The sequence below is a fragment of the Rhododendron vialii genome, chromosome 11a, assembly GCF_030253575.1.
Source record: "Rhododendron vialii isolate Sample 1 chromosome 11a, ASM3025357v1".
Classification (NCBI taxonomy): domain Eukaryota; kingdom Viridiplantae; phylum Streptophyta; class Magnoliopsida; order Ericales; family Ericaceae; genus Rhododendron; species Rhododendron vialii.
The window spans coordinates 20,038,046-20,141,798 of record NC_080567.1 but is presented as its reverse complement, the minus strand read 5'-3'; the positions used below and the strand labels follow the sequence as shown (position 1 = coordinate 20,141,798).

The 103,753-nt window shown below is 39.7% G+C and overlaps 7 protein-coding genes across 10 annotated transcripts; 5 read left to right on the top strand and 2 right to left on the bottom strand.

Moving 5' to 3' along the window:
* Positions 1-9,823: 9,823 nt before the first annotated feature.
* On the top strand, positions 9,824-14,964 carry LOC131307374 (peptidyl-prolyl cis-trans isomerase FKBP53-like). 3 transcript variants are annotated; one of them, XM_058333850.1, is made up of 13 exons: positions 9,824-9,972; positions 10,121-10,194; positions 10,541-10,773; positions 11,009-11,148; positions 11,628-11,931; positions 12,553-12,738; positions 12,870-13,049; positions 13,138-13,353; positions 13,567-13,849; positions 14,011-14,098; positions 14,184-14,225; positions 14,347-14,395; positions 14,507-14,964. In XM_058333850.1, exons 1-13 carry the CDS (start codon positions 9,960-9,962, stop codon positions 14,589-14,591), a joined length of 1,893 nt encoding a protein of 630 aa, XP_058189833.1. In that variant the 5' UTR covers positions 9,824-9,959; the 3' UTR covers positions 14,592-14,964. The 3 variants fall into 3 exon arrangements, 2 of the variants coding, with proteins under 2 accessions (XP_058189833.1, XP_058189832.1); XM_058333849.1 differs by having other exon boundaries at positions 9,825-9,972; positions 12,532-12,738; XR_009194109.1 differs by lacking the exon at positions 14,011-14,098 and having other exon boundaries at positions 9,825-9,972; positions 12,532-12,738; positions 14,507-14,598.
* Positions 14,965-22,649: 7,685 nt separating this feature from the next.
* LOC131307368 (serine/threonine-protein kinase-like protein CCR4) lies at positions 22,650-25,463 on the top strand. The gene has a single exon (XM_058333841.1). It carries the CDS (start codon positions 22,821-22,823, stop codon positions 25,305-25,307), a length of 2,487 nt encoding a protein of 828 aa, XP_058189824.1. The 5' UTR covers positions 22,650-22,820; the 3' UTR covers positions 25,308-25,463.
* Positions 25,464-25,629: 166 nt separating this feature from the next.
* On the bottom strand, positions 25,630-31,936 carry LOC131307373 (adenylate kinase, chloroplastic-like). Its single transcript, XM_058333847.1, has 7 exons — positions 31,521-31,936; positions 30,292-30,390; positions 27,877-28,005; positions 27,667-27,801; positions 27,334-27,480; positions 27,130-27,204; positions 25,630-26,169 (listed from the first exon to the last, which is right to left on the bottom strand). The coding sequence occupies exons 1-7, from the start codon at positions 31,737-31,739 to the stop codon at positions 26,065-26,067; spliced, it is 909 nt and encodes a 302-aa protein (XP_058189830.1). The 5' UTR covers positions 31,740-31,936; the 3' UTR covers positions 25,630-26,064.
* Positions 31,937-33,060: 1,124 nt separating this feature from the next.
* LOC131307372 (adenylate kinase, chloroplastic) lies at positions 33,061-40,889 on the bottom strand. Of its 2 annotated transcripts, none has more exons than XM_058333846.1 (7): positions 40,617-40,889; positions 38,752-38,850; positions 36,758-36,886; positions 36,548-36,682; positions 36,076-36,222; positions 35,864-35,938; positions 33,061-33,794 (listed from the first exon to the last, which is right to left on the bottom strand). In XM_058333846.1, exons 1-7 carry the CDS (start codon positions 40,854-40,856, stop codon positions 33,735-33,737), a joined length of 885 nt encoding a protein of 294 aa, XP_058189829.1. In that variant the 5' UTR covers positions 40,857-40,889; the 3' UTR covers positions 33,061-33,734. The 2 variants fall into 2 exon arrangements, with proteins under 2 accessions (XP_058189829.1, XP_058189828.1); XM_058333845.1 differs by lacking the exon at positions 33,061-33,794 and adding an exon at positions 33,858-34,874.
* A 4,771-nt stretch (positions 40,890-45,660) lies between these two features.
* LOC131307369 (stromal 70 kDa heat shock-related protein, chloroplastic-like) lies at positions 45,661-51,978 on the top strand. Its single transcript, XM_058333842.1, has 8 exons — positions 45,661-46,398; positions 48,007-48,259; positions 48,522-48,601; positions 48,699-48,841; positions 48,914-49,012; positions 49,217-49,406; positions 49,848-50,246; positions 51,229-51,978. Exons 1-8 carry the CDS (start codon positions 45,889-45,891, stop codon positions 51,631-51,633), a joined length of 2,079 nt encoding a protein of 692 aa, XP_058189825.1. The 5' UTR covers positions 45,661-45,888; the 3' UTR covers positions 51,634-51,978.
* A 5,839-nt stretch (positions 51,979-57,817) lies between these two features.
* On the top strand, positions 57,818-59,387 carry LOC131307370 (F-box/kelch-repeat protein At3g23880-like). The gene has a single exon (XM_058333843.1). It carries the CDS (start codon positions 57,918-57,920, stop codon positions 59,133-59,135), a length of 1,218 nt encoding a protein of 405 aa, XP_058189826.1. The 5' UTR covers positions 57,818-57,917; the 3' UTR covers positions 59,136-59,387.
* Positions 59,388-64,724: 5,337 nt separating this feature from the next.
* LOC131306969 (uncharacterized) lies at positions 64,725-68,858 on the top strand. Its single transcript, XM_058333400.1, has 4 exons — positions 64,725-64,812; positions 66,529-66,980; positions 67,152-67,541; positions 67,632-68,858. The coding sequence occupies exons 1-4, from the start codon at positions 64,725-64,727 to the stop codon at positions 68,856-68,858; spliced, it is 2,157 nt and encodes a 718-aa protein (XP_058189383.1).
* The last annotated feature ends 34,895 nt before the right edge of the window (positions 68,859-103,753 follow it).

Sequence of the window (103,753 nt, the reverse complement as noted above, 5' to 3'; positions counted from 1 at the left end):
TCTTCGTCTTATTCGACCCAGACGAAGAAGAAGTCTCCGGCGAGAACATCGCACAACCTGCGCGATCTCAAAGTTGGTGCGCACCTTGGACCCCTCAGCCGCCTCGCTGCTGAGTCGTAGGCGTGCGCCGCCTCCTCCGTCGTGTCGAACATGCGGAGCCAGTGGTGGCATCGCCCTATCCGGTCGTGAATCTTCGCCGATCATCTTCCTAGGCGCCCGCACTGACAATCCAGAGACGAAGACGATGACGGCGGAGAGAAGTGGAGCTTCGAGCTGTGCTACCGGTCCCTAGCCGCTCCCAATAGCCATGTCAGAGTTTCTGATGGGGTCATTTTGAAGATAGGGTAGAAGAGGCAACCGTAGAGACAGATCCGGGACATTTTCGGTAGTTAATTAAAACAGGGTTTATGTGGGTAGGATTTGACATCATGTGGAGCTTGAATGGGAACATGAAGACAAATGAGGGCCGGCCAGTCAGAACCCTTTTCTTTTTTAAGCTATTACAATGAACAAATTACAAACAGCTTTTTTTTTTTTAAAACAATGTGAGACTTGCATTTTGAATATCATTCCAGGTTTAACAACATTTGGACATGTTTAATACAGTAACATTTCTTTTTATCCAGGGCATGTTTAATTGCATTTTGAATATCATTCCACACTAAAAACACATACCAGTTAAATTGTGATTGTGCATCACGATGAAAAAATGCGTGATGAAATTGTATTTGTAAACTAGGTTTTTCGCTATCGTGCAAGCACGAAGATTTCGTGCCTGTGGAATTTGTTAAAAATGAGATTTTCCAAAAATATCGTATACAACACACAATCTCCAATCATTGAACACTTTTGTGACAATTGCCTTATTAATGTCTATTTAGTTTCAATTCGGATATGAATACCCTCAGGATACCTTTTGTCCAATTTCTACGTTCATGCAGCAATTTAAATTACAATAATATCACAAAATAAATATTCAGCCAAATAATTAATTAGTACATTTAAAATTAAGTCTATTTCTTAGATTTAGAATTTATAAAACATTTTCACTATTTATCTATTTAACTACTATATTCTTATTCATAGATTTTAGAAACTAATTTTTATTCGAAAGTGCATATTACTAAATTTAGCATTTTCTTAATTTTATTTTTTTAACAACAAAATACAATAAATGTTTAATACTAAATCTTTATAATGAGTAATTTGGTCTAATCAATATTTATTGGGGTTAAATATTAACTAATATATAATCTAAAATAAATCTAATTAACTATACAACGAAATGAATAAAAATAAATAGTATATGAACAAATACTTGTGTTAATCCCCATGTTTATAAATAGATACTTTCTACAAATTTCATTAGTAAACATGTTTTTTTTTTTATAAAAAGTTTCTCCTACGTTTTTTAATGTTATTTACTGATAAAACCCCCCTTTTGTTTTATATCATCTATTGATTCAATAAACCTGCACTTGTCCTCTTGCACACAATTCAATCACTTATCTCCGCCAGTGATTCACCATAATCTCGCGAATAATCATCAATTTACGTATAAAAATATTTTCAGGCCTTACCATTGATTTTCTATCACAAACAGGACTAATATTAATGAAAATAAGACTAAATAATAATTAATTAAATTCTGAAATTAAAAACAGGTTACCATCTTCAGCAGGAATTAAGTTTTTGTCCTAACTCCATTAAAATACAAATTGAGTTATGGGTTTCTGGAAAACTACATCAAACACGATTCTAAGTTTGGGTAAGTGTTGCACGATGTCTGTAGTTTGCTGTAGTGGTTTCGAAAACTCCAGCGGAGCTTTGACGAGGCCCGCGGCGGTGGCGTAGGCATGAAACCCACTGTTTTTTTTTTTTTTTTTAAGACCATCGGGGTGGAAACGGGTGGTGGTGAACGGAAGGGAGGGAGGTGGTTGCCGTGAGAGGTGGTGGTGATGGCAGGAGGTTGGGCGGAGGAGTGGCCGGCCGAGGTGGGTGGTTGTCGAAGAGCGGCGGTCAAGCCGGAGATGGTGGAGCCGAGGAGGTGGGGGCTCGGTGGGTTGGGCTCACGGTGGTGGATGGAGAACACCGAAGGAGGTGGAGGAGGTGACTTGTGGTGCGGGGTGGAGGGAGCCAAAAACACCCCCAGCAGAACCACCAAAACACCCCGCAGATTGAAAAGACCAAATTACCAATCATCACAAACCTGGGCAGCTCCAATCTAGGGGCTTAAATGGAAAAATTGGACAAAAATGGCCAAACCCTTTTAACATTCTTTTAGTAACAGGTTAGAATCGGCCCTCTCTCGGTTGCTTAATTCTCTATGTCCGAAATGCCATAAAAAAACCCTTGGTGTCCTCTCAAACACATTTGAAAAGTTTCAGAGTGTAACCTCCTTATCTCCAGCCAACTTCTTTCCTTCCAATCAACTCATATGCTCTGCTGCACTTTAATTCTATTTGACCAAATTAAATTGAAGTTGAATATTCTATCGACTACGGTCTACACCGTATTCAAAAATAAAATACTATTCCCTCCATCCCTAAATAAGTGTCTAATGCGCAAATTTAAGTCTTCAAAAAGATGCATTTGTTACGTTAAAAAAATCAATAGATAATAATGAGTTCTATTATATTGTGAAAAAAATTTAAATTTTTTAATGAAAAACATGCAAATTTTATAAGGTCTAATTTTGCGTGCCGAACACTTATTTAGGGACGGAGGGAGTACATGTCAACAACCGTGTATAAGAGAAAATGAAAAAGAGATTGCAGACACGCAATATTTACACCACAGTGAAATAAAAGGGGACTATATGACGGCGAAGATAAGTAAATTCCAATAGGCCGTTTACCATAATAATATCATGAGTACTTCAATCAAACCAAATGTTACATACACAAATGTTGGAATAATTGCTGTAAATAAGGAACGGGTTACCTCAAGAATCTGTATTCAAAAATAGATTACCAATCAAAGAACAATGTCTGAGTTGAGTTGCGGCCTAGGTCACTTTTTTAAAGACGTTTTGCGGCTCTACCCAGATTGTGCAAGTAGTTCGTTGAGTACCACGCCATCTCCAGAATAAAATAGCCCAGAGTACACCGCCTTTACTCGACCTTCTCTGCACAAATTCCACTAATCATGCACACGATTTTAATCAACCACGTTTTCTCTTAATCAGCAAGAACTGTCACGCTCCGCCCCGCAAACGGCACCCAAAGTGGGCCCGAGTCGGCGCGACCACGTGACGTTCCACATAGAAGACCAAACCAAACCTCATAACCTGTCAGAAATAAACACCCAGCTTAAGACTTAACACCTTAACATAACATAAAAAAATGAGTCAACGTATTGACCAACCAACCATGATATCGCACAACCAAGAAACAACATCTGCATTATAATACTTTAAAAATTCTATACTTCAACACATTCACCGACAACTTACTTATAACTTGAATAAACCAACTTCTTCATCAACCACCTACAACAAACTCGACTATCCACAACGTCCAAGGCTAACCTCAAATAGAACACTAGCCATCGACCAAACTTAATTACGACCTATACAATTTAAAAGCTTTAACTATCATTAGCAACAACTCCTTACAAATTAAGTTCTGCACCAGCTAAGCACTCCACAACAAAGTAACCAAAACCCCACCTGACGCTAGCAAAACACCTCAACACAACGACCAGTAGTGGACCCACTCTAAGCAACTTGCTACCTGGCAGACCAAAAAGGAAAGTCAGAGTGTGTGAAATATAAAAATGCTCAACATAATACCATAATACCCGAAGAAATATCAACAAGAATATACATCACCAATTTAACTGAAATACTAGAATGTATATAACAGTTATAACCAACATATCCACCGAACTGAGCAATAATAATTAATGCACAACAATATGAATGTAATCACATCACATGCATTGGCACGTCTGTCATATCCCATGAATCCAAGATAAGGTGTCCCATATACCATGCTCCCATTCACCGACAATTAGCCGGCATGGCATACGACATGGTATGCCTCACACGTTAACTTTCAGCAGTTCAATCAACACCCATCAGCATGTATTTTCATCGAACACGCATAACACAACAAAATCTTGTGTCTCACACACCATGCTCCCAACCATCGTCCATTAAATGATATGGCTTACGACATGGTGTGCCTTACACGCATACATTCACAACATATCAAAGCTAAACAACAGTAGCATGATATACACTCACCACTACAACAATATCTCAGTAAGGATAACCATATCAAAAGCTAACTACAATTAGCAAGATATACACCCACCGCTATAACAGTATTATATGAAGAAAAACCATATCAAACACACTCACATTTGTATCGATCGAGGTACACCAAACTTACGATTTCGGAACCTCCCCAATTGACTAGCTTGTTACCTAGTCACAAGCTAACGATATCAATTTATTGAACACTTAAACATTACCACCAACTCCTTAAAATAATCTATAACACTAACAATAGATTAACGATGCTTAACGCATACAAGAATATCCATCTTAAAGGTTTATAAGTGTCCCTAAACAAGCGTAACACTCAAATACCACATCACCTCTACATTTGGTCTGAAATCTACAATCAACCTGTCGTATTCTGCCTATAACTTCTTATAGGGTTAAAACCAGATCATGAAACTACCACCATTAGAAAGTACACCTCCGGTACATGAATTTTGATATAAAATTTGTTAAAACGGAGTCCAAACGACAAAGTTATGCTTGTCCAAAGTTACACAAAAATCTGTCCAAAATCACAGATTCTGCATGTCTATCAACTTCGAATCAAAAACTAATTTAACTTGGTACAAACTAAGCGACAACCTTCACATATTCCAAAAGACATACAAGTCTAGTTTCAGAATCAACAACTCGTGCGCTAACCCGATACCTGAGCTAAAAGATATGATCATTTTCTCAAAATGTGTCAGTGCAGCAAATACAAAACTCAGCAGGGACACACCAACTTGTAAAATCCGCCAAATTTAGAATATGCATCTAATAAACCCTAAATTTGGTACACACCATTACCACACACCAAAATTCATCCCTGATTTTTCCCAAATTTTTCACAATAAAGAAACCTAGTCAAAATCACCTCCAAACTTAGAAATTCTGTACAGCGAAACACAATTTTCAGCAGAATAGTTTGTGTTCGAAAATTCATTAAAAATCGAATAATTAATACTTTTTAGTAATTTCAACCCCAAAAACATCACCAACTTATCAATATTTCAGACTCATAAGAACTCATAATCAGGAGGATCTCTTAACTATAAAAAAAATTGATAAAAGACGCAGCTCTGTAAGCTGTCTACTAAAAAATAGGATCCTGACCACAATTAGGTTTATGATTTTTATCTTTTTCTACACTTCTCAGAAAATTCTGAAAATTTAACACGATATAATAAACACACTAATGAACCTTCAATAAAAATACCAGAATTTTAAAAGTTTTCTAGGTACCTTGAATAATTTTGTAAAGAACAGACCGGAGTCTCTGGCCTCCTCTTCCTTCTCTTCTGCCGTCTCTCTCTCTCTCTCTCTCTCTCTCTCTCTCTCTCTCTCTCTCTCTCTCTCTACGTAGAAACAAGATACGTATAGAGAAAAATAAATATCCCCAAGATATTTTGCTATATAAGGGCACAAGGGAATTTATCACATGCAAGTGGAATCACGTCCTAACTTATGCTCTAATCACAAATCACACACAGGACTCTCACAAGTTCTATTGTTTACGATTTAAACTCCTAAAACACATAGTTCAATAAAAAGTAATTGAAATACTGAAATATCCGGAGCGGGTATTACAACTCTCCCCCCTTTAGAAAATTTCGTTTTCGAAATTAGAAACAACCTCCCCACACCAACGACAACCAAAACTATTAGGTTATTTACACAGTTTTATCCCACAACAACATATAAGGGCAAGGATAACATATATACAATACCACAAACAAATTACCCCTTCAAATACACCATCGTGTAATCCACCCTCACTCTCTTTCAACTCTAAACAAAACTCCCCTTAAAACTATGTCCCTATGCACACAACACATATAGCAATTAAAACTCATATGTTTCACATTTTAAAACTTCCTTGTTTCACAGTATCTCTCGACGAAAATAATTATATGAGTCCCACAAATACTAACTCAATACCAATTCGACCTCTCAAAGGGGGCTCATGACCCTCAATTTACATCGTAGTATCTAATTTGTGTACACAATAACACCATTTTTATCATTTCGCATGATTTCACTGAAGGAAACTAATGAGTTTATCCGTAAATAGAGTAAATTCTCACTAGAAACTCACTACTCTCGTTAAAATCAATATAACGCAATCTAAACAACTTCCTTTGTATAATTGATTTTATCATCAGTATATACTTCTTAAACCATCATGACCCCATATTAATGCACACTCTCAATACATGAGTATTACCTTTCAAGAAATGTAAATTATAACTTCATACTATCAGTTGACACATTATTACTACTCGGCGTAGTATTAAACCCAATTTCGGCAACCATTTTATTTTAAACATATATAATCATGTTCAACCAATCATTATATCACACAAATATAACAAAATAATCACACTTATCACACACACAACACTCTAAAAAAATTGTATATACTAGTATACAATTCAACCCAACACATACTAACATAAATCGATAACCCACTTAACTTCCTAACTCTCAACCCATCACAAAATCTGCTACCACAGTAACCTAATTATCACTTAAGATTTCACTTCGAACCCTACCATCATTCGCAACCCACTTTCTTTATGCACCCACTCAGAAATCTCAACATCCTCTCAATCACTCTATCACAACTAAGATCCCAACATTATTCCACGTCCCACTGTCAACTCAGTACCATTTCCGAATTCCGCTTCAGAAATCCGAACTCAGTTTGTTGTAACGTGTCCCTTCAAAACAAGGTTAGTCCACAACATATATATTATTGATGGCATGAAAATATGACAATATGAAAGACATGTCGCGATTTGATAGGCACATTGCCTATTTCATCACAACACCACTGACACTCCAGTCTACTGGACTGACTCTGACACGAAGTCATAATGCATGATCATGTTATCAAATCAAACAAATAAAAGTTATACCTGTCCCATTCTCTCAGAATGGTTTTCAAAATCACCTGCACTCTGTTCCAGTTTCACTTCCACAAAGTTAACTCATTTCTCATCTGACCCTTGCAACTGTTTATAAACATTGCCCATTTCCTTAACACAATTCAATCCCAACCTGATTTGTATTCTCAGACGGGTATCATTCAAACTCGTTAACAGAACAACCCTAACCAAAGCTCATCCTTTATAATACCGAACATTTTCAGTTACCATTTGTGTCTGCTCTAATTTTTCAACTAATTCATGTTGCCTTGAATGTGGCTCTCAATTCTTTCCAAACTCGCTACTCCGACCATTAGGCAACCATTTTACCCATTAACACTACATCCGACAGCTAACTCACCAGCCCTTTCACACTCATCCATACAGGTAACAAAACATAGAAATACTCACCCACACCTATCTTTCCCATAAATAATCAAAACCATATACCAATTCACATAAAGTGAATAAAACCATCTTCATATAACACCAAACTATTATGGGCAAAAAAATGTTTAACACCAAACCATCTTCATATAACACCAAATTCTGTAACCAAAAATGTTTCAGAATTTTAGCAAAATATGGGCTTAAACTATAGTACGTGCATGAGCCTCAAATCCCGGATTTGCACCCCCCTGCGCGCGAATAACCCATGACGCGTACCTGGTTAACTGGTTTCCGAATTAGTTTACCAAATTACCTTGGGCCTTGGCCCAGTTTTTTGAACACGCTAGACCTCTCATTGGGTCCTCATTCATAAGCCCGCTAGTGTGCAATGTCATTTAAGATAGAAAGAAATTTTGTAACTAGGCAATGTAGGACAAGAGGCAAACACAATGTTTTATAAATACACACCAAAGTCCCAATAGTATGCAACCAACTGAGTCCTCACTTGATGTCAAAGAAAATACTGATCCCATTGCTACTTGAAGAAGTTCAGCCTAATTTTGTTACTACTAAGTACTCATCAATACATAATGCGATTTGGAAAAAAAACACAAAACAGAAGATATGAAGATACAAAAAATGCATTACAATGTTGTCACCAATTATATAATCTAAATAGAAATTAAATTCTTTCCACCGGTAGTGGAAAATTTTTCCACCACCACTTTTTTCGGTCTTACCGTGAGTTTATTGTTAATCTGAACCATTCATCTTGTAAACCCCATATAGTAGTGTATTTATGCAAAAAAAATAAACTTAATCGGACATCAATAAGAGTATCACAAATTGAATGTTGCTTTGTAAAATAAATAGTTTATCTTTATTATTATTGACAGAAATCAAATCGTCCATTTTATAAACCAAAATCTAGATTTTATAGGGGAGAGAGAGAGAGAGGGGGCAACTTGAGACAGGCTTCCAGCACTGCCCAAAATAGAAGTTTTGGTGAGAGAGTGTAATTTATTTTTGTACATTTGAGTGTGATAACTTTGCAGGTCCTATTTTTTTGGTGTGGATTTATGTTTCTCCTCCCATCTGGGGTGTTTACAAAGATAGATCATTCTTAATGTCCAAATTTTGCCACGACTATATATCCAATGAGTTTTTCAGCACCATTCGTTGTGGGTCTCACTATATATTTTTTATTGTAATATGAATCGTTAATACTAAAAGCTCGCAAAGTGGTATATCAACGCGAAAAATAAGCTTGATTGGACATCAATAATGCATATAAAAAATCAAATTTTAGTTTATAAAATGGACAACAGTTTAACTTGGAAATATATGATCGTGTATTCTGTAAACAAAAATTCAATATTTGAGATACCTATAGATGGTCAAGATGATTTTTTTACATGAATATACTACTCTGCGGACTCTGTAAGATGAATGATTTAGATTATAACAAAAAAAGCACGGTGAGGCCCATAGGTGGTGGTGGGTTTCCACCTCTGGCGGATAGAATTTAACCCCATATCCAATATGGAATTAGAGTTGGTGCTGTGTAGTGGTGTGCTCAGCACCGTATTGCGCGCCTCCAAGCCATTGGATCGTGCATCCGACGGCTTGGATGCAATCAACGATTAAGAGCCGTTTATTGTCGAGATGAGATTTGAGCCGTCGGATGCACGATTCAATGGCTTGGAGGTACGTAGCACCGTGTTGCGCACACTACTACACAGCACCATCTCCCATTCCATCCAATATAGATCAGCAATTTGGGATGAATAAAGTAGTATTTTTAGAAACAACTAAAATTGTTAGAAAAAATGAAGGTCTTTGGGAAAAATTTCAATCTTAAAGAAATATCATGCTTGTCACTTTTGCGATATAGTAATTATTCTTAAAATAAATGAAAAGAGGCCTATTGAAAGAAAGGTAAATAACACTAGTTACCTTAACTTATTTTAATTCAATCCATTCTTCTAACTTAACTTATTTTTCATCCTTAAATTTAATTTATATTGTAATTGTGTGTGTGAGAAACAATAAGTTTAAATTTAGAATAATGAATGAACTGAACTTATTTTTATTCAATTTAAGGTTCAAAATGGAAGAAAAAATAAGTTAAATTTAAGTTAATAAGGCTAAAAGAATGCAACCACTAAAGTGCACATTCGTAAAAGCCGGCATATTCACTGAAGCTCCACACGATCACCAGACAAATCACCACAGAGGATCCGAACCCACTCTATAAATATGCTAGGGTTTAGGAGAGAACCCAAAAGGCTCCTCCCACTGGGGTTTAAGGGACGTCTCTGATTTTACCCATTGAACTTCGTTAGAATCCATAACGTTTCTTCTGATCAATGGCTTTCTGGGGTAAGACTCTCTCTCTCTCTCTCTCTCTCTCTCTCTCCTCTATATATATATATACTGTGTATGCATAACTGCATACATATTTGTATGCCCTATATCAGATTGATATACTATACGTACCAATTGAGGTGTGTCTAATTTGGGTTTTCAGGGGTTGAGGTTAAACCTGGAAAACCGTTCACCCATAAATTTGACAGGGGGAGAGGAAGGCTTCACATTTCTCAGGTACTTAATTTGTGAAGAAAATCTTGCTTTTGTTTGTAATTTTTATTAATGGGCACTCGAATTTCTTAGGGTTATGTATGTGAGTGATGAATTTATGCACCACCTGCATCCTTATAAGTAAATATGTGATGCGTCCAAAAAATGAAAAAATGCAAAGAAAGAATGGATAAAACCGAATTTTCCACCAACCAACTGTTGTCAGTATCACGATTTCTTGTTGTGTGGTGATACAACAACATCATATAATCGTTATACACAATAATTGCTTCAAAATTCCTAGTATGTCTGGCTTTTGAGACTTGGGCATCTGCTGTGATTGACTAATGAATGTGCCATGACTTCTTAGGCAACATTGGGGCTTGGCTCGTCCACAATGAAGAGCTTGGTTCAGTGTAATGTAGGAAATAAGAGTCCAGTTTTCCTATGTGCTTTGTTGCCTGATAAAACAGAATCATGCCATTTGGATGTCGAATTTGAAGAGGATGATGGGGTTATCTTTTCTGTTATTGGTCCTAGAAGCGTTCACCTCACTGGTTATTTTCTGGGTTCTGGTCGGCACTCAGATCCTGATGATGACACGTATCCTTGTGTTTCTTTGGTAAATTTGCCCTCTCTTGATTGGCCACTTTTTTTTAACTTTATTTGAACTCTCCATCAAGTCTAACTTAGCATGAGTGATGATGTGGCTAATGCTGTGTGATTCTTTAATCAGAGATGCTATAACTTAGTCGAATTCTATAGGACAAAAGCTCCTTGATGCCTTGTTAGTTTAGTAGCGGGAATCTTTCTATTTTCCTTTACTGTGATGATAAAGAGAATCCTACGGGGAGGACATTGGAAACACAGAGACAGACGCATCTGATCATTCCAGTGATGAAGATGGGTATGATGATAGCTTTATTGATGACGACAATCCTGATGTTTTTCCAACTTCTCCTGTTTCAAATGATGAAGGTATGTATCGTAAGTGATATTCTTGTTTCTCCCCACAGACTTCTTTCTGCATATAATGTTTGCACAATTTCAATTTTGCGGGTGCGTTACGTTTTGTTGGAGGCTTTCATGGGCGTCATATGTGTTTTGCACATCATAGTTTCTTTGACAATTAATGCATTTTTTTATTTTGTTGATTATTATCAACATTAATATAGAGTATGGCAACCCCTTTAATATTGTTTGTTGGAGGGAGACTCAGGACTTGGGTGAGATTTGTGCAAAATATTGCTATGTGGTGTAATCTTGACTCATTGCTTAGAAGTTACAATCAAAATCTGGTGTAATCTCGTCTGGTATCAATCCATGTAGATAACTTCGTTGTCAAATTACTGTTTACAGAGTTAATTTTACTGTATTCAGTGCCAATAAATCTTTAGTTTAGGCAATCATTTGTTTTCGAGGGTCTCCTGTTTGATATACGGTGATCTTGACTCCAGTGGTTGGGGATGAGATGTTGGATACCAAGAAGCTAAAGGAGAGGAAAGGCAGGCAGAAGAGGCGACTTAAGAAGAAATACCAGTCCTGTGAATCTGATGACCATCGTTCACCACTGAAAAATATTATCAGTTGTTTCTCTGGACTAGAAAGTGATGATGATGACAAATTCCCAATTTCTTTCCTCGATAAAAGTAGAAAAGCCAAAGATGATGGCCCCCTTGGTAAAACAGAAGATGAAGGCATGATTGCGATTAATCAAACAAATCAAGTTGATGCTGTTCTTGTAGATGGTGAGTCACAAAGGTGAGAATGTTGTTTGACTCATCATTCTGGCAGTCCACTTACGGCTTGATTGATTTATGTTGGTCCATACATTTATTCCTTTTTTTTAATCCTTGAGAACCTGGAAATATTCCTTCAATTATTAAAAGTTTACTGAACAGTTTTCTTAGGCTCTTTGTCATTTGCCTTTGGAGATTTTGGCAATGGAAAGTGAGTAGAAATATTGTACTCCTTCCTGTAATGATTTGTCACTTTTGGAAATCCTAACATTTGGTTGACAAATCAAATTGAAACTATAATTTCCAACATTGACCTTCATTCTCACATTTCAATGTGTTCATAAGCATTCGTAAGGTATAGGTTTGGAGAACATATTTTTTTCCCCTGAAGAGGACCAATTATTTAGGACATCCAAAAATGTGAAGATGGACCACACTGGGGACAGATGGAGTGTAAGTAGACAAGATGGTAAACAAGGAAGCACCCTCTTGTCAGCTGCGCTGATGCTTATTGATATCCTTTATGTTATTGTTGTTTTCAGGGTTTCATTTGAAGATATTTCTGTTGTTTTACTTATTTCTTTTGTTTATTTGCTTTTATCTCATTCGTATATCAAAAAAGGGGCGTGGACCTTCCATGTAGTTCGTTGCTGCATTCTGAGGTAAAGGTGCCTGAGGATGGCTTTGGACTAAAGAAGGAAAGGAGAGAAAGGCCTAGTGTGAGCAAAAGTCTTGAAGCTGATATCCTTAATTCCTACGATGCCCTTGAAGATAAATTGCAGCACACAGAAGAATATACTCACAGAGTTGGCCAGGATTTGCTTGTGAAGTGAGTACTATTCCCTTCTTCATAGCTGTTGAACATGTCCTCTACAGAAAAATTGGATCTTATTAGTAATCATTTTTTTTTCCATGTCTTCCTTTATGCTTGTCTTCATTTGTAAATTCATGCTCAAGCAGGGGAGTTGAGCCAAATCATTCTTTGCTCCCTTCTAATGAGTTGGGCGTCAAGAATCACACTAAGTCAAAGAAGAAAAGGAAAGAAAGGACGAAGGAATGGAAAACACCAGAGTCTGGTGGTCTTAAAGATTGCAAAGCCCTCCAAGACAAAGCAGAGGATCAGAAGCCAGCTACTGACAAGTGATTTCCTTTTAAATGTTGAATTTTGTTGATTATATTATGGTTCTCGAGTATGAACATATCTATCTTGGATGATTTATCTGAACAGGGGAAGTTACGAGTTGCTGCCTTTTAGTGAAACTGGCTCAGAAAATGGTGGAAAGCAAAAGAAGAGAAGGAAAGAATGTGCTGCTGAGGGAATATCTGTTGAAGGTAGAGCAAACGATAATAATGTCCTGAAAGAGCATACGACAAAACAGAAAGAAGACAAAAGTGAAGATGATCATCCAACAAGTGAACAAGATCAGAAGTTCTCCGATATTAAGTGCGTATTCTCTCTCCTAAAACATTTTGAGCGTGTTTAGAGCCCCTCTGCCGCTGACCCTTTCATTCTTGTATGATGCATTTTATGTAAGGATTTCCTACGTTATGCACATAGGATCATACAGAGCATTTGCACCCTTCCCAGTTTCATTATCCCTCTTAAAACAACTCTTTCAAGTATTTTGTGGAAAATTTCACATTGCATTCTGTGCAGGAGTGTTGACATTGATTCCAATCATGTAGCTGATGGAGATCAACCTGGAGACAAGAAAAGTAAAAAGAAGAAAAAGAAGAGTAAAAATCAGGAGTACAAGGAAAATATGGATATTAATGAGCCTCTATTGCCCTTGGAAGGAAAAAACAGGTCCAGCAAGGTATTTGAGGACAAGAATGTGGAAGCCAAGCCATCTCAAACAAGGACCTTGTCAAATGGGTTGATCATTGAAGACTTAGGAAGTGGTAAGCCTGATGGAAAAGTAGCTGCTCCAGGGAAAAAGGTAATTCTTGAAGTTCTTTTTGGTTTCTCGGCTGGATAAGTAACTGTAGGGGGGCAAATATCATGCCTCGTATATGTCCGTCTGTCACGTGAAATGCTATGGAGTTTCTTTGTTTTCTTATTCTTTCCTCTGTTGATTTAAATGTCTTTTGGTTGGCTTAGATCACGGTCCACTATGTTGGCAAGTTGAAGGAGAATGGACAAATATTTGACTCAAATATTGGCAGTTCTCCCTTCAAGTTTCGTCTCGGTACTATCTTGCCTCATAACGCCGCTGTCTGTGAAGATATTATTAGCTAATTAACCTTCTTACCCTGGTCTATTGTCTCATATAGGTGCTGATGATATTATAGAAGGATGGAATGTTGGCCTCGATGGTAATTACCCCGTAGTCCCATACAAGCACTTTTTAAGCGTTCATTTTATGGTTTTCTGTTTTTTCACTACCTTATTAGGTTTATAACTTTATATTAACCCTCATATATGAACGGTTCTCAGGAATGCGAGTTGGTGACAAAAGAAGGCTCATTATCCCACCATCTATGGGGTATAAGACACTCATTTTTTTCCATTACTTCAAGTCTTGTTGCTTCTGTTTCCTCGTACAAGTTTTTTTCCTCCACCCTATTGGGTAACATTTCACTTCTTTGTGATGCAGATATGGGAGTCAAGGAGTTGCTGCTGAGAATATACCTCCGAACTCTTGGCTTGTATACGAGGTTGAATTGATTGGCGTTCGCTGAGTGTTTTGCTGCATCGACGTTACTATTCGTCTTGTTCTTCCTTTCTGTTACTTCTACATAACCTAAAAATACCGACTGGATGGCCGATCCCAAAAAACGTGGGGTAACAGTCAAAATCAGGTTTTGAATACGATGTTATGGTGACAAACTTGTGTTGACATTATCGGACCACCCCCCCAGGCAGGGTTTTTTGGCACTAGTTAACCCTGAAGAGTCTGGCAACAAATACGTTTATTGATCTCGTGGACATAGTCGAGTTCATGTTGTCTGTCAGCTATCTACATATGCATTGGACTTTTACTTGCACATGATGTGGATTTTTCAGCTTTCTTCTGCTTGATTGAAATGGAATGGCTGTTATTTTGGAGTTTCATGTGGGAAATTGCATCGTTAAATGCTTGAACGAATAGGGGTGATGATTTTCTGGCCCAATGTGTTTCGATCTGCGATTCATTTCGCTATTTCTCTATGAACGCTGCTTTTTCTTGCGAATGTTTGTTGGGTTTTTTTTTCCTGGTTTTATGAGAATAGAGATGTTCTTTCTTAGGTAAGTTCATGCGGGAAATTGCGCAACTAGTGGTTAATCGAAGTACCAAAATATGGGCCAATGGGTCTAACGTTGGATATGGTTTCAAGGTATTCAATTTTTGGAATGAGAGGTCTCTTTTTTGTTTTTGTTTCGACGGTAAGGGGTGTTTGGGTCAACTTATGCTTAACTAATCTCCTTTCCGATCCGTTCAAAGGAAGGCCCTGCACGCCGGGACTAGAAAATTGTGTGGGGGAGCAAACCCGCCAAGCCAACTGTAAAAACCCTTGGTGCTTGAGTTCTCTTGATGTCTTAGTAATGGATTTGTAGCGAATGGAAAATTTCTAAATACCAGCAACAGATTTGTTTAGACTGCTATTCGCTGACTTGCTAGGAGATTTATCAAGGGAAATGAAAATGATGCAGAAACCAGATCAATAAATTTAGTTTTACTTCACTAACCAATAACAATAAGTTGTGAGCCACAATTTTGGTTGTCTTTATTCAAATTTTTTTTTTGCCAATTTTTTTTTTATGTAATATTGGTTTGTCTCGACGAGATGAATCGATAAATTAGATATTTTTCAAGAAAAAATTTAAAAATTTGACTTTTTGAGCTTTTCTTTAGATATTTTTCAAAATACTTGTATAAAAGTCATAAGTTTTTAATTTTCGAATTCTTTTTCGTCGAGACGAACCAATGTTATGTAAAAATTTGGCGTACAACTAACAAATGCCAAAAAAACGGGGTTGGATCCAGTCCATTTGCTCCGGACTAGTTTGGTTCATTTGGGTGTATCTGAGCCGTTCCAAAAGTGTTTTGGAATTGGACGGCTTGGATTTAAAGTGAGTATTTTTTATTTTTTATTTTTTAAAAACACCCTTTTAAATCCGAGCCTTCCAAAACACTTTTGGACGGCTTGGATGCACCAAATGGACCGAACTGGTCGGTACCAAATGGACGGGATCCAGCCCCGAAAAAAATTAGACTCAATACTTTAGAGCCGAGAAAAAAAACCTTAAGAAATTGTTCATTCTTTTAAGAGCACAGCCACGTTTGGAACACCAATACTGGTGAACTGGTCAACTGTGTATTTGTCGACATACTCGTTGCGCTCGGAATCGTTCACTCTCAAAATTAGGCTCCACCCTCACTTTTACTTATTTAGGTGTTTTTATAACTTGATTGAGATGTACGGGTCAGTTTGCGGGCATGATTCCGGGGCCTTGAAAGGAACGACTAGCATAACCTCCAATGACCTATGTTTGAGATGGTTGGTTTTCGTGTAATTCAAACATGTGACCTCATGGTAAAACACTTTTTACTTTCTTATGTCCATTTTGCCAACCTTGGGGTTTACTTGTTTAAATATTGTTGTTCTGTGTAAAATATGAAGTTCTTTATCTATTTATGAAGTTCTTTTTTATGCAAAAAAAAATAAAATATAAATTGCACACGCAACAGTGTGGACACAGATAGATATCACAACAAAACGTCATCTGAAGTGTTTTTTTTATTTAATAAAAATTAACGTATGCTCTTGCCTAAATCCACAATTTGAAGAATTCCGTATTCGATATGTCTTCAAATGTCCTAAATAAAGTTTGAGTAAACAACCCGTATCTAAAAGCTCAGCGCAATTTGATATTGAGTTTGCAACAATTGAATCGTTCAACTTAATTATGCATCAATTAGAAGGCAATTGCAAGTCCTAACCATCAATTGTCCACAATAAACATAATTTTTAGTAATTAAACATCACGTTCAGGTGTGGAATTTTTCGTTGCCCGTCTGTATTAAATGAATTGTCTCCCTACCATTGAACAACTTCACACACAAACTGTAACGACCCGGATTTTTGCCCTATTTTTTTTTTCGAATAAAGAAATTATTTTTAATCAAATAGTCTATAATAATCAATTAATTATTTAAAAGTGTAATTTGATTAAACTAGAACCTAGATTAATTTTTGGTATTTAAAATTAGTTTTGCATACATATTATTAATTAGCTTGTAACTATGTATAAGTGTGTTTATATATCTATAAAATAGATATTAGTAACCATCTCACAATTTATGGGATTTGGATACCCATCCCCTACCTATCTCTCTCTCTATCTCTATCTTTTCACTTATCCACTCCCCTTCAAACTCTTCCTAAACTATACATCTCTCTAATCTTTATAACATCCCACTCTCCTACCCTTCCTCCACTACTCCCTCTATATTACTCCTAGTCCACCGCAAAAAAACAGAAACAAGAAAAGAGGGATCACACCCTTTCAATTTTCGTCCATATCACGTCCCTCAATTCACGGCCTGTTTCTTCCTAGTTGCGGTCTTTTTTAGGCCTAAGTTTCTTCACGAATATTGTAGAGGGCGTCGAGAGCTTCGATTTTGACCCAAGAATCACCCAAAATGGTCAAGGATTGATAGAGTTATCGCTGTCCAAAGATCAGTGAAATTTTCGGATTTCTGTTTCCAGACAGCAAACAAGACTCGTGAAAACCCCCACTTTTCTCCTAGTTCGAATGGTTTTCGGGCTTTGACTTCTTCACAAAAGTTGTAGAGCATTTCAAGATCTTCACGTTAGACATAAGAATCGTCCAAAACGGCAGAGGTTTGGTCAAGTTATTCCAGTCCAAAGTTGTTGCTAGAATACCAATCTTTCGCCGCCAAACGAAAATCCACCAAACTCCACCAAATCGTTTTATCCGGATTAAAGGTATTATAATGCTTCTCCTACTCTCTCCTAAATATATTAAGTGTTTATGTATCGGTGTTTAACGTTTTAGTGTAGGAAGAATTAATCCCGACGTCGCACGAACAGAATTCGGGATTGTCGTGAACAGTAGTAATCGTAATGGGCTTTGATTCCTTTTGGTAAAATCACACTTAAACCCTTCTAATTACATTAGTGTGTTATTGCGGCCCGAATAATAGATTAACTTTACTAAAATTCCATTCAACGTCCCCCTAGCATTTTAAGCGTTATATTTCGGCCCATGATTCACTTTCTTTAGCTATAACCGATGTAACAAAAGAGAAGAAGTCATGATTAGTGTTGTTAAAATTGCAAAATTGATAATTTATGTGTTTAAATAATTACTCTCACATTTTGATAACGTAAGGGCATCGGCCCAATCGTAAAACGCTATTTGTTTTACTTATTCGCACAATATCAATTGTTATGTTGGCTTTCACATAGAAACATATCATGTTTATTGATTACGTTATTATTGATTCATGATTGTTGTATTTGTTGGATCGGACTTAGATTCGTTTGGTGATTTCAACGAGAATTTATGTAGACGTTGTTATGGTTAATGAAAAAGGAAAAATAGATGAAAGTTATGGGCTTAGCAGGACCTTAGGTATTGAGGGTAGCCTGGCAGGACCTTGAGGGTAGCTTGAAAGACCCAGTGTAGCTAGGGTGGCCAAGTAGGACCTCAGGGGTAGCCTTGTAGGACCTTAGGTATTGAGGGTAGCCTAGCAGGACCTTGAAAGCAGCCTGATGGACCTAGAATTGTGAGGGTGGCCAAGCAGGACCTCAGGGGTAGCCTGACAGGACCTCAGGGATAGCCTGACAGGACCTCAGGTATTGAGGGTAGCCTAGCAGGACCTTGAGGGCAGCCTGATGGACCAAGAATTGTGTGGATAGTCTACTAATACCCCGTGATATTGAAGGTAGCAGAACGTTTGAAATATGTTCAACGGAATTTTGAGTTTGAAAAAGTGATGGATACTATGGTGCAGGTATGATTATGAAATGTGAGATTCAAAAGAAATTAAATTAAAGGCTTGCTAATGGATTTATTTATTTAATGCTTGTCGTTCTATTATGAAATTTTCATATGAATTGTGATAAAGCTGCTTAGCTGTAAAGTAAGAGGTTGGTAAGGTTAGGCTTATTCTACTGAGTGAATTATCATTCACGAAAACGTTTGTATCCTGGTAAATCGGTTGCTTCGGCGATCAATTTGCCAGAATGTGCAGGATTCAATGGTGGAGCAGTTTGACATAGGAGGAATACTAAGGGCAGAGACCAAGTATGCTTGGGGTCTGTATCAAGACTAGAGTCAACTCTGAAGTTAATGTATTTTGAATCAGTAATTTTATCTTGTGACTGTAATGGCTAAACTTTATTTTGAAAAATTATATTTATTTAGCAAATTTTCTTAAGATTTTATTTTATATTGCTTCCGAAAAATCGGGGCGTTACACAAACTTTTCCAAAAGCCTTTTTTTTTTTTTTTTTCAATAAGCGTCACCCTTATGACATGTAAGTATTAATAGAATTTTATATTAGTGGAATTACATGACATCATATCATCATGACATGATGGTTACAATATTCTTAATATTTCTTTCTACCAAACAAACCAATGATCGCAACTCAACCTAGTTAATATGACGATCTCAAATTTACAATGAACAGTTGCCTATGGGGTACTATGAGAACCTCATATTATCTATAGAATTTTTATTTTGGTATTTATTTTTGAGAGAGAGAGAGAGATTGAATTAGATTATTCCCAAAAGTGGCCAACCCTAAGATCTCAGCCGCTGGATTTAAGGGATCACTTTAGATTGTTATATTTATGCATGTAAAAAAGATTCAAAAACTGAGCTCGATTTATGCTCAAAATCGTTCACACTCAAAATTAGGCTCCACCCTCACTTATATTTTAAGCTCCACTTTTACTTATTTAAATTTTTTTTTTATAACCAGATACCCGAGTTAGCTTGCGCGCATCTCGATTAATTACAGGGTCCTAAAGATAACGACCGGACATAACCCCTAATAGCCCCAAGATTTAAAATGACTGGCTTCCGTAAAATTCAAACATGCGACCTTATAATTAAACACTTATTGCTTTCTCATGCTCATTTTACCGATTCCTGAGATTATTCATAGATGAAATATGAATTGCACATGCAAGGGAAGCGGGGGCTCTGCTGTGCCTCATGGCACAGCACCCCCTACCCACACTCCGAAACACCTCCAAACGGTACCGTTTGGGATTAAAAAAAATCTTAAGTTTTCAATTTGCAATCCTAAAGAGCAGAAACGTGATTATGAGAGCCTTAGAGATAAAATTTAATTATGCCTCTTTAGAATAATATGATCAAAATAATAAGATCTTCACACTGGTTCAAACTGATTGAAAATTGGAGCAGTAAATTTTTTAACCATATTTTTTAATATATAAACGGTCTAAAAAATGGAGTGCTCTAATTTTTAATTTATTGAACAAGTGCGAAAATCTTATTATTTTGATTATATTATTCTAAAGAATCTTAATTAACACCAGAAGATGTACAGAAATTTAATATTAAAATAATAAATTTCCAACATTTAATAATAAAAACTTACGTATGCTCATGCCTAAATCCACAATTTGAAGAATTCCGTATTGGATATTTCTTCGAATGTCTCCTAAATAAAGTTTGAGTAAACAGCCCGTGTCTAAAAGCTCAGTGCAATTTGATATTGAGTTTGCAACAATTGAATCGTTCAACTTAATTACGCATCAATTAGAAGGCAATTGCAAATCCTAACCATCAATTGTCCACAATAAACACAATTTTCAGTAATTAAACATCACGTTCAGGTGTGGAATTTTTCGTTGCACATCCGTGGTAAATGAATTGTCTCCCTACTATTGAACAACTTCACACACAAACCTTTCCAAAAGCATTATTATTATTTTTTCAATAAGCGTCACCCTTATGACATGTAAGCATTAATAGATTTCTATATTAGTGGAATTACATGACATCATACCATCATGACATAATGGCTGCAATATTCTTAATATTTTTCTCTACCGAACAAACCAATGATCGCAACTAAACCTAGTTAATATGACGATCTCAAATTTACAATGAACAGTTGCCTATAGGATACTATGAGAACCTCATATTATCTATAGAATTTCTATTTTGGTATTTATTTTTGAGAGAGAGAGAGAGAGAGATTGATTTAGATTATTTTCAAAAGTGGCGAGCCTTAGGATCTCAACCGCTGAATTTAAGGGACCACTTTAGACTATTAGTTTTTATGCATGTAGATAAGATTTAAAAATTGAGCTCGATTTATGCTCAAAATCGTTCACTCAAAATTAGGCTCCATTTTTTTCTTATTTAAATTTTTTTATAACCAAATATTCGGGGCAGCTTGCGCGCATCTCAATTAATTACAGGGCATTGAAGATAACGATCGGGCATAACTCCTAACGGCCCCAAGGTTTAGAATGACTGGCTTCCGTAAAATTCAAACATACGACCTCATGATTAAACATTTATTGCTTTCTCTTACTCATTTTACCAATTCCTGAGGTTATTAATAGATAAAATATGAATTGCACGCGCAACAGTGTGGGCACCTATAGATACTCTAAAAAGGTGAGTGCGTATAACGTGGGCACCAGTTACTTCCAAGAAACACATGAAAAGAATTTTCCTCTTTTAAGAAAATAATGGGTCTTACCGACCAAGTCAACCGACTGTGTTCTCCGCGGCTCAGCCGAGTCCTGATAAATCGCTCGCAGTTTGCACAGTCCTCCCTACAGAGTGATTGTTTAGTGCTAGTGGAATACCGTCACGTAACACGAGTCATTTTCACCGCTCGTTTGTGTAGGAGCCATACACTTGGTAGTGGAACTAGGTTCCGTTTGTTTGGGCGTAAACTGTTTTTATGTAAAATATTTTACCTATTTTTCAGTATTTGGTTGTGTAAAAAATGAGGAAAACATTTTACATATAAAAGATTTTTAATTAATTGGATGAAAGTAACTTACCCTTAAAAATCTTCTGTAACTTATTTTTTGAAATAAACCCGTTGCCCTCTATTGCAATTTCCACAACTCCATTTTCTCGATCGTTAGTCCTGACCCACGTTTAATTCCAATAATATTCTCAAATCTCTTCACTGTTTAAGCCTACCTCTCTCTCTACACACTATTTTGTCAAATTTTGAAAATATTTTCAAGTGTCAACCAAATACTGGAAAATAAAAGTTTGAAATTTGTTTTCAGAACAAACATATTACATGAAAAACATTTTACATTATAAAATATTTTATATCGAAACAAACGGAGCCTCATACAAATGTGCGGTGAAGAAGACCCTTTTAAGCACCATGTGGCAGTGCTCCGCGGGCAAATAATTATTCAGTGCTCTTGGAGCCGCACAAATGTGTCATCCAGAAGGTCGCCGAAGCACTGCGCGACGGTACTCCACGACTAAGCAAGAATTCTCCCTACTAGAAAGCATTATTGGATGCGGATAAAAAAAAAAGAAAAAGAAAAAGAAAAAGAAAGAGAAAGCATTATTGGATGAGTGTCACTAATCAGTCGCCATCTTGTTGCACTTTGGCATTTTTCCACTCTTGACCAAACCAAAAGGATCAAAAAAAATGAAACTCTTGACCACAGACGCTCTGCTCTGCTAGCCTTCTTCTCGCAAAAACTTTTCCAAACAAAGACTTGGTATTTAGTCCCCACACTCCTCTACCAAACCGTGTCTTTTATTCTTCGCTTTGACTCTTCTCAAACTAAGACCGCCTACACCCAAACTTACTAATAAAACTGCTCAAAATTCCACCATATTCTTTAACCAGAGCAAGATCCCCCACCAAAAAACCTTAAAACTATTTCATTTCTCCTAACATGAGACCATCTTCTCTTGAAATCTTGCCATGGCTTTTCTCAGCAAAATACCCTTTTCTATCATAGTTCTAGCCCTCTGCCTCTTCTTGTTTTTCTCCCTTTTACAACCCATTCATTCACTTTCCACCGTAGCCATATCCGAAAACTCGGACCAAACGCTGGTTTGTGCAGTGACACCATCCCCATCTGACCGGCAGCTTTCTCACCTTAACTGCACCAGTTTCCCCAGAGGAATCACCAGTTTCCCCAGAGGAATCCAAATTCCTATGAGTCCACTGAATTCCTCCATTTCAGGAATCGTTGCCGGAAACGGATTCGTTTGTGCTGTACGATCACAAACCTCTCCCTCAATCATGGGCTGCTGGAGATTTTCCCCTGCCGCGGTGTACCCCAAGGAAGAATGGCCCTACAAAAGGATATACCACGGTCTGCCCATCGATGATCTGAGTGCAGGAAACTCCCACATTTGCGGTATAACCAGTGGCGGCCTCGAGTGTTGGCAATGGGAGGAATTCAATTCCACCATACCTGATTTTCAGAACTTCACATCTTTAGCCGTGGGAGGAGATTTTGTTTGTGGGTTATCCGAATTGGGAAACATCAAGTGCTTAACTCGACCAGAAAACAACAACAATAATACTGTTAATGGGCATGAGCCAAGTGGTAACTATAGTGTGATTGCAGCAGGCTTTAGGCACGCTTGCGCGATTTTGGTTGATAACGGTAGTTTGCAGTGCTGGGGGGACAAGGCAGGGGAGAACCCGCCCGAAGGTGAATTTACAACATTGGCCTTGGGGGAGAACAGGAGCTGTGCCATGAGGCCTAATGGAACAGTGACTTGCTGGGGAGAAAACAATTTCGGTTTGCCAGAACGTTTGAGTTCCACTTATTTCATTGGGATCGAGGCGAAACAAAGCGTTTTCTGCGGGATAAAGTCGTATGATTTTTCCCTGCTTTGTTGGGGTAATGACATTTTCGAAAATTTGAATTTTACCGTGCTAGATAATGTGGTTCCGGGTCCATGTCGTGGCGCGTGTCCGTGTACGCCTTTGCCTGGCTGCGGCTCCTTTTGTAGCCAAGGCCAAATGATTTGCGAACCTTGTGCAAGCAAAAGTTCACCGATACCACCGCCGACCAAAAGTTTACCGATACCACCGCCGCCATCCCAGAGAACCACTGGGCATGGCGGTGGTGGTTGGAACAGGAAAATGGTGGCTTTCCTGGTGGTCGGATGTGTTGGGTCTGTGTCGTTACTGGCGGTGTGTTGTTTCTTGTTTTTCCGGTATTGCAACGTTAGGGGATGCCGTGTTCACGACTCCGGCCCGTTGGATATGGAAGCCAACACCCGTCCTCAACCACCACCAGCAGCAGCACCCGCACCTGTTCTAGAAAAGAAGCTGAGCCACTTGGTTAGCATGGGAAATGGGAGTCACTTGGAAGAATTCCCTCTCCATTTGCTTCTCAAAGCCACTAACAATTTTTGGGATGATCACAAAACTGGCACGGGCAGCTTTGGGTCAGTCTACCATGCTATACTCGATGATGGCCGCGAAGTGGCCATCAAGCGAGCCGAAACAATGGCCGCCTCCTCCCAAGGAGGCGCCACCAAACGCCAACAGGACGACAAGGACAATGCGTTTGTAAGCGAGCTCGAATTCCTATCGCGCCTCAACCACAAGAACCTTGTCAAGCTATTAGGGTATTGCGAAGAAAGCGACGAGCTCATATTGGTGTACGAATACATGAGAAACGGCACGCTACATGACCATCTGCACAATCTCGAGGGGTCGCCCTTGATGTCGTGGCCAGCGCGGATCAAGGTCGCGCTGGACGCAGCCAGAGGGATCGAGTACCTCCACGTGTATGCGGTCCCACAGATCATCCACCGCGACATTAAGTCGTCCAACATATTGCTAGACGACACGTGGAATGCCAAGGTGTCTGATTTCGGACTTTCCTTGATGAGTCCCCAAGACGAAGTGTCTCACCTCTCGTTACGCGCTGCTGGCACAGTAGGGTACATGGACCCAGAGTACTACAGGTTGCAACAGTTAACCCCTAAGAGCGATGTTTATAGCTTTGGTGTGGTACTGCTGGAGATATTATCGGGATACAAGGCGATTCATCAGAACGAGTATGGGATGCCGAGAAATGTGGTTGATTTCCTCGCTCCCTACATAATTCAAGAAGAAATCCATAGGGTGTTGGATCCCAAAGTGCCGCCTCCAACGCCGTTTGAGATAGAGGCAGTGGCGTATGTAGGCTACATTGCCGTGGATTGTGTGATGCCAGAAGGTAGACATCGACCAACGATATCAGAGATTGTAAATAGTTTGGAAAGAGCCCTGGCTGCTTGTTCTCCACCTTCGCCGCAGCTGTCTCGGTCCACAACTGGGTCGATAACGGAGATTGGAAATAGCTTGGAAAGAGCCCAGGCTGCTGGTTCACCACCTCCGCCAAGCGGCCCTCCGCCTTCGCCGCAGCTGTGTCGGTCCACAACTGGATCTTCAACATGATCGTGTTCTGGCATTGCGCGTCAATGCAGAAACAATTTGTTCTGTATTTCTGGAGATGTGACCGCATCATCGGAAGTCTGCGCAACATTTGTTTTGTAGAGTGTACACTTTTCCAATTATTATTTAATTCGATTCAGCCTCAATATGTTTATTGCAGCTCACAGATTTTCGACAGCGGATAGAATTGTTAAGGTCTACTGTGCTTGGCTTAGTACAATTGAGCAATCAGTATTTCCCCGTAAGCTCGAATCCCAAAACACAAATCCAACATTAAACACAGCCTGAACAAATCCTTAGGTTCGCATGAGCCGAATGCAGCAAAAGAACAAATTAAACTAGTAGATTAGAAACTATTCCAAAAAAACACCAAATTCTATGAATTTTACAAACGAAATGTGAAATTTCAGAAGCAACTATCCGACCGATGACTTGATTACGTCGTATAATTCCATTTCCACAATAGATGTAACTTAAAGATCACTAATTTCACACAGAAAATCCTCGGCAGAAAAAACCTAACAGCCCCATCAGCAACTGAAAAGGCTTGAGAAACTAGCCTAGCAACAACCATGATCCAGAGCAACCAGAATAGTAATAAATGACGCATGATATTACAAGTGCCAGGAGGCCCAGGACCTATACAGTCTCTCATTTGCTTGATTAGAGGGACGGCATCTACTATGCAAATTGCAACACCGCCACTCTTAGAGAAAATTCGGGCAAAGGTATACTGTATCTCTTTTATATGAACTAATCTTCAAGCTGCCATAGAACCCAATGTAGAGTTCTTTTGCTCAATAAGGTTTGTCAGGGCATTGTCAATCTGAGAAAATACATCCTCCTTGGAGGCATTTCCATTGACCTGCAACAAACAATGGCCATCAAACTTAGATTTCAGGAAGGCATGGCATCCACGTGAAAAGGAACGTACAGACTCTAATAAACATTAAATAACTAGGTCGCTCGCCCTCGAATTTCCTGGAAAATTCTGATTTGATGAGTAGAACTCAGTATAATAACTTCAAACTGTTTTTGTCTACAGGTTCTTCTAGAAAGCTGAGAGTTTCTTGTTTCTTGTCGGAAAACAAATGGCCAAAAAGGAAAGAATAAAGAATTGGAAGAGACATGCATTGAATAAATGTCACCACGTAAAAAGGGGAGCCAATGAGTACATATTAGTTTATAACTTCATATCCTCAATTACTGTAGAACTACACCTTGTCCCTTTGATAAATGTACGCAGTTCCTCAGCTTTTTCTCTGCTGTGATCAATTATGAATTTATAGGAAAAGGAGGAAAAATCTCCATACATAATTCATCGATACCAGGTATTCTAGCTTTAAAACATCTATAGAAGATGCATTTTGACTTTGTAATGAAACAATTAGAATGAAGAAGATCTTGCTTTTTAACAACAAAAAAGATTCCGAGTCTTCCGACTCTATCGATTACAAGAATTTCAACAATTTCCGATTCATAAATTGAGCTGTGAACTTTAAGATTCATGACCATTATACTCCACAGTAGATTCACCAAAAGATTCGTATAGATTTTGCATGCATTTGGAATCGGATTCAACTGATTCATGGATTGTACGATTTTCAAACCATGCATGCAACCCACATATTTAAATTAGCAACAGTAGCACTTGCAGATCAAAGTAGTTTCGGTTGCACAATTCCCATTTTGGCCAATTTCTCTCTTCCACAGTTTTCCTTTTTATTTCTATTGATTTCAAGCTTGCATGCATTTTTATACCCAATCCAACTTATACATACACACAAAAGTGAAAAGACTAAGGGTGGAAGAGCAAAACACATACCTTGACGGTTATGCCCTCATACATTGAAAGCACCGACTCCACATTTTGATGATGAGTTTGTAATCGCAATTTTACCTACATCATGCCAACATGGGGGATAAAACCAAATAACCGATGAAATGGTAGGACAAACCATCAACAAAGATGGAAATCTTTAATTAAGAACACCAAGCATTCGGGCTAATTTTATAATGTTGAAATTACCTTTTCTTCTGTGTCATCAAAGCGCTGGGTAAGCCTCGCACCAATTTCTTCATTCTCCGGCGGAGAATACTTTAAGTGATATATCCTGCCAGTAACAGGATCTAGCCTACGCCCAACCACTCGCTCGACAAGATTGTCCTCAGCCACCTTCAAATAGGTGAGAATGCTTAGGTAGAATAATGGTCACATTGAAAACCTAGTTAACATTTTGACAACTAAAGGGGGCAGAGGATAGGTGGATCCTGACACCACAAACGATAACGTGTGCAAGCAACATCTTCACTGTAACCAAACAGCAATCAAGTACAAACAGGAACAACAACAAAACCTCACTTCTAGAAGGATAAATATGTCTGGCTGAAATCCAAATTCTTTAAGTGCAGTTGCTTGAGATAAGCTCCTTGGGTATCCATCCAAAAGCCAACCATTTTCTTGAGAATCTGATCGCGAAAGGCGCTCCTTCACCATCTACACTCCATAGGCAGAAATGTTTACCATTAAAGAGCAACACGAAACTGGAACACAAGAAATTGCCAAACCTACCATGACAACTATTTCGTTAGGGACCAATTGTCCTTTCTCCATGTATTCCTTTGCTCGCTTTCCATTTGCACTCCCAGATGAAATTTCCGCCCTCAATAAATCTCCAGCCGCAATATGAACTAAACCATACTGCATATATGAGGATGACTTGATTCAATCTGTTTTTTCTTCATGGGGCAATTCCATTATGAGAAACCCATTCAATAATAGCACAAACTCAGCAGGCAACAAATAAAGCTTCCAAGAAAAATAGTTTGGAACTTCAAAGCGGAATATGCATGTAAGGAATTGATTTAATAATTTAAGGTTTACCTTTGAACAGTTGACATATGACTTTTTTTAATTTGTTATGAGCGAGTTTCTCTCTACTTCAAGTGAAAGTTTGTGAATAAAATAAAACAATCAAACCTTCAACTTTTTAGGCACTCCTGATACAATTAAAAAGTGTGCTAAAAGACAAACATGGTCAATGGCATCAGCAGATCAGCTAACAATTAACACAAGTGTAGTAACATAAAGCTTGCTACATGGGTTAAACCCCCCAAAACATGGATTCTTATTCAAATATCCAAAAATCTAGTGCCAGAAGAAAGCTTTACATCCATCTCACAATGCCAAACACAAACTTCAGACATAATCTACCTGTACAGTTTGTTTGTTTGTTTGTATAAATGGGGAATGATAATTATGCACGATCTTCTGTTTGTGGAATTTCATCTGCTAATGGGCACTGTAATTACAGTGACATTACCACTCCACAGCTCTAGGTAGGTTGCATATAGACTAATCTTCCTAAGAAGCATTTTAGGGATACTAATCAGCCAATCTATACTATTTCATATTTAAAGAATCCTCTCTCTCAAAATCTCTGCACCAAGCAACAACTGCTTGGGACACACTGCCATTTTCTCGAATACCCGTATTCGTCCATTGATTGTTCCAAGAACAGACTCTATACACCATATACAAGCCCATAAATGATGTTCTCTACCAAAAAATATTCCAGAGGAGTTATTTTTATTAAGATATAAAAAAAGCTTGTTCGCCGGAGCTTCAATGAAATGTTTCTCAAAATCACGATTTCCTTATTGTCTTAACTCTATGAATTCAAGTATTCCAGATTATCAAACCTTGGAACTGCTTACACAACAGTACCCCATGCTTCATAAATTATAAGGAAGCCTAAGTACTCCAAAAAACCTTTGACAGTTAAAGCTAAGAAAAGAAAGGCCAATTCCAAGGAAGCTATAAGTCAGACCAAGTAAGTCAGTTCAAGGAGAACATTTACAACCTGACTACAACTTGGTGCAGTATCCATCAATCTAGAAACAGTGATGCAACGACTAAAGATCACTTGGACGCTTTGGGAGATGTTATAGAGACTAGAGCAGGTTAGAGAAGATTGATGGGGTGGGAGGCTAAAGGAGGTGCTGTCAATTTGTGGTAGACCATATAACACAACATATTCCCTGCTTTCATGTAAGATTCCAAAGGAGCTTAGAAACCAGTACATCCACACGCTAAGTCAGGTATTTTGTGAGATAAGTTTGTAGAAACCAATGGAGATCAACAAAAGCAGATAACAACGCTCCCCCTGCAGCTATAGCATAGGAAAGGAGGACTGGATTCAAAAGTACATCCAAGCAGTTATTGACTGTTGCTTCAAAGACCAGTCATGTTTCCAGTTTCCTAGTTTACTTTTCTCTTTCTCCCTTTTTGGCACTTGGTTTGTGCCCCCTTTGGAAGAAAATGTAACCTAATTATGGATTACTAATCTAGGAAGAAAAAGGTAAATAAATGTCTTCAAGATTGGATTCAGATACGGTTTCAATGGCCAAGAATCATGAAAAGCACATGATTCAAAAGAAGTTTCTCATGCACGGGTGTGCAACCATCTCCTTCCCATGGTTTACAACATGCATGGCCGTTTCTTTCCCAAAACAACGAGAACCACTCAAAGAAGAAATAAAACACAAGTGTTGGTTTATAGCTGGCGTACTACAAAGACAAAACGGATTTTTGATTAACAAAAGCAGAGGTCCACTATAGATCTCCACAGGCCATGGCAGAAGAGGTATGCTTTCGCTAGTCCCCTTCCCACCCAAGAACTAAATTGTCTAGAAAATCACATGCCGTGAAACCGTTTAGGTAAACAAAGAGGATGGAGATAAACAAATCAATGCGGAAAGACAGCGGGAATGTTCAACTGAAAAAACTTAAATGTAGACCAACTAGTTGCAGAAGCATAGCTCAAGTTCATCATTATTCAGAAGCATAGCATAGCTCAAGTTCATCATTCTTCTATTAAAAAAAGAGGGCAAACAAGTTAAAACAGAAGTAGCAGGCTTCAAGTTTGGTGTACCAAATATCAGATCTCATGTGAAAGATGAAATTGCAGCAGGAAGAACAACATACTTTCTGAGTGATGAGCTGACACTGAGTCCCTTTACCTGAAGCAGGAGCCCCAGATATCATCACCTTTAGAGGTTCTGGCTTATTGCCTGATGACACAACCTGCACAGTAGTACAAAAGTAAGAAGAAAGAAAAAAACGTAGCACTACTAGGCTAATACTTTCTACTGTTAAGATGGTTATCAAAATTGTGTAGAAAATACATTCAGAAAGATATATAAAGTATGTCCATTATTCCATTACAACAATGAACAAAAACAAGAAATCTAGGAATGTCCTTTTGTTCAGTTGGGTCAAGAATTGTGCAAGAAAATTACCAAACCAAACTGACCTTGTGTTGTGTCCTAGTCAATTGTGCAAGAAAATTCACTGAGGAAATACTAAACTTTAAATTACCACCAAAAAAAGAATTTGAAACTAAGAAAGAAAAAATCAAAGCCTCTGTTTATTACCAGGAAATTAGGGAAACACTAAACGCACTTCAGTTGGCTACAAAATCGCGCAGAAAATTCACAAACCAAATTGAAGAACCTATATGATTTTTCACAAAAAAACATTAAATAAATTTAAACCTCTGTTTGGTTACCAAGAAAATTTTGGAAAAAAACTCTGCAGTTTACTTGGCTAGAAAATCGTGCATAAACTTCATTCACTTTTCTCTTTTGTGTTTTGTTTCTATAAAATACAAATTTATCTACGACCAATTTTTTCCCCACAGCTTCTGTTTGGTTTACCAAGAAAATTAGTAAATACTTTCTGCTGTCTAATTGGCCGGGAAATAGTGCAGAAAACTCACTTAGATGACAGCTCTTTCCGTAATGAGTGACAGCAAGTATCCAACTTCTAAACACCAATGGATTAGCCTAGTGGTCAAGGCTTGAAACTTACAGGTTTGCCCCCTCCTAAGGTCTCAGCTATCAACTTCTTTGGCGCCTTATTTGGGGCACCCGCAAGTGTGTCGCGGGATTGGTCGCCGAAGATTAGTCGAGGTGCGTGTAAGCTAGCCCGACACGTGAGTTATCAAAATTAAAAGTACTATCCAACTTCTAATCAATGAACAGGAAATTCACTCAGCTGACGGCTTTGTCGGCAATCAGAGACATCGAGTATCCAACTTCAAATCAATGAACTCAAAATGCAACGGAAGAATTCACTCAGCTTTTTTGGTTAACAAAACACAGGAAGGATCTTACGGTGAAGTCGAGATGCAATGCGAAAAACGAACTCGTTACCAGGAATTCGGGAGGCCTCCTGATTAGGGTTCCGTCGCAGTGGAGAGAGAGTGAGCGGGTAGAGTGAGTACTGAACGACGACGATTGGAATGAGCGCGAGTGTGAGCTGGATCTAGAAGAATAAGTACAAGAGGGAGACGAGGCTAGAGCACCAGAAGTCGGTGGCGACGGAGACCTTGCCTTCACCGTCACCGGAAAACTCAGTGAACAGCAAGCCATTGCGCTCCCCCTCCTCCCCTCCCTCCTGGCCCTCCAAGCTAGCTTTTACTTTTGGACGGGGAAGTGGCGGTGGTTACGAGCACGTTAGCCACGCCTAATTTTCTTTCATTTTCCTCCCTCGTTTCGTAGAGCGATTATTCATTGCCCCACGCGAGGCACCTTCTTCACATGTTTGTAACGTGGTTTGTTTACGAGACAATCGATAGATGTATCAAAAGTCAAAATTTTTGTTTATAAATGGACGGCCTGATTTTGTTGAGTTAAATTATTCATGATCATTTGTTTTATAAATCAAAATTTAAATGATGTCCAGTAGGACCGGCGAAGCTATATTTTGTATGAGAATTCTACTCTATGAGCACTATAAGATAAACGATTCAGATCAGTAATTAATGCACTGTGGGGCCCAAAATAATGGTAGTGGACAACTCATAGTTTTCACTGTTGGGATAAAACGCGGAAGCACTCAAAAACCGAGATTCAACACAACCACAATCGCAACCAATGGAAGTATGACTCGACACTTAGCACTCACACAAGTCCAATATACACGGCCGTATATTAATCACCCAAAACAAAAGAACACTTGGGTTTAAATAGAACACGAGAGAAGGTCTAGAAGCTTGATAATTAATTGGAGACCTTTGATATACCCATGCATGGAAGAAACAAAAACTAATGACCCTTAGCTATTAATAGCCATTCATGAAACCTGCCACCAAAAACATTTACCCAAGCTCAGGGCGGAGTTAGGAATTTCATTTAGAGGGGCACCTCTTTACAATTAACCAATGATCATTCTTGTGGTTCCACAATTAATTGTTCGACATTTATTTTGAAAAGCTAGAAAATGAATTGGATGGACTAAACATGTCAAATAAAGTAGCAATTTGCTATTTGCCTCCCTGAAACAAGCATTCAATTCTTTAAAGGGTCCATTGATTTGGTTGAAAACATGCAACAATAAGTCATATGCCCAAAATTTTCAATTTCTCTAACATTTTTTGAGTAGGTATACCCAAAAAAAAAAAAAGAAAGAGGTGTAGGGGATAAAATTCCGGGGGCACATGACCCCGGGCCTACCCCCGGCTTATGCTGGATCCGCCTGGCCAAGCTTCCCATTCAAAATTCCCGTGCAAGTAATAGGGAATTTGAACCAAAGCGGAAAGAATTTGATCTCGTTTGGAACTTATTGAAAAAGAAGAGAAATGACGGTAAAATTAAAAAAATTATCTCCTATTGTTTATTTTGGAGAGAAGGGGGGAGGGGGGGAAATATTTAAATTCTGCACAGTATAATTTCCTTCTCAGTTTCCTCTTATTTTCTTTTCTTTTACTTTCCTCAAGTCCTAAACACAGCATTAGAATTTCATACACTTTGTGTTGTGCTCCACCATGATGTGTGGTGAAAAAAGCCATAAGACACACACTGTACCACCCGAGACCCCACGATGCGCGGTGAACAAAGAGCATAGGGTTGTTTACTTGTTCTTCCGGTATTACAATCTCTGACGATATCGGAGATTATAAATAGCTTGGAAAGAGCCCCGGCTGCTCGTTCTCCCCCTTCGCCAAGCGGCCCTCCACCTTCGCCACCGCTGTGTCGGTCCACAACTGGATCTTCAACATGATCATGTCCACTTTCTGTGTCTGGATCTTCAACACGTTCGTGTTCCACTTTCTGTGTTCGGGCATTAAGCGTCGACGTGGAAACAATTTTGTTTTGTATTTCTGGAGATATAACCGCCAGAGACCACATCATTTTGTTTAGCGTACACTTTCCCAATCATCATTTAATTCAATCCAGCCTCAATACGTGTGAAATTCACCTGCTACAAAAATTCAATACGATGGTGATTGCAGCTAACAGGGTTTCAATAGCTGATGGAAATGTTAAGAGACTACTATGCTTGGCTAATACAATTGACCAATCAGTATTTCTCGATCTTGAACCCCAGAAAACAAATGCACCATCAAACACAGCCTAAGTTAGTCCTTAGGTTCCCTCGAGAAGACATGCATACCCCTTCTTGTATCGCAAGAGCTGAATTTGCAGCTAAAGAACAAACCAAACGAGTAGATTAGAAACTATTCCACACCAAAAACCAAACACACCAAATTCTACGAACTTTACAAACGAAATGTGAAATTTCAGGTAATCTGACCAATGACTCGAGTAAGTCGTATAATTCCATTTCTCCAATAGAAAGTAACTTAATGATCACTCATTTCATACAAAAACTCCTCAGCAGAATAAACCTAAAACCCTCGTCAGCAACTGAAAAGACTTGAGCAACTAGCCTAGCAACAACAATGATCCAGGGCAACAAGAATAGTAATATATACTGTAAATGATACTATAAGTTTCTATACAGTTTCTCATTTGCTTTATTAGAAGGACGACGTCAGTTATGCCAATTGCAATACCCCCGCGCTAAGAGTGAATTCGGGCACAGGTGTAACAACCCACCTCCTCAAGCCCACGATCAAAACATAACAAAATCAGTTGTTTAAAGCCTCTCACTCACTTACAAACAAGCAGAAAAACCCAAAGAAAAACCAATCCCACTTCCTTCAATATATTTACATAACTTTCCATAATTTCCTCTTGTGAGTACCCTTCATCTCCTCCCATTTTATCACCTTTCTTTAGTGTTCCTTCCCCTCTGTCCAACCCAGCTCCCCCTGAGCCGAGTTCCCCCCATGTGTATTACCTAAATACATACATATAGAGTTATGGGAGACAACCCCATGAATTATTGGTGCCAAATGTCATTAACCCCATATAAGCTGAAAACCCTCAAATTCTTCTTTAGCACCCACGTGCCCATCTCCATGCAGGAGTATATCTCCATTCTTTGTCATTTCTCACAAAATATAGTCCATAAATATTTTAACTTATTCTCTACTAATATGTGGTTCTCATTAAAAGCTACAATCCTTTCTTTTTTTTTCTTTCTTTTTCTTATTGTACAAAAATGAGAGTCGTGCCTCACAAAAGGTTTCCTATCTCTTTTATATGCGCTAATCTTTAAGCTGCCATAGAACCCAATGTAGCATTCTTTTGCTCAATAAGGGTTGTCAGGGCTTTGTCAATTTGAGAAAAAACATCTTCCTTGGAGGAATTTCCATTTATCTGCAGCAAACAAAGGCCATCAAACTTAGATTTCAGGAAGGCACAGGATCCTAGTGCAAATGAACGTTAAAACTCTGATAACCATTAAATAACTAGGTCTCCAGCCCTTAATTTCATGGAAAATTCTGATTTGATGAGAAGTCGGAACTTCATCAATAGGAAGAAGAGACATGAAAGTTTTGTTGTAAGTGATGGATAGCTAGAAAGAGTTATTCATTCCAGGTGATAGACTGAGGCATTATGTGTCAAGTATTCATCAAAATCTACAATCAGTACTATTACAATTCAAACTGTTTTTGTCTACATATTAGTTCATAACTTAATATCCTCAGCTTTTTCTCTACTACAATAAATTACGAATTTATAGGAAAAGGAGGCAAAATCTCGATACATAACTGATCGATACAGGGTATTCTAGCCTTATAACATCTATAGAAGATGCATTTTGACTAGTCTAATGAAACAGTAAGAATAAAAAGGGTTAAGAACCTGGTCTGAATTCTGTCAAATACTAACCACAAACCAATCAGTCTATCATGCATGAGTTTGGTTACTTTTGTCCTAAAACCCTCTATGAAGTTACAATTCTTGCTTTTCACAACAAAAAAGGTTCCGACTCTATCGGTTACAAGAGCAATTTTCGATTCATAAATCAAGCTGTGAACTTTAGATTCATCACCATTATACTCCACAATAGATTCACCTAAAGATTCGTAAAGGTTTTGCCATGCATCCAAAATCAGATTCAACTGATTCATTGATTGTACAATTTTGAGAACCATGCATGCAACCCACATATTTAAGTTAGCAACAGTAGCAATTGCAGCTCAAAGAAGTTTCTGCTGCACAATTCACATCTGGACCAATTTAGCTCTTCCACAATTTTCCTTTTTTCATTTTATGATTTCAATATTGCATATGCATTTTTATACTCAATCCAAATCATACATACACAGAAAAGAGCAAGGGTGGAAGTTTAAATCACATACCTTGATGGTTATGTCCTCGTACATTGAAAGCACCGACTCCACATTTTGATGATGAGTTTGTAATCGCAATTTTACCTACATCATGCCAACATGAGGAATAAGCCAAAATAACCAATGAAATGGTAGGACAAACCATGAACAAAGATGGAAATCTTCCATTAAGAACTCCAAGTCTCCAAGCATTCAGGCTTATTCAAAAATGTTGAAATTACCATTTCTTCTGTGTCATCAAAGCGCTGGGTAAGCCTCGCAGCAATTTCTTCAGTCTCCGGTGGAGAATACTTTAAGTGATATATCCTGCCAGTAACAGGATCTAGCCTACGCCCCACCACTCGCTCCACAAGATTGTCCTCAGCCACCTTCAAATAGGTACGAAAGTGTCACACACAAAAAAAAAAAAAGAAAGAGGTACAAATGCTTGGGTAAAAAAATGGTCACATTGAAAACCTAGTTAACATTTAGACAACTAAATCAGGGCAGAGGATAGGTGGATCCTGAAACCACAAATGATAACGTGTGCAAGCAACATAAGACTTCTTGGCTTACAAAGATAATTTGAAATCGACAAATTAGCTATGCACTAGTTTTGGCTACCATGTCATACTTGGTGTCTCTTAATGACCTGATGATTCACGGTAACCAAATAGCAATCAAGTACAAACAGTAACAACAACAAAACCTCACTTCTAGAAGGATAAATATGTCTGGCTGAAAACCAATTTCTTTAAGTGCAGTTGCTTGAGATAACCTCCTTGGAAATCCATCCAAAAGCCAACCATTTTCTTGAGAATCTGATCGCGAAAGGCGCTCCTTCACCATCTACACTCCATAGGAAGAAATGTTAACCATTAGAGAGCAACATGAAACTGCAACACAAGAAATTGCCAAACTTACCATGAAAACTATTTCTTTAGGGACCAATTGTCCTTTCTCCATGTATTCCTTTGCGCGCTTCCCATTTGCACTCCCAGATGAAATTTCCGCCCTCAGTAAATCTCCAGCTGCAATATGAACTAAACCATACTGCATATATGAGGATGACTTGATTCAATCTGTTTTTGTTCATGGGGCAATCGCAATTCCACTATGAGAAACCCATTAAATAATGGCACAAACTCAGCAGGCAACGAATAATGCTTCCAAGAAAAACAGTTTGGAACTTCAAAGCGGAATACAAGCATAAATCAGGAATTTATTTAATAGTTAAAGGCTTACCTTTCAACAGTTGATATAAGATTAGTTAACTTGTTATGAGCCAGTTTCTCTCTACTTCCAGAGAAATTTTTGTAAATCACATAAAACAAAAAAACCTTGAGACTTTTTAGGCTCTCATGATACCATTAAAAGTTTGCTAAAAGACAAACATGGCCAATGGCATCAGCTAACAAGAACTCTAACTAAGTTAGATTAACACAAGTATAGTAACATAAAGCTAGCTAAGCAGATTAAACAACCCAAAACATGGATATACGTCTAGTGCCAGAAGCAAGTTTTACGTCTTTCATCTCACAAGGCCAAACACAAACTTCAGACATAATCTACCTAACAGTTTGTTTGTTTATATAAATGGGGAATGATAATTATGCACGATTTTCCGTTTGTGGAATTTCATATGCTAATGGGCACTGAAATGTTACAGTGACATCAGCATTCTCCACAGCTGTAGGTTGCACATAGACTACTCTTCGGGAAAATTTCAAAGTACCTCCCAAACTTTGCACTCAATGTCTAATAGACCTCCCAAACTTCCAAAAAAATCAATTTTACTCCAAAAGTGTAGAGAACATTTTTACTCCTTGACAACAACATTGTGCAATATCCGTCAATCTAGAAGCAGTGACGGGACAACTAAAGATCACTTGGATTCCTTGGGAGGTTTTCTAGTGACTAGAGCAGGTTAGAGTAGATTGATGGGATGGGAGGCTGAAGGGGGAGCTGTCAATTTGAGGTAGACCATAAAACAACACGTATTCCTTGCTTTCATGCAAGATTGCAAAGGAGCTTAGAAACCAGTACATCCACATGCTAAGTCAGGTATTTTGTGAGTTAAGTTTGTAGAAACCAATGGAGATCAACAAATGCAGACGACAAAGCTCCTCCTGTGGCTATATTAGAAGAAATGAGGACTGCATTCAAAAGTATATCCAAGCAGTTATTGTTGCTTCAAAGACCAGTCATGTTTCCAGTTTTCTAGTTTGCTTTACTCTTTCCCCCTTTTTGGTACTCGGTTTGTGCCACCTTTGGAAGCATATCTGACCTAATTATGGATTACTATTCCAGAAAGAAAAGGTAAATAAATGTCTTCAAGATTGGATTCAAATACGATTTCAATGGCCAAGAATCATGAAAACCACCTGATTCAAAAGAACTTTATCATGCACGGGTGTGGAACCATATCCTTCCCATGGTTTACAACATGCATGTCCATTTTCTTTCCCAAAACAACAAGAACCACTCAAAGAAAAATAACACAAAAAGTTAGTTTTCAGTTGGGGTACTACAAATCCAAAACGGAGTTTGATTAACAAAAGCAGAGGTCCGCTATAGATCTCCACAGGCCATGGCAGATGCGGTATGCTTTGGCTAGTCCCCCTTCCCACCCCAGAACTAAATTGTCTAGAAAATCACATGCTGTATAGCTGTTTACGTAAACAACGAGAATGGAGATAAACGAATCAATGTGGAAAGACAGTGGGAATGTTCAACTGAAGAAACTTAAATGTAGACCAACTAGTTGCAGAAGCATAACACAAGTTCATCATTCTTCTAAGTATTAAAAAAGAGGGCAAACAAGTTAAAACTGAAGTAGCAGGATTCAAGTTAGGTTCACCAAATATCAGATCACATCTCATGTGAAAGATGAAATTGCAGCAGGAAGAATAACATACTTTCTGAGTGATGAGCTGACATTGTGTCCCTTTACCTGAAGCAGGAGCCCCAGATATTATCACCTTTAGAGGTTCTTGCTTATTGCCTGATGACACAACCTGCCCAGTAGCAGAAAAGTAAGAAAAAGAAACGTAGCACTACCTAGGCTAATACTTTCTACTGTTTAGATGGTCATAAAAATTGTGCAGAAAATACACACAGAAAGATATATAACCTATTTCCATTATTCCATTACCACAGTGAACAAAAACACGAAAGCTAGGAATGTACTTTCTGTTGTTCAGTTGGCTAGGAAATTGTGCAAGAAAATTCACTGAGGAAATATACTAAAACTTAAATTACCACAAAAAAAAAAAATGAAAGAAAGAACAAATCAAAGCCTCTGTTGATTACTGGGAAATTAGGGAAACACTTAATGCACTTTAGTTGGCTACAAAATTGCCCAGAAAATTCACAAAGAAAATAGTAGAACCTATATCATCTTTCACAATACCATTAAATAAGTTTAACCCTCTGTTTGGTTACCAAGAAAATTAGGGAAATACTCCCTGCAGTTCACTTGGCTATAAAATTGTGCATAAACCTCATTCACTTTCCTCTTGTGTCTTGTTTCTATAAAATTCAAATTTATCTACTACCATTTTTTTCCCACAGCTTCTGTTTGGTTTACCAAGGATATTGTGCAGAAAACAATGTTCTAAAAGTCGCTCGACGCTAGTCGGGCGGTCAGCTACCTTCGAGCAATTAATCAGCTCATATTAATTAGTACTCGGTGATTAATCGTTAGTCGGACCTAATAGGATAGGCTCCACCAACGATTAATCGGCGGTTAATCGCAGATTAATTCCTTGTTTTAGAACACTGGCAGAAAATTCACTCCCCGGTTCAGTTGCACCAAAAGGATGAGAAAAGAATGGGAAAATCAACTTTCCTGTAACTTACGTATCTTAATTCTACCTGGAAGGTTGTTCCATAAGAATGTTTGTACAGCAAATTGATACTCTACTGAATATAGGAATGAATGGGGATCCCTATCAATATAAATATATATATATTACTACGTTCCTTTCTATCACTCAATAGATGGAATGTAATAGGATAGATGGTAGAGGGCTGCCTGCACCCAAAAGCGATGATTCACTTGTCCCCTTAGAACAAGATGCTGACTAGCTTCCTGTGAACTCCTAATGCTAACTAGTCTACTTGATTGTTGGGCTTCCACTCGTTTGCAAGAGGTACTATCATCATGGGAGGAATATAGGATTTGTTCATAAGATTTCCCTTTCATAAAATTAATTGGTGTTTAGTTACCAAGAAAGTTGTGGGACCCACAGTTTCAACTTTCCCCTGAAAATCACTTTCTTGCCAAATAAGTCTTGCCTAAAGGAAGTAATTTCTATTCTCCGGCAAGATTCTCGTGAAGAGAACACTACACGCCTTCGTCGACGTTTTTTGACCGGAAGAGCGAGAGCTAAACATCAAGATTTTGGACTATCCAGACACATACTTCGTGAAGAAAATAAATTTTAATTTTCTCGTACTTCACTTTTCATGGGAATCCATTTCCCACTCAACATTCCTGACAACTGAACCAACAACGGAGCACCAGATGATAGATATTTCGGTAATCAGTCACAGCAAGTATCCAACTTCTAATCAATGAACTCGAAATGGAATAGAAAATTCACCCAGCTGACAGTTCTTTCGTAACCAGAGACAGCGAGTATCCAACTTCTAATCAATGAACTCGAAACGGAACAGGAAATTCACCAAGCTTTTTTTGATTAACAAACACAGCAAGGAGTAAATTTCCAATGATGTTTAACAGTGAACTGAGATGCAATGCGAAAAACGAACTCGTTACCAGGAAATCGGGAGGACTCCTGGAGAGTCGAGGCCTTCGGATAAGGGTTTCGTCGGAGTCGAGAGAGAGCGAGGGGGGAGAGCAAGCGCTGAATGGGGAAGATTGGAATAACAAGCGTGAGCGTGAAGTGGACCTTGATGGATAAGTACGAAAGGGAGACAAGGGAACGCCACCAGAAGTCGGTGGCGATGGAGACCTTGGCTTCGCCGTCACCGGAAAACTCAGTGAACAGCACGCCATTGCTCCCTCCCCTGGCCCTCCCACGCTAGTCTGTTTTGAACTTTTGACTAAAAAATTCAAATAAATTATTATTTTTATTTATTTATTTATTTTTTGCATTTATTGTTTTTTCATCAATTTTGATATATTACTTCGTCATTACGAAAATGATTTTAAAAAAAATTACGATTGGGATCCGAATTTTTTTAATAATAAGAAAGAAAAAATTGACGTATTTTATTTTTATTCAAAATAATTTGGAATTCGATCGTAATTTTTTGCTTTTAAAATTCTTCTCGTCATAACGAAGTATTAATAATAATCTAAAAAAATCAACAAGAAAACTAATAAATATGAATTTTTTGAATAAAGACGAAAAAAATTCATTTAAATTTTTTAGCAAAAATAGATTAATTATGGACTTGGAAGTGATGGTGGTTCTGTGCACATGTAACATGCGCCTAAGTTTCTTTCATTGACCTCTCTTTTCGTGATTATTCAATATCCGAATAGTGTCTCAGATTCTTCTCTATTATATATTGTGTTGGATTTCAAACAACTTATAAATTTGGGTGTCATCTAATCAACAAAATATTAAAAATCTCCTATTTTAGTCAACTAGCCTATTTAATCCCCAACAGAAAGAAGAGAACGGTTGATACTTGTTCGATCCGAAGCATTGGGTTGGGGTTTTTCTTTAAGGATTGTAAAATTCCTAAATCCTATATGCAAGGAAAGATTCTAGGGAGAGAAGAGAAGCAATTTATATACTGCCTCTGGAGCCCCACCATGATTTGTGATGAAAAATGAGTAAAGGTCACCAAGTGACATGTCCCATAGCACTATTATCCGAGGTCCCTTCTTCATCATATATTTTGGTGGGCTCTATGCAATTTGTCTTTGAAGTTGGACCCTATCACAATATGCCGTGAAAAAAAGGCACATAGCACCACGTGACAATACTCCACGTGACAATATGTCCAATGATTTTTTGATGAAACCTTGAATAAATTATAATCAAATATTAATGTCAAGTTTCTTAAAAATTTAATTTTGTTAAAATATACATCCTAATCTTTTTCCTCAATTTTCATAACAAATGCTACAATGATTGAGTCTTTCTATGAACCCCTAACTTTTTGTAATTAGACGTATGTTCTTTTGTATATATACACTAGTGGATGCCCGTGTCTGAAGACACGGCTTGAACGATTCAAACAAATATTGGACATTCAACCAAATATATCAACCCCTACCAATGAATTCAACTTTGCGGAAAATAATAACCCAAACAAATTTATTGACCTGTTTAACTTGAATCAGCAAGTGAAGAGCAAATAATTTTTCAATTTCTAACTTCTGTATGCACAAACTTAAATGCATAAAACTTTGATAAAATAAAAAACACCATCCAAACATCAAAGCAAACAAAAAATCTATATTGATTTTGGGTAGGTAAAAAAATCAATAATAATAAAATGAAAAAAATATATGGTTGTATACCATTTTTCTTGCCTACGATATGGCCCCAGAAAACGATTATGATTAGGGCAATCCAAACATTGATATCTCCCCGTTGAATGCCTCTAAGAACAAACTAACCATATCTCTATTAGAAATTCCATAAATTAAGAATGAAATGATTAGCTGTAAATCTTCTTTTTTTTAAAGTTTCTTATAAGTGAGCCTATCCGTTAAACAATTTTTTGATTAGTGGATTCCTCTATATATATATATATATATATATATATATGGAGATTATGAGATCAATCACAAAATTACCTTGCTTGAAAGAGACCAACTAAGACGCATAGAACAAACTCGAACGCATAAATCTTGATCAAATCAAAAAACACTGATGTACCAATAGTTTGAGTAATGTATGAATAGACATTTTTGTTTAATTGTGTTACTGATTATCCCATTTGGGAATCTCATAAGACCCATGCTATGCACGATTTTGATGACGGCAAATAACTTGAAAGCCGTAGAATTTCATAACCAAATGGATAGAAAAAAAGTAAAATCATTATGTGAGGGCAACCATGATTAAACTTTTATCAAATCCTGATTTATTATGAGGGTAAAAAAAAAAAATTCCTTCATTCAATCCTATAGAATGAATTTCTTCATTACCAATGCACTTTTGGATTGCACGAATTGAAACCCTCTCCCTCCTTGTATGTTTTCAAAAAAAAAAAGATTCAAACATTATACTCAGTACAACCGTCACTCAATTTGAACTGAGCGTAATCGAATTTTTTTGGAGTTGAACTTAACAAATTGAACTGGAAAAAAAAAATGAAGAACTGAAAAAAAACGAAGTAAAGAGCCATACTTGTGGTGAGAGAATTGAAGAGAGGGCGATAGTCAAGGAGACGAAAAAGAGAACTGGAAAGAAAACGTTGAGGGAGAGAGAGAGAGAGAGAGGGGGAAAGAGAAACGATTAGGGAGATAGAGGGAGATAAAAAAAAAATGAAGAACTGAAAAAAAACGAAGTAAAAAGCCATACCTGTGGTGAGAGAATTGGAGAGGGGCGAGAGTCAGGGAGAAACGTTTAGGGAGAGAGAGAGAAAGAGAAACGATTAGGGAGAGAGAGAGAGATAAATTTGTTTCATCCAATTTGTATTGTTCAATCAATGGCAAATTTGCCTTACCCGATTTGTATTTTCATTATAGCACTCACCCAATCAACGGCAAATTCATAAATCACCCATTTGTATTTTGGAAATACTCACCCAATCAACTGCAAGTCTTTACAATCAAGTCTTTAATTACACCCAAATCAACTACAATCGGCAATTTTGGCAATTTCGAAAATCATTACAATCAACTACAATCGGCAATTTCGGAAATTTCGGAAATCATTACAATCGGCAATAGGTAAATTGGATAGAAAAAAAGTAAGTCATTACAATCGAAAATCATTACAATAGGCAATCGGATCTTTAAGTCAATCAACGGCAAATCTTAATTTAACCGATGGATAAATTAAGTTTTTTTTTTTTACCCTCACAACAAATCAGGATATCAAGATTTGGTAGAAAACTTTCTTGTCATATTATATAGATTTCATTATTTTTATTTCAAATTTTGGCTGATTATAGTATTAGGATTAGTCACTAATTTCCGGAATATTATTAGTCAATAAAAAAAATGGTTGAGATTAGGATTAGGATTAGTCAATAAAAGAGAGGCATGATTGAATTAATTTCCGGAATATAGCATTAGGATTAGGATTAGGATTATTCATTATTGGTTGATTAAACAATCATGCATTTCCTGAAAATTGGCTGATTATACAATTAGCATTAGGATTATACAATCATGCCTTTCCAGAATATATAATTTTGGCGGATTATAGTAGTGTACATAATTTGGAAGTTTGGAAAACATTTACATTATTGTAGATTTATACATTAGGAAATATGTATTCGATCTAATGGCTATAAAGTTAATAGGAAATATGATCGAACGGTTGTAAAGGGTGCTCTGTTTGTATGAATAGACATTGTAAATTTATACATTAGGAAATATCCATTCGATCCGAAGGCTACAAAGTTGATAGGAAGTAAGATTAACGGTTGTAGAGGGTGCTCTGTTTGTAGATTTATACATTAGGAAATATCCATTCGATCCGAAGGCTACAAAATTAATAGAAAGTAAGATTGAATGGTTGTAGAGGGTGTTCTGTTTGTATGAATAGACATTTTAATAGAAAACCGTCCTGTTTTATAATATAGATTTTATAATATAGTATACGTATCATGTATAATTGGGTTCGGGGCGGGTACGAGGGGTACGAGAATTCGGGAGTGGGGTTACAAAATTGAAAAATTCTAATTCTACACCCATTTACACACCCATACTCACAATAGAGATGGGTCCCACCGTCCCACACACAATGAGCGGCTGGGTTTCTTTAATATCCTACAATACCCGTTACTATTGGGGAAATTTTAGATAAACCTTGCCTCCATATGAGTGGGGCCGGGTATATATATCTACCTAATAAAACACAATAGTGTGGAGACCACACAAATACAAACTCAAATTGATCCAAGTGTTGAGATTCATTTGATCTAAGGACTGATGTATGCTTTCCAACTAACTTAAGAAAACACTCACACTCTTACAAATATATTACAAAAATGCCTTCGGTTCTTTTTACCCACTGCTCAACTTCTGACGTTGGCATAAAAAAATAAAAATATATTACAAAAATGCGTGTGCCTACGGCACTGCCGGGGCGCGTAGTGCCGTAGGCACGGAAAAAAACACTAGTTCATTTAATATGGAAAAATTGTCATCCCTACCCGAGTCCGGACTCGTTAAATTTTTATTGAATTCGAGCTCGAATTTGCTAAAAAATGATTACAATAGTGTTATTGGTGCAGATTTTATATTTGTACAAATATGTACAAACTTCTTTTTGGTCTCATTTTGAACCTAAAAAAATGATCGGAATCGGTCGTTTTGTTTAAAATACTTTTCTTACGGCTTACACAAAAAATAAGCTCAATCTGATATCAGTTAAGGCGTCTACAAAACGTCCAACTTTGTCTCAGAATTCAAGCCTGAATTGTAAAACAATGTTTGGATGTTTCGTAAATGTTTTTACCGATATCGGATTGAACTTATTTTTAACAAGAACCTTAAGCAAAGTATTTTAAAGAATTATGCGGCTCCGATCATTTTTGTAGACCCAAAATGAACACAAAAAAGGATTTGTACCAATCTATACCATTAGACTTTCCGAATTGATTAACAAGAAGCTCTTCTAAAACGGAACCATCCAAAAGAGAACCAGTGCGTCCAGTTATTGCTAGTAACAAACAGTGCCCATGATCCCCCAGCCCTTTCCGGAAGCCTCCACCCAACTACAGACTAAAAACAGGACCATCCAAAAACCAAAAGCCTACCACCCCCAACCTTCCAAAATCATCACTATATTTCGTCTTCCTCCTCCACCGTAACATGCAGAATCACTACTATAGTACTACCACCCAGCAAAACCAAGAAGCCTGCAGCCAAACAAAGAATTCATAAACATATGGCATCATCTACTCGTGTTTTCCCTCCATCACTTTCCCACTCAGGACGGCCAAACAGAGTCTCCTTCTCCCCCCCGCCACCCTCCTCCTTCCCCACCGCTTCCTTCAGGGGAAGAACAAACTGCGGCGTTCCAAGGCGGCGGCTCAGGGTGGTGAGCGAGAAGGTGGTGGGGATCGACCTGGGGACCACGAACTCGGCGGTGGCGGCGATGGAGGGCGGCAAGCCGACGATCGTGACGAACGCGGAGGGGCAGCGGACGACGCCGTCCGTGGTGGCGTACACGAAGAACGGGGACCGGCTCGTGGGGCAGATCGCCAAGAGGCAGGCCGTGGTGAACCCCGAGAACACGTTCTTCTCGGTGAAGAGGTTTATCGGGAGGAAGATGTCGGAGGTGGACGAGGAGTCGAAGCAGGTGTCGTATAAGGTTGTGAGGGACGAGAATGGGAATGTCAAGCTGGATTGTCCTGCTATTGGGAAGCAGTTTGCCCCCGAGGAGATTTCTGCTCAGGTAGTCACTAAAATCTTGGAAATTCCGTCAAAACCTTCTTTTATTGTTAATTTACTCATTTGTCCAGGCCAATTTTCGCGCATATCAACTAATCCCAAAAGTGCGATGTCCCAATTAAAAGCCAAAGCGCCAGCTCACTTGCACCTCAATTAATTCGGAGACCAATCTCACCACCCACTTGCGGTTTCCAACTGAATTCAAAGCCCTAGACTGGTCTAAAGAGTTTATAGGACATTTAAAGAGTTTGACAGGATAGGAGAGGTTTCGAACATGAACATGGACCTTAGGAGGTAGCAAATCCTAAGTCAAACCTCTTTTTCTCATCTCTGTCTTTTGAAATAGGACACTGTGCTTTTGGATTGGATTCTTATCTTGTCTTTTCTTTCCCCACTCTGAATTCATGGAATCCTAATTGTTTGATTGAGTATTGAGTGCTAATTGTTGGATTGAATTGGAATAGAAAAAGAGAACTCAGTTTTATGAACTTCATGTATTTAGAATTTTGATTCAAGAAGGGAGCTCAATTCCTTCGTTTCGTAATTTGATATAGCCACGAGAACACTGGTTTATAAGTTTCCGTTAGTTTCGCTTTGGAGAGGATTCATCGTGTACAGATTATGGTTGCTCATTATGGTTGCTTGAATGGTGTCTGATGTTGTGGTTAGTTATGAGGTAGATCCAGCGGCAGACTTGGGAAATTTCACATAGTGGGGGCACATTAACAATAATCAGCTAAATTTATTTTTCATAATAAACCACGACAACGGGGTAATTAGGAACTTAGCCATTCATAACTAACCACAAATGTTTATGATGCATATGTGTCTGAAAAAATATTGACAACAAGTGCAAAAACTTAATTATTGATCGTTGAAGTTTTAAGCATACCTTTACGACCGTCTCTATGAGATTTTGTAAAATTAGATGGTTCTATCGATGACTATTTTAAATTTTTTTCTCTTTTGAATTTCTAGAAATAAATACTTTCAAGAATTAAATGTCACTACTAGACACATAATTTATAACCTAGCAATCGTAAATCAACTAACATTATAGAGCGAGAGCTGAAATAAAAAATGAAAGGTAACTCTCTATTTTTTAAGTTACGTACAAAGGTGATATGCTCTAATTTATTCAGACACTTTCATAACTTTTGAAATTTATAAAATGCAAATATAATTTTCCAAATTTTGAGTGGGGGCATGTGAGTGCGTCCGCCCCTGTATAGACTGCTTAAAAACTTATGTTTTTATTGAAAGCATGGTAAGAACAGCTTTGGGAAGTTAACTATTGTGTTCAGTTTAAAAAAGTTTGTGCAGTGATAATGTTCTAGAAATTTTCAAAATCCTGTGCATGGGAAATTGATCAGGTTAAAGAATTGAAAAATCTTGTTGTAGAGTCTTATATGTAGGGTTGTCTCAATGGCAGGGGTTACCACTTTCTAATTCTAGACGTAGATCCGCCTTTGGCTATGCTCCTGTGTTTGATGAGCAAAATAGGATTGCCTCGAATGTATTTTGTTTCCCTTTTGTGCGTCAAAAATTTCTCAAGAGGTGTACTCAGTTTTGTTTCATGGCCTGTAAAAGCATTGTCATATTTTCTTGCTAGGTTTTGAGAAAGCTTGTGGATGATGCATCAAAATTCTTAAGTGATAGAGTTAGTAAAGCAATAGTTACAGTGCCTGCCTATTTCAATGACTCCCAAAGGACAGCAACAAAAGATGCTGGTCGTATTGCTGGGTTAGAAGTTCTGCGCATTATCAATGAACCTACTGCTGCTTCGCTGGCTTATGGATTTGAGAAGAAGAATAATGAAACCATCCTAGTGTTTGACCTTGGTGGTGGTACATTTGATGTCTCAGGTATGAAGTCTATGACTTGTTTTAATTCATAAATCTGTGGGGTGGGGAATAAGATGGTGAGAATGCAAATATGAGAATGTACCTTAGCTCTCACTCCACCGAATTAGTTAGTCTACGGTGTGTCTGTTCGACGTTAACCTATGAATTTAGGCCGTCAGTACTTGTACATATATGCGTGTATACTGGTAAACTTGCTTGCTTGGGTGAACAGTTTAGCTAGCACTGCTGCTCATGACAAATTTTCTGGTTTCTTGTTGCGCAGTTCTTGAGGTTGGAGATGGAGTTTTTGAGGTTCTTTCTACCTCTGGTGATACGCATTTGGGAGGAGATGACTTTGACAAGGTCTGAACTTTGAACCAGGAATATATTTAGTTTATGGGTTATGTTCTGACCTTTTTATAACGATATAGAATGACAACTGTTCCTTCGTTTGCAATAGAGAATTGTTGATTGGCTTGCTGGAAATTTTAAGAGAGATGAAGGCATTGATCTTCTGAAGGACAAACAAGCTCTTCAACGTCTCACTGAGGCCGCTGAGAAGGCAAAGATGGAGCTGTCATCACTGACTCAAACCAACATAAGGTTTGTTTCATGCTCCTTTTTGGGACTCAGTGTCTTGTTTCAGGTTCATAACTAATCTCTTTGTTTTGTCAGTTTACCTTTCGTAACTGCCACTGCTGATGGTCCCAAACACATTGACACCACCCTTACAAGGGCCAAGTTTGAAGAATTATGCTCAGATCTACTGGACAGGTACGCAAGATCTCAAGATATTTAAAATAAATTTTCTAGCAAGTTTGTGAATAAATATGAGAACCTGGAACTTGGTTTTCCTTGTAGCTATCAGTTGAGGTAAAGAGACAACTTGTTTTTATTACTTAGTCTTGTTTTCTTCAAAATAATCTCGTACTTTTAATCTCAATTTAGTGGCTCAAGATTAGATTTCTTTTTCTGTAGGCTTCGAACACCAGTTGAGAATGCCCTGAGGGATGCAAAACTCTCCTTTAAAGATATAGATGAAGTCATCCTTGTTGGTGGATCAACTCGTATCCCAGCTGTTCAAGAACTTGTTAGAAAGCTGACTGGTAAAGAACCTAATGTTACAGTCAATCCAGATGAAGTTGTTGCTCTCGGAGCTGCAGTTCAGGTTTGTTCTTCACTGCATACTCTTCTTGCCCTGCCCTCTCCCCGCTGTGCAGATATTACATCTTGATTCTGAATACGTTTAGGGCTTGTGTGTTTGACTGGACATGAGTTACATGATCATCATATAGGACTAAAAAACCAAGGGGACCAAGTAAACTGTCAAGGTCATGATCAAATATTCTTGGGAGCTGAAATCCCGCAAAAATACGAAATAAGTTCCCTTGGTGGATGTGGTATTATTAATCACATTGTTTGTAGTCCTTTGGTGCTTCGTGACTCATGGAATTACATTTCTCTGCACTATTAGACCTCTCAAACAAAAGGTCCATGCAGTATTTAGAAATGTCTTGTAGATTGTGGAAGGAGGATGCAGTATATACTCCGTGAACCACCTGAATCCTAGAGCGGCTCTTACTATCCTTTCTTTGTATTTTAATTACAGGCTGGTGTCTTGGCTGGAGATGTTAGCGACATTGTGCTTTTGGATGTGACTCCGCTATCTCTAGGTCTGGAGACTTTGGGTGGTGTGATGACAAAAATTATACCAAAGAACACAACCCTACCTACCTCCAAATCAGAGGTGTTCTCCACTGCTGCAGATGGCCAGACCAGCGTTGAGATCAATGTCCTTCAAGGTGAAAGAGAGTTCGTAAAAGATAACAAATCTCTAGGAAGCTTTCGTTTGGATGGTATCCCGCCAGCTCCACGTGGTGTTCCACAGATTGAAGTGAAATTTGACATTGATGCCAACGGTATCCTTTCGGTAACGGCTGTTGATAAGGGAACGGGAAAGAAGCAGGACATTACAATAACTGGTGCGAGTACCTTGCCCAAAGATGAGGTATGCACAAACTTATTATGATGGTAATGCTGGTGTTCTAGATTCACAACATGAATTGTTGGAAGTTGATTATCGTTATTGCCAATTTGTTGTTTTTATTAGGTGCATCAATGGTAGGTTGCTCTTGAACTTGTGCCTTGGTAATGGTAATGCGGTAATGGTTATCGACCATATGTATTTTCAGCTAAAGAGTTAGTCAACTGAGATAGAGACATAACCCTATCGGACCCAAAACAAAAAAACAGCAGTAGCAAAAGAAAAACAAGGCTATACCAGCATTAGCACCAAAATTTCAAACAGAAGGACCAGACAATGCTTCATAACCATGTCCGCCATCAGAACAGAGAATTAAGAGCCATCTTTAAGGGAGACATTCCACCTCAAGCAAAGCTTCTGATAAGCACAAGATTTCACAACCCCTCTGCTCCCAACTGAGATTCTTTATTGAAATCAAAGAAATTGAAAACTTTTCATGACTGAAATTCTTTGATGTATCTAACTAAGAAAAATTATCTGATAGAAAAACCCAAGAAAAAGTACATATATTATTTTGGAGAATCAGAACTCTCTTATCATCCCTGATTATATATGCATACTGCATCATTTAAGCGTTTGCTTTTGAGGTCAACTATCTAGTGTTGTCTATTCTCTTTGGTGTTTTGATAGGGTACAAACTTTGTGGCTTTATTCGAGTTGAGTTCTCACTATTCGATTCATTAGTGCCACAACCAATGGATATAATGCCACTGAAGGAGGATTATAAACTTTAGCTAACCTCATAGTTGTTCAGTAAGCTGTAGCAAATATCGAAGTTTGCGTGTCTTGCATTTCAGCGTAGGCTTATAAAATCAGATGGTCGTATACTTCACATAGCCTTGGTGATTGTGAAGAACTGGTGAAATCAAATAAGGCAATAACTTGTTTCTTTCGGTGTCAAAAGAAACTCATTTGGTCCCATTTGACCGGAATGTACATGTTGTAGGTGGAGAGGATGGTTAAAGAAGCTGAAAGGTTCGCGAAGGAGGATAAGGAAAAAAGGGAGGCTATAGATACAAAAAACCGGGCAGATTCTGTTGTGTACCAAACTGAAAAGCAGCTCAAGGAGCTGGGAGACAAGGTACCTGCTTCTGTCAAGGAGAAGGTGGAGGCCAAACTGAAAGAACTGAAGGATGCTATCGCTCGTGGTTTGACTCAAGCCATTAAAGATGCAATGGCGTCACTGAACCAAGTCGTCATGGAGCTAGGGCAGTCTGTTTACAGCCAGTCAGGGGTCCCTGGTGCTGGACCCACACCTGGTGGTGCTGATACCGGGCCAACTCGCTCAACTGGAAAATCAGCTGATGGAGATGGAGATGTGATCGACGCAGACTTCACTGAAAGCAGGTGATTTATGAGTGGGCTGACCTGTACCTTTCTGAGAACCATCCAAACACCTCCACCTTTTTGTATTATTGTAAATGGAACTTGGTAGGTACCGTGAATTATCATTCTCTCTGTAAATGTGAATGGGTTTATAGATTTCCAAGGTTTTCGGCAGCTGGTTGTTTTTGAGGTAAAGTCCGTCTTCCGTCGTCGTCGGAGGAAACAGGCACTAGGAACATATTGTGGATTGGTTTGATGTACATATGTAGAACGGGGAACGGGGTTCTGGCAATGGTGTAAGACTTTCAGCAGTTTTGTCATTTTCTGTCGAAACATCATGCAGTAATGTTCATGAAACTCGTATTTCTTAGTTCTCTGTTTGGTACGGTGGTTTGGATAGCCAGCAAAGAACCAATGGCCGGCGTAATATTCGCTTCGGTTGTTCTTTCTACATTTGAAATGCTGTTATGCAGTTCAAAAAGTCTACGAACACAAGTTCAAAACACCATCCGGGACACAAATGTGTTCGGAGTTGTTCGATGCATGTTGACCCATGTGGATCAAACTGCTCAAGTTTAAAGCATTGTTGTGCATCGAATGGCTCCGGACACAAACATGGAACGTTTGTTGTTATTTTAAATTTGTGCTAATAGCGTTCACTTATGCAGTTGGTAGGAATGGAGATTTTTGGATATTCCCTTACACCATTTTTATTATGGATTAGAAATGCTAATGTGTGTAGGGGCCGTACGTTGAGCTTCGATGTATGTCTCAATATCACATGAAAGTGCTTTTTATTATTTTTTTTAAGGGCAAAAGTGTTCGTTGTTATGCTTTCTCCCTAAATTTATTTTGGTGTTTTTGTCTAAATGGTATTTTGGACTCATTTTGTCACAAGTTAAAAGACAACTCATTTTTCCTAATTTTTGGTAATTTTTTTTGGCAATATTTACTTTTTGTAATTCGTTTTTGTCATAATTTTTGGAATTAACTGTTAGTCTCATCAAGAGAAATCACAAAAGTAGAAAAATGAAGATTGAAGTTGAAAAAGTCCTGATAGGACAATACTAAATATAAAAATACCAGTTATTTCAATTTTTTTCGTCTTTAGATAACTTTTGTTTATTTTTGGTAGTAATATTTTTATTTTTTATACTTATTTTGTCGAGATGAATGATAAATCCAAAAAATAACATGAATCTAAACAAAATTCCAAAAATGATGGAAAATACCAAAATAATTTCTTTTTGAAGAATGAGTCAATAATTTAGTGAGAATAGGTATTTTGGCACTTGTGGGAGACAAAAAATACCAAAATAAATTTAGAGAAGAATGTACTTGTTGGTGAAGGTTGAATCCAAGCCCAGAGTGTATGCCCTACCAAATACCAATGGGTTATGACTCCACTTAGGTCTTGTTTCCAATAGCAAAAAAGGGAAAAAAAACCCTAGGCGTTTTTTCCATCTTGTTCATACTAATTAACGAGTTTCAGCATTTTACCATCTTATTTACACTAACATAAAAGTTGTCTAGGATTTTTTTTTTTACAGTAACTCTACTCTACTCACAAACTTATTAACAATTTATTCACTATCAAAAACAACTTACATTTCTCAACAATTTATTAGCTTTCGGAAACACCTAACAACTTGATTGCTACAAATTTTTTCTCAAAACATATTTATTAGTGGAAACACCCTTGACACATGAAAGTGCTTGAAAAACCTATAGATATAGATATGTTGTGCATGTGAAAGTATTTGACTTAATTGCAAGAACACCCCCTTAATTATTACTTTTTGGCAACTTCACCCCCCTTAAGTTTAAAACTCCCCAACTACACCCCCTTAACTACCAAATTTGAGCACCTTCACCCCCTCCCCCATTTTCCGTTAAGAAAATGGACGGATTGAAAAGAAAAAGACCAACGTACCCCTATGCTTTAAAAAACACGATTTATACTTGGAAGAAAAAAACCTCGATCTCACTCCCACCACCCCTTCATCTCTGTCTCTCCTCGCTCTCTCTCTTGTCATGGGTTAAGGTCGACTGAAACCCTAGAACCCATCTCCCACCTCATCTCCATCTCCCATCTCCAATTGACAATAGCAAGTAGAAACCGTAAATCGACAGCAAAAACCCCTAGAATCCGTAAAGTACGAATCGACAGACTTTGTTCAAATCCGTACGAGTTCTACCTAGTTCTCCTTCGTTCGAATCCAGAAGTTGTCTGTTAGTTCTTTATATCATTTTGTACAAGGTTATTAGGGCTAAAAACTCTTAGGGTTTGGGAGTTTTTGAAGTTTTTTGGATATATTGTTTACCCTAAAAGTCCGAGATTAGGGCTTAAAAAATAGGAAATTTTAGGGATCTTTGAATTATTTAAATTTTTTGGCCTAAAAGTCTGATATCCAAGATTTAGGGTTTAAAAATTTGGGGATTTTTTTTTAACTTTTTATATATTTAACCCTAAAGTACGAGATGGAGGTTATAAAATTGAGATTAGGGCTTTAAGAAATTGGGTATTACATTGGGGTTTTAAAAAATTGGACTGGAACCCTAAAAAGTTGGTGAATTTTGATTTATTTAATTAACCTAGGGTATAAAATATTTGTTCATTGACTTGGATGTGCATAAAGGGAGTTTTCGTATGTTGATTTACTTTTCTATCCAACTTTTCAATTTTTCATTCAAATTCTTAACAGAATTGGACAGAAAATGGGGGAGGGGGTGAAGTTGCTCGAATTTGGTAGTTAAGGAGGTGTAGTTGGGGAGTTTTAAACTTAAGGGGGTGAAATTGCCAAAAAATAATAGTTAAGAGGGTGTTCTTACAATTAAGCCAAGTAGTTTAGAAATGTGACTTGAAGCGAAATTTTTTAGGGCGCTGCTATTCGCAGCCCTCTATTTTCTCCCGTAGCCCGTTAAAAATTTTCAATTATACTCGACAGTTAGTTACCGAAATTAAGGTATATTTTCAGCATCCAATTACCGAAATATAATATTTTTTTCAACAGCTATTTACCGAAAATGTATGTTCGGCAGTTGTTTACCGAAAGTTGAACATATTTTCAACATGTAGTTACCGAAATATAATCTTATTTTCAACAGCAATTTACCGAAATGTTATTTATGATTTTTAACAACCATTTACCGAAGCGTAATGGGCTATGGGAGAAAATAAAGGGCTGCGAATAGCAACCTAATTTTTTATATCACCTCTACCTTGACCAACGACTCATGAGTCATGACGACTCGTTTGTTTTTGGGTTTTGGATTTTAATCATTATTTTATTTCTCTCCAATTATTACTCTTATTTTTTCTCTATTTTTCTCTAATCATTATTTTTATTTTCAATCATTACTTTACTTCTCTTTACACTGATTTTTTTCAAATCTAAATCCAAAATTCCAAAATGAACACGTGTTTTCAAGTTTAGTTTTGTGTAATATTACGGAGACGCCACGTACAACGGAGTGGGTTCACTTTAACCCAGTCACCACGTACAAAGGAGTGGGTTCACTTGAGCCCAAGGACGGAACCAGGATTTATCCTAGCAGTGGCGAAATGTATACTAAAAAAATTTTAGTGGTGGCGAGACTATAAAAGTTAGGCATAAACTTTTGTTTACATATAATAATCGCATTTTCTAAAATTCTTGTCGTAGAGGTCGCCGCTACTAGACCCCCGGTCCCATTCTTGCTTGAGCCCGGTTAATAAAATCTGGACAAACTCTACTTTTTTTTCTTTTTTTTTTTTATCTTTTCCCGTTCATTAAACCTAATCGATCTACTCCTATTACCTATGTATGATTTGATTGTCCATTTGGTGCATTTGATCAGTTAAACCCAATTGATTTCTGTCATGGGCGTTTTCACTAAGTTATTAACAATAACTTTTTGGTTTTGTTTTGATTTTAATATTTTTTTGCTTATGTTAGTTTTGAGCCAAATTTTTAGATATTATGGGTTCATATCGATGAGAAAAATCAAATAAGTAAAAAATTATGACTTTTACATAAGTATTTTGTGAAATATCCAAGAAACAACCCCAAATGTCGATTTTTTGGGTTTTATCTTGGTTATTTCCAAAAATATTTGGGTAAAGTCATACTCCTAATTTTTTACTTTTCAGAACGTAATCTACAAAAGTTAGGCGCAAAACTATCAAATGTGAAAAAGAAATAAAACAAGAAAAAACCTCAAAAAGCTTAGCGAAACTTTAGCCGTACATTGTTGCGTCGGTAGATTTGCTCATGCACACCACAAACCACATAAATGTACTGGGGATGACAATTCACCCCGTCCTATACTAGGGATGGCAAGTGTAGTAGGGATTTGCTCATGGGGTGGGTTTTCATTAAATTTTCAGGTACCGAAACGGGTTCGGGGAAAAAAATTTAAAACAACCAATCTAGGTCGGGTAAGGTTCGAGTTGATGTTATCCCGTCCAGTCCCGCCCCAAAATATTTTTACATGCAAAAGTACTCCTATATTTTTAGTCTAATATTTTAATCATAAAACTATTTATACTTCACGATTTTTCTCATTATACTAAAAAAAACCGTTTTTTCCTTTATACTTCATCATTATAGTAAAACTTTATATATATAGTCTGGATCCAATGAGGGATCCTGCACGGTACTACCGTGCGAGACTCCCCTTTCTTGATCGAATTGCGACGATCCGAGCTGCTCAAAGTGATCAGAACGTGATTTTAAAGGTACCCGCGAGAAATCAACAAAAAAAATGATCGGAAAGGGCTTGATCTGAACAGTTTTTTATTGAACGGTTCAGTAAAAAACTGCTCAGATCAAGCTCTTCCCGATTATTTTTTTTGCTAATTTCCAAAGGGTACCCTTAAAATCACGTTTTGCACACTTTGAGCGGCTCGGATCGTCGCAATTCAATCGGGAAAGGGGAGTCCCACACTGTAAGGCCGTGCAGGATCTCTCATTGGATCCTAAGTGTGTGTGTGTAGCGGCTCGAATTGTCGCAATTCGATCAGGAAAGGGGAGTCCTGCACCGTAAGGCTGTGCGGGATCCCTCATTGGATCCTAAGTGTGTGTTTATATATATATAGACGATCTATTCTCTCTTTTTTTTTTCAAAAAATAATCTTGGAGATTGTGTAATGCTTACTCTCAAACTTTTTGTTTCCCCAGTAGTGGTATTCTTTATTTCTCTCTTCGTCTCGCGAGGGTTAGCTAACTCCAAAAAACCTGTCCTCAATTCGGATTGCAAGCTGCAACTCACCTGCATGAAACCGGAATCGCTAGTTCAGCCATATTGGAATTCGATTACCCGAGCCTTAGTAGTAGACCAACAGGAACTTGGATGAACAGGCAAAGGCGCTTTTCAGGGAACAAAACACCGACGGGTCGCCCGGGAATGAATTCACCGCCGTATGGCTGACCGACGATTACTAGCGATTCCGGCTTCATGCAGGCGAGTTGCAGCCTGCAATCCGAACTAAGGACGGATTTTTGGAGTTAGCTAACCCTCGCGGGACGAAGAGAGAAGTAAAGAATACCACTACTGTGGAAACAAAAAGTTTGAGAGTAAGCATTATACAATCTCCAAGATCATTTTTTGGAAAAAAGAGAGAGAATAGATCGTCTATATATATATATATACACACACACACTTAGGATCCAATGAGGGATCCTGTACGGCCTTACGGTGCGGGACTCCCTTTTTCCAATAGAATTGCGACGATCTGAGCCGCTCAAAGTGATCAAAACGTGATTTTAAAGATACACGAGAGAAATCAGCAAAAAAAATGATCAGGAATGGCTTGATCCTAGCAGTTTTTTACTGAACCGTTCAATAAAAAACTGTTTGGATCAAGCTCTTCCCAATCATTTTTTTTTTGCTGATTTCTCGCGTGTACTCTTAAAATCACGTTTTGATCACTTTGAGCGGCTCAGATCGTCGCAATTTGATCGAAAAAGGGGAGTCCCGCACGGTAAGACTGTGCAGGATCCCTTATATGATCTGGACTATATATATATATATATACACACACAAGTAACTATTTTCTATTTTCTTCTTATTTTCCAAGAGTCGGGTTAACCGACCTTCAAACGGAGAGGAAATTGGGACACCCACGAATAACCCGGTTTGGGTTTTTGGGTCGGGTCGGGGTTATGTCAAAACCCGCTCCGTTGCAATTCCTATTCTGGAGTGTCTGTGTAAATGTTGTTCGTCTCGCTCTCTCTTCCCGAGTTGTATTGCATTGGCACTTCACCAGGAGAGCTGGACGGAAGCTTACACACACAGAGAGAGAGAGAGAGAGAGAGAGAGAGAGCCATGTCCGACTTCCTTCCCGAAGACGTCGTGGTGCATATCCTCTCCAGACTCCCAACCAAATCCCTAATCCGATTCAGGTCTGTTTCCAAACTCTGGAACTCTCTCATTACCAGCCCTAACTTCATCAATTCCCAGTCACTCACAAACCCTAAAAACAGCTACGACAATCTCCCTCTCCTAAAACTCAGGCAATGCATTGTCGATGACGAATTGTTCGAGCACTACAAACTAGTATTTATTGATACCCGTGACGGAGATAATACATTTGATGAGTATCTAGAAATCCCATTCCCTTTCAACATCAGACGCCATCACATTTACGATCTAGTGGGTTACGTGAAAGGTTTGTTCTGTTTTTTCGAACCTGATAACTCTTTCCTTTGGAACCCGTCCATTGGAGAGTCCATAAGCCTTCCCAAGCCTGGCATTACAAAAAGCGGCTCCTTGTGGAAATATGTAGGGTTTGGATTTGATTCACGGACAAACGATTATAAGGTGGTTATAATTACAAGCCTTTGTGGAACTAAACCGTCTGAAGTGGTGGATATTCATGTTTACTCCCTTAATGCAGGCTCGTGGAAAGTTAGTAATGGGGCGGGTGACTCTTTTCCCCTTGGATTTAGACCGCAGATGTCAGGAAGCCCTTCCGCTTGTTTAGAAGGGGCTATTCATTTTGTTATTTTTGCAGCAAAGTATAGAGGAAATAGGAGTGCTAGATTGATTTGTTCCTTTGATTTGGGTGATGAGGTGTTTAGGACGATATCACTGCCTGGTGTTTTTAGCGATGCGATGACCGAAATCAAAACCATAGTATTCAGGGGATTGCTTTCTGTTTTTTGCCACGATCCAAACAAGTTTTGTTCTATTTGGATAATGAAAGAGTATGGCCTAGTTGATTCTTGGTATAAGTATGTCAAAGTTGATCTAATCGGTGGAATTAAACGGGTTCTAGGTATCAGAAAGAATGGTCATATATTACTGGAGGGAGATGGGCCACGGCGCGGGGGGAAAAGAAGAAGAGATGTGCCTCGGCATTGGGAGCTTTCTTCATATGACCCGTGGAATAAAGAAATCACGAAGTTAGGAATTCATGGGATTCTAGGACTTTTTCATGTTGATATCTTTGAGGAGAACCTTATCTTACTCGATAAAACAGATGTTCCGGTTTCTGGAAGGGGAGGGAGCAGGAAGAGAAAGGACATGCAAAGCCAACATTAAACTCAAGTTTCGTCATTTCTTCTATCAACATACAAATCTTAAGAGGTATCCCATCCGTATCTTAAGATACGTATGTAACGTATCCCATATTGAAACTTTGATGTATCCTACGATTGATATGTTTTCTCATTTTAGACATTTTGTTATGTATAAAAAGCAGATCTTAATGCTAATCACTCTGATTGTCATCCTAAGTTCTAAACCTCAGTCTTTATCAGATTATTCATATTAAGTCTCAGCTGTTGAAATGCACACAACATAACTTGAGCGTTTTGTATCATTTGTTACTCTATCCATGGGTGGCTTTATACATTAATTTAGTCGTGTTCTTTATATATACTTATTAAAAGAAGAAACCTAAAAGTCTTTTGAAATTTTTTAGTATATTTTGGAATTTTTTTGTGGAATATATATCAGGAGATGTAGTTTTCAAAGTATATTTACTTGTGTTGATATGTATCTCGGTACGATATATGTAGTGAGATAAACAATACTCAATATGTGTCCCGATTTGACAACATTGGGTACCGCGAGTTATCATTCTCTCTTTAAAGGTGCATGGGTTATATATTTCCAAGGTTTTCGGCGGCTAGCTGTTTTTGAGGCAAAGTCTGTCTTCCATTGTTGGAGGAAACAGGCACTAGGAACTTAATGTGGATAGCTGTTATATACAAATAGAATGGGAAATGTGTTCCTAATAGACATAGTAGTGTATACTTTCAGCAAGTTGGGTTAATTTCTGTTGAAACATCATGTTCTTTTCATGAAACTTCTGTTTCTTAGTTCTGTGTTTGGTATAGGCGTGGTTTGGATAGCCCGCAAAGAACCAACGGTCGCACTTTGTTCGCATCGGTAGTTCTATCTACATTTTGAAATGCTATTTTTGCAGTTAGCAGGAATGGAGATTGCTTTATCTTTGGATATTCCCTACGCTGGCATTATTATAAATAAATAGGTCTGATGAATCATTAGATCAGATAGCCCGATCTATAACCAGTAGCAACATTTTTAGTTTGTTCTGGGGATGATATTTTTGCTTCTTTTTTTTCCCAGCTTCCTTTAAGTGGTTGAAGGAAGCACTTGTCCAATAACTTTTGCAACTGTCTCAATAAGAGAAATAAATGTAGGAAAGTTACTAAAGACCAAGGACAATTTAATAGTCAATTTTATTAGTTATGGACCATTTTGTTTTGTTTTAGAAAATGCTAATTAGGTGTCCAATGGTAGTCTTGAGCTTCGATGCATACCTCAGCAATAAAAAGTGCTTGGACAAGCTATAGATACGTTATGTGAATATATTTTCAAAATGTGAAATGAAGTTAAACTTCTAGGGCCTGTTTGTTGACCGGATAAGCTACCCGGATAAAGAGTAACTCGGATAAGCTTATCCTGGGCCCACCCATATCCAAGGTTTGTTAAGCATTTTACTGTTTGGATAAGGCAATAAGCTATCCAGGGGTATTAGGAAGCCCCTTGGAAGGGGAAAAGGAAGCCCCACCTGAGGGGGTATCGTTATCGTATCCGGGTGATTCAGACATCCAACTCCCTCAAGGCTCTGTTTTCGACGACGTCTGCACCACTCGGACCCTTAGCTCAGGTTGGCCTGTTTTCCATGGTATTAGGGTTTCTCTCTCTCTCTCTCTCTCTCTCTCTCTCTGTGATTTGCCCTAAACATCTTGGTTAGCGCAAACCGGTACACATTCCAGCAGAAGTCTGAATCAGATAATTAGGGCACCGATGGCCTTCTAGGTTTTTTCTTTTCTTCAGTTCTAAGGCAATTTTGACGTCATAGGTAGGAATTGATGTTCTGAGATTATTGTGTCTTGTTTTTTCTCCTTTGTTATGAGATTATTGTGCCTTTTTTTTATTCTCCTTTCACCTTTGTATCTTGTTTTTTCTCCTTTGTTCCAATTAATATCATGCGTAAAAGTTTGCCTTCCTTGTCAGATAAGTGCTAACCGTAAAAAAGGCTAAAAGAATTGCAAGGTTGAGCAAAATTTCTTGCCCTAGAGCATATATAAGCAGGTTGGTTACCGGAATGAATAAAGCTCAAAAAAACTGCAAACAATTGGGCACAAATGTAGCTGAGACATAATTGTTGAACAAAAGCAACAAAAACAGAGGAAACTGCTTTCATGTTGAGGAAATTAAGTATACAACTAACGCGGAAGCACTTATTCGTGATTGGTTGGTTTTCGATTCTGCAATTTCTAGTGATCAGTTAACTGAGAAATTAGAACCACAAACAGTAAATTTTTGTAACTGAACAGAGAATAGAAGTAATTAAAGCTCGTTTCGCAAGTCGATGGGGTGGTTGACTAGAAGAGGGGCATCTCTACTGATGGTGCAAATAGTCTATATATGGTTTATGTATAAGTATGATAATATTTATGTGAGAGAGTAATTGCTATGGGATGTGATGAGAGGAAAGAGGCCATTGGATCTTGGGTTTCTTTGGGAGACTTGAAGTCTGTACAAGCCTAGAAGTGGAGTTATGGGGTATATTCAGAGGCCTTGATCTGATTCAGAATCAAGGAATGGAGCCAATGGAGGTGGAATCAGACTCGATTTCTGCTATTGCGTTGATCACGGAGGATCTACCCGAGCATTCCCCCTACATCAGTACGGTAAAAGAGTGCAAAGCTTTACTTGAGGCTACAGGTTACACTCTAAGGCACACCCTGAGGGGAGGTAACAAGGTTGCGGACACACTTGCAAATAAGATGGTTTCTCATATCATCCCTCCTGATGATCTCATTCCCCTTCTTGAGGCGAATATGAAGGGAGTAACTTTTGAGATATTTTAGTTTGTTTTCATTTTCTTGTGCACCCAAAAAAAAAACGAAAAAAACGAAAAAAGAAGAGCATGAGACTGAATTTGTTGTTTGCATGTTGGATAGTGGGTAATCCCTGGCCTTAACTTGTTTTGTGGTTGATAGATTAGTCTCATTTTCACAGATCATATTTTAATAGATTAGTCTCATTTTCATCATATCATTGTTGGAAACGATAATGCATTACCTAGATTTTTCCCAACATTTTCATATATAGTGAACTAATTTGGTATGTTTTGTCACTTTGTTTCCTTTTCACTTTTGCTGGTAGAACTTTAAAAGTGGTGCACCGTGTTCTACCTTTAGTCACAAACATTCACTAATTTGAGTACGTTATTGGTTTGTTTGTTTTTTTTTTTTCCAGTGGTCTACCATGATAAAACATGGTAGATATGGCGTGATAATAATTCATATTTTTATGGTAATTTTGATTAAATAATCCATGATAAGCGCTGTCGCACGGTTAGATTACATGGTTTGATTGATTTTGTGCCAAATTATTTTCATGATTAATACATAGTATATTGGAAAAATCAATTATAAAATGGTTGTATGTGGTTTTCTTGGATTATTTTCTTAAATATGTCATGAAAGTAGATAATATATTTGTTGTATCTTGGTTTTTCACAAAATAATTGTTGGAATAAGTTATGAAATAAATGGTAGTATATTTTAATAAAGCATGGTAGTGGTAGGTTTAGGGAAGAAATCATGAATTGCATAAATATATTATGAAAATTAGATCATGAAATATTTAAATTTTAGGGGAGAGAAAATTAGAGGGAGATGAATAGTTTTATTTTAAATTTTGTATTTAAATTTTAGGGGAGATAAAATTGAAGAGAGAAGATTAGGAGAATTTTTTTTTTTTGAAAGATAGGAGAGAGAATTGGGATAATTAGAAAATGAATGCTGTTAATCGCACCCCCCGTGTCAGGCCCCCCTGACATGGGCCCCCTTCAATTTTCCGTTTTACCCTTGGCTCCCCATGCTCTCTCTCTCTCTCTCTCTCTCTCTCTCTCTGGCTCTCTATTTTATTTTATTTTTTTTTATAAAATTTTAAATGCTAATAACTTTTTTTCACGTATTTTTTTAAAATAAATTTTATTTTTTTGAAATCTACTCAACGAAATCTATCAAACGAGCCTAATATTGATGGTGAAATAATATAATACGGAAAAACTATATTTTTGTGGTAGTTTAAACTGTCTAAGGAGGTTGAAAAATTAAGTGTTCTAAATTTCAATCCGTTTGAACCGATGGAAAGATTTTAATTTTGTGATCATTTTGTCCTAAATGGTCATAATTAAATTTTGATTCTAGGGCTCTCGTTGATTAACCCTAAGAAAGTTGTAGAATCAAATATTTCTTAGGATTAATCAACGAGAGCCTTAGAGTCAAAATTTAATTATGACCATTTAGGATAAAATGATCAGAAAATAAAATCTTTCCACCGGTTCAAACTAATAGAAATTTGGAACACTTAATTTTTTAACTATATTTTTTAATATATAAATTGTCTAAAGTGGTTGAAATCACGTATTTTTTAAAATAAATTTTATATTTTTGAAATCTACTCAACAAAACCTATCAAATAAGTCTAATATTGAATATGAAATAATGTGTTTAAATTAAATGATTTTTTGGGCCCAATATATTATCTGTATGTTTTTATTTTTTTGTTCTTCATTTTTTTTAAACTTCTATATTTGAGTTTTCAAGTAAATTATATATGTTGAATCCACTTAAATTTATTTTATATTTCTCTGAACAGTCAATAATGCAAACTAAAATCAAACTTCATTTAATTATAATTGAGTATATAGAACCAATACATGAACATAAATAAATACACAAATTTAGTCAATGTTTTCGCCAAATTGTGGTCGTCGTCACGGCGGATCTATTTGCATTACTTCGTATCACAATTGGAGGCGTTCTTCATAAGGATGAGCTCATCCGTGTGCTTCATCTGATGCATTTGGCCTCCACCATATGATGATGGGTGGTACAGGGTAATGAGGGTATAGGAAAACTTACACGAAGTGATTGCTATTAACACGGCCAATAACTATATGTGTGCGCGCTGCGAATGGAACTGGATGGGAGCTCAACGGCAAGTGAGTGAGACAACTCGAAGCAATCATATCGAATGTATGCAGTAGAACGTTGTACGTTAATGCGATGATAAGTCCTAATCGTATAGAATCCATCCAATGATCCTCTGGTACCGATGGCTGGAAGCAACGAAGTCTTTATAACACCTGAGATACATAATTACGTTCTGGATAAAACTGATCGTACAAGACCTAATTTTGTTCAATCTCTTGGATAAGGTGCTGTCGTACTTGAGCCCATTCATCTTCAGAACCAAAGAGTTGTGCGGCTATCGCCCTGAAGCCACAATGAATGTCGGATTGAATGTTAACACAGTGGGATATATAACGCTGATACTGCTGAGGAAATTTCTGAACGAGGTGATCCTTCCCATTGCTCCTTCGCGATGTTGGAATACATGAGGCCCAAGATTCTGAGTGTATACTGTGAAGGAAGGTATGCGACCTCTATTCTGCTCATCTCTGCCTGTAGGTCGACCCCTGTGTTTTGTGTTGCATGCTGGGGGTCAAACTGTGCAATGAGATGGATCCGCCATATCGAGAAACTTGTCCATCATAGACTCTCGACTGTCAGAATCCATTTCATTTAATCTTTCAAAAAGCTGAGCTGCCCTGTCGAATCGTGCTCCCTCGTCAGTATGCCTTTGGGCGTGCATGGACAACGTACTCCAGTGACGGTGGTGATAAGCACCGAAGATTGCTTGATCGTGGTGCTTAAGTCCGTTAGTTAGAAGTGTTTTTAGCTATTATTTGTCGTTTTTATTCAATATTGCTCGTAAGGTAGTTTGTTAAGTGTTTCAGGCAAAACGCCCTTAAAAGGCGTATTTTGAGTGTAAAGCCAATCCCCAAGTTAGTTCAAGAATCATCGCCCGGTGGAACTTGTGCCAAAGTGATCAAAGAACGAAGGCGAGAAGCGTCGGGCAAGCCAACGGTCGTCGGGTGTCAAGTCTAGGAGGCTGACCTGAAGTATTGGAGATAAGCTATGCGTATCGATACGGATTATGAACCGTATCGATACGCGTTGGTTAAGTGGGCAGCCAGATTGTTCCGTATCGATACGGCCATAAACCGTATCGATACGGGAGCGTTACGGGAAATTGGTCTCCTCAGCTTAGCGACGTGGTATCGATACTTTGTATAATCTGTATCGATACGGGGAGCTCTCGGCCAAATATTTTGTTACTTTTTGGGCTTTCTATTTATGGAATACTTGCCTTTAATAGTATGTTTTTAGATATTTGATGAGAGAGAAACCCATTGTGTATAAATAGGGGTCTCTTCTCTCTCTTTTGTAGCTAGCTCATTACACCTTTTGTTCTTAGACTCCATTAATGCTCTTTTAAGCTTTTCATAGTGTAATCTCTTAGAACTCAAGTAAGTAATTCTCGTTTGTTAATTTCTCGTTTATTAAAGTTGTTCCTACGGACTAGATCCTTTATAATATCAAGTTTATTTTCGTTTTTATCGGTTAAAAGTCATGTCTCGTTTTTATGCTTCCTTTTATGCTTTAGCTATGTGTGAGTAGTCGAAAGGCCAAGTCTCGGAGTAATCTTTCCCGAGTACTTAGGTGGTTATTTGGTTCTCAAACCTTCGGGCTTAAAATCATGGTTTTCGGAATTTCATTAACCTAGCCATTTTGGTCTAAGCGAGGGGTGTTAATTCCTTGGTATGTTGTTTAGTCAAGCGGTATTGGCAAGTGGCATATTGAGGGCTCGTGGCCTCCTACGTGTTAGATACATTAGCAAAAATAGGTTGGTTTAGTTCCGATTAATTACATCTTTCGTTAGACGAAGTCATTAAAGTTAAATTCTCCGGGCGTGAGCACGCGGTCGTGACTCTCGCCTGAGTTATAATTGAGAACCGGTAACGGCTTAAGTCAAGGGTTAGACGATCTCTAGACTTGCCTCTTTTAGTTTATAAAGCTCGTATCTAATTTGTTGCTTTAGCTTTTCCACCGTTGAAAGCAAAACCAAGTTGGCCGTCTTAAGCGCCACAATCCACCATACAAAACCTACAATCCGATTAAGCTATATTCGAATTCTCTGTGGGTACGATCCCGGACTTTCCGGTTATTATGCTACCGACGACCTAGCCCTACGCTTGGGGTTTTTCTCAACCTTAATTGAAGGCGAGGTTTGAAGGCTAAGCATTTTTGGCGCCGTTGCCGGGGATTTCTTTATCTAGCTAATTTGGAGGATCGACAAACCATTGTAAGTACTCCATTTAATTTTGCTTTTATGTGTATTGAACTCAACTTAGCGGATACCTCTAACTGAGCCACCAATTCGACTTAAGGTTTAACGAAGCTAGTCGAGCATCAATTGCCTTTTTACTTTCTATTTATTATTGCTTGTATAGCCGTGGTGGTGGCATAACCCCACGGGACTATTTGAGAATGAGGCGCGGCATAGCCCCTCTAGTTTGCTTTATTGGACTGTGCAGGTTGTATGCTCAATATCTATCGTAGCCCTTTATCGAATCGGCTACATCGATCTGCATCTCGTGAGCTATCACCTCCATTAAGCCCAATGGCAGATCAACTGGCAACTCGTACTTTGCGCGATTATTTGACGCCAGAAAGAGGTCCACATGTCTCCCCCATAGCCATTCCCACTTGCACTGCTGCCAATGCGTTTGCTTTCAAGCCAGAGTACCATCGGGTTATACCAGAGTTTCGAGGGCGTGAATTGGAGGATCCCTATGCTCACATTCAGGAATTCGAGACTATCGTTAGCACCTTTGTGATTGGGCCGGGACAGTTAGATCAAGCTCGCCTGAAGTTATTTCTCTTCTCGCTCAAAGACAAGGCTAAGCAGTGGTTCCATTCTTTGAAGCCTCGATCTTTGCTCACATGGGGGGAGGTGCAAGACGTTTTCACCACCAAGTTCTTTCCGGTCAGCCGAACCAAACTTCTCATGGATCAAATTCAAAATTTCAAGCAAAAAGATGGGGAGGTCTTCTACAAGTATTGGGAGCATTACAAGGATTTACTTGCAGCTGTCCCACACCACAATTTTCCCATGTATCTTGTGATTAACTACTTCTATTTGGGTTGTGATCGGGAGTCTAAGCAGCTTTTGGATACTATGGGGAGTGGTGATTTTATGGTGAAGGACCCCAACGCCGCTTGGGAATTTTTAGACGCTTTGGCCGAGAGAGCTCAAACTTGGCAATACATTGACCCCGGTGACCAAGCTATGAGAAATCAAGGACCGGGAGGCTCTGGTAAGTTTTCGGTGAACGAGCATAACGGTCTTGAGACGCGGTTGGACGAATTATCGTTAAAGTTGGACAAGATGAAGCTAGATTCGGTCCAAGTGAAAGAAGCGAAAGAAGTGACGGAGGTTCGCCAAGTGGAAGAAGTTTGTGTCATTTGTGAGACAGTGGGTCATTCTACTGACAATTGCCATACGATCCCCGCCCTTCGACACCATTATAATCAACTTCCCGAAGAAGTATGTGCACTGAATCAACGATGGGATCCATACTCCAACACTTACAATCCGGGGTTGAGGTCTAATCCGGCTTTCCGTTGGGGTAACTAGAATGAGGCAGGCTCGTCAACTTTTCAAGGTCCTCGTCCTTCTCAGAACCAAACATGGAGGCAACCTCAATTTCAAGGTCCACCCCGTTTTCCTGCCATCCAAGGCCCGCCAGGATTCATACCACCGGGCCAATTCCAAGGGCAAAACCAATTTCAGCATAAACCAGCACCGCCTCCACGATGTTCTTTGGAGGAAACTCTGAATGCATTCTGTCAAATGCAAACGACCACCAATGAGCAAACTGCTCAAGCGATGAACGACATAAGGAATCAAGTGGGTAAATTAACAACGGCTATTGGTGTGTTGCAACAAGAGAAAGGCAAACTTCCTACTCAACCTTTGGCAAACCCTCAAAGTCAAAATTTGCTTGGAAGCTCTTCGGTGAATTTCCCCAAGCAAGCCAAGGCTATTATTTCTTTGAGGAGTGGGAAGATTGTGGACAATGCCCAAGTGGAGCCGCCGGTGATGACAAGTTTACTACCGTTTCCGGTACCATTAAAGCCAACAACGCCAAATAGGGAATCTCCCAAGCTAGCTCTTACGGAGAAAGAGAAGGGAAAAGCCAAAGAAGTTGAGGTTCCACAAGCTTTCACTGTTCCCGCTCCATATCCTAATCGACTAAAGTCGCTTGCCAAGCCAAATCTGAACAGCGATATCTATGAAGTTCTTAAGCAAGTTACGGTCAATCTTCCTTTGCTTGATGCTATTAAGCAGATTCCATCGTACGCCAAAATTTTGAAGGAGTTGTGCACACAAAAACGGCAACTCCAAGTGCAAAAGAAGGTGTTTTTGACCGAACAAGTAAGCTCACTCTTCCAGTCCACCCTGCTGCCCAAGTATAATGATCCGGGGTGTCCTACGATATCTATCACTATTGGGGGAAAGGTTGTTGAGAAAGCTCTCCTTGATTTGGGCACAAGCGTGAATCTCCTGCCTTTCTCAGTCTACCAACAGCTCGGGTTGGGGGAAATGAAGCCGACTCGGGTGACTTTACAATTGGCGGATCGGAGTATCCGAGTTCCCAAGGGGATGGTCGAGGACGTGCTTGTTCAAGTTGACCAGTTCGTGTACCCGGTCGACTTTGTGGTTCTTGATACGTGCCCGGTACCAGTGGCTCAATCATCCGTTCAGATCATTCTTGGCTGCCCATTTTTAGCAACATCCGATGCCATCATTCATTGTCAGGATGGCCGACTGAACATGAGTTTTGGCAACATGAAGATGTAAGTCAACATGTTCCATATTGAGAGCCAAATGGGAGATGATGAAGACGTGTGTGGAGTCAGCATGATTGATTCACTTATCCAAGATCATGTCAATGAGTTTATTTGCAAGGATGAGTTGGGACTCGCACTTACTTCCGCCGAGGCCGATTTTCTTGATGCCCCTGAAGTTGCGTATTTGTGTTCGTTGCTAGATGATGAGGAGGTGTGCGCTATTAATCCGTGGGTTCCAAAATTTGAGGACCTACCTCCTATTGAGAAGCAATCTGTTCCGTCTAGTGTGGAACCCCCAACACTCGAACTTAAACCCCTACCGAATACACTTAAGTACGCCTATCTTGGCGAAGGCCAAACATACCCGGTGGTGATCTCCTCCGCCCTCACCGAACCCCAAGAGTTTCAATTGCTAGCTAAGCTCCGAGAGTATCCCAAAGCCATTGGGTGGTCCATCGCCGATATTAAAGGCATTGATGCCTCCCTTTGTTCCCACCACATTTATCTTGAGGATGATGTCAAGCCATCTCGCCAACTTCAACGGGGTTGAATCCCATCATGAAGGATGTCGTGCGAGCCGAGGTGCTTTAATTGTTAGACGTTGGCATAATTTACCCAATAGCAGATTCCAACTGGGTTAGCCCGATTCAAGTGGTACCTAAGAAATCCGGGGTGACGGTAGTAAAGAATGACAAAGATGAGCTCATCCCAACGCGTGTTCAAACCGGTTGGAGGGTGTGTATCGATTACCGGAAGTTGAACTCCAGCACCAGGAAGGATCACTTCCCTCTTCCGTTCATAGATCAAATCTTAGAAAGGGTGGCCGGCCACAAATTTTATTATTTTTTGGACGGGTACTCCGGGTATAATCAGATTGAGGTGGCTTTGGAAGATCAAGAGAAAACTACCTTTACGTGCCCATTTGGGACCTTTGCGTATCGTCATATGCCGTTCGGGCTTTGCAACGCCCCCGGTACTTTCTCAAGGTGTATTATGGGCCTTTTCAGCGACATGGTCGAGAAAATTATGGAGGTATTCATGGACGACTTCTCTGTCTTCGGTGATTCATTTGAGGGTTGTCTTACCAACTTGGGGTTAGTGTTAGCCTGGTGTGAGGAAAAGAACCTAGTGCTGAATTGGGAGAAATGTCACTTTATGGTGTCCGAAGGCATTGTCCTTGGCCATATTGTATCTTCAAAGGGTATTGAGGTGGATCGGGCCAAAATTGACTTGATTGGAAATCTCCCGCCTCCTAAGTGTTTAAAGGATATCCGATCTTTCTTGGGGCACGTTGGTTTCTATCGGCGGTTTATAAAGGATTTCAGTGCTATCGCCAGGCCGCTATGTCATTTGCTCGCCAAGGATGTGCCGTTTGAGTGGACATCGGCTTGCGAGGCTGCTTTCGCCACGTTAAAGTCAAGTCTCACTTCTCCACCTATTGTGCGATCTCCGAATTGGGAATTGCCCTTCGAGTTAATGTGTGACGCCAGTGATTACGCCGTTGGTGTGGTTTTGGACCAACAGAAGGGGAAAGAGCCGTACGTCATCTACTACGCAAGTAAGACCCTCAATGAGGCTCAAATGAACTATTCAACTACGGAGAAGGAGTTGCTTGCCATAGTCTTTGCGTTGGACAAGTTTCGGTCTTATCTAGTGGGGGCTCCGATCACCGTGTACACCGATCATTCGGCTCTCAAGTACCTTTTTACGAAGCAGGATGCCAAGGCGAGATTGATTCGGTGGATTTTGCTCCTACAAGAGTTTGACCTCACTATTAAGGACAAGAAGGGTGTAGAGAATGTGGTGGCCAATCATTTGTCTCGGTTAGAATTCGAAGATCATTCATCGCACATTCCTATCGGTGACTCTTTTCCTGATGAGCAATTATTTTCAATTTCCACGCCTTCATGGTACACGGATATTGTGAACTACTTAGTTACCGGTCTGATGCCTGCCCATTGGAATTTGCAAGAACAGCGTTGGTTTTTGGCCGAGGTGAAACGGTTCTCTTTTGACGACCCGTATTTGTTTAAGTATTGCGCCGACCAACTTGTCTGCCGTTGTGTGCCCGATTTTGAGCAACAAAGTGTTATCAAGTTTTGCCACACAGAGGCATGTGGCGGCCATTTTTCGTTCAACAAGACCGCCGCCAAGATTTTGCAGTGCGGTTTCTGTTGGCCACAATTGTACAAGGATACGTTTGCTTTTTGTCGGGCGTGTGCACGCTGTCAACTTTTGGGGTGCATCACGCGACGAAATGAGATGCCGCTTACGCCCATCTTGATTATTGAAGTGTTTGACTGCTGGGGTATTGACTTCATGGGGCCATTTCCTACATCTTTTGGGTACCTCTACATTTTGTTGGCCGTTGACTATGTTTCCAAGTGGGTGGAAGCCATCTCCACCCGTACCAATGACGCCCAAGTTGTAGTTGAATTTCTCCGTGAGTACATTTTGGCGCGATTTGGCATGCCCAAGGCTATCATTAGTGACCAAGGGTCCCACTTCTGTAACCGGTCCATTGCGGCCCTCATGCGGAAGTATGCCATCATTCACAAAGTCTCCACGGCATATCATCCTCAAACGAATGGCCAAGCGGAGCTAGCGAATCGAGAGATTAAACATATCTTGGAGAAGACGGTTAATCCTACCCGTAAAGATTGGTCAACTCGATTGATTGATGCTTTGTGGGCTTACCGTACTGCCTACAAGACCATCTTGGGGATGTCACCGTATCGGCTGGTCTACGGGAAAGCGTGCCACTTGCCTGTAGAGCTTGAGCATAAAGCATATTGGGCCATTAAGAAGCTGAATTTTAATATGGCCAAAGCCGGTGTCCGCCGCAAGCTCCAATTGACGGAACTCGAGGAGTTGAGGTACAATGCTTACGACCATTCTAGCACTTATAAATCTAAACTCAAAGCCAAGCATGATAATAAAATTGTGATTAAGAACTTTGCGCCCGGTCAAAAAGTGTTATTATATAATTCTCGATTGCATTTGTACCCCGGTAAGCTGCGCTCACGTTGGGCCGGCCCTTATGTTGTCAAAACTGTTTTCCCTCACGGGGCGATAGAAGTAGAAAGCATGAGTAACGGTTCCTCTTTCAAAGTTAACGGTCAGCGGCTTAAGCCTTTCCTTGGAACCTTTGAAGCTGGCGAGCCCGATGAGGTTTTGGCCGATCCCGTTTATACGGATGGCCTTTCGGTTTAGTTCTGTGTTCCATTTAGTTGCACGGGGAGTGAAAGCGTAACTGCTGAACTTAACTGTTTGTCAGACCCGGCCCCTGGGTAGGGGGTACCCTCCATTGACTTGGGTATATGTAGCTCCGCACGCCGCTACTAAAAAAAGGATCATGTGCCCAGCTCCGGTTCGTAAGGGCAATTTTAATATCAGTGACATAGGGCTTTCATTAGCTTTTCTGATAGGAGTAGTTCACAGTGAACCACTCACGTCTTCCAGATTAGCCCCAACGGGGGCGATATAGATCTTAGGTTAGGCCTTGATATTCCCGTGCTCCATTACCGCACTCGGCTCTATCTTGTGCCTGCCTGGTTACGATCTTAGGGGATGCTGGACTTCATTGTTTGGCGGAGTCCAGCTGTGACTTGGACGCTCCGAGCTCTGATATTAAATTCTGTATGTTTATACATTTGTAAATATTGCTTTTATGTTTTGTTCTTTGTTATCATGTTTCGGGATGTTCTCACCAAGAGATTTCACCAACGCATCATTGTTTCGGGCTTTTATTAGTCCTTCCTTGTCGTAGTTTGCCGTTAACGATCCTTGCTCACCAGATATGTCCCTATCGGGGGCAGCTTAGGTCTTTGGGTGCGCCTTGATATTCCCGTGCTTTGGCACTCGGCTCTGTCTTGTCTCACCTTGTTTCGATCCTAGGGAACGCTGGGCTTAATTGCCTGGCGAGGTCAAGCGGTGAATTTTACTTCGGGCATGATGTAACAAAATTGACGGTCTAGTATAGCCACCCGTGTCTTGTCTACCCGGTGAGATATGGGAAGAAAAGTATGACTCGTGAGATTGCGTGACAATCGGGTGGTGTTCTTTGATGTTTTTCTTTGTATATATGTTTGTTTGTGCCCGGATAACACGAGCCGGGCGGTTCTAATGTCATTTGGCTCTTAGTAGGTAGTTCGAGCTTAAGTCTTTTGTAGGGTGAACGTGCTACCACACCAGCCTTGGTGGTTTGGATCTAACGTCAGAGTGATTGAGGCATTCAGGAGCCCTAAGCATGGGTGCGATTACGTGTCGCGGTTGTTAGTCCAATAAAATTTTGGCCATGATCCTGTGTGACTAGCTGTGGTTCTGTGGGCAGAGCCGAAGGAGTCGACCTTGGAAGCCGTTCGGATGACAAAAGGAGCCGGTGACGCAAAAGCCTCCAACTTGGTCGAGGTATAAGGGGGTTGACATTCCCCCGTCAGTATGATCTTTTGTTCCTTTTTCCCTACTGTTGTTCTCCATGCTATGAGGGCATAGCATATTTCAAGTTGGGGGGAGGGACATAAATCGGATATTTATGTTTTATGCTTTTTGTTTAATTTTTTCGTTTTTGGTAGGCCAATCCTTCCGTTATTACAAAGTTAGTGGAATGGAGCAACTTAGCACTTGGTCATTAGTTCGTTAATTGGCAAGAGTTCGTGTAAATATTTTTGGTGAACTTGTTCTGTCCAACTCGTATGCATGCTGAAAGGGCAAGAAATTAGGTGTTGAGTGTGTTGTGAGCAGGTTTGACCCATATCCCGTTGTTGTTCTCATTATATTCTTAGTTAGGTATTAATCTCATGTCTTGCCTAAACATGTTCGTTATCTACTTTAAATCGTTTTGGAATCTATGGCATATGTGAGAAATGATACAAGGCCATCTTTGTTTGATTAAAACCACAAGAGAGTCCCATTGTCCTTTAAAATAAAGCCTAGTCCGCGTCTCACTCTTATCCATAGGAAATCGGATGTTCGGGTGGATGGTTGGGAGTTGGTTTTGAGCTTTGCTGGGCTGGCTCTAGGTTTACAGGCTCCGGGTGTATCTTTAAAGTGGCTTCGGGCGTCGGCATTGGCTATCGGGTGGCAAGGCTAAATTTCTGAAGATAAGCTTCCCGTATCGATACGGTTGTTAAGCTGTATCAATACGCGTTTGTTCCGTGGGCAACCAGAGTGTCGCGTATCGATACGAATTATGGACCGTATCGATACGCGTGGGTTAAAATTGAAATCTGCAGTTAAATAGGCTGACCTCTTCATCTTCCCAAACCCCATTTTCTCTCTCTAGCCCACCATAACCGCCCAAGTTCTTCGAAAACTCAACCCCAAAACTCCATAATCTTTCATCAAACCTCCGTGCTTTCAAGGAATTCCAAAGGATTTCGAGGTTTTCAAGTCAAATCCTACTAGTACAAAGGTAAATCCATTCTCACTCTCTATATACGCAACATCTCCCATTGTTCTTTCTCTATGATAGCTTTAACCCTTGATTACCCACTATATATTGCCATGCATTACTATTTTGAACCATTCTACCATGTATTCTAACCCCCAAATTTTGAAATCACTCATGAACCCTGTTCCGAGATTTTTGAAATTTTGATAGGATTGGGGACTGAAATTGCACTGCGTGTTACCATTATTGTACTGAATGTTAGAGGTAGAATCTGTGTGGTTCAACTCAGAAGTTTTGTGGATTTTGTAGACACCCCAATCTGGGCTTCCAGATTAGTTTACTTACGGTTTTTGATTCCCCGATGATGAAATGGATCAAGAACACCCTGGGAATGATAGCGTGTTTGAGCTTTGAGTGTTTGAAAAACCCTTGAACCTAACCTAGCCTAAGCCACTTCAAAAACCAAAAACCCTACTGATGTGTGCCAGGGCGCAACCATCCTGCGCCAGGGCGCACCATCGCGCGCCTGACTCACTCCATCGCGCGACAATGCGCCAGGGCGCACCATCGCGCGACAGACTCACTATGTCGCGCGACGGTCAAAGCTGTCCCCATCACCTTTATCAGCTGGGATGCTTACCCACCAAGCAAACCTTAACCAGCCTCGTGGACTGGTTGAGCTCCTCTCATTACACCAACCAGATTGATCACCATCCATCCCTATAAATACCCCCATTCTTCTTCCATTAAAAGGGTTCAAAAAAATTGATACATGAAGGGCTAGAAGATCCATACACCTTGGGTTCCAAAAATTGAAAGGCTAAGCACAAGCTCTAGTGCTTTTCTTCCAAACTCATAACCCTCCATTTTCACACTTCAACCATCCAAGAACAAAGCTTGTTCTTTGCTTCTACCACTCAAACTCTTCAATCAAGCCTTCAAACATCAAAGTTCAAACACCTTTCAAACTCAAAACCGAAGGTATAGCTTACCTTTGTTCTGTTTTCTGTTCTGATCCCTGAGGGGGGCTGGCAGGGCCAAGGCTGGTAATCAATACCAGTCCTGGTCCTAAAGCTAGCAAGGTTTCAAAAACCGTCGAGGTAGGAATCAACGCGCGATGGTCCCACTCTCTCGCGCGACACTCCGGTGCTGCATGAGATGGACCGCGTGGGGATTGGTGTCCTACTGTTTTGTGCTTTATTTTGTGTATAGATCACTCTGGTGAGCATGTTAATAACCAGTTTACTGCTTTCCTTTGTTAGAAATTGCTAGCCGTAGTTTAATTTGCATGTCTTCTGTTTTGGAGTACCATTGGGATCATTCTGGACCTGTCCCAGAACCCAGAAATGTGTAAACCAAATACTGGTCCGCGCCAGGGCGCACCATCGCGCGCCAGACTGGCTCCATCGCGCGACAGTGCGCCAGGGCGCACCATCGCGCGCCAGACTTGCCATCGCGCGTCGCGCGACAGTGCGCCAGGGCGCATCCTCGCGCGCCAGAGTGACTCCATCGCGCGACAGTATGCCTCAGACCAGTGAGTGGCCTTGCACGGGTAGCTTAGTTTTAGGCCATTATTTTGTCCCCACACTGTTTATGGGGTGTTTTATTAATTTGTAAAACTTTACAGCCTTTAAACTGTATATTATGCTGCTATATGAACTGCGTGGTTTGTCCTGGGTGTGCACTGGTCCTTCCAGAGCCCAGATGGTTTGAGAATAAGAGCTGTGGGTTTGAGCTCACCGGCGCGCGCGTGTCTTGGAGTTGTGCGCGCAGGAGTGAACAGCATGCAGTGACTTGTTCAGTGCATGCTGGTTTCTTCCTGCGCACGTCACTCCAAAACAGGGGCCTCCCAGTTTGTTTAAACTCCCACACCAATCTGTTCTCATCCTATACTACCTGCTCATGCATGCTATCCATCACATCCTGCAAACATGTTACAGTATTAATCCCCGATTAACTTTCCCCCCGCCCTAATTGGCTAAAAAATTGATTAATCAAACAGAATCGCAAACAAACATTTTCGCAAATGCCTAAATAGAGACCGATCTCCGGATTGGGCGAGAGGGGTGCCATAAAACCCTTCCCCTCTCGTAACCTGGCTCCCGAACCCAGATATGGTTATGACGGACTGGTTCCTTAACTTTTTCAAATCAAACAGCGTGACAAGTGCTTCGAAATACGGTTCCTTGGGTGTCGGACCTTCAAACCCGAGTGGCGACTCTGTATTTTGCGAGCGCTTGCTTCCCCGCTCGCGCTCCCTCGATCTGGGCCCTCGCGTCTCGGAATCCGGAAGTTCCGAAGGGCACGCTGCCCACAGTGGCGACTCTGCTGGGGATATAACCAATATTGGTCTATGTTTAGATTTCAATACACTTGCAGAACGATCCCACAAAAGTTTGTCAAAACGGTGAGCTTCGCGCTGCCGAAGGTTGGAATGGTGATTTAACGGGACCTCGTGTCCGGCCAATCCAATCTGGGACTTTTCCGATCATTCTCTCGTGTAGTTTCTTCTAAGCATTGACTAAATAAAGAGAGCCAAATTTGAAAAGGCATTTGCGAATATGCGATTCTATTTCATTAATCAATTTCTTTAGCATTTTTCATATGCATCGATGTGGGATAAAGCCTCGTTGGATCGTTTTGGCAATCCGGCACGGTTTACCGGAGCTCGGGGACCCCGAATGACCGAACCTTCGACGATGATGAGTCATTCTACCGTTTGACTGTTGCTTTGCGATTACGCGGGCAGCGGGAGGTATATCTTGGCTCTAATCCGAGGAACCCGTTACAAGCCAAAACCAGCCTTTGCATATACAAAGCATTAGAACTCTCCAAACTAGGACAGGTACCTACAGGTTAAGATCTACTTGCATCTAACCCCCATATACTGTCTACGTGTTACTGCTTTCCCTATCGCATGCACTGTACATGCACTGTTTTGCATAGGAGCACGCTTAAGGTGGTTCTTTCTTTCGAGTTTGTCTTACGCTGTCTAAGACGTTGTTGGACCCGATAAGGAGTCGATCATTCTGTCGAATGTTCGTTATCAATTGCAAAGTCCTTAGTTCAATGAGACTTTGGGAAATCAAAATTTACTACATCCTTGGCTCATGCCCGATTAAGGATTCAACCAACAATAAGGAACCACAAAGTAGTGATGCCATGTCATTGGTACTACCCAGGTTGAAGTGCGAAGTCACTATACACCGCCGTGTTCAAGGTTAAGGTGCCATGTCATCACTACCGAGTTGTTCCAAATTCAAAGTTGAACCTTTAAATGGGACTAGCCAAAGATTTAGTCTATTTTGACTTCTTTTAGAATCTGTTGATCTACTCAAGGACACATCGCCGAAAAAAATTCTGAGGATTCCGGCAACGTCTGAAACTCGTGAGGCAAACTCGTCTCTGGAACTGTACATACATACATTCTATTTTGCGTAGGAGCATGTTTAGGGCGGCTTCTAGGTTGTCTCTCTCTTTCGAGTCTATCTTATGCTTATTAGGACGCTGCTAGACCCGATGAAGAGTCGTGCATCTCGATGGTGCACGTTGTTAATTTTTCAAAGTCCTTAGATCAGCGAGACTTTGAGAAATCAAACCTTATTAAGTCCTTGGCTCATGCCCGATTAAGGATTCGACCGACAATAAGGAACCACAAAGTATTGATGTCGTGACATTGATATCATTCAGGTTACAAGTGCCTTGTCACTTACAACCACCCCGGCTAAAGCACAGCGTTGCTCACGCCACCCCGGTTAAGGTGTCACGCCGTCAATATCGAGTTGTTTCTAATTCAAAGTCGAATCTTCAAATGGGACTAGTCGAAGACTTAGTTTTTTTTTTTTTGACATCTCTTAGGATCAGTTTGATCTATTCAAAGGATACACCCTCAAAAAGAATTTCGAGGATTCTGGCAGCATCCGAACATCATGAGACAGACTTGTCTCTAGTTCTAGAGTCTAGGGTTGACACCGACAACGACGTGTACATTGCATTTTGCTGTAGGAACACCACTGAGCTTTTGTCTTACTTTGTTGTCCGAAGCTTAAGGCCATTGCACCGAACAAGAGAGCACCGAAAGGAAGAGCCAAACGTACTTGAGAACGTCTTCAGCATCCGGTTCAAAAGGCTTGTCAAGCTAGGACCCCAGTCAGTTACAACGGAGGCTTCTCCTGGTTCACTGTTGGCCGCCCTACAGTCGGGTTCGCCATCGATTTTGCAAAAAGCCACGCTGCCGGCTTCCCCATCTTCAGCTTCTTCATCAAGCTCCATTGAAAAACCTGCGATGACAGATCAACCGCTCACTCTGGAAACCATGCTCATGAACCTCCAGAACAGTATCACTGCTATGCAACAGAGGGCTACTCAGACAGATGCTAACATCACTCGCCTAAATAACCTTATCAACACTCGTCTTCCACCAGTGGCCGAAGAGGAAGGCGAGGACGAGGAGGATGTTCATGCGGAACCCGTCCTTGTTGAGGATCCAAACCGTGAAGGCCGGCTTATCGTTCAGCCCACTTCTAGAGAGGCTCGTGTGTTTGCTCCAAATCCCGCTGTTGTTAGGCCTGTTCAAGACCCTGACATAGCTGCTCTTATGGCCATGATGGTTAGGTTGGAAGAAGCTATTTCAAAATCTGAGAAGATCAGCGCAGGAGGAATTGACCTGGATCGTCTCTGCCTGTACCCTAATGCTAGGCTTCCTAACAAATTCAAGATGCCTGACTTGGTTAAGTTCGATGGGAGCGGTGATCCCAAGACTCATCTCTTTGGCTACCATGCTGCCATGAAGCTGTTGGGTGTGGAAAGTGAGGCCATGTCTCAGCTTTTCCCACAGACTCTCTCTGGGCCTACCTTCCATTGGTTTCTGTCGCTTGACATCTCCAAAAGAAGAACTTGGGAAGACATAGGGGCTGCCTTTGTCTCGCAGTACAATTACAACTCACAGCTCAAGATGACTACTCGTGAGTTGGAGTCCACCAAAATGGAAGCAAATGAGTCCTTTGCGGATTTTGTTAAGAGGTGGAGAGCCAAGGCTGCACTAATGACTGATCGCCCGAGCGAGAGGGATCAACTTCGCATCATCTCTCGCAATCTCCAGCCTGACTATACCAAGCACCTCGTGTTGGTTCAAGCATCTGCAAACTTTGAGACTTTCTTTGAGTCTGGTTTGGCCATTGAGGATGCACTGCAGAGTGGAATTCTGCCTAGGGGAGAGTCCTCCTCACAGAAAGCTAAGCCGCGGCCCTACTCTGAAAATAGTAGCACGTTGTTCGGTAACGACAACTACTCTAATACTGCTACAAGTGGGAGCGATGCTCCGGCTTTCGACTCCAATCGCGCTGCCGATGTCAACCAGGTTCAAATTGCCCAAAGCTTTTGGGCCCGAACCCAGCCTCGAAATTTTTCTGTCTTCGAGGCATCGCTGTCGGCAGTGATGGAAAAACTCATCAAGTCTGGGCATCTCAAACCCTTGACCCCTACTTCCCCGCCAAAAGTTCTACCTTCTGGTTACAAGCCTCACCTCTTCTGTGCCTTCCACCAAATGCCTGGCCATCCCACTGACGCATGCTATCGTCTTCGACATGAGATTCAAGATCTCATTGACAATGGCACGGTTCAAGTTCCACCAAAGCCCAACGTCATTTCCAACTCCTTGCCTCAATACAACTCTGACCCTCTGGTTGGTCAAATATCTATCACCTCCACTCCAATCAACCCTAGCTCCACCATATTCAACCCTAGCCACTATATCGTCCCAAAAAGCCAACCCAAACCAATCGTATCCATCCCGTACGAATCGAAGATTAACATGATGGCTGTAGGTTGGGCAATTGAGGTCTTCACTGCCGACACCTGGATTGACAGTAATGAGGAACTTACAAAGGAGCAGACTGACGGGCTGAGGTCCATTTTTCATGGGAGCACCGAGTAGGTTTGGTCAAAGAAGCTGAAGTGCTGTTGCTTGGGCCTGACCCCAGCTGGATCCTACCTCTTTTTGTAGAAGCTATGGGTAGCTTTTTAAATATTGCATTTTCAAACCGCGTCTAGTTTGCATTGGTGTTTTGTCTGAGTTTGACACGGAGTCTTTTGCATTTGTCTAGTCTAGCTCTGAGTCGGAGGTTGTGCCTCTTGGCCCTCCACGTTGTAGCTTTTGTTTCAGGTTTCGAGTCTGCTGTACTTGGCAAACCCCAGGGGTTTTTATGATATGCTTTATCTTGCTTCTAAGTACTTCGCTGGCTTTTATATAAACTGTGTCGACTCTGATGACGAAGGGATAGATTTCGATGGGATCATCCCCAAGGAAATGTGTTCCCTCGCCGAAAGGGAAGACAAAAGGCGTGCTCAGCCTATTAAAAGGAGAAGTAGTTTCAAATAAACTTGAAAGACAAGTATAACCTCCCGAAAGGTTCAAGGTTGGTCCAAGCACTGCCCCCAAAGGAGCATTGCGCCCGGTCAGACAGGCTCGAAGAATTCAGCAACGACTTGGCATGGTCTCACAAAGACACGCCTGGTATTGATCTTGAGATAAAGAAACATCGAATCCCTTTGCTACCGGATGCCAAGCCAAAAAGCAGAAGCTCAAAAGGTCTAGCGCCTCATACATGTTCAAGTTTGTAGGAACAGCGTTCCACCAAGTACAAGTTAGCAAGTTCAAAATTGGTTTGGAACAAGACATGTCAACCGAAGCACACTGGACTCTGCGCTATCAAAGCCGTTTTATCTGAGGCTGTGGCCAGAGATCATCGATCTTGACGACCTCGATGGCAATCAATTTCAAATACCTTGGTCAACATGGATCAATTCAAAAGTCTTTTCCCTGAGAGAAGCTCGCTGGGCTGAAAACCCCAAGGGTGGGCAGTTCCAAGCAAAAGTTAGAGCAGCCTGCTAGACCAAGAACCTATGAAGGAGGTCTAGGCAAAAGTAAAGGCAACGTTTGAAAGCTCGCTAGACCGAAAACCCGAATGGGCGGTTCTAGGCAAAAGTTAGAGCGTAAAAGGTGAGGTAAAATACTCGAGTGAACCTTAGCCTGAACTACGTTCTGACCTGATTCCCTAGCTTGGGATACGTAGGCAGTCTCTTTTTGAGACTCGGTCACATTCTATCAATTGGATCCATGGTTGACATTTTGGGTACACATCAAAGGTCGAAGAGGATCGAAGATCAGATCAAGCTGCATTGGAGAAATCAAAAGGGGGAAAACCTTTATCTTTCAATTTTATTACAAACTGCTTCTTCAATTTACAGGCTGAGCATAAGTCTTAAAATATTTGAAGCATAAAAAACAGAATGAAATGCTAGAGGCCTTAACCGGCTCACAATTTATTCTAAGTTCAGCGAAGTCTGGTATAAGCAACCGCAGTGCGTTTGTTCGAAGTGATGCGTGTTGGTCTCAAACATGCGCACGCTTCTTGCAACAGACAGTAGCAGCTAGCTACTACCCTCAAGTGTCATTCCAGGGGCTTTTGCCAAGTCTTGTCATACCATGCAAGTCATATGGACTTAATGTGACTGCACGGGGGTGTCGGTTTCAGTCCGGGCCTATACGAGTCATCATTTGCGTCTTATGTCCATCTTTGTGGCATTTTTCTAGATTTCAATCCATTGTCATGTCGAGATGCTTTTCTCAGTTCTATTTGTTCATCCAGGTCACCCTACATATGTTTGACCTTACAAGTGTCAGTTTCACCAGTCTAAAGGGATATTGTGAGTTTTTGGCTCATTAATACCCAAAAATTTCATTATGTTCCGTGTGTCTAAGGGTTTGCATTATACCCTGGGGCTCTTTTTCCCTTTTCATTCGAGCTAGGCGAGTCTGTTTATGTGCGCATGTCTGTGTGTCAATTCAAATCACTTGTCAATGCAAATTAGATATTAGTGGTTAGTTTTTGCATTCTCTTCAACACTTGTAAAAGGGGGTCAATAAACTGGAAAACGCAATTTTTACATTGCTACCCTAGTATCTGTAACCCACAAGCAGTGGAATCTTGTGGACATCAAGGACATGTCGGCCCAAGGCCAAGCAAAGCATATTTCTGGGGCTCGTCTGCCCAAGCATCGAAGAAAGGGCATGCAGGCCCAATGCCACACCGCTATATGTCAACTGGGCACGCCGGCCCGCTCGGGCGTCTCTCTATCTGGATGCGCATCTCAAAAGCAAAAGGCAGTAAAGTACTTGGGCTCAGTGGTAGTCCTTAGGCATCGTTGTCCTCGTAGGAGCCGCCCTTAGCTTGCATCTACATTTTCAATTTGTGCATTTTCTTAGTATGCATCTTTGCATATTGTATATCAAATGTTTAAAGCAGGAAAATTCTATGACGGAATCGCTTCTGTGGGTTAGTGCAAGTATGGGGGAATGACACACGCCACTTTCCTTGTCTCATTTGCCATGGTAACCATCAAGCGCACAACCTCGCTGTCCTGCTCTGTTGGCACTTAGAATGCATTTTGGGGAATCAGAATTCAATCCAATTCAATGGCTCGATCATTTTGTATGGTGATCCGCCCTTTTCGAATCAACGACAGCCGGTCCTGTCCAACGTTCAACGGCTCGATCATTCTGCACACTGATCTGCCCGTCTCAAATCAACGACAGCCGGTCCTGTCCAACGTTCAACGGCTCGATCATTCTGCACACTGATCTACCCGTCTCAAATCAACGACAGCCAGTCCTGTCCAAATCTCAACGGCATGATCATTCTGCACACTGATCTGCCCAGTTCAAATCAACGACAGCCGGTCATGTCCAAATCTCAACGGCTCGATCATTCTGCACACTGATCTGCCCGTCTCAAATCAACGACAGCCGGTCCTGTCCAACGTTCAACGGCTCGATCATTCTGCACACTGATCTACCCGTCTCAAATCAACGACAGCCAGTCCTGTCCAAATCTCAACGGCATGATCATTCTGCACACTGATCTGCCCAGTTCAAATCAACGACAGCCGGTCCTGTCCATTTCTCAACGGTATGATCATTCTGCACACTGATCTGCCCGTCTCAAATCAACGACAGCCGGTCCTGTCCAATGTTCAATGGCTCGATCCTTTTGTATAGTGATCTGCCCGTCTCATTTCAACGACAGCCGGTCCTGTCCAAATCTCAACGGCTCGATCATTCTGCACACTGATCTGCCCGTCTCAAATCAACGACAGCCGGTCCTGTCCAATGTTCAATGGCTCGATCCTTTTGTATAGTGATCTGCCCGTCTCAATTCAACGACAGCCGGTCCTGTCCAAATCTCAACGGCTCGATCATTCTGCACATTGATCTGCCCGTCTCAATTCAACGACAGCCGGTCCTGTCCAAATCTCAACGGCTCGATCATTCTGCACACTGATCTGCCCGTCTCAATTCAACGACAGCCGGTCCTGTCCAAATCTCAACGGCTCGATCATTCTGCACACTGATCTGCCCGTCTCAATTCAACGACAGCCGGTCCTGTCCAAATCTCAACGGCTCGATCGTTCTGCACACTGATCTGCCCGTCTAAATTCAACGACAGTCGGTCCTGTCCAAATCTCAACGGCTCGATCGTTCTGCACACTGATCTGCCCGTCTCAATTCAACGACAGCCGGTCCTGTCCAAATCTCAACGGCTCGATCATTCTGCACACTGATCTGCCCGTCTCAATTCAACGACAGCCGGTCCTGTCCAAATCTCAACGGCTCGATCGTTCTGCACACTGATCTGCCCGTCTAAATTCAACGACAGTCGGTCCTGTCCAAATCTCAACGGCTCGATCATTCTGTACACTGATCTGCCCGTCTCAATTCAACGACAGCCGGTCCTGTCCAAATCTCAACGACTTCAACGTTTGATCACTCAGTACATTGATCTCTCCGTCCAATTCAACAATGGTCAGCCATATCATCAACGATGGTCCGCCATATCATCAACGACGGTCAGCCATATCGTCCGACCCAATCAACCCGATGGTCAGCCATATCATCAATGACGGTCAGCCATATCAGTCATTCAACGATGGTCAGCCATATCATCCATGACGGTCAGCCATATCAGTCATTCAACGATGGTCAGCCATATCATCAACGACGGTCAGCCTTATCAGTCATTCAATGATGGTCAGCCATATCATCCATGACGGTCAGCCATATCGTCTATCTCCACCAAATCAACGGTTCGGTCATTTATACTGATGATCCTTCCATCCTGTCTGCAACGGTTCGATCATTTATACTGATGATCCTCCCATCCAGACTTCAACGGTTCGATCATTTATACTAATGATCCTTCCTGTCAAATCCCCCAATGGTTTGATCATTCGGTACACTGATCAGCCCATCTCTTATCACAAATCCCCCAACGGTTTGATCATTCAGCACGTTGATCTCTCTGTCCGCATTCACGACAGCTAGTCCCGTCCAAATCTGCAACGACAGCCTGTCCTGTCCAAATTCGATCAACAAGCGGCGATTCGCTCGTCCACTTCTACTTCCATCCCTGACAATGGACAGCCAATCCATTCCACCGATCAGGTTCCTTAAGTTTACTTGTCTACTTTGCTAGTATGTTCTGCTTTGGATTGCCTTGAGGGGTGTCTAGAATTCTTTGACGTTACTTGTACCAAGTCGATGGTGCTTCAAGTGCCGTCAAAGAGGGGCTACTGTAGACACCCCAATCTGGGCTTCCAGATTAGTTTACTTACGGTTTTTGATTCCCCGATGATGAAATGGATCAAGAACACCCTGGGAATGATAGCGTGTTTGAGCTTTGAGTGTTTGAAAAACCCTTGAACCTAACCTAGCCTAAGCCACTTCAAAAACCAAAAACCCTACTGATGTGCGTCAGGGCCCAACCATCCTGCGCCAGGGCACACCATCGCGCGCCTGACTCACTCCATCGCGCGACAATGCGCCAGGGCGCACCATCGCGTGACAGACTCACTATGTCGCGCGACGGTCAAAGCTGTCCCCATCACCTTTATCAGCTGAGATGCTTAGCCACCAAGCAAACCTTAACCAGCCTCGTGGACTGGTTGAGCTCCTCTCATTACACCAACCAGATTGATCACCATCCATCCCTATAAATACCCCCATTCTTCTTCCATTAAAAGGGTTTAAAAAAATTGATACATGAAGGGCTAGAAGATCCATACACCTTGGGTTCCAAAAATTGAAAGGCTAAGCACAAGCTCTAGTGCTTTTCTTCCAAACTCATAACCCTCCATTTTCACACTTCAACCATCCAAGAACAAAGCTTGTTCTTTGCTTCTACCACTCAAACTCTTCAATCAAGCCTTCAAACATCAAAGTTCAAACACCTTTCAAACTCAAAACCGAAGGTATAGCTTACCTTTGTTCTGTTTTCTGTTCTGATCCCTGAGGGGGGCTGGCAGGGCCAAGGCTGGTAATCAATACCAGTCCTGGTCCTAAAGCTAGCAAGGTTTCAAAAACCGTCGAGGTAGGAATCAATGCGCGATGGTCCCACTCTCTCGCGCGACACTCCGGTGCTGCATGAGATGGACCGCGTGGGGATTGGTGTCCTACTGTTTTGTGCTTTATTTTGTGTATAGATCACTCTGTTGAGCATGTTAATAACCAGTTTACTGCTTTCCTTTGTTAGAAATTGCTAGCCGTAGTTTAATTTGCATGTCTTCTGTTTTGGAGTACCCCTGGGATCATTCTGGACCTGTCCCAGAACCCAGAAATGTGTAAACCAAATACTGGTCCGCGCCAGGGCGCACCATCGCGCGCCAGACTGGCTCCATCGCGCGACAGTGCGCCAGGGCGCATCCTCGCGCGTCAGAGTGACTCCATCGCGCGACAGTATGCCTCAGACCAGTGAGTGGCCTTGCACTGGTAGCTTAGTTTTAGGTCATTATTTTGTCCCCACACTGTTTATGGGGTGTTTTATTAATTTGTAAAACTTTACAGCCTTTAAACTGTATATTATGCTGCTATATGAACTGCGTGGTTTGTCCTGGGTGTGCACTGGTCCTTCCAGAGCCCAGATGGTTTGAGAATAAGAGCTGTGGGTTTGAGCTCACCGGCGCGCGCGTGTCTTGGAGTTGTGCGCGCAGGAGTGAACAGCATGCAGTGACTTGTTCAGTGCATGTTGGTTTCTTCCTGCGCACGTCACTCCAAAACAGGGGCCTCCCAGTTTGTTTAAACTCCCACACCAATCTGTTCTCATCCTATACTAACTGCTCATGCATGCTATCCATCACATCCTGCAAACATGTTACAGTATTAATCCCCGATTAACTTTCCCCCCGCCCTAATTGGCTAAAAAATTGATTAATCAAATAGAATCGCAAACAAACATTTTCGCAAATGCCTAAGTAGAGACCGATCTCCGGATTGGGCGAGAGGGGTGCCATAAAACCCTTCCCCTCTCGTAACCTGGCTCCCGAACCCAGATATGGTTATGACGGACTGGTTCCTTAACTTTTTCAAATCAAACAGCGCGACAAGTGCTTCGAAATACGGTTCCTTGGGTGTTGGACCTTCAAACCCGAGTGGCGACTCTGTATTTTGCGAGCGCTTGCTTCCCCGCTCGCGCTCCCTCGATCTGGGCCCTCGCATCTCGGAATCCGGAAGTTCCGAAGGGCACGCTGCCCACAGATTTTGACTGGCCGCCTGTTCTTGTTGAAATTTGTGCGTTCCTGGTTGCAATCTGGGTTGTTTTTTGTAGTGCTTTGTTTCAAGATTTGGGGTATTGTTCTGCTTGGTAGGTCTTGAATGCAATGGTGAGAACAAAGACTGTGGCTGCTACGGGCAAAGCTCCGGCTTCTTCTTCGTAACAAGCGGAGCAGATAGTGCAAGAAATGGAGGAGGAGGAGGAAATGATTGCGAACCCGCAAAAACAGGGCCGGGCTAAAAGAAGGATGATGGCTGAGATGCGAGCAGCAACTCAAAAGAAATGGGAGGAAGGAATTCGTAACCGGGGGTTCAAAAATGAGCGACATGTGGACGTCAACAGCCTTGGCATTGAGAATCCGTTTGTTCGTCGCATCCGTGACAAAGGTTTGTCTTACTACCTTGCCCCTAACCCTAGCTATAACAAAGAACTTGTCATAGAATTCTACAAAAATATGAAGATTCCGCCTGAGGAGGATGAGAAGAAGGATGATGCTAAGGTAACATCGAAAATTGGAAAGATTCCTATTGAGGTGACTTCAGGGTTTATTGCACGGGTTTTGAATTACCGCCAACCACCCGCAAATGGCGTGAACTATCCGGATGAGGAGTATGTGGCAGACGAGACCTTTGTCCAGGAATTGTACAAAAATCCTAGGGAGGCAAGTCTCCCTCATGTGCCAGGAAAGTTTAAGGAAATTTATCGTCTTGTCAATCAACTAGTGCACCATAATTTCAATCAGAGGGGGACAAAGAACACGCTGGATAGTTACGAGGGGGGAATGATTCACGCGTTCATGAATCCAAATGTGGTGTGTGATAGGGCGAAGGTTATATTTCAGGAGATGATTGATTTCAAAGCTAAGGCCCCGGCCAATTCTAGGTTGCCCTTCCCGTGTTTGGTGACCGTTATTTGCTTGGCTCAGAAGGTTCCCGCTTCAAAGTTTTCGAAACATGAGAAGCTCAATCCGGGGGATATTAATAGTTCCATACTCACTCGGAGTATCTCTCAGTCCCGACCTACTACTGCTGCTGCCCCACGTGGGGCATACTTGACTACTTTGCCACCAAAGGGTGCAAAGTCGGCTACTTGGAATAAATTGCTTTTTTGCCAAGGGGTGGCCACTGTGGGATGCCTGAAGAAACTTAGACCCAAGCCAATGCAAGGAGGCAGCGGAAGATAGATCACAAGTTAGATTGGGTTCTGAGCCGAGGAGTGCGGCAAGCCAGTGAGCAGTATGTACCACCGCCAGAGGAGCCTGATGAGGATAGTGATGATTTTGCTGGGGAAGAACCTGTGTTTGTGGATGACGAGTAGGGTTGATGGAGTAGTTGGAAATCCCTCAACTTGGTCGGGGTGCTTGGTGGTTGACAGCCCACCTCTTATCTTTTATTTCGTTGTTTTTAGTTTAGTTTAGTTTAACTCTGACTTAATAGTTTAGTAAGTTTTTGTTGAGGCCGGCATGTGGCCTATGACTTGGTAGTTGGAGTTGGAGGCGGCCAAGGGTAGTTGAACCAAGCTCGTATATGGCCGCCACCCCATTTTGCTAACCGTTTTTTTTGAGTAAACCAAGGTCAATATATGCTTTGAAGCCCTTAGTAGATCTTTAATATGCCTTGATTCCATTTCGATTTATTGCCTGATAGTTAGTATATTTAGTTTGTGGCATGTTTTCTTTCGGCAATCAAATTTTCAATCGCTTAGTCGTAAGTTCTGTCAATGGTGCTCTCCACTTATAAGGCACGATATTTTTGTTCCCCGTGCCTAATTCAAGCACCTCTCTTGTGGGATATGGTTACTCTGAATGGAATTGGTTAAGTTATAACTTCATATCCGTCTTTTGTCTTTTGACGCTCATTTTGGATACTTGATTATAACTTGCTCAATATTTAGTTGATCGCTCAATTGTTGGCTGCGAGTTGTTTTGGAATAATTAAGTTATTTTAACTCTTGCCAATTAGTTGCAGTTTGAGTAGGTGCTAAGTAGTTTTGCCGGAAGGATTGTCAGATGTTCTTTATTTCCTTTAGTTTCTAATTTGTTGCTAGGGGCTAGCAACGCTCAAGTTGGGGGGTGTGATAAGCACCTAAGATTGCTTGATCGTGGTGCTTAAGTCCGTTAGTTAGAAGTGTTTTTAGCTATTATTTGTCGTTTTTATTCAATATTGCTCGTAAGGTAGTTTGTTAAGTGTTTCAAGCAAAACGCCCTTAAAAGGCGTATTTTGAGTGCAAAGCCAATCCCCAAGTTAGTTCAAGAATCATCGCCCGGTGGAACTTGTGCCAAAGTGACCAAAAAACGAAGGCGAGAAGCGTTGGGCAAGCCAACGGTCGTCGGGTGTCAAGTCTGGGAGGCTGGCCTGAAGTATTGGAGATAAGCTCTGCGTATCGATACTGATTATGGACCGTATCGATACGCGTTGGTTAAGTGGGCAGCCAGATTGTTCCGTATCGATACGGCCATAAACCGTATCGATACGGGAGCGTTACGGGAAATTGGTCTCCTCAGCTTAGCGACGTGGTATCGATACTTTGTATAATCTGTATCGATACGGGGAGCTCTCGGCCAGATATTTTGTTACTTTTTGGGATTTCTATTTATGGAATACTTGCCTTTAATAGTATGTTTTTAGATATTTGATGAGAGAGAAACCCATTGTGTATAAATAGGGGTCTCTTCTCTCTCTTTTGTAGCTAGCTCATTACACCTTTTGTTCTTAGACTCCATTAATGCTCTTTTAAGCTTTTCATAGTGTAATCTCTTAGAACTCAAGTAAGTAATTCTCGTTTGTTAATTTCTCGTTTATTAAAGTTGTTCCTACGGACTAGATCCTTTATAATATCAAGTTTATTTTCGTTTTTATCGGTTAAAAGTCATGTCTCATTTTTATGCTTCCTTTTATGCTTTAGCTATGTGTGAGTAGTCGAAAGGCCAAGTCTCGGGGTAATCTTTCCCGAGTACTTAGGTGGTTATTTGGTTCTCAAACCTTCGGGCTTAAAATCATGATTTTCGGAATTTCATTAACCTAGTCATTTTGGTCTAAACGAGGGGTGTTAACTCCTTGGTATGTTGTTTAGTCAAGCGGTATTGGCAAGTGGCATATTGAGGGCTCGTGGCCTCCTACGTGTTAGATACATTAGCAAAAATAGGTTGGTTTAGTTCCGATTAATCACATCTTTCGTTAGATGAAGTCATTAAAGCTAAATTCTCCGGGCGTGAGCACGTGGTTGTGACTCTCGCCTGAGTTATAATTGAGAACCGGTAACGGCTTAAGTCAAGGGTTAGACGATCTCTAGACTTGCCTCTTTTAGTTTATAAAGCTCGTATCTAATTTCTTGCTTTAGCTTTTCCACCGTTGAAAGCAAAACCAAGTTGGCCGTCTTAAATGCCACAATCCACCATACAAAACCTACAATCCGATTAAGCTATATTCGAATTCTCTGTGGGTACGATCCCGGACTTTCCGGTTATTATGCTACCGACGACCTAGCCCTACGCTTGGGGTTTTTCTCAACCTTAATTGAAGGCGAGGTTTGAAGGCTAAGCAGGTGGGTAGTGCTTAGCAGAATTGGCCTATCCACAGAACGGTAAAGTGTAATATCGTGAAAGCATGGCAATCCGTGTGTCCTTTTGGTCTTAAAAATAGCAAAGGCTGGCTTCGTTAGCAGTGCATTGTACCTGCTTATGGATCAAGTTCATTGTCTGTAATGAAATGCGATCTCTGATTTCACTATAAACGCCTTCATGTAGATGTATGTGTTGTGGAATGTTAAGAGATTTCTGGAACGACTCCTGAATATCCCCGAACTGATTGGTCAACATCTTTTTTATTTTCTAAAAAGATGTTTGAAGCGAGAACATGGTATCTCCCAAGTATCGTTTGAGCCTCGCATGCGCAGACTCTGTCCTGCAGTTTAATAATACACTATGTTAAATAGGTAAGTTACATAAAGTATTTTAGTGCAGTACAGTAAATATACAATGACTATAGGAAAGTTACCTTTGGCTTGAATTGCTCCCGGGTGCATAAACTGGTTTATATATGCTGCAACAAATCGCTCTTTGTAAGGATCTAACCATGTATCCCAAAGGTATTGTATGACATTGGAGTATTGCTCAAACTCTCAGCACATGGCATTCCACCTCTGTTGTAAAGACATCGGTGTCGATGAATGAATACGCAACTGCCATGCATCATAGAACTCGTCCCACCTCGTACCAAAAATAGGGCAGCACTTCTTCATTACACATTGATTTATGTGCCAAATACAAAGGATGTGCTGTGCGAAGGGGAAACATATTCCAATGGCGCCAAGGAGTGCCAGATCCCTATCTGAAACAACCACCGATGGCAACGCTGCCCATTTTTCAACCATCCATCTCTTTAAGGTATCCAACACTCATATCAGTCGCTCTTTCGTCTCATTACTCAAATATGCAAACATAAGGACATAAGGGAGTAAGTTTTCATTGTGGATGTGATACCCACAACTTCCAAGAATGGTATCCGACACTCATTACTCTTGTACGTCGCATCAATAATCAACACAGACGGAAAGTTGACAAATAACTCTATGCTTCTAGGATGAACCCAAAGAATATCTGTGATTTCGTTGGTTTGTTCATTTATAACATTGTAACGCCCCGATTTTTGAAAATAAAATCGGAGGTTTTAAATATTGATTTCTAAAAATTTATTGAATTAAAATTCAAAATCCAAACCGGATAATTCATCCTAAAGTTTCGTCTATTACAAATTATCGTAGAAATACTGAAAATAGTCTTTATGGTAATAAACTAATCAAAATAACAGAGCCATCTTCTAAGTTTGATACGGATCCCAAGCATATTTTGGCTCAGCTCCCACCTCTGGGTTCTCTTCAGCATAAAACTGTTCACCTTCGGGATTAGGTGTCTCTTCTTGATTATCTGCAAAATCTAGCACGGAAGCCAGGCAATCCGTACCTGAGTGAACAAGTTCACCCCGTAGTATAATCCAACCCAACTACCCTTCTTACATTACAGATAGCAAACAGCAGGATAATAATAGTGCGAAAAAGTAATACAGAGTTTGTTCCACATAAATCAGTTCATTACTATCCATTAACTTGACGTGAAATCTAAGATCTCCTCCGCGGAATCTTTCCTCCCTCAACCGCTAGCCATGCTCGGTCCCATGAGGTCACTTCCCTTTGCTGTCACAGATGCATCTAAGTTATGTACCGAGTATGCATCCCAATAACTACAACAAGGGGAAAGCTTATCATGCCTGAATCACAACTAGGGTTCGCCTATCTTATATACCACTTCACCATCATCACTAGACGCACGCCAGTTTATCAAATCATCACTGGACACACGCCAGTTTATCAACTCCTCACTGGACACACGCCAGTTTATCAATTCACCACTGGACACACGCCAGTTTCAATCTCATCACAAATCTCAACATCACGCCTGCAGGCAATCTAGAAATAAAACTTTCCAATTCATCCATTATCTAGTATCGTCTAGGTGAATTCTACTCGCATACCACCCCATGTCTCTAGGGTCCAATCTATCACTCAAATCGATGCAATATACAACAAATTAATAATAATTAAAATAATTCATAAACAATGTAATCACGCAACTTATTATGAACGGGCTGTTGCCCTTAATCTTGTATAGTCACAATGTCAACAATAAAGTAAGAGTTTTAAAAGGAATTTAAAAGGAAAATTTTTTAGGCTTTTATCAATTAATTCTAAGATAATAGATTAATTAAAAACTAATTAAATACATTAATTGGATAAAAATATTGAAACATTTATCATGACTTTAATAAGAGTCCTAAAGGTCCTATGCAACCAGTGGAGTGTCAAAAGTTGGGTTCGGAGGGTCACAGAATTTATTTAAATAAAGACGCTAAATAAAGTGACCGAAAGTGAAGTAAATAGAAAATAAATAATTTGCAAATTTAAAATATGTTACTGTTAACAAAATTTCATCTTCAGAATATAGAGAGTCTAAATAAAATTATTCGGGCATTTTTAATAAAGTTATAAGGTCGTAAAGAATTTTTAATTGAAAACACTGTAAAAATAATAATAAATAGTAAATTAAATAAACAAAATATGCAATTAACAAGATAACTTCTTTGAGGTGTGAGGAATCAAGGAAAAATAGTTTGGGTGTTAAAAATATTGTTTGAAAGGTCGCAAATATTTTTCGTTTGTAAACTTTGATAGATAACGAACAAATAATTTAATAAATAGATAATTAAATAAAAAAAATATGATCTTAACAAGTTATGATCTGTGGAGTGTGAAAAGTCTAGGAAAAATAGTTCGGGGGTCGAAAACGATGTTCGGAAGGTCGAAAAGTCGATTCGAAACGAAACAGAACCTGCCGCAAGGTTTGACCGAGTCAATCTTGCGGCTGAGCATCGAACCGCAACCTCAAGCCTGGTTCTTGTGGCCCGAAGGTTGCAGCCGCAAGGTCGCGTCCAGATTCGGTTTTCTTGGTTTTTGGTCACAGTTTTGATGCATGGGTTCGTTCGGGCTATTGGGTTACGCATAAAAACAATAAATATACTTAGAGGAGTGTTTGGAATGGATTATAATACCTTGGTTCGGGCCGAATTGATTTTAAAATGAATTTTGAAACTTTGGAGAAGACAACTTCGGTTTTGGTGATCGGGGGACCTTGGGTTCGAATTGACCGACGATTGGCGATGCTAGGAGTGGTAGGAACAGATTGGAATGGTCGGATTGGGTTTCGATTGGCTTTGGAATGCAAACTCACTTTTCTCTCTCTTTCTTTCTCTCTCTAGAACTCCATGGATTGGAGTTCGATTTTTCTCCGATTTCTCTCTCTCTCTGGACTGGTGGGGCGTGGGGAATTTTGTGGTATGCCCTAGGGTCGGATTCATGGGGTACATATAAGAGAATTTTTATAAAAGTTGATGAAATTTGAGTTTAAAAAGGATTCTAATTCTAGGGCTTGAGATGGACGAAAATAAGAATGGAGATACGATCAGGGAGAGGAGATTGAGACTGAGTAGGAGAGGGAGAGATAGAAGGAATTGTGTGCATGCATGCATGTAATTGAAAATAATTAAAATGGCTAATTAAAATAGGATAATTCATTTTTGTATTTATCTTATCAAGAAAAATAATTAATTTTATTATTAATAACACTAATTAAATTATATTATTAATAATAAAAATTTCGGGTTGTTACAAACATAGTCATAAATGTATTTTTTTTCATTTAATTCTTTCAAGACGTACCCAATAAGAGATAGACCCCCCAGTTGCTCTTTCTTATACAGTGCCTTCACATTGTAAATGCTCTTGATTCCTGTACTAATCGACGAGTCTTGTTGTCTCATAAAACTAAGAATTTTTTGAGGCACGGTGCTGCTGGACATGTCACGAACTAATTGCTGCTGGATTGAAGTTAGTCTTGATGGGTACTCATGTCCCTCAAAACTTTCAGCTGGTTCATGATTATGAAAACTTGTATCAACCTTCAAACCCCACATGACACCGTCTGGAGGTTGTGTTACACCTCGCAGCTTAAATGGACAATCATATTTTTTAGTTCCAGCAATCCTTTGCATTGAATGCCCTTCCGGTTGCGGTTTGTACAATCCTCCCCTTTCACAAATAAGAATGCACTTCGGCATCTTGTTGCCCTTTATACTAGCAAATTTACTTATGATAATCACAAAACCATTTTCCTTACTAACTCTCCACACCCAATCTATCATGACAACTCTAGTTTCAAATATCTATAACAAAAAAAAAAAAAAAGAATACGTATAAGTACAATGTAATATCCCGTATATTAAAAATATTAATTCTTACATGTAAGCTTTAGGTGGCATATAAATAAGGGTGTGTGCATGTGAGAAGCTGGTAAGCTTGAAACATGACAAAATACGTAACAAATATGATGGGCCCAATGGAAATATGACCAGTCGAATCTACAATACCAATGGACTTGCTATGTAAAAGAAAAAATTGAACAGGTAAGAAGAAGGTAATTCTCCTTGCATCTCCATAACTACTGTTGAAGGCATGATATTTATGTTGGATGTTTTGTACTCATTTTTTATCCCTAGAGCACTGTGAAGAGTGTTGCTTTTTAGTTTTTACTATATAAACTGCATTTGGTAAATTAAAAATAGTAGTGCTAAAAAGGACACTCAATCGGGTGGTTCATGGTTTTGGACATGTGTCAATACCATGTGCTTATTAACCAACACATGCAAGCATGATTATTGTGCAAAAAGTCTGGCGTATCCTTGTTGTGCAATAATAACTAACATGGCTAGTCGTAAATTCGGCTCTGTAATTACATCCAACGTAGGAGCTGCTCTTCCCACAAGGAACATCATTCGCAACATCGTTCCCAACTGACCAATTATTCGAAAATGAAAAATTGTACTGATCCATAATGTTCTTTTATGAATTATGAAAATGAAATAAAAGTAGAGAAAATTGTGAAGATGTGGTAAATGAGAGTAAGTGTGAATATATAAACCAAGACATACACAAGTGAAGTAATAGGCAACTGAATATATAGGCTAAACTATCAATGTGTTGCAACAGGCAACAATTCTATCAATGTTGCAGGTCCAACTTTGAACCAAGCACCAACTTTGAACCAAGCACTTGCAACTTAGCACCTAGAACTTTGAACCAAGCACCTGCAACTTTTAACCAATTATCCGAACCTATTTTTTGTTATTTTTTCTTTGTTTAATTAATAATATTTATACTATGTATTTTTTTCCTTTTTTATTTATTTAAAATTATTTTAGTGTTCCGATTTTCAATCCGGTTGAATCGGTGGAAAGATCTTATTTTTTTTATCATTTTATCTTCAATGGTCATAATGAATTTTTGGCCTTGTAGAATCAAATGTTTCTTAGGGCTAATCAACGAGAGCTCTAAAGTCAAAATTTAATTATGCCTTTTAGGATAAAATGATCAGGAAACTAAAATCTTTCCACCAGTTCAAAGGAATTGAAATTTGGAATACTTAAATTTATAACCATATTTTTAATTATATAAACTGCCTAAAAAAGTTAAAATCACGTATTTTTTAAAATAAATTTTATATTTTTGAAATCTACTCAACGAAATCTATCAAACAAGTTTAATATTGAATATGAATATGAAACTGTCATCCCGGCGGATCTATATTCATTACTTAGTCAATATTAAACTACCACAAAAATATAATTTTTTCATTTTACATTATTTCACCATCAATATTAGGCTCGTTTGATAGGTTTCGTTGAGTAGATTTCAAAAATATAAAATTTATTATAAAAAATACATGAAAAAAATTATTAGCATTTAAAATTTTACAAAGAGAGGGAGAGAGAGCGGTGTGTGAGAGAGAGAGCGGGGGGGTTGTAAAAGGGGAGAAGGGGGAGCCGTGTCGGGGCTGACACGAGGGCGATTAGTAATTCACTTAAACAATAAAGATAAAATAAAATGAGTGAAAAATATAATTTTTAATTAGTGTTAGATAAAATAGATAATATTGGTATAGTGTTGAGAGAAATATGAGTAGGTACAATAAAAAAAATGCACTGTTAATCAATATTTTTACATTTCCAGATGTACATTATGTAAGGAAGTATGAGCTATAATAGTTTGAATGGACTGTTTCTCAAGGGAAAATTACCCACAGGCGGTGTGGACTGGAAATAATCACCAACCCATGGTCTGAAGTTTCCAAATTACCAAGACATGGCACCTGGAAGCAATATTACCAATACATGGTATGAGGTATTCAGCATGATGTGAGTGGACAAATTTGCCCTTTGATAAAAAATGAGACACTGTTCCCTTCCCGTTCGTCCCAATGTTTCCCTTTTTCCTTCTCTCTTTTTTCCCTCTTTTCCATTCTCCTGACATACGAAGCAGTCTTCTAGGGTTTGGTCCGGCGGAAAATCATCTGTGCTCCCCAGCCTCTCAAGACTTCTCCCTACTCTCTCCCATTCAACAGGCGATGTGGTTCCCCAACTCCCTCCTTCGCCTCCGTTTGAATCGTCTACTCCGGAGACGCTACCTTCAATCGTCCAAGCTTTGAACATTGCCATTGCCATCGCCAGTTCATCATGTTAGTTTACTCGATCTGTAGAGAGATGTGTGTGTTTTTCGGTGTTTGTAGTTGTGTTATTGGGTTTTGTGTTGCAAAGTTTACTCGATTTGTAGTGAGAATCCTGTGATTTAATTTGGAAGTGTTGTATGCAACCCAAAGTAGAAAAAATTGCATTCATAACTTTGATTGAATTTAAGTAGTTTCTCTTTATGTAGTTGTAGGTTTGAATCCCACGGAAGCCCAAACATTCCTAACTTTGAAGCCATTGGGGAATTTGTCCGGCCATTAACTGTAGGAGCCTGAAATTAATTAGTTGGGTTGCGCACAAATGAACCCAAAAACCTGGTTATAAAAAAAGATAAGAAAATGATTAATGTCATGTTTGGGACACGAAAGATCTCCCACTAGGATATTTCAACTTCTTTGAGAGGAGTTTTGGGAAAATCTTAAGGCAGAGAACAACATTAAGTAGGTCACAAAATGTTAAAACGTCGCTGTTAAGCAACGATATTAAATGGACCTCAAATGTATACTTCTTAAAAGATTCATTTTTCTTGAAAAAAGCCTAACAAGGAAAAAATAAAAACTTTTTTGATGAACTGTTTTTATAGTATGATGATGTTTTCTCAAACAAACTTGGTACAACCGCTAGTTCAAAACAAACCGTCCTGATCATGGCTTGTAGGCTTAGATATTTACATAACTACCTAAAGAATACAAAGTAAACAAAAAATATGATGGCACGCTTTGCTACATTCTATTTGTTTTATGTTTACCTCCATTTAAAAAAATCTCAAACCTATATATGATGGCACCCATAAAGTGTCTTATTTTTTACATAAGGCCACAAGTGCCTCATCATAGTAGCATTATTCCAAATAGTAAGAGACTTTAACCCCAGTCCACCTTAAGCTTTTGGGGTGCACACTGCCAACCATTTGACTTTGGCTCCTGCTCTTTTGAGATTAAGACCAGACCACATAAAATTCTTAAGGATAGCCTCAATCTCTCTCAAAATATTCTTTGGTAAAATTACAAGGAACACCAAAAAGTTTGCATGTTGAATAAGACTGGTTGAATGAGGAGAGCCCTACCACCTAAAGACAACATTCTATTAGACCAGCTATTAATTCTTTGTTGTGTTTGTTCCTTCAACTGCACACAGTCCTCATATTTGAGTTTAATTGAAATGAGAGGCACTCCTAGGTAGCATCTAAAGAATAGCAGTTTTAGTTGTAGCATAGACACCAGAAAAGAAAAGTTTGCTCTTCTGTAAATTAGGCTCCAATCCTGAGGAATAGTAAAATTAATCCAAAGCCTCTTCGAGAACCCTTACTGAAGGATAATCTGCTCCAGCCAAGACGAACAGTTCATGAGCAAAAGCAAGGTAAGAAATATGCAATAGCTTGGCACATCTAGGATGGTAGATGAACTGGCTCTGAGCAATTCTTCTCTAAAGAATAGAATAAAGCCCTTTCATTACCATGACGAAGAGATGTGGGGAAATTGGGTCGCCTTGTCTCAGCCCCTTTCTCCTTTAAAGAACCCTACCAACTCACCATTTATTATCACTGAATACATAGCAAAAGTAATGCATTGGTTGACCCAAAAGATAAACTGAGCAAGAAACTTGAAGGTTAGGAAAGAAGACAAACAGCCGAGATGGTAGGCAAGACAATAAAAAATGAAAAAAATGAAAAGAAAAATTGAGATTCTTGCCTACTGAATATTTAGCTTGTCCCAATAAAAAACTGAAAAGAAAAAGATGGCTTCTGACTTAGACCTATTATGTCTTCTCTCAACATTTCTTACATCTATGATACATTGTTTGCATCATCTACATCGCACGGTATATCTGTTTTGGAAACATTTGTTGTATGAACTATTTTCTGCAAGTGTTATTTTTAATATATCTTCATCTGATACACGTAAGACCTTTTTAAATAATACTCCATCTAATCCCTAATACATTGCCTTTCCTTATTTATATTGACCAGTTTGTATTATGTTGTTTATCTTGTAGAAGCAATCATGGCAGAAGGTACAAGTTATTTTAAGATCTATGCATAGTTATTTGATTTTATCTTCTGTCTAATTCAAGTGTTAAGGGCTGTTGGCCCATTTGAGTTCAATTGTTTCAACAAAAGCAAGCTCAAAAAGTACCACTTCGAAGAATCTTGCAAAAATTTAGGCCTTTTGAGCATAATTTCAGCTTTTCATGTTGGAAAAACACATCAGCTGCAAATCGTGAAGATGCACTATCGAATACCCTTCCTATTCGAACATTTAGCTACAAAAGTTCAATTAGGTTGCAATTTGGACGTCCAAGAATTTGAAGAGCTTCTTCAATTTCGATGTGCATTACTGCAAAAATCCAGTCTGCATAGGGGCTTGAACTGAAGCAGATTACGAATGTTGCATATTACTATCTTACTAATGTTTGAACAGGGCGTTTAGTGTTACTACTATTGTCTCAAAGATAATTTGTTATTCTTCTACTCCATTGTCCTTATGAGATGCACTAGCACTGAGGTTGATATATGGCTCCTCTTTTGTGATTCTAGTAAAATATTGTGCGAGTTATGTATTTCAGTTAATTATCTTCTTTATGTCTCTCTTTGTCGATCTTTTAATCAATATTATGTACAGTTTTAGAATTTATTGGCACTACTGGTTCTTAATTGATTGAAGTTTCTTTTATTTTTTGTAAATGAAGGATGAAAAGAGGACAGAAGCGACCGCGAACTGAAAAAGGGAGTAGTAGTGGGACGAAGGCACCAATGGAAAGTACCAACAACAATCCTTATCCATTATTCCTGTACGTATGTTTACCACCGATGTAGTTAAGTGGATAATGTTTTCAATTCCACGTTGTATTGAGCTGAACAACATTTTGTACGATTTCAAATGCAGTGACGACTACTTAAAAAAAGCAAGAATGGCAGAGACTGGTCCGAGGTTTTTTGTAACACAGGTTAGAGTTATTGCAGTTCTAAGTTGTGAACTTTATGATATTTAAACTTCAGTGGTTCAAATTAATTAATTTTGTCTACATATTTCATGTTTTGGGTCTCAATCTTCCTGTGAACTATGCAGCATAGCTCAGTAGCTACGGAAGCATGGAAGAATATGTCTGATGTTGAGAAAGCACCATTCTTGGACATGGCCAACGAAAGAAAGGCCCGCAATAAGAAGAAACTCCCCATAAAGAAAAAGGCGCCTACGTTGGTATGGCTTCGCATTGGTGGTTCTTTATATAGTTAATTATTACGTTCAAAATATTATTTGTGTCCGAATCATGGTCGTATGAAATATCCCACCCTTATGACCATATCCAACCTTTTATGTATGGGTATATTATTTGCATGTGCAGCCGATATTTCGGAGTAGATGTTCACCCAAGGCATTGGTTAAACAAAATGCGTCCTTAAACAAAGATCAAAGAACTGCTGTAGAAAGACTTGGTTTTGGTTCAATGCTGACACTACAATGTGAAATTCTTAAGCGTGAATTCATATCCAAATTGGTTCACCACTTCAACCCTATCAAAAAGACCTTGGAATTTGGGAGGATGAAAGTCTATTCAATCACGCCAGCTGATGTTGGAAGAGCTTTAGGGCTACCCCTTGGAACTGTACCAGTTACGACTAAGTGTGAAGCGTTTCACTTTGAACACATTCGGCCATGTTTGTGGAAGGGAATGAACAATTAAAGGGAGGGGTGTAGCACCTGAACTGTATGAGGGCATAAGTTTGTCCAATATTGCCAAATTGGACAAACTTCACACTTGTCCTGTCCAAACCAATCCTACATACTTGACAGTGAAAATAAAGTACTTTGAATGCTAATTGTTTGTAAGCCTACACAACGTCACCGAAAACCATTTGGCAAGTCTTTTAGTTCACTTAAGCAATCTCGTAACCGAACATGCTTTCCAGTCAATGCGACCTCATATCCAAGTTCATCATAACCGGAACATATAGCCACATTCTCTGAAAGTGAAGAGAGTTTAGCAATTTTCAAAAATTTATCCTGCTCAAAAAACATCCACGCAAGCATCATGACCACCAAAAGAACAATACACAGCTACTAATCCAACCATAAAACAGCCCACTTTGGTTCTCAAATAAACAATTCCAACACTACGAAAATAAGTGAACCATCAACCATATTATATGTTCCCATTACAATGTCCAAGTCCTTTGGCCTGTCCCTCCCTTAAAGTTGTCACACATAGACCATGGGAACATTACAATCACAGATGCATTACATTTCATTATAATAAGAACCTAATAAGAATAAGTCTCTTACATTCAACAAAACCCAATGTCAGACAACAGCAGTTCAATACATTGCATTAAAATAACAATTACCAACTTCGCATGCATGCCACGAAAAAACCGAAGGCTTGAATGAAAGTAGCATAGATCAATAAAACATAATAATAATAATAGTAATAATAGTTTGAACAAGCTATCGCTCCAACGATCATTCCAGCAAAGGAGACTTGCACGTGGTTCGATTGTGTCCAGGCTCGTGGCAAAGTCCACAAAAAATTGCTTGCTTGTTTTGAAATTGGGACTCAATCCTCTTTTTCTTCGGGCGGCCGGCTGGTCGCTTTGCAACGGGGGGCAGCAATGCTGGCATGGGTGTCGAAGACGATGTAGCTATATCAAATAGATCGCAACCAAACTGAATCTCGTTAATGTGTGGAACCAAATCAGTAGAAGAGGGCATGTCACGGAGAGGAATAGGAGACATTACAGTCGTGTATATAATGAGTTGTGCCTCCACCCTACACAAAGGGTCCACTAGGTTATATATATTGTATGGGGTACCTTGTATCGCGCGCACCACGTGCTTGCAAGGGATTCCTTTCATCTGCCATAACAAGCAACTGCAAGTTCGAGAGTGGAGGTTGACCGCATGAGATTTCCAGTCACCATTGTACACAAGAAACTCCGTAGGAGAAGTTTGCCGGCAAGTAAAACCCTGAGATTTTAACTGAATTTCCTGAATCTTTGTGTCAATGTTACGACCAACCGGCAAGGGATGTCATTTTGTGACCTCCATCTTCCTCCTAAATAACATGTCAGAAGTTATGTTCACGTGCCCCTTGATGAATTGAATGATGTCCAAGTCTCTCAGTTTAATTCAATAGCCATTTTGTGACCTCCATCTTCATCCCTAATACGCAAATGCTTTGACTTGTCCTCAGAAGTACTATAAAATAAAGTCTTCCCCTCGTGGCTAATATCCATACGGGAGCAAACTTTTGTAACTAACTCGTCAAATGATATGCCCTCTTCGATAATTGTGGCTTTAGAAACACCACCCGAATATTTCCCTAACACACCATCTCCATTCACCATGCGCTCACCACCAGAATAACAATAGCACATCAACTTCTTTTGAGGTGTCGTCAACATGGCTGCACAACCATATTCCGGTTTCATTATATAACTACTATGCAATTGATAAGGTTATTTATGGATGGAATGTTAATTTGATAAAAATTAGGTACTTAATAGATAAATTTAGTATTAGGTGGTGGTTCTTTGAACACAAAGACCAAGTCCATATTGCTAAAAGACAACACTCTATGTATGTGTCGACCACATGTATATTGTAAAACGAGCACGTCAACTGTAGCAAATCCGGTAGGGTTTGACTCAGTTGAATTACAACAAATGAAACCAATAAGTTAGCCTTGTATTGGTAATAGTTGTTCACATAGATGAACATCAAACATAAACCATGTAAGAAGTGAGCAACTGATTACTCCTAGTTCCTAGTCTTAATACGATATAGCCCACAGACAAACAAATTATGTTTACAGTTAAGACAACAAAATGAGGCTGTCTATTTCCCCACGTGTCAAAAATGCAGAAATTTGTAGCACAACTTATTGAAGTAATTGAACTTGATGGCATCAAAGATTCTTTAGTTGGAATTCCTGGGCAAAGTGGTCTTTCAACTGAGCAGCGCAAGAGATTAACAAATGCAGCGGAGCTTGTTTGCAATCCCTCCATAATGTTCATGGATGAGGCTACATCAGGTTTACATGCTAACGCATCGGCAATAGTCATGGGCACCGTGACGAATATAGTTGCTACAGGAAGGACAACGGTTTGCACTATCCATCAACCAAGCATTGATATTTTTTAGGCCTTTGGTGAGCTAAGATACGGATCCAACAAAAGCAAATTTAAGGCTACGTAGCTTCCAAAATCGGAAACCTATGATTAACATATTACAGTTCACAAACATCCCTCCCATAAACCAAACACTGTGTCTTGTTATAGAACAGGCCATAATGCATCCAAGTGCCTATAGTCATTGACAAAGAACCATGATGATTCAACCATGGTAATACGTATGCCAACCACGATTAGTAAACCCAAGTCAACAATATACTGAACATGTATAAATCATGTGCTTTTTCCCTACGCAATACGATTACAATTTTCTTGTTGAAGTCATGGTACAACTTCGTCATGATTTTTCAACAACAAAAAAACCTAATCATTTTCTGGTTTGATTACAGAAGAGCCACAACACTATTCGCGTATCTACAAATAAAAAATTTGTTACAACACTACTTATAAGATACTTTCTCAATACATTAACCAACATTTAGCAGACCCCAAAGGGTTGGGACGTAATGCTTCATTTGATTTGGTAATTAACTAACATTCTAATACTATTGAGACTAGGCTTCTTGAATGATCAAACTAAATCAAGTTTCTTTCATTTCACCAGCTCGTACTTCAAAATGTAGATCATGGTGACCAACTAGTGTGTGT

Coding starts and splice junctions, on each gene's coding strand:
- LOC131307374 (XM_058333849.1), top strand. Junction 11,149..11,627: donor TCCTGTTTCAAATGATGAAG/GTATGTATCGTA, acceptor TCTTGACTCCAG/TGGTTGGGGATGAGATGTTG. Junction 13,050..13,137: donor CAGAAGCCAGCTACTGACAA/GTGATTTCCTTT, acceptor TTATCTGAACAG/GGGAAGTTACGAGTTGCTGC.
- LOC131307368 (XM_058333841.1), top strand. CDS start 22,821: ATGGCTTTTCTCAGCAAAATACCCTTTTCTATCATAGTTCTAGCCCTC.
- LOC131307373 (XM_058333847.1), bottom strand. CDS start 31,739: ATGGCTTGCTGTTCACTGAGTTTTCCGGTGACGGTGAAGGCAAGGTCT. Junction 27,481..27,666: donor ACATATTTATCCTTCTAGAA/GTGAGGTTTTGT, acceptor ACCTATTTGAAG/GTGGCTGAGGACAATCTTGT. Junction 27,205..27,333: donor TTGATGACACAGAAGAAAAG/GTAATTTCAACA, acceptor GGCATGATGTAG/GTAAAATTGCGATTACAAAC.
- LOC131307372 (XM_058333845.1), bottom strand. CDS start 40,856: ATGGCGTGCTGTTCACTGAGTTTTCCGGTGACGGCGAAGCCAAGGTCT. Junction 38,851..40,616: donor GGAGTCCTCCCGATTTCCTG/GTAACGAGTTCG, acceptor GCTACTGGGCAG/GTTGTGTCATCAGGCAATAA. Junction 35,939..36,075: donor TTGATGACACAGAAGAAATG/GTAATTTCAACA, acceptor GGCATGATGTAG/GTAAAATTGCGATTACAAAC.
- LOC131307369 (XM_058333842.1), top strand. CDS start 45,889: ATGGCATCATCTACTCGTGTTTTCCCTCCATCACTTTCCCACTCAGGA. Junction 46,399..48,006: donor CCGAGGAGATTTCTGCTCAG/GTAGTCACTAAA, acceptor TTTTCTTGCTAG/GTTTTGAGAAAGCTTGTGGA. Junction 50,247..51,228: donor GTACCTTGCCCAAAGATGAG/GTATGCACAAAC, acceptor TACATGTTGTAG/GTGGAGAGGATGGTTAAAGA.
- LOC131307370 (XM_058333843.1), top strand. CDS start 57,918: ATGTCCGACTTCCTTCCCGAAGACGTCGTGGTGCATATCCTCTCCAGA.
- LOC131306969 (XM_058333400.1), top strand. CDS start 64,725: ATGCCTTTGGGCGTGCATGGACAACGTACTCCAGTGACGGTGGTGATA. Junction 64,813..66,528: donor CGTGGTGCTTAAGTCCGTTA/GTTAGAAGTGTT, acceptor TGGACTGTGCAG/GTTGTATGCTCAATATCTAT. Junction 67,542..67,631: donor ATAATCAACTTCCCGAAGAA/GTATGTGCACTG, acceptor TGGGGTAACTAG/AATGAGGCAGGCTCGTCAAC.